General features: G+C 38.2%; 1 protein-coding gene across 1 annotated transcript; it reads left to right on the plus strand.

Annotated features, from left to right (window-relative positions):
• Positions 1–62,231: 62,231 nt before the first annotated feature.
• Positions 62,232–121,556, plus strand: LOC150085031 (thioredoxin-related transmembrane protein 1-like). Its single transcript, XM_090375726.1, has 8 exons — positions 62,232–62,428; positions 82,939–83,054; positions 89,280–89,325; positions 96,039–96,167; positions 98,849–98,894; positions 102,618–102,719; positions 114,915–115,022; positions 121,359–121,556. The coding sequence occupies exons 1-8, from the start codon at positions 62,295–62,297 to the stop codon at positions 121,422–121,424; spliced, it is 747 nt and encodes a 248-aa protein (XP_090231852.1). The 5' UTR covers positions 62,232–62,294; the 3' UTR covers positions 121,425–121,556.
• Positions 121,557–121,896: the final 340 nt, after the last annotated feature.

Below are 121,896 nucleotides of genomic sequence, written 5' to 3' on the forward strand. Positions count from 1 at the left end.
TCTAATCTGGCTGCAGTAGGACTGACCCTGCAGAATTTTGCCCCAACCAGAGGCACTAACCTGTTAGACGTAATCTACGCAAACAGACACCCTCACTTTTGACAGCCAGCCTGAAACAGCCTTCATGTCAGACCATTCACCGTAGCCCTCTTTCTCCCAGTTGCATCCAAGACATCATGGCAACATCAGATACCAGTTAAGAAAACTGTAATTAGTCCTTCACTCCTCGATCCACAGAAATGCTGTGGATTGAGCAGCATCCGTTTTTATTTGGGATGCCCTGAACCAGAGTCACCCACAGCTCGGGCTGCACTTTCTTACCTGCTAGCTGAATTTTATTGCTCGATCTGCAGCGTAAAAAAATTGGGGTGGGTTGTGTACAGGGACACAACCGCAATCGTTTAAGGCGTGAATCCGTCTTCTTATTATTAGAGGAAGGGTGAGATGTAAATGAATAAAGTCTTGGTGGTTATAAGTGAAGTATAATTTTATTTATCAAAGGCCGATGATAGGAGAAGATACATATGGCATAGTATTTACATCGATGTTTCTTACAAGGGTTAAAGCTATACAAGTGTTGCCCAGAGTAGTAGGCGATGTAGAAATGTACTTCAAGTTGAACTCACGTTGAACTTTTGAATTTTTCTTTCCGATGATATACGTTTCTTACATTTCAGTTCATATTTCCTTTGCAATTTTTTCGACATTATGAAAATTTTCTTCAACTCAGCACACTTATCGGCTTATAACTTGACAAATTTTATTTTATTGGTTATTACTGCTAAATAATATTGTAGATCCCGTTATTCTCTACGAATCGACACCAATTTCAACGTCCTATCTCTTCGCAATCCAAAGTTACACTGCCGAAACGCCGCGCGGCGTCGCCATTTTCAGTGTTCACGCGCAAGCGCTACCCCTCACCTCTGCACACCCCCACGACCCACCATTTTAGATACGGACATAAACCCTCTATCCAACAAAATTTAAATCATTAGATTATCATTTATAGTTTACGAGATATAAGCGCGACAAATCTTGCCATTTTTTTGGTCGCTAGAGTTTTCGTAGCGACCCCTATACCGGACCGAATTTAAAGACGTATTTACTTAAAAAACTGTTTCAATCTCTTGCTCCCTCATTAAGGGAACCTTTCACTATTCCTTCCGACTGTCAACATAATCTGAGAGTAATTTAATGGTAGTGTATCTACTTTAGAGTGAATGGCCGCATTACCTTCTCTTTTCCATTCGCATTCAATGTTTACAACAGTCGATTTTTGGTGTCCCACGTCTGCTAACCGACGAATGGATATGCTCGCTATGTGATCGTAGATCACACCTCTTGCGAGCCCTCGCCAGTAGCATAGTTAGTATAATAGTTGCTCTCCCACTCTGGATGAAAAGACCTGAGTTCAAATCCCGTCGCTGACGTAGGACTTTTTATGGGCCTTTTTCACAAAATGGCTGAGTCAGTTGGTCTTAGGAGAGGGTGGCATTACGTGACGATTTTCATGAAAATCGTCACGTAATGTCCTTTCCTAACTATATACTGTCAACATAACCTTGTTGGTAGACAATTAAACGTTGACTTTTTTGGGGGGGGGGATGGTGAAGATAAATGTTTCCATTGTTTGCTCATCTATTTTGTTTCTGGTCATCGTGATGTACCCACCATTCATCCATAGTCACAATTCGTCCAAAAACGATCAATATTCTCTCTGCAAAGTTCCAACATTCGTGCGGAACACGCTTTCCTGCTTTTGGGAGTTTTAACTCTCTCGGAACCCACCTTAGACACGTGCAGGAACTTGGGCATTAGGGTGCAAACAGGCCCATGTGTAATGTCACTTCATTTTCTATAAAATATAGTCCCAGGTTTGTCTTCAAGGACTAACTGTTCCACTTTAGTCGCAACGGCCGGGTCTGTGGCTGAGATTGGTCTTCCTTCTCTTGGCTCATCATGCACACTGCTTCGCCCGCACCTGAACTGTCTTTCCCAACTTTTTACAGTCTCATATGATGGGCAGTCCTGCTCATATGCAGCTTTCATGGATTTGTTTAGCTTCTTTGCCTTGCAGATGAAGATACTTTATAACGTATCAGACTTCAAGCTTCTCCAGCATACCACCCCTAGCTGTATTCATAGCTCTAGTTCAGTAACCTATCGATATTGGGAAGCAAATATACATTAACGATGGAACTTGATAATATATATAATATATGTATATGCATGATATCAAATCCCTAACTCAAATATTCCTATGTGAGGGTAAATACTTAATATGTGCCCCTCGTATGCCATGAATATCTTTAAAAATGAATAGCGATCCATTTGAACTCATTGTAGAATATGTGTTACCTTTCTTTCCTCCTCCCCTCTCCTCCCCTCCAAAAAAAAAAAACAGCTCAATTCATTTTACTGTGATTGAACGACAAAGGTGAGAATTGATGGCACGCGCCTTATTTTTTATTATTTTTTTGTAACTGAATTTATGAAACCCTACCCACCCACTCAAAGGGGACCACGGTGATCGATCTACATTAGGTTGGTCGAGGAATTTGGTATTGGCGATAACATCTTGTAAACTGATTTCTTGCAACTCGTTGATGAGGGATGTGTAAAAACAGTAATGGATGACCAGAAAAACTCGCAGATAAAAAGCGCAAGATAAAAGAAGTGTTTTGACCAGGCACGTGGATCCATTTGTGGTGAACGAGAAACAACGTCTCCATTTACAGGCAAAAATCCATTGTTTGCATATGACGCTGACGGATGGGCAGAGACCCCCTGGTAAAAAGCCGAAATCTGGCGAATGGTGGCGCTTTTGACAGGCCTTTTTTGTTTCCCGTTAGATTATGTCAACGAGTGGCCATCGTGGTGATAAATTGAGGAGGTACGAACAAGAGGCAAAAATGCCAGAATAGGGTCACTTTGAGGTCATTCATACGGGCTACCGTCAGCTGAGGGGTGCATAAAAAATATCTCCTTCCTTCCTCCCTCACAAACTGTTTTTTAATGGAAGGCACAGGGCTTATGAAGTGCGAGTGACCGTATATTGGATACGAAAGAGAACAGAGCCTGTCACTTTTGACGGATGATAGTTAGCCGATAAATGCGCCAAATTCATCTCCGGTAAAGAATGTGCAGCTGGATACATGAACAGAGGGTAGGCAATGTTTATTCATGAATACTCACTTCGTATGAAAAGCAATGAAGTAAGGGATTGAATTCAATGTTTGAAAAACCCACGCTATAAAATGCCCTGCTTTTCATTTTGTGTGTTTCAAACTATTACGACTGATATGCATATTTTATTGTGTTTCCTGTGTCTTTTCTTCGTGTGGCAGTCCACCTTAATGATGTATCTGAGTTAATGACACGACTCTGACTATCATTAGCCTACCTGTGCTACAGAATCGGGAAAAAAAAATCGATTGATCGGGTAGTTGTGACAGGAGTTCCAAAGGAATATTAACATGTCATCAGCGGTAATTTTTCTCTAACTATCCATTTCGCACGGATAACAGCAGTTTTGTTTCCACAAGGGTGTTGCAGACGTGTGTAAAGTGTAAAAAAATTATTTTCTCTTCTCCGTGACTCGGGTTCATTAGCAGAATCCCGCGAGACGCCGTCATTGAGTAATGGTGTCACTTTGAGCGAGAACATTCCAGGAAACATGATTGCAACATCTTACACTTAATACTTAAAATACTACAAGACTTTTCGTGTCGGCCATCTTTAGCGCGGGTAACAAATCTATTGAGTCATTTCAATGTCCGCACACCTGCTTAACTGGAGCGTGGTTTACAACAAAGATTTGAACAACGCCAAAGCTGAAGTGAGCGTGTTTATCTCGTGTTAGTCGCCTCGGCTATCTCCAAGTGATAGCCTTGTGTGTACAGTATCTGGCATTCCTTATCAGCTCTGACTGAACTTAGGCGAACGAGAAGGCAGCGTTTCTTTCAACTCGTTCTCTGGACATAATACGGTGCAAGGTTCGTGGCAATTATAGAGAGTCGCCTTTTTGTTTCTTCGCAACATCCGTTTTTGCTGGTCTTTCGTGTTAGGCCTCGAGTGCTCGGTCAATATTGATAAAGAGAAGCAGGAAATTGGCTGAATATGTACCACCGATAGAGGTCGTTATTGTGAATTCCCTCGTATCGTACAGTAGCAACATACCTGCGGCCCATATCTTCATCCAGATGTTGTATCAAGTAGTCATGTAGATTTTCATGACTTCGTGTCTATAATAACCCAAATGACAAAAAAAGCAACTATACGTGAGTAGACCAGGTCTTGTCTTTGTGGTCTGAACCCCACACTAACCTGCCAACATGGCCCGATAATCCACAACAAGATCATCTTATTCTGGGTTACTAGACCATGCATTGCAATTCAATAGATCGTGTCACCGTTATTCCTGTACTGTACACTACCTTACCAAAAATATTTGGACATCCCTCCCAATGTACTGACCAGCACAAACGAAGTACAGTATATGAAAAGCAGGAACTCGTTTAAAGGTGTGCAGGCAAGTAGCAGATATATTTGAATGTAATCTGGACATCTGAAGGTCTAATGTAATCTTTGGAGGAGTGTCAATAAGTCTTCAAAAATCTGGTCGAAATTGTTCCCGCGAATCGATACTTTCATTGAAAGAGAGAATACAATAATACGACAATATTCTTGTATTCTCTCTCTCTCTCTCTCTCTCTCTCGCTCTCGCTCTCTCTATCTTGTGAATCCTTCTGATCTTATGTGGAATATACGGTAAAAGAAAATTTATATATTTATTTTTAATCGCAAAGCATGTCATTCTGCACTGTATCATACCATGTTATTCAGAATACGAGATATCACTCAAAAGTTTCCGAAAAATACAAGTAAATAATTAAAAATAAAAGTTTCACATGCTGGCTCTTCCATTTGTTTGTTTAGGCTATGAGAAGTCAGTGTCTTATGTTTGTAAATTTCGTGGATTCTGTGGTCTGTTTGTATGTTTTCTGGATGAAATCTCCGATGTGGTAGGGCAGCCATCGTAACCACTGTGCCACCCATAAGGGTGACTTCCATGACACCCCCTTCTTATTAGTCCTCTTGCGAGGTATATCACCTTCTCCAACGATTCTGCTGTTGCCAGACTACTTCTAGAACCCCTGTTTCGTTATCTCTTGCAGTGCCTCTTTCTATGATTGTTCCAACTCTGAATGGCGAAAGAAGCAAAAATAAATCATAAGTCAGATCTGATGTATGTGTGTGTGTTGGGGAGGAGAATTGGGGCATCTTGTTCTTGGCTTTCTTTATTTCTTTTTACTATATATATATATATATATATATATTATTTTTATTTATTTTTTTTTTGGCCGGAACTCTTAGTCTGGGTGGCAATGGGTGCGGAATTTTTGCTGGCACCATGGTATAGCACTGCCTCCAGTGGGTGTGGAATTTCGCTCCATTAGGACAGACAGTGATTGTAGTGCCTAAAGTCCACCACGTTTCATGCTTAATTGTGATCTACCTCCTCGTGGTGTAGACGGATGCTGCAGACTTTCCAGGTGATGGCCTTCCTGGTGATCACCTGGAAAGTCTGCCAGGTAATGACATTACACACATTTTGGGCCTTTTACAGAGTTCTGTATTCATCACAGTGTGCCAAGCCGGAGTTGAACTGACGTTCTGGAACCGCTGAACATAAGATACAATACCATACATGTCTATTCTTGGCTAGAAAACTTGCACAGATCACGCATTCATTTCCTGTGATGACTTTGGAAAGTCGGGTTATCCTGAACATATTCTTGAAGTTCACGCCAGGCATTGATGAGCTGCCACTTTTGGTCATCATTCGGCACACCTGCCATAAATTCAGCCACGATTCGCCGCATGTTCAGCTTTTTCCTTAAAAATGCATCGGCAGAGTCAATACAATGGGGGGGGGGGGGGGTTTGAGTAAATTGGAACAAATATTGTGCGTTTTACGATATTAAATTATAGTACTGTAACTATTCGTGTTATATATATTAAATATCCCCCACCTCGAAACTATCTCTAGATTAATAGGGCTAATAGGTCAACAGGACTTCTTGGGATTCAATGCTGATCGCAACCAGTCCTGCATACAGATCTGGAAGCCTCATTTTAGGATGGATGTGGATCTGTTGGAACGAGTGCAGAGAACAGCAACCAGATTAGTCAGGGACACAAAAGGATACCCTTACAAATGAAAGAATTCAGTCCTGCAAGTTGCAGCGTTCAGAAACCAGGCGCCAACGAGGAAACCTTATTAAAGTGTTTTAAGTCTGTAAATGGATTGAGCAAACTAAATGCTGATGGACCTTTGCTCTTTCTAGGGCAACACGCATAAGGGGATATGTGAGTACACTTAAATTGAAAAAGGGTAGCTGGAGGATAGATGTGCGACATTTTTCTTTCACTTAGAGCGTAATTGAAGGTCGGAACAGACATCCATTTGAAGTTGGTAGTTTGAATGAATTTAAGGAAGGCTTAGTTAAATTGTCAAAGGGGCTGTACAGATTAGGTTTTTTTTTTTTTTTTTTTTTTTGGTTGATGCTGTATTAGCTTGCATTTTTCCGCTACTAATGGAAGGGTCTATTCTACCATGTCATGACGCCGACGTACCTGTTTTGTTGAATTAGCTCGCTAATTCGTTTATCATTTTTATCTGATTTGGCTATGCATGGAAGCCCTGATTGTTCTGTTGTTGTTGGGTTTTAGGAGAATCAGGGACTAAGGCCATACTGCTTCATGTATACTGTCTGTAAATTGCTTGTGTTCTGCGGTCGGTTTTCTGGATGAAAAACCCGAGTTTCCGGGAGAAAAAATCATGCTACTCTCACCTGAGATCAACTAACTCAGCCATCTTGTGAAAAAGATCCCTTAACAATTCTCACGTCATCGACGGCATTCGAACTCAGGTCTTTCCCACACGGCGTGGGGAGAACGGCGATTCTATCCTGATTGTTCTGCTTCTTCAACAAAGGTCAACTCATTTTGAAATTAATTGACCTTTGTTGAAGATACAAGGAAAACCATGAAATTGGCCATTTTTTGAAATCTATCATCTAGTAAAACAGAAATCTTACCGGGAAGCAGGTAAAATAACACTAAAACAAGCTTGAGGAGCAAGAATGACACCAGACTACCCATAAAGGTATACATTATCACCATATAGAGGCATAATTCCTTTCCATCATACTTGTTGCTACAGCAATGAGAATACGAAAATTGCGTAACACCTCGTATTGTATTGATGCTCGCTAGAATCAGGTTTACAGACATTTTTTTTTTTTTTTTTTTTATCGAGTTTGCCTCCTTCTTTCACATAGTTTCAACTCATATGCTTTCGTGGTTTTAATGCTATCTGTTAAATTGGATACATTACGCCATTTTTTTTCTTATCAGCGTATGCTTCTACCCTCGTGAGTAGCACAGTTGGTAGAATCGCCATCCTCCCCACACCGGGTGGAAAAGACCTGCGTTCTAGTCCCGTTGATGACGCCAAGAAATTTTTATGGGCCTTTTTCACAAAGTGGTTAGTTTGGCCAAGGCGAGGGTAGAATTGCTTTTTTTTCTCCCGGAAACTCGAGTTTTTCGTCCAGCAAATAGAAAATCTACCACAGAAAACACGCAATTTATAGACAGTATACACGGAGCAATATGGCCTTTTGCGGGCTGATGCTCCTAAAACCCTGTTACAACAGCTTATACTTCTCTTATATTTTAGATCACATCGCTGTTTATTATTTGAATCATGTCATTGTTATTTTCCAAATCATGCTATTACTGCTAAATGCTAGATCATGCACTCCGTAGTACACAAATATTTTAATGCTAAGACTTAGAATTAATTTGCATATTTGTTGCAACTTCGTTTTTACTTCCTGTTTTATTCGTGCCTGACGGCATGTGTGTGTGTGGTTATTTATATATTTGAAGGTGACTCTAGTAAAAGTTTAGGCATTTTAATTAATACGCTAGTTCCACTCTCTTCTGCTACTTCAGATTATTTGGCATCAATATATAACGTCATTGGATCACGCTATTCGATCACCTCGATTCATTTTTGAGGCAACCACAGATGGAGGGTGGTGTACATTTTTAACCTAAATAAGCAACGAAATCTATTTAAGGCAACGAAAGAAAGAAAAAGAAAAAAAAAACAACAACCTTATTTATTCGTTTAAAAAAATTTACAGCGATGCTGCTCACTTTTCCGAGTTCGCACTTGATGTCTGATGCTTCGCGCAAAAGTGGAGTGGTCTATGGGACGTTCAGCTATCGAACTTTATATTACGGTGATAATTTGAATATCTTTTCACAGGTCCTCACACGGACTATGCCACTGCGGAGATTGGATTCCGTACATGATTTAGGCGAGTAATATCAAGGAGGGGAATGTTTGGAATGTGGGGTCTCTTCTTTCCGAAAACTGCGCTACGGCAGGCGAATGGAACACCAGCTTTCAAGTGCTCTTTCAGAATGGAGTCGAGTATCCTACAGGTGGAGGTAGCGCTTGATACGCGTGTAGGAAGTGAACGGAATGAAGTTGCAAGAAGGCTTCTTGACGAAGGGTCGCCTGACGGACGACAGTTCGATAAACTTATTTTGTTCGCTCGGGGAAAATATCGAAGATGTGAAAGCGGAGTAGTTATGAGGAGTCTGGTGAGGCCATCCTTACAGGCGGTATTCAACATGGGAATCTCACAAGAATGTTGATGAGATTCCCATATAGTTGTTGTACTTATTGGTTTTAACAGAAAGGAAATATTTGCAGGTTAGGTTTTCGATTGGCGTGGAACTTCGGTAGGGACTACCCTGAATACTGAAGTGCAATGTGTTAATGTACTACAGGAGAAAGAAATATTTCCTCATTTAAGAGCTTAAATACGACCTTTATGACTGTTTAAAACAGCAATTCTGTGAAATTTGCTTACCACAAAATTATAAGAATGATTTATCAACAATACGACTAATTAGGTCAGTAATTAATGAATTAAATGAATTTTTAAAATACTCTCGTGACACGGGTGTGTTGCTGCCGCTCAGGGGAAAAAGAGACATAACGGATTTCCTAGAAACAGGGAGTTGCGTTAAAAACCTCTATATACGAGTCCAATCCAGCAAAACAAACAAAACCGTGAGGAAGCGAACTGTGAAGTGGTCGGCATTCGACATAATGAAACTAAATTAACTTCAGAACAGGGCAGATATAAGAGTAAACACGGTTATAGGATATTCATGCATCAGTTGATGGGTGATTGATCCCTTGGGTGTTTTCTGTCAACTGAGGGAAAAGAATGTTACGTATATAGCACTGATGGACAAAAGTTAAGGCACATAGACGAGTTTGCACACTTGTCCTCCCTCTCGTGGGTAACACGGTTGGTAATATCGCCGTCCTTCCACACCGGGTGGAAAAGACCTGAGTTCGAGTCCGACAATGCCGCGAGGAATTTTTATGGGCCTTTTTCACAACGTGGCTGAGTTAGTCGGTCTCAGACAAGGACAGCATGGTTTTTTCTCCCGGAAACTCGGGTTTTTCATCCAGCAAACAGAAAATTGACCACAGAACACACGCAATTTGCAGACAGTATACAGGGAGCAATATGGCCTTTTAAGGGCTGGTGCTCCTAAAACCCTACTACAACAACAATACTTGCCCTCTGTAATTCAAGCCGAAATTATGAAAACTAATATAGATACATTTGGGTACATATTAACCGCTTTAATATAAAAAAAATAAATTTGCTGTTTATACTCCGGGAAGACCAAATGGTCAGAGGACTTCACAAGGTAGACAGAATACCAGAAACAGCACAGTATTTAGCAGTCACGGGCTTGAACACCGGTCACTCAAGGCACCTGTACTTATGCACCCGCGCGATTGACAACTCGGCTACGGCGGCCATTATATGCAAATATGGGTGATTTATAAATGGACTCGTCTGACCGTGCTTCATTAAGTTCAACTGTAGGAATAAGGCGAAAGCTCCTGTTCCAGATTTAGGCCTCCACTTCCTTCTGATAGTTGATATTGCTCTCTCCGATAGAGGGACAATTCAACTGGTGGAGATTTTCTCTAGGGTGAAGCTGCTATATACATTTTATTTTCAGATTAATACTTGTTTTTATCCACCCCACCAGCATATATTGTCTCCCGAGTGAAGTTGTACAATTGAAAAAAATTTTTGCCGAACGGAGTCGGGTTTCATTTGAGCCGGGCAGATTGGAGATTTTTTTAAAATTTATTTCATTGGGAGAAACAATTTCACCTCCAGAAGAGCAGGATATGCCAGCGGTAGATAAAAGGAAAAGTTTACCCACTTCTTGAGACTTTTCCATACAAAACCCACTAATCTTTATTGTTAACAACAGAGGAATCTCCGGGCCTCAACTCAGACAACGCATGCCACGTGGAGCATATTCAGCGAAGCATATTTAAGATTACGTTTCTTAGTAAACGCACCCCTTGAGGTCCACGATGGGTTTCTGTGTCGTGCCCTCAATCCCGTAGACCCTAGCAGGTATCCCCCTTCCCTTTCCAAAGCCTATTTTGTTCATTTTTCTTTGATAACGTGGCAAACTCAGCTGTATGCAAATTCTCCCCAGACCGTTTCGGATGGGGAACAAACGCAAGGAAGGGGAAAAAAAAAGTCTCCGGGAAAGGAGATCGCTTGACACGTGCCCACAGCGGTAGAAGGCGAAGAGAGGCGCTTATCAGAGTTTTCTAAAGGAACGCCGATAACGGATCAAGCGTCCGGGATTTACTTTGGACTACCCTACCCTAAAGCAGCTGTAATTAGGGCAGCAGTCGCGTGGCGCGCACGTTACGAAGTGTTGCCAAAAAAAAAAAAGAGAGAGAGAGAGAGAGAGAAAAAGAAAATCCAAAACAAAGAGACAAAGCAGCAGAGAGCCAGATGTCAACGGACAATGGGTTGAATGGAGATAAAAAATGGAAAAACGTGTCCGATAGAGATTCTTTGGTTTGTGGTAGTCCCCACCTCTCCCTTCACCGGTTCTTTCTTCCTTTCTTTCTTTTTTTTTGAGCACATAATGTTTCAAGAACTGTTAGAGATGTCGTAAAGCACACACAGATGTTTACCTGAAATATTATTCAAGTACACGAAGTAATCTGACTTCAGATTTGTCATTTTGACACCTCAACAGATTGCACGCATGCGTATGTACGTGCTTATTCTATGAAGTACTGTACAGGAATTATCTCAAGTCTCGTAGCCATATGTTTGTTTGTTTTTTTTTTTTTTTTTTGATTTGGTAGTTGTTGGCGCATCGGCTTCTGTGGCCATATTGCACCTCCCAAGGTTTTTGCAGTACTTTGATCCAAGCCCGAGGCGGGAATCGAACCCGCGACCTTTGGGTTGCCGGGCAGGTAATATGTTTGTTAACTGTCCACTCCTAAAAGCAACCGGATAGCATTGATGTCTACCTAAAGAAAAATGTCCTCAGTACCAACATGTCTTCATTTGTCTTTATCAGAAAATTTAAAATATTCTTCACAACATATACTGCCAGGGGTTTTACAATTAGAGAAAGATTGATTTTGTGTATGAGTAAGCGAGCATTTGAAATGAATATATTTGCACTTTTCGTATAGGATGCACTACGGATTAAGGACAGTAACAAGGCTGTCTTGAGGCAGAGTCGCCTCCGAATTTTTCTAGATTAATGCCAACAGTTATTAAGGCTTGGATTTTTGGGGAGATTTTCGCAAGACTTTCGATTGTGGACCAATAAAAATCTGTGGACCAATTTCATCCGACTAGAGGACATTCTGGGTGACTGGTCCCTAAGACTATTGGCGGGATATGCCACTTCGGGATATCCCAGAAGTATTTTGAACATATCATAACTTTTAGTATCTTAACAGTTGTCACGAGGCACTTTCAGTTAATCAAATCACGTATTTTTTGTTTCTAGAGCTCGTCCGCTGTGTAGAGCGTAGCTGGACAGGGAGGTTGTGTTTATTGTTAGCCATTTCAATATCCAATACTTCAGGGCAAAAGTACCCCAATTTGCACTAGATATAGTATGACTGAGCGAGCTACAGTTTTTAGGTACTGAACATTGGTGTCCACTTCTTTTACATGTAGGAGACGCTGTTTACATGTCCAGCGAAGATAGTTTAGAGAAGTATATCAGTGTGTGTGTGTTGAGAAAGTGAGCTTTTCGAAGATGATTCCGAGATATCTGTGAGAAGTAATAATAGGAATTAATACATTTGTGACTTCTTTAGCTTGGTTAGTGATTTCTTTAATAAGTAAATTCATCACTGTTTTTTTACTAATTAAGGGTGAAATCAAACAATTTTAAGCAATTAGAGAACAACGCCTTGAGCTTATTATTTATGAGAGGTTCATCTGTATGGACGTAGACGTCCTTTCTGAGGTTAGCAAACGGGATTAACAGGGCCGTAAAGGGGAGCCTTGACAAGACTTCTCCCGCCGAGTTTAACAAGAATAGGCCTCTCGATAGATTAATTTACTTGAAGGTGTAAAAATGTGCATTTTAAGAGAGAGAGAGACTGTAGAAAAAGGAGTTGTGGGTGGTGGAATAAAAGGATGCTTTATATATTTTTTAGTTATTCTTATTTCGTTTTGTTCCCTATTATGTGTTTGTCCACTTTATTCTTATTTCCCCCACTTACGCATCTGACTTTACTTCCTAGGATAATTCCAGATTCGAGGGAACTTCTCAATTGTGTATAATTCCCTTCGGAAAGGCTGAGTGTTCAGGAATAACAACTCACAAATTAACAAACAACAACAAAGTTTATTTACATATATATATATACAACATAATATGCAATTGAATAAAAAACATGTAATATGCATACAAGATTAAGTCAAGGATACCTTGCATATATTATTCTTATATTAACAATCAATATGCTATTTTCATCATTATAATCTTTATAATCTGTGTTTCATCATTATAATCTGTGTTCTCGCCATTCTGTTACAATACACTGAAGACTAATCTTAACTTTCCTAAAGTCTCTATTTGTTATTAGTCTTTCAGTTAGATCAACAATTCTCCATTAATACAAACACTATATTCAATTATCTATCCTTAGAACATTCAAATATTCTCATATAAAATTTACTATATTCAATTATCTATCTTTAGAACATTCCGAGATTCTCACTATAAACTTTATTATCCTTCTAACATATTATAATCATTTGAACAACAATTTAATCTATTACTTATCTTTCGTTTCTCTTGCATTTTACAATAACCTTTTTGAATTAATTAAACTCTGTTAGTATATACTGTATATAATTTACTTAAGAGATAATTTATCTATCTATTTACTTCTAGTGCTATCTCTGTTTTTCATTAATTAATCACTATACTGTTTTCTAACAGTATTCTTCTTAACTTACAGTACTTAATAGTATCTCACCTACTTCTATCTTTTTTTTTTTTTCTTTCCAGGGAGGTTCCAAGCTTTCCTGGCTCTCAGGGTACCTTCTGGGGATCTCTTTCATCGGCTACACCTGAATTTGCTACAGATGATTTTTTTGGAACTTCTCCTCTCCACTTTATTAAAACTCATCACAAGGAAAAACTCATAGGGTGCTACCCTCGTTTTTCCGCTCCACCTATTAAGAACTCTTTCAAGAAGAAAACTTCCCCAGGGCGCTACCCTTCTCTTTTCCCACCACGTCCAAACACTCCACTGTTAACTGACACATATTTCCTACCACAACAGAACCCTCAACTGTCCATGTTACTAACTCATTTTACCTATCTCGACGAAAATCTCGACTGCTGTGTCCACTGACTATTTCATTTTCCTTAGCACCAACAAAAAACTCAACTTAGAATCCCACTAACCCATTTTCCTAAACACCCACAAGATCTCAACTCGGGTATCTGTTTCTAACTCATCTTCCCAAAACACTCCCAAATTCTCAACTCTGTGTCTCCTAACTCATTTCCCTAAACACCCACATGAATCTCCACTGTGTCTCTCGTCTCTCCCCGTTCACTCACTTTTTGTTCAACTCAATTTCTGTACCGCCTACATATGTCAAATCCGCCTAGTTTTCAGTTTATCCAATCTTAACTCATTTTATCAACTTCCACTCTCTTCTTATTCGCTAATTTTTATCTTTCTCACGCTGATTCCTTGTTGCTCGATCTAACTTCTTATTTTTTTTTTTTTTTATCTTTCTCACGCTGATTCCTTGTTGCTCGATCTAACTTCTTATTTTAAGAAATTTGTAAAATTTCTCAGGCTGTCAGTACCTTTGAAGGATATTGATATGGATAGTGACTCAGGAGATTCAGAGAGTGAAAATGCTGAAGTTCAGGAAGAAGTGGAAGAAATAGTTCCTGAAGGGACACCACAGGATATAGCTTCTAAAAAGGGAAGGCAGGGGACATGGACACCAGAAAAGAAAGTTGAAATGATATACAACATGAAGAAGTTGTTGAACTCTATGATAAAAAGTTCAGGACAAGGACCAGTGGAAACTAGTATAGAAAAAATAGTGGAGGCACGAGAGAGATTAAGGGCTCTCTTATTACAAAGAGAGCACCGAGTAACAGGCAATGTTGCAACAAAGATCATGGAAATTTGGGATGACTTAGAAATGGTAATAGTAAAGTTGGAGATAGATCTACAAGTGAGCAAAGTTGAAAAGCAAAGTACTCAAGAACAAAATAAAAAGGAATATGCTACCGTACTAAAAGAAAAGTGTGTTGCAAAGCCACGGGTAGCAATTATTACCACCAAGAACAAAAAACATAAATGTAGTGAAGACATCAAAAAAGACCTAATTAGAAATGTGAGACCGGAGCTACAACATGTTAAAGTCCAAAATCTAAGAACTGTTCTGGATAATAAGATCGTACTCGAGGTAGAATCAGAAAAAGATATAGATATGCTCGCTGAATGTCCAAAGTTCAAAGAACTAAAATTGTGTGTAGAAAAGGTACCGAAGAGAAATCCTAAAGTTTTAATTTACGATGTAGAACTAGATGTGAATGAAGATGAATTAAAAGAACAACTATGGATCAAAAATTTAAAAGACTATGGAGCAAACCAAGAAGTGTTCCAAAAAAGTTTCAATGTGATATCTGTCAACAAGGCAAAGAGCAAGAAGTTCAATAACTGGATAGTGCAGATAGCAGGTCCTGTCCACAAACAGTTGATCAGTAAAGGAAAAGTGTTCATCAATTGGTCCGCTTGTCGGGTCCGTGACATTATCACGGTAACCCAGTGTTACAGATGTATGAGTTATGGCCATATCGCGAAGTCCTGTAAAATGAAAGCATTTTGCGGACATTGTTCCACCGAAGGACATTCATATAAAGATTGTGAGAACAAGGAAAAGTCACCTTGCTGTATAAATTGCAAGCGTAAAAAACAGAGAGCAGAACATAGTGCCGTAGATCATGCCTGTCCTGAATATGAAAAGGCTTTAGCCTTAAATCGAAGAAGAACAGATTATGATTAGAGATTGTGCTGTCTTGGGGAGAGACCTAGTGTGAGACTACAATTTTATTATGATAAAAGTTTTTTAGCCGCCATATGAGTAGAGGTCTTCCTCCACGAGGAAGGGGCGGTAACTGTGGTCACACGGGATATTTGCTTATCTCTGTGTGACCACAGGCTAAAGACCGAAATAATAAACTGTTTAATCAACAGAAATGTTAGAATAATTTTGGCCTAATAACCATAGTAGTGATGATAATTCACACAAATAATAATTGTAATAAAACTAAAAAGATTAAGACTTTTGCGCAGATAGGCTATTGCCTGGGTGGCGCACTGAAGGTTCTGTTGCTTAAATGGAGTACCTTTGAAGTCAGCCGCTAATAGTTATACTGTAGCAGACTAATTTCCCACGATCTAAAAACTTGCCATCACCGACAGCCAGAGCCAGACTTCCATCTAATTCCTAGCATTGTTCCGTATTTTACTGTCCAGGTGTAACCGATTAAAGAAATGTCCCGACAGCACATGGTCCACCGCGCTATTGTTTACCAGAGTTGACACCTTTTACGCATAACAGTTGCAACCAGTTTCCATTGTTTTGGATGCTCCAGTGCGCTGGGAACCGAAGTACACCCCTACCTTGCCATTAGCCTTTGTCAAGCTTAACGCTGACCTTCATAAACGTTGCTAATTTAATCCTTGCCAGTGATCTTAGTAATATTCTTAACTTGTAATGTTCCGCTCCCCCATATTGTCATATTATACTTTAAATAAATCTCCCTCTTCCACAAAATATTATATTTGTAAGATTTTACATCTTACAGAGTACGTTTTCTTTAATACAGAAGGCATTTTCATTAAGCGGAGTAAGACGCAGCCTGCATCTACTCCGCTTACTCCGAAATCAAACGCAGCCTGCATATCTGCATAGATTAGCAAGTTCAGCTTTTGCCTTAAAGGCATTTGAACTGCCAGGAGGTTGGTCTGTTGAACTGTTGTTAATCGCGTAGTGGACTTCTTGAAAATAATATACAGGGTGTCTCAAAAATACACGGCATAACTTCAGGAATGGGTTCCTCATATGTAGACAATAAAAATATTTTATATCAACATAGTTCCGGAAATGCTTGGTTCCAGAGTTATTAACCGGAATGTCTTATCTCCTGCAGGTGATTTCCTTTATCACAAGGTACTGACAGAATTCGGTGGTTTTCCATTCCGACCCTGTACTCAAATCAGGAGCAAGCAGATTTACGCTTTATGTACGGTTTGGCGGACGGCAATGCTCTGGAGGCTCGTCGTTTGTACCACGAAAGGTTCCCAGAACGAAGATGTCCAGACAGGAAAACGTTTGAAGGTATACATCGCCACCTTTGTGAACATGGGACCTTTACACTTCGTGCTGCCGACAGAGGACGACCAAGATCTACGACTCCTGAAGTAGAGGAGATTTTGGATGTTGTGCATGCCACTCCTGGAATCAGCACACGAAGAATAGCAATGCAACTGGCTGTTCAACGTTCGACTATTTTGAGAGTGTTGCTAGAACACCAACTGTATCCTTACCATCTGCAATGGGTACAGGCCTTGTCACCAGCAGATTACCCTGCGTCAGTAATGTTCTGCCAGTGATTCTTGCAGCAGTGTGGTACAACTCCTCACTTTCCTGCCTTAGTGATATTCACAGATGAAGCACAGTTCACACGAGACGGAATCCAAAACTTTCACAATCAGCATGTACGGGCTGAGGAAAACCCACATGCAATTCTTCCATCACGTCACCAACAGCGGTTCAGCCTCAGCATCTGGGCGGGTGTTTTCGGTGATAAGTTATTTGGGCCCCATGTACTTCCAAACAAACTCACAGGGCAGGCGTACAGAAACTTTCTGGAAAACAATATGCTTGATTTCTTGGACGACACGCCACTGATCATTCGTCAACAAGCACACTTCATGCACGATGGCGCTCCCGCATATTTCAGCCACCTAGCCCGCAATTACCTGAATCGAAAGTTTCCTGGTCGGTGGATAGGTAGAGGTAGACCAACTGCCTGGCCTCTACGCTCATGATTTAAACCCACTAGATTTCTTCTTGCGGGGCCATTTAAAGTCATTGGTGTCTGCAATCGAATTGTTGCAAATTTGGCATCGTCTTCGCGAGCAGTTAAGTGTCATAGACAGACCTTCAAAACTCGGAAACCAAGCATTTCGGGAATTGTTGATATAAAATATTTTTATTGTCTAGATATGAGGAACTCATTCCTGAAATTATGCCGTGTATTTTTGAGACACCCTGTATATTAAAGACCTGCTGAAGATTATATATATCAGCTGTTTCATGCCGCGACATTCTTGATCAGATCATATTTCATCGAGGACGATGAATATGATCCAACAAGGTGATCATTATTAAGCATTGCCAAAGAGACTTTAAAACGTTCTGCGAGAGCAACGGCCTTGTCTTTAACAAACAAATTCTGCAGAAAGATAAAACTTTGCATAGCTTTGCATCTTGGAGAAATTGTTTCCTGGACATTAAGTTTCGAGGTGTGGCGTCTTCCCACGTTCTCTAAGGTCATTTCTGGTATATACCAAAAGTGGCCAAGCTTTGCGGTTAAATTTTTTTTATTATGAAAAGCAAATGGAAAGCAATTTTTTATTTAATCAACCTCTTGAATGATTTTATTAAATAAAAATTTATTCTTAGATAGAGTAAATCCCCTAAAACTTCGCATTGTTCTAATCATATTAGAATAATGTGATTTTTTTTACTGCTAGGTGATAATTAAAGACTAATGATTCGTGTTTATAATTTTGCTTCAAATGTAACCCAATATTAGTGATCGTTGTTACGCTGTGGACCCAGACAAGTTTCTTCAACAACGACCTGTAAAATATCCTTGAAAAGTTATCTGAGATTTCCGCTTCCTTTCCCTCCTTTATCCCCGATGACAGCCGTAAACTGCACGCGTCGAAGGGACACCTACTTGCGTCTCCTCGGGCTACGCGAAGCGAGTCTTTGTGCATCTTCGCTGTAGGGGGAGCCACATTCAAAAGATTACTTAAAGAACCCGCGCGTGCCGAGTGCCCCGGGGAAGCAAGGGGAAACCGCCATGCCTTTTACAGACGGGCTGTTGTGGTGTAATGAGGTCACGGTAGGCACGATTAACCACCAGCAAAGGAAGGACAGAGAGAGAGAGAGAGAGAGAGAGAGAGCTGCCGCCGCTGTGCATTCAGTACACTTACAAAACTTTTCATATATTGGAAAGGTAATTTCAAAATTTATATAAACAAAAACAAAAATCTGTTTACTTCGAGACGAGCACTTATGGTTAAAGGTTAAAGGAGTTCACGAAGATAAAGAAAATACATGGAGAGCATCAATTTAACATTCAAATAATATAAAACTGCGTTTGGGCTGCTGCGTTCCTTCTGACATATCGAACCTACATTCATCATCATCAGTAATTCGGTCTTGTGACTGGTCAGTCCCTATGATGAGCTGTCTGCACCTTTGTCTCTCCTGTGCCGTTTGTTTTAGTTCCTCAAAAATTCGAAGTCCTGCTTCATCCAGCAACGTCCCGATGAAGGTATTTATTGGTTTTCCCCTAGGGCGTTTTCCCTCCATGGCATCCAGAAGCAAACCACCATGTCGAATGACACCCACCCACCCATTTGAGTCTAGTTGATCTGATTCTCCCTAGAATTTTCCTTTGTTCTTGGACACGTGAATCTACATTAAACCTCTCGAAATCCCCATAAATTTTGTTCCACTAAGCAATGCAAGAAAAGGATCTAAGAAGATTGTCACTTCGCCGAATATAGAGGATTAATAATTTTCGATTTATCTAAAATTATACCCAAGAAAGATATTGTAATCTTTAGTGTGTGTGTGGATGGATGTTCAACATCAGTAATGATGCTTCATTAATGACCGCATTATAAACTGGGTGATCACTGAATTATGACCACCTCCCTAATGACGTGTTGGGCCACCGTTCGTACGGATAACAGCCGCTATTCGCCTAGCATTGACCCCACTAGATGTCTGAAGGGATCTGCTGCAAGGCTTTTCACAGTGTTGGGATAGGTGACGGTTGCGAGTCCATACGCCTCATTTCCCGTTCCAGAACATCCCACAGGTGTTCAATTGGATTGAGGTCAGACGAATTTGGAGGCCGATCAAGATATCAACCATCTTCACTGTGTTCCTCGAATCGCATGTGCACAATGCAGGGACATGGTATCCTAAGAGCTACCGGTAAGCCTCACCAGTGATACATTGGTCTATAGGTACCATGGTTCTAGTTGTTGCCAGAAAAACATGCCTCATATTAAGCAACCACCGCCACCTGCCTCAATAGTAAGCACCATGCACGATGGGTCCAAGAACACACGCACACGAAAGCAAAAAAAAAAAAAAAAGATAAACCAAACTATTATTTTTAGGCCAACCGAATAATTAAATTCATCTGCCGTGCTGTGTGTGTCTTGTCTGTTAATTACGTGTGTTCTATGGTCGATTTGTCTGTTTTGCTAGACGATAAACTTCAGTTTCTGGTGAAAAAAACCTTGCTATCTACGCCTGAGACCGACTAACTCAGCCACGGAGTGAAAAAAGCCCATTAAAGTTCCTCGCATCATCGACGGAATTCGAACCCGAACCATTTCCACCCGGTGTGCGGTGATGATACCACTGTGCTACTGCGCAGACTCACACACGAAAGCATCCGTCGGCCTATTACACTAGGTATTTGAACTCGTTTCCAGTCTCAGTGTCCAACCAGCGTGTTGTTGACATCACAGCATTCGCCGTCGACGATGATCAGCAGTGAGGAGAGGGTGTCTGTTGGTGCGTCTGCTGTGGAACCTCCATACGTCTGAGTGTGGGGCACATCGTCATTTCGGATATTGTTCTTGCATTCCCCATATTGTATTGCGATGTCAGCTGTCGCACAGTAACCTGTTATTCAGCCCATACAAGGTTGTTTGTTTGTTTGTTTGTTTGTTTTTTAGGAGCATTAGCAACTAAGGCCATATTGCTCCGGGATATGCGGTGGTCATTTCCTGACCTTTCCGCATCCTCCGTATTTAGTGGTGACGGGCTCGAATCCCTGTCTAATCAAGAAGCGTGTGCTACGCACTGCTGCTCCTTCCCACCTGGCTACGGAGGCGCCCCATACAAGGTGCTGCACCCTTCGCCCACCACGAATATCCACCTTACGTAATCCTTTATAGTTCTGTCGGCGGGAGGAGGTTTCACCCTTTCGACACCATTATACCTTTATTCGACATCGATATACCTTAACCGCAGAGGGTCTTGAGCAATCCGCAGAGGTCCTTGAGCAACCGAGACGCGCAGTTTCCGATATGGAAGCACCCGATGCACGAGCTCCGACAAACATGCCCATGAGAATGTAAGAGGGCGAGTGAATAAAATCGAGCAGTCTAACTGACGGGCCACAATCGGTCAAATGACAGCGTACACTACAACAGTGGTGTAAAAAGGAATATATCGGAATGTGCAATGCCTTGGAGGCTGTCATGGAATGGATTTATAGTAGCAGATGACCACACCATTCTTGTCAAGAAGTTATGGGTACATGGGCACAAGAACATTTCCTGGACAGTTGAGCGGTAGAAAAAGGTCACATGGTCCGACCAATCTTAGTTCCAGCTGCTACATGCCGATGGCAGGACGAGGGCATGGTGACAGGAACGTGAATCGGTAGACCCATTGTTCCGTTCCAAGTGTCAACAGCAGAGCCTTGTTGTGGAAGTGTGAAGGCGTCGGGATGTTTTCATCTCGAGTTTCCGGGAGAAAATACCATGCCACCCCCCCTCCTCAGACCGACTAACTCAGCCACATTCTGAAAAAGGCCCATAAAAATTCCAACCCAAAAATTTAAACCCAGTGTGGGGAGGACGGTGATTATACCAACTAGGAAATGAACTACTCACGAAGGCAATGAACTGGCCACTCATTATGTGTATTGCTCCAGGATACTCGTATAGGCATAGTATAAATCTCTCCGTTCAGTGGTGAAATTAAATATAATATCCCATATTGATCGGGTGGCCAGAATCGGAGCTTTTTCCCATGACGTTGGATTAGGGGGACGAAGTGGTGTATAAATTGTATGTTCATAGGTTGGTTTGCATGTTTGTTGGATGAAAAACCCAGAATAATATACAGAGAGAGAGAGAGAGAGAGAGAGAGAGAGAGAGAGAGAGAGAGAGACTTACACCTCCGTCAGAGCTTGTCCGACTGCATTCTCGGCTAAAAAGGCCTTTGGGAATTCCTGTGGTCGGCAATGGAATCGAACTCAAACGTTTCCAGACGAAGAAAACACTATCTATCAATCAATCAATCAATCAATCAATCATCTATTTATTTCAAATTGCTCCACCAGAATAGAGTGCCAATTACACTATACAAAATTATCAACAAAGATAAATATAAAACAGAAAAATACAATGATATAATGAAGTTGTCTGCCTGCCTGCGCATCGATGAGACTCAATTGGGGTCCAAAACTGTGTTTGGCTAGACTTGTAAACCCGGAGCTAAATTCAGGCTGTGTGCTCAACCGCACTAACATTTTAAGGACGTTATAACCGACGTAACATCAGACCAAGCTGTTAGGGGAACCGAAAATAGAAAGGATTACAAATTTGAATGATTTAGAATATTACAATTACCTATAAACAATTACAATTGTCAATATTACATTAGAACCATAATTGGCAAATTGTAATTGTAATGCTGATAATTGTAATTTTTTTATTGGTAATTGTAATATTCTAAATCATTCAAATTTGTAATCCTTTCTATTTTTCTGTTCCCCCAACACCTTGGTCTGATGATGGGTATCAGTAAGATACCCGAAACGTCACCCTAATGTATAGTAATGTAGGCGAACAGCCTAATAAATTATATTATTAATTTTCACGTGGTATAAGAGTGGTTTTAATTTAATAATAACCCTAATGGAAAACAACCACGTAGCGTCCTTCCCAAACTATAATGTCCTAAGTTGCTGATGCGCCTAAAAAATCCTGCAACAACAACCTCATCAATAATAAAGAGCACTATAAACGGGAAAGCGTTATAAGCGGAACTTCTTTTTTTGGGGGGGGGGCTGTTTTTCATATTTCATCAATATTCTAGTAGATTACATTGATTTTTCAGTTCTTTTTTCCTCCCCAGTATATGAAGCAGTTGTTTATAAGTTACTCGAAAACGTGCGCATTTTAATGCACTACTCTTGCTTTTTTCTGTCTCCATCAACCATTTTTGTATTTTACCAACAAGAATGCAAATGAGATCACCCCAGCAGGTCGGCAATGTCCGTGATACTTGCACCGTCACGGCTGGCACCGACTATCATACGTGGCACTGTCCGTACCAGGGATGCACCTAATAAATTCAGTGTACAATAACGCTGTCAATATAAATCTACGTGTATCAGGTATCTGTAAATATTATTATTCTGAAAAGCAGTTTTATTATTTTAAATATTCGATATTTAAAATAATAATAAATTATTTATTTTAGATATAATTATAATAGATGTTGCAACATTCAGCTGAAATTTTTTGATTCGATATTACTTTTATAAGTTAAATTAACAACACGTGAAAGTTGTACTGTACACGTGTACAGTATACACGCAGTTCACAAAATATTAGACTTCAATAGATTGCAGTTTGAAAACAGAAGTTGAATGGTTAAATGAAGAAGAGAAAAAATTGGTTCTGTGAGTTTGGAGTTGGACAGTGAATGCATGCTGACTGGTTGCCGCACGTGTTCCGACTTTTTTTTAGAAGGGAGCGGGGGACGGTGCCCATGGTAGTATCGATAGAAAAGGCATGCAGCAGAAATTGAATGTCTGTAAGACAGAGTGAAGAGACCTTGCGAGAGATGGGTCATTAATTAACTTTATTTACGTTGTAAGATGGAGAGAGGTTCAAGATTTTCTCAGAAGATTTTAGTGGTCAGTTTGGCACATTGCAACCGATGCCAGGAACCAGCTGTAAATGGAGTACACACCCAAACGTTTCCATTAAAATTCAAACAGATAGAAAAATGAATATTTGATCAGGCGGCTTCAGGGGATGTGGGAGGTGGGATAGATTTGCAGCAACGTGATTGCGGATCTACAAAGGGCATTGTATACGCCATTTACTTGGGAGCATCTGGCCCATTCAACTAGCAACCGTTGTCCCGTTGTATCGTAAACAAACAAACAGGGCAACAGATGGTGGGATTCAAAGGAGTACAGCGATATGAAAAGGGGAAAGATATTAGGGAGGCCCTAAAAAAAATTCCAGCGAGCAAAATCCGTTATTATAACCTTGAACGCCCAGCAGCGATTTCGTATATTGTCAACTAGCAGCAGACGACAGTTTCAAATGTCCGATCGACATAACGGAACAGGCCCGTGTTGGCCATTGTGAGAGCTTAACGGAACTTTCTCTTTTCCCGCAACTCGACAGATAACAATGGTGCGGACCGAGAAACGCCGAGGAGCAGACGCTTGTCTGTGCTCTATGCAATAGTTAGAACACTCATAAAAGCGGGGGAGGGAATTAAAGGGGGGGAGATGAAAATAATGGTGTCTGTTGCATGCGCCTGCTGAGCCAATACGAAGTTCTCCCCCCGAACACCTGGCTCTTGGAACATTATGAGATTATTCGTGCACACCCAAGCGTGGTTGCACGTGTCGTGTGGACTACGGGTCGCGTGCTTGGCGGGTAAATAGACCGAGTTGGAAGGTGTATTGAGCTTGGTTTTAGGGGGTTTTGGTACGGCCAGATGGCTGGATGCCGGCGGCAAAATAATACCACTTCAAGAACCCCCGGCGGTAAGAAGCTTTGAATCCGTTTTCAAAAATTTAACAAAAGTAAGAAAAAATGTAGAGGACACGCGTTATCAGATATTGGGATAAGTTTTGGACCGGATGAAGTATTCAACTCAACAATGAAGTATTCAACTCGATCATTAATCTTCTTCCCCTCCCCCCCATACCAACCGAATGAGAAGATTGTTTTTATACAATCCAAAGCAGAGAAGTCGAAACATACTCATCCAACTGCTCAGCTGCTTTCTGAAAACAGTGAGCAGCTGAGCATCATTTGCAATCTTTTCAATAACAAGGCATATTTCATAGAAGTATACGCCTTTCTACCAACTGGTCCAGCTAGCCGAATAGGACATTTCCCCGAAATTAGTATTTCATCTATATTTTGAAGAGAAATATTTCGCAGGTTTCGAAGATCCATCGAAACTTTTACTTCTCAGAGCAAAAGGATGACCACCTGCTCACTTCCAGCAACCCACCTGCTACTCCAGGCCAGCATATTTCACACCCCACCGGACATAGCAACCGTTAGAGACCGTTGGAGCCCATAATTCACCAGGTGCACTATGGGTGTTTGAAAACGCAAAGGGATACAGCCGATAACGATTTTCTGATGACCTCAGAAGACTGCAGGAACCCTCCACTTTGGGAAAGTTTCTCTCTCTAAATAAAATATTATTTCATCGTGTACATTCACGCAAACTTATCAAAAGCATCAGTTATCTGATGACTTTTAAAAATAATTTAAAACGCGTGTTTTCACTAATTGAAAATACACTGTTGTCCAAAAGTTAAGCACCAGTTAGAGAAAGATGACCACGTTAAGATATAAGAATTATTTTTTATTTAAATAAATAAAGAATATTATAGCAAAACTAATTTTGGTTATCTGATTCACATAGTTGTGGCCTGTGTCCGTTTTCGTAGATAAAGTTCTGCAAATACATACGCCTTTGTGTTGGGAAAGGGCAATGTTGGGTGCACATTATTATGTCAACACTTCGGTAACCTTTTTTTTCTTGGTAAACGCTTGCTAAGGACTCCAAGTAACCGGGAAAAGTTAACAGGAACGCATCGAAACAACTCTGTTATTTTCGTAGAAATGATTTATGCCTACTCACTGACAGTTTGCTGAATTCCTTTAGAAGTTTGTTTTGTGGTCAAGGTTACAACGAAATACGTGTTTAATCAGACGAGATCGACGCACGCTATCCGGAATTAGCCACCTTTCCTTAACACGAAAAGTAAACAAAAATGTTGCACCCAATGTCGATATTTAGAAATACTGTTTGATGAATTACGGAGGCCGCCATGAACAACAAGAAGAGTGCACTGCCAACGATTAAAATTCACTTTTATGAACGCAGTTTGTTCATAAGCAGAGTTGGCAACAACAAAAACCATTATCGGATGGAAATATTTGTACTTCGATCCCAGGTGACGATATTTATCAGCATCTTCCAATAGCGTTGGTGTCTAATGAAGTTGCGGGTTGCGATCCTAGCCAATCCATCACAAACACCATTAGCAGCGCCCTGGAACGCCACAAATGCGTTCTGTTAGCCGCAACTGCCAGCGACCTGGACGGCAAACGACATGACATGCGTTCCTGGCAGCGAGCGGGAACACCAATTGACATTGTTTCCCCTGATGTGTTTGTGTTGGGGGTGACAGACATGCGGTGGCGCAGAATGGTAGCGAAATGTTTATTGCGAAAAAGGATTCCTTCAGCTGTTGGGATTAACATAAACAACACATTCCTGAGATGAATGGCGACCACAGATTCCAGAATTACGTTCATTCGGAGGGTTGTGATCACTTCCCCCTTTGGGAATGAATACAATAGTTTTCCTCATTCTCATTGGTCATTTCAACGTGCCAATCCATGTACTATTTCATGTATTAATGCATACCATTTGAGCAACCCTGTTTGCTATCTCCAAATACAAGGCAAACACGTGACTGACGAATGATGAATTCATAACTCTTGTCATCTTACGTAGAAAAACGCACACTCTCCCTTTTAATCGCAAAAACTAAGGAACAATACGCTTTGCGGATGTTCACACCTCATTACAAAACGAATTGTAAAGTTACGTTTAAATTAAGAGGTACTGCTGCTGCTGTCGTTGGGTGTTATGAGTTTTCTGAATAAGTCTGATATAGCCTAGTAGTCAACGCAAGCGTACGGTAGTACATGCATTAGAATTAACAGTGGTTGAGCCCATTCTAAATATGACAATTCTGGAATATAACAAAAAAAATTTAGTATTTTTTCCCCCAGAAAGTTCTGAAACTTAACTAACGTTTGCAAAATGATGAAGCTTGCTAGCTATTTGGATGGATCTTCTTCAAAATTGTCTCCCTGGCATTGTATATACCAATTCTAACTCTTCTGCAACCTCTGGAAACATTTGCAATAGGCTTCCTTTGGAATTGCAAATTCATGAGTTTCCCGGGGGGTAGGAGGTTTAAGCTTGGAAAACAATACAAACTGAAAAAAAATCGCAGGGTGCTAAATCCGGTGTGTATGGCAGACATGGGGGACAACAATGATGGAGTGCTTCGCAAGAAACTCTTAAATGGAAAGCCACCAGGGTGCAGGGATGTTGTCAGAAGGGTAAATGCCAATTCCCTGGAGCCTACTTTTACGGCTGTTTTCTACGAACAGCATCGCCCAATCTCTGTGGAACTGCTTTGTTATACACCCACATATGGTATACATATGGTACACCCACATGGTATACACCTACAACTCATCACCAGTAATGATGGAAGAAACAAAGTGTGAGTCATCAGCAGCAAATGAACAATGATCCTCATATGGGATCAGTGTTCACTCGCCGCGCTTTGTGATAATTGGTGAGCATGCAAGTCAGAAACATGACACATTCCTATATCTTCTTTAAAATTGAATGATATCTTCCATAAGATATGCCAATTTAGTATTAGTAGCGGCAAAAGAATAATAAATGTCTTAGAAAATAATCAGCAAAGGATGCAAGAAAGCAAGATGCTAATACTTCCCACATTACCGGTCCATTCTCTCCAACAGTTTATCTAGTCCTTTCTTGAATTTATTCAAACTACCTTACGTCTACCACACAAGATGGAGGTTTGTTCCCACAATTAGCTATCCCCTGGCTGAAGGCAAACTTCTGCACATCTATCTTGCGATCATCCATCCTCAAACTGAATTTATACCCTTCATATGTGTAGTCAGAGGAAGAGGAAGAATCCCATCAGCATTGAGCTTGCTCAATCCATTCAAACCCTTAAACACTTCAATTAAATCTCCTTGCAGGTATCTCGTCTCCAGACATTGCAATTTACAGAACTGAAGCCTTTCCTGGTTAGAGCCCCCTTTGGTTCTCTCACTAATCTCATTGCCCCTCTGTGCCACCGTTCCGACAGATCCACGTCCTTCTTAAAATGAGGCTTCCAGACCTGTAAGCAGTACTCATGATGTGACTTAACCATTTCCTTATACAATGGGATAACCACTTTCTTATTTAAACAGCAACTTCGTGGACAGTTAAACTGATCACTCGTAATAAAATCACGAATACGATGAATCATTGATTTTTGAAGTTGAAAGACGGCCAGAGTGAGGGTCATCTTTGACGGAGAACCGGCCCTCTTTGAACTTTGGGAACCACTGAAAAATTTTCTAAACAGACACGCAGCACCTTCTCCGATAGCAGTTTCTAACATTTTGTTGGTTTCTGTTGCACTTTTATCTGATTTGAAACAAAATTTGATGCTAATTCGCTGTTTAGTAAAATCACTTATCTTGAAATACCACGAAACACATAAAACACCTCCTGGTCAATGTGCACTAATTTAGACTTGTAGATAAACGAGTGATTGATGCGTTACTGTGTCTAGATGACTCACATGTTGCTACAAGTAATGCGCAATATCAAGATCACTCAGTTCTCCCAAATTTTTTGGTGACACCTCGTACATCCTGGTTTATTTGAGCAGTGCTTTGATCGTAGGCACGCTATCTCTCCTGCCATCTACCAGCAGTTCGCCAAAACTTGAGTGGTTGTACGGTGGTGTTGGCACTTCGCGAATTAAATAATCAGCTTGTGTACATGAAATTGAAGTTGAGTGAAATCAAAACTTTCCGCAACAGACGTATTTCTGACCTTTTTATTTATCTTAACATATCTTAGAAAATAATCGTTTTAAATAAACAGAAAATGAGCAATGAAAATAGAATCTTAGATGTGCAATACCAAGAATGGAGCGTTAAAGAAGTAGAGGATACTCTTTATAAAGAGTTTTTCCACTACGGACAACAATTATCTCGTCTTAAAAAGAGATGTACAGTTTCTTCCTCCCTTAAAATCCGATTTTGTTCCTCGACTAGCCTAGAACATACTCAATTTACTTGCTCAATGTACTGATGACTCGTGGTCTTGATTTATCCTAAGCAATCCTACCATAACCCAAATTTTAATGGTAAATCGTCAAAATGGAAGATAACGCCTATAAGAAATAAATGTGATTTCGAAGATGGGCGTTTTTGTTTGTTGATATCTTTATTTGAAGAAGGTCGCTATGAAGCAGTTGAAACATCCCCAAATGGATTATCTAATACCTGCATTTCATGATTGCCTCTCGTTAAGTTTATGAAGTCGTCTTCGACCAGCCTTAGTTTCCAGATTACAATCGGCATTTCGAAGAACAGATGAGAAAACAAGTGCACTGATTGGCTGTTACGTAGAATGATGCCACTTAAGTAGAGTTACTGGAGTTCTACGTCCACCATCTTTATTCAGTTTCCTTCCTTCCTGTGCCCTACATGCTAGTGAATCAATAGATCACCTTTCCTAAGAAACCGTCAGTGAAAAGCCAACAGGTTACGAGTGAAAGCGAAGCGGGGAGGACGAGTTATTGATCCGATAGCCTCCTGTCCGCCGAAGTTCAATCCCAAGTACAGATTCGTGGAAAAACGCTTCGGGGCTGCTTTCCCCCCGCCGTGAACATTAACAGTACATCGTAGCTATCAACGGTCAGCTATGTGAGCCAGTAAATTTGCCCAGCCAGATGATTACGGCGAACAACAGCGCATGTACACGTGCCATTAGCGTTACCACAGGGAAGGAATGTCAGTTTTGCGTGTGACTACTTCCACGGAGGCCTTTCTGCTGACATAGCACAAAGGGTTTTAAGATGATGTAGTTTTAAGGGTCTTGTGTGTCCATTTCCTTTCCCAATAGTAATCCTCCCCCTCCCCCACAGCTCCCTTTTGGAGGCAGTATTGCGCTTTTGTTTATGAGATAATAATCTTTTCATATATGTTCCATAGTATCCAATGCTCTGTACTTTAAAGGGTTTATCATTGCAGAACAATAACTTCTAAAATCCAGCTGGACAAAAGTATCCTCTTCAGGCGTAGAGGGACCGCATGTCCCTCTACGACAATGGATCGTGTGTTTTTTAAGTGTAGAGCTATATTTCAACTTCGTCCAGTTCTTAATGAATGTAGCGCACGCGGGTTGAACTCATCTGTTTTCATGACCAGAGAAACAGATGTGGAGCATTGCAATGAAGAACTTATGTCTGGAGAGAGTATTTTACTTATTACTTGAACTACTTTCTTTTTTTTTTTTTTTCAATTTGGTTTTATGAAATTCCATCCCAAGAAAGAGTCGTTGGTGTAATCATAGTAGATTTGATGATTTTACGAAAGTCGTGTAAATATTGGACTTAATATAACTCAAACATGAATTTTAGAATCCGATACTAACCTTCCTCCCGATTTCGCCCTGAAGATTGTTTAGGTTTCCCTTACAACAGGATTTTCCTGCCAATCACCCGAATTCAACACAACTGACTCATTTTCTTCTTGTAGTTGGGCCTTGTTCGGACAAGCAATAAACATAAATTTAAAATTTGATTATTTTGTTTTAAAGCTACATAAAACCATAAAAATCTTTAGGCATAGAAAATACGCGAACAAATGTATAGTGAGATTTTATCACTTGAGCGTCAGTGGTACATTTTACTTTCAAAAACTGCTAATATATTCAAATGAATTAATTCAGTTCTAAAAGACTGCATTTTGAAAGTTAAATGATTCCAAAGGTTGTGCAGGATGGGATGTAATGTTGTGACGAAGGGTGTGTGTGTGTTTGTGACTAATAAGCGCTAAAGAAACTAAGGCTATGAGGCATTCATATAATGTGTCTGTAAATTGCGTGTATTCTGTGGTCGATTTGCTTGTTTGTCGGACGAAAAATCTGATTTTCCGGGAGAAAAAAACAATGCAGCCCTTGTCTGAGACCGATTAACTCAGCCATGTTGTGAAAAAAAGCCCATAAAAATTCCTCGCGTCATTGAAAGAATTCAAACCCAGGCACGTTCCACCAGTGTAGTGAAGCTGGTGATTATATCCACTGTGCTACCCGAGAGGGCCATGTGTGTTGTTTAGATTAAGTACCAAGGAAGCTACGGCCATGAGGTGTCAGTGTATTGTGTTTGTAAATTGCTTGTATTCTGTGGTCGATCTGTTTGCTTTGCTGGATAAAATAAATCCGAATGATCGGGGGGGGGGGGGGAAACTGCAACTCTCACGCGAAACCGACTAACTCGACAGCCTAAAAAAAAAAAAAACCTTAAAACTTCCTCCTTGATGTGATTCGAATATACGAGGTCCGACAATAAAGAAGCCAGAATCTAATAAAGTATTTAGATTTAGTCCAGATTTAGTCATTATGACCAGATTGACCAGATGACCAGATTTAGTCATTATTTTGTCATATTATGAAAAGTATACATCCGTCATAGTTTGAAAATAGTAAAGCACTCAAAACCTACGTTGGTATTATTTATTTCCGAACTGGATATATGTATATAATGGAGTCAAATGTTTCGTGGAATTTTCTTACCATTTCTTCAGTAACAGCTGTCTTTGCAGTATCATCGTCACAAAAGACCACTTTGGGCACAAGATCTTGTTGCTCTTGCAACACTTTACAACCATCTTGTTTATTTCAATGTAGAAAACTCCGGGACATGCCAGCAATCTTCACCAATTCGAGTTAGCCAATAAAAGTTAGCAGAAGTTTGCAAAGGATTATTGAAATAATCCTTGCTGAAATATCACTGCAAGGTTTAAGGAGTTCATTGGAAGCACAGGCTCCGAACAGGTCGTATACGCTATAACTTTGGCCACTGTCGTCATCGGGTATTTTTTTATGTATGAGCTATTCCCAAGGTATACACCCTACCCTATAGACCCAAGAATATATGTTTCTGCCTCTCACAGTGCGCCTGGGAATATTTCCCGCTCTCCTTGTATTTCTGCTACTGTCTTGGGTTATCGTGTGCGTGAGGTGTCCTTTACAAAATCATTTTCAGTAATTATTGAGAGTATTTAAAATTTTAATCACTTCAAATAATGAGGTGCAATATGGAGATGGTGCACAGACCATGGCGTGGATGGAGCTTGTCAGAAAGTCATCGTATGAAGTGATGAATGAGATTCACATTGTTTCGGTCAGAAATATGAGTCTGCATGTACTATATTTTCCATCCGACTGCTAACAACCACAGTGTGTCATTTCAACAGTTAAAGGAAGCAGCAGAGCTCGAATCTCGCTTTTTCGCTGTTCTCCTTCCCCATGTGAAAGGCCTGGATTTGAATTCAGTCTTAATCTGGTTTTATTCGCATCATGGCCGAGACCAGGAAAAGACCCGATTTCAAATCCCGTCAATGACGCAAGGAATTTTTATGGGTCTTTTTCACAACGTGGCTAAGTTCTCAGTTAGGTGATAGTAGCATGGTTTTTTCTTCAGGAGAGTTGGGATTTTCGTCCAGAATACAAATCAACCATAGAGCCTTTTCCACGCAATGTGGGAATAACGGTGATTATAACCACTATGCTACTGCGAGGACTACCATGCGATTAAAAGCCGGTTGGCAGATATGTAGGCAGGGTTGTCTTTTCCTTTTAGGCGTTGTACCTTGAGCCCACGAAGTTTTCAGGGCCTCCGAAAAACCAGGGAACCGAAAAATAATAACTCAAATAGAATGAACAATTTTATTCAAACAACGAAATTCCACTTGTATAAACTAATTTTTAAATACAGATTTCTAAGATAAATTCTTTCTTTGCCATTTTTGTTAGCAAAATCATTAACAACGTCTTCAAAGTTCGTACTGCGAGTAAGTTAGTATTGCAATAATTGTTGTGAGAATAACTCCAAAGCCAAATTTATAGAAACGCTATCGAATTTCTTTAAACACTAAAAAAATTTATTTAACGCAGGGCATTTTAATTTTAATTTTAATAGGTTTGATATAATGCAGTGAGACCTCGAAAGGAAGACTACCCGAGGACTACTGAACACCAGACGAGGAATATCTAGAATTCACGAACACCAAAGACGGCCTTTTATGTAAGAATACTGGTGTGCAATTCAGGGCTAGAACGGGCAAGGCAAAATATTTAAGTGACTTTGAGCACGGTCTGCATCAGACGCACCAGTATGAGTATCTTGGAAACAGCAATCCTGCTGGGATATTCATGTACGACCGTGTCTCTTGTGAATTGGTCCAATAAACAAATAACATCTAACTGCCAGTGATCCTGTTCTCGGAAACAGTCCATTGATGCCAGAGGTGAAGACAGTTGTGCAGGGTAAGAGAAAGGCTACAGTCAGTCAAATAACAATACAGTCCAATAATGGCAACCAAAGAGGCATTTTAGAACGCACAGCTCGTCGTACACTTCCACAGATGAGGTATCTCAGCCTACGATTGAACCGGGTTCCACTTCTGTCAGCAAAAAACAATGGTTACAGTGGTCTCAGGAACACCAACAGTGGACACTGGAGAGTCTGGTCCAATGAATCCAGATTTTTGCTGTTTCACGCTGATAGGATAACCAAAACATAGCGAAAAGAGATCTAGGTGGTTCTGAGAATGAATCGGTCCAATTCGCAGATAGGATGCATCCCTTCATGTCGTCATCCAAATAACTTTAGTGCATTGAAATGTTGCTCCACTGGTATAAATGAGCCTAGTGTGTACCAAAAAAAAAAAAAAAAAAAAGTCACTAGGGCCCCGGAATATACTTTCATCTGCCCAAGTGTATTATGTTCGTCAATTGCGTGTGTTCTTTGGTCGATTTGTCTGTTTGTTGGACGAAAAACCCGAGTTTCCCTGGGCTGCGACGAGTAGTCCATTAAGCAAACCATGGATGCCAGAACCTGTAACTAACAATCGTATACTAGTACACCAATGTCTAGTCCTGCTGCTATTATAGGACAGACCGAATCCCTACAAATCTAAACTTTCCCAATCACAGCAAGAAATCTCGCTTTCTCTCCTGCCTTTCTGTCTGAAAATAGTTTCTTTAACTGCCACTCAGCGCCATCTTTTAGCAGTGAAAGAAATTATAAAATATTTATTACATCGATCCGGGCAACACACGCTGCCGGCCATTATATGCCACGATCGTATTTTTAATAAGGTCTTGAGTGGGGGGATAGTTCAAACACCCAATAACTAAGGCCAATTTCTCCTTAGTGTTAAACAACACCTTGCTAAGAACAGTTTAATCTCGATTTGTTAATTATATTAATAAACACTCTCCTTTTTATTTCCCAACTCGATAATATCCGTAAAAGAATATTTCCGGGTATTACGCGATATTAACTGGACGGGAATAGCTCCGGAACTCTAAGGTACACCGAACTAGGCAGGTGTAGCTTGTTTTTGTTTCGTTACTCATGGTTTCGATTAGTGGGAATGGTGGGGGTGGGGAGGGTGAAGGAAGTCCGTCTGTTAAGGCACATACAGTAAAAGAGCGAGCGAGCGAATGAAGGAAAGCAGAAAGTGATTTATGTTGACATCTGTCGCCATTTATTGCGAATGAATGCGCTAATGCAATGTAGTTTTGTGAAGTGGCAAAGCTTTCAGCATTTCTGTTTGTCCTGAAAACTGAAAGATGTCACTAATGAATCAGTCCAGTTCGCGACAACAGAGCACGTCGATATTCTAATCTGGCCACCGACGTCATTGGACGTTGTCCGGATAAGCTGGACATCACTGTCACTAGCTTATCTTCCTCGTTCACCCACTTAATGTCAGCTAATCTCTAAAACAGGAACACAGCGGGTTAATTCGGTTCATTAGAGTAGAACTTGTTGTTTCAGCAGGATTTTAGGAGCATCAGCGACTAAGACCATATTGTCTGCAAATTGCGTGTTCTGAGGTGGATTTTTTTCTCTTGGTTGGACGATAATCCCCAGTTTCCGAGAGAAAAAAACCATGCTACCCTCTCCTGAGACCAACAAACTCAGCCATGTTGTGAAAAAGACTCATAAAAATTCCTCATGTAATCCACGGGCCTAGAACTCAGGTCTTTTCCACCCGGTGTGGGAGGGCGGCGATTCTACTAACTGTGCTACCTACGAAGGCTTATGGTATAAGAGTGAGGAGCAAATGAACGAAATGCAAACTGTTTTCACCGTTGTTGTTGTCGTTGTCGTCCTGACCATTAGTGTGGCATTGCTGGTCAGGGGCCTCTCCCATGACTTTAAAATTTTTACTTCCATCTGACCCCAGAATCTCTCCATAATTTGTCTCAACATCTTGTTTTCTGCGTGCCTCTGTTTCTACTTCCATTAAATGGTTCACATCGAGCTCTATAATTCGTATAATTGATCGTGAACTTTTTTTTAATGACAAGTTAATGTTTAGAGACCTGTTTTTCTGTTTTCCTTCCGCGTGTCACAAAAGCTCAAAGGCCAACTACACAGAAAATAATAAAAGATACGTTGAACTATTAGAGTTTGTATGACAGTATTATTGGCAATATTGCTGAAAACCACTGCAGCTGATCTCGAAATTTTCTGGAATATTCAGTCTTGCTGGTATAAACACCATCCTCTTTACACCGCGTGGAAAAGACCTAAGTTCCAATCCCGTCAATGATGCGAGGAATTTTTATGCGTCTTTTTTACAACATGGCTAAGTTAGTTGGTCTCAGGCGAGGGTAACATGGTTTTCCTCCTGGAGAGTCTGGTTTTGCGTCCAGAAAACAGCAAATCGACCACAAAACAAACGCAATTTATAGACATATTATGTAAGGCAATATGGCCTAAGTTGCTGATGCACCTAAAACCTTATAACCAATCTGACATATTTATAATTAGCTCTATAAGGGCCATTTCTTTATGATTGGACTACAGTTGCCATGAACATTTACTAAAGAATAACCTTAGAGACCTGAATACGGAACGTGTCCTGCAGCTGAAGTTGAAGAATAGTTGTTGAAGAAGTTTTATAAGCTATTTTTACTCTGTTCTCTTTGAGTTAGCAAGTCTCAGGTCAGAGTTCATGCATTCTCTCTCTCTCTCATTCTCTCTCTCTTAGCAAGTCTCAGGTCAGATTTACATGCTCTCTCTCTGTCTCTCTCTTAGCTTAGCAAGGCTCAGAGTCCAGGTCAGAGTTGCATGCACTCTCGCTCTCTCTCTAAAATAATAAATAACATAAACTGATAACAAATAATTAAAATAAAAAAAAGGACCCTACAATCTAGTCTTAACCTCTTTCCCCGTAATTTTAATATGTGGTTCCTCGTTCTGAAATCATTTATAACAGCTGAAATGTTGCCTTCATTCATTTTACTATTTCCTCTCAGACATTCTCAGGCCTCAGTGACATTCCTCTAGATGCTTGGTTGCCAAGTTCTATAGCCAACATATTCGAAGCATTTCTTTATATGGACGCCATTTTGCAGATATCACCAAGAGGGTTGCTCGTCTTTGGATCCATTCAAGAGGCTCCATGTCTTTTTTTTTTTTTTCTTTTTTTTTTAAGATACGGTCTCCATACTTGGATGCAGTATTCAAAGTGCGGTCTTACAATTGCCTAATACAGTGGGCTTATGACCTTCCTGTCCCTGCAAGCAAATATTCGATAAATCATCGATAGTACATAGTATCTAAGGTCTGTTGATATCAGTGGTTTCCTGCAACTCCGCGATTAGTTCTCTTGTGTTGAATACAGTATCCTGTAAGGGCCAGGTAGTGGAGTGACATGTGGTATATAGTGTAACTGTAGTGTTACGTTGCTCATTTGTCTTCTTAGCCTAGGGGCCCGTGGAGCACCACCGATCGCTAGTTACTGTACCGCTAATCCTAATACCTGGCCCGGCTTTGGGAGCCGGGCCAGGTATTAGGATTTAAAATTTTTGTTGGAACAGTGCGCGGGGGGGTGACACGTTGAGTTTGGAGGTTTAGGTGGTGGATGACACGAAGACTTCCACAAGGAATTTGAAGGATGGGAGAGAGAGTGTCATCTCTGCAGAGGCAACCACCTTCCGGGGTGGGCGTTATGAATAGCATAAAGTGTTTAGGGTGGTAGGGCCCACCAAGCGATAGTTTGGTGGGAAAAGGCAGATGGGCAATGCCCAGAGGGTGTTTGTGGGAGTTACATCGATATGACACCATGGGCCTTCTTTGCCGACTGTCTATATTGCTTGGGAAACTTACTGTGAGCCGTCAAAGAGAGAGAGAGAGAGAGAGAGAGAGAGAGAGAGAGAGAGAGAGAGAGAGAGAGAGAGAGAGAGATCTTTATTGTAACACAGAGATGATGATTACATAATACTGTAGTTGCAACTACTCGTCACCGCACAGTAACCTGGGGTTAACAAAGTAATACACTGGTGTGCAAAATTTAAGGACCAGTTAGGTTTTCACCTGTTGCTTCTCATAGGAGTGGCCTGGATATGGGAAAAGCATACCAAAGGAACCTCGTGAGGTACAGAAACGATGAAGGAAACAACACCGACACAACAACGGAAACAAAACGGTACAGAGGGATTTATTCAAAAAGGGCAACATAGCACTGGCTGCCATGATACAGATGCATCACTGCCAAAGATGGAACAAAGGGAAGAGGTGGTCCTCAGTAGGAGATATGGCCACCCCTAATGTCGATGCAGGCTTTGCACCGCCTGTCCATACGTAGAACAATGTCGTTGATAAGTTCTTGCGGTAACATCGTCCATTCCTCTGAGCGCGCCATCATCAGCTTGTGAACAGTTTCTGGTGGGTGTGGACGTGCCGCTAGGCGTCTCCCGAGAGCGTCCCATACGGTTCGATGGGATTTAGATTGGAAACAGGCAGGCCAATCTATACGAACAATGTCCTCACTTTCCAAAAGTATATCAACAGCTGCAGTGCGATGGGGCGTGGCGTTATCATCCATAAACACCAACTCGGGGCCAATGGCACCTCGGAACAGACGCACATGGGGAAGGATTACCTCAGTACAGTATGGTGCACCGGTTACAATACCGCCTTCCAGTATGTGGAGTTGTGTATGTCCATCTAAGATAACGCCTCCCCAGACGAGACCACCTCGACCGCCATATCGATCCCTTTCACTGATGTTTGGGGGATGATACCGTGTGCCAACCTTTCGCCAGATTAGCTGACGTCCAGAATCGCTGCTGAGACTGAATCTACTCTTATCAGTAAAGAGTACCTTAAGTAAAGATTTTGTGGTTGTAACCTTTAGAAATAGTGGTGGTCCTTAAGTTTTGCACACCAGTGTATAAAGGCAATGTTTCCTGAATAAACCAAACGGATAAAAGAAAAAATAATAATGAATAAGCTAATAAAGTATTAGAAAAAAGTAAAGAAATAATTAAGTATACTAGACATCTAATCAAAATCGTCTTGAAGGCGCGCTGCTTGTCGTTAATCATTAACTGCTCTTATTAGAAGTTAAATCAAGTTAAATACAACGCGATTACACCACGTGAAAATTTGTTTTAGGGTGTTTATTGAACTTTTGTCGTATTAATATGCTTAATACAGATTAGCTACATTTCAAGGCTCTGTTGAATCCTGTCTTCAGGCCTTTAAACAGATGTAGACGTTATCAACATCTTTCCACAGTTAAGAATAAGTGTTCTTGTTTGGTGAACTATCATAACATCTTGAAGTTAATTAAGCTTGATAGCAAGATGTTTCAAACATACGTAAGCATTAACTTCTCATTTGTTTGAAACATTGATATTTCCTTGGCCCATCTTGTCAATATCGTCTTTAGCGGCAACTTGAGATGTGCGCAAGCATTGCTTTCACCTTTATCATAAAATAAACGCGTGTGAATATTATACCTTCCTCCTACTATCAGTTTCCCTGAACCGTTAAGGCCTTTTCAGTGGTATTGGAAAATACCCTTGTACCATCTTCCTTCAAATGCATTCCTTCTCTACAAAACAGATTTCTTCTACCTACAAGTGAGAGTCGTTCTGAAAAAAATTTCCTCCTATGGTATATAGCCCCTCCTATTGTGACTGGACAGAATTGTAGACATATACGCATTCTGACCTAATTCGCGGCAATTTTTCAGATGGTCCTATATTTATCCACCAAACTGTCCGTTCATGTGTGTTGAATATCATTAGTTCTCACATGAATATTAATGTTCTCTTCATCCTCCCTTTAAAATCTGACAAACTATTGATGACATTATTGTTGTTCCCTGTCAATAAAACTAAATCCTCTTGAACCAGATCAGTATGCACTTGACTTTTCTTTTCTGGACTCAAATCAGGGATCAAGTGGAAGGTCACTAAATACCTCAGATGGAATTAACAAAGCGCTGTTTCTCAAAACTTGCATGAAAAAAAAAAAAAAAAAAAAAATATATATATATATATATATATACTACATTGGGCATAACTTCAAGTAGGAGACTCATTAATCAATATAGGAACACCAGTTAAATTAAGGTCAGAGGTGGGAGTGTAATAGCACAGGCTCTTTGAGTAGACCGAGGTTCAAGCCTCTGACTGCTAAATACTGTCGATCGGCCGACCAGCGTGGCAGATTATGGTCCATTCCCTCAACATGACTTGTTAAGATTTTTTTTTTCTTTTTTTTTTTGCATATATGAACACTAAAAGGAAAGGGTGACCATACTTGGCCCACTATAAGAAAAGCGTAATGGTGTTGGGTGCATATTTTCTCTTTCTAGGATAACACAGACAAAAGGACATAGATTCAAATTAAGGCAAGATAATTACAGACTGGAAGTAGGAAATTCTGCTTTTAATCAAAGAGTAATTGAACCACGAATTTTTGTAGCCTTATGTAGATTTAAAGAAAGATTAGATAATTGGAATGAGTCGATGAGATATAAAACTCGCAGACAAGCGTTTTTTGACGGCAGATGCAATATAAGTTTTGCTTCCTTGCATCATTCTGCCATTTTAATATTAATAATAATACTTGAGAGAAACAATATTTTAATTACACTGGACGTTTCAAAGTTAATTGCATACAGTAGCAATACTAGTGTCCAAATATTACAGCTATGTTTTTCCTCTTATTTTTTAAAATAAGAGAAATGTTATATGGCATCTGACGAGTTAATCCATTTTAAACTCTGTAAGTTGCTTGCCGACGCATTCTGCGTGTTTGTGACCTCCTATGCCAATGTCTTTTCAATTTTAAACTTGTTCCTGCTTTGTATATACTGTATCTGACTCGGTCCCTAATGAGAGGCTACTGTATAAGCTTGAACACGTTGGGATTACTGGTAAGATTCTAAGATGGATTGCTGGGTGACTGCAGGGCTGAAGGCAGAGGGTTGTGATTAATGGATATTCTTCAGATTGTTATAACATAAGGAGTGGGATCCCTCAAGGATCGGTTCTTGATACACTGTTGTTTCTCATTTTCATAAATAACATCGACACTGTTATTTCTCATTTTCATAAATAACATCGACACTGTTGTTTCTCATTTTCATAAATAACATCGACAAAAGGATAGAAGGCGTGCTGTCAAAATTTGTAGATGACGTAAAGATTGGCAGAGTCTTTAGTGCCAAGCACCACTCTTTCAGGAATACTTGAACAGACTTCAGAGATGGTCAGAGAAGTGGCAGCTGTGTTTTAACGCTGCTAAACGCAAGGTTACACTTGGGGAATAGCAACCCACAAATAAATTATACACATGGTGGGGTTGAATTAAAAACAGTGGAGGAGGAGGAGGAGGAAATGGATCTGGGAGTTACAATAGGAGCAGATATGAAGTTTTCTGAACAGTGTAACAGGCAGCCAGGAAAGTCCGTGGTGTCCTATCGATGATTTATCGAACACTATCCTTTAGAGATAGGGAGGTCATAATCCCACTGTATAAGGCAATTGTAAGACCACATTTGGAAAATTGTTTTCAAGTATGGAGACCTTATCTGAAAAAAAGACATTGAGCTTCTTGAAAGTGTCCAAAGACGGGCAACTCGAATGGTGAGATCGGCAAAAGGACAATCGTATGAGGAAAGACTCCGTTTATGTGGGCTACAGAGCTTGGCAACCAGGCACCTCAGAGGTGAATTGATTGAGGTTTATAAGCCTCTGAGAGGGATTATTAAAATGAATGAAGGTGGAATTCTCACTGTTCTAAAGAATTCCAGGATTAGGCGTCATAAAAGGGTTAAGGTTTAGATTAGATTGTAGGAAGTTTTCTTTTGGCGAGCGAGTCGTTGATTGCTGGAACAAGTTGCCCTCGCAGGTAGTTGAGGCTGACAGTTTGAATAAATTCAAAGGTCAATTGGACAGTTGACCTGTGAGGAGGGAAGCATATAATTTGCATTTTCTTATCTACTTTTTTTTTTCCAGTTCAGCAAATGGTTATCCTAATAATTTTTGTAGGGTCGTACATATACTAAGTGTGTATATGTACGACCAAAGATTAAACCAAAGATTGTTTCTGGAGTTATCGTTTCAATAATTATAATTAAAAAGTAGTTATAATTAAAACTATGTTTATTAATAAAAACTAAGTAACATAAAAGGCAGCAAAACCTTGTTCAACTTGAACAAGACTTTCTCCACGAACAAAACCATACAAAATATACCTGCACACGATAATGCAAACTAGACTCCATAAGTTTCCACTGCTTGCTACAGAAATGATCGATCGCAATAAATATAGATTCACTCTCCATACCGGAATTCGGATTTCGTCAGTTATCTCAACAGAGCAGATGTTTCAACTAGAAGAGGGTGCTCCATTTCCTGCTAACCCACAATGCTTCTTTCGGCGATGTAAAAAGTTTTAGTAACCAACCCCTTCCTATTAAGATGCATGAATTGGCATCAGCAGCTGAAAGGAAACAAAAGATCCCAGAGAAGTTGAAATTTTTGGGTCGAACAGTAAACGGGGAAATTATTTTTCTACGTTTTATTAAGAAGAGCTGAATTTTCCATCAAAATGTCAATTAAGCACGGAATAAGGCCAAGTTCTAAAGAATGGCTATTTAATAAATATGACATATAGGTGTATCTTAAAGATGTGTATTCAATATATGGTTAGCATTCTTAAACGATCAATCAGGAAATTAGCTTGTGTGTGCTACGCTTCAGTATGAAATTAGGTTTAAACTCGTTTCCAATACACTCGTATCTCTCTGTCGATTTAATTTGCTTTTTTTTTTTGTATAGATAGATAGATGGTTAACTTAATTAAATGCATTATTTAATTTCTTTGTTTTTCTTGGCATAAAAGAAATTAAATAATAAAAGGAAATCTTAATTTTATGTTTCTTCGTTATTCAACGTTTAATTTTAACATAACCCATGAACACACTTCTACAGACATAACACACAATGGCGCAATATGGTCTAAGTCTTTGATTTGCTAAACAACCACAACTGCCTCAGACCAGCCGGTCTGAGGCAGTTGTGGTTTTTTTAGCGCATTGGAGTAGCGAATGTCAGCTGAAGGCTAGGTACAGCCTTCAGTGACAAAAACTTAAATAATGAGTTCTTCCTCTTCCGGTCTGTCAAGGAAATCCAACCGTGGAACCTTTCCTAACGGAAGGAGAGGGGGCATATTTACTGTACTACCAAGGCTGCTTTTCTTGTGCATGTATTTAGGAAATTTGCGAGGTGTGATCAAAAAGTTTGGGCTGAACTAATATTTGGGAAATTGTGTTATGATGCAAGCGCCAATTCCCTAAAGCTTACTTTTCCGGCCGGCCATTTTCTCAGAACAGGATCATAAAAACTCCATAAAACATTTGTAGTATTCCTGGTTCACCGACCATCCAGGAGAAATTCATAATGAACAATATCCTATGAGTCAGAAAATACGAAAAGCATGATCTTCACATTTGGCAACAGTAGCTGAGGCGCGAGGGTGCATGCGTACACGTGATTTGAATGAGTGGAGTGGGTTCAAGCCCATGACTGCTAAATATGGTGCTGTTTCTTGTATTCTCTCAATCTTGTGAACTCCTCTTTTCCTCTGGTCGTCCGGATTATAAACAGAAAATTTATTTATTTGATCGCGATTATCTTGCTGTTTTGGGCCTTGGAGTAGACGGAGTCTTCCACTTGAGAGGAATAGACCTTTGTTTTTAGATTATAGCCATGCAGCCATGATTCGTCACCAGTATTGGCGGAAGAAACAAACTGTGGATCAGCACGTTAATGAAATTCCCGACATGCGAGAACTCGCTAATTGCCACTGTCTATAATTATCAGTGACAATACGAGGCACAAACTTGGCTGAAACCCGTCACACTCCAGGATCTTGTGGTAAAATTGATTGATACCTCCCATAAGAAATACCAATTTCACCAGCAACTTCGCGGTTAAACGTTCACTCCTGATCAAATCAAATACAAACGATTAAATAATTGGGTTTTTTTAAGTTAAAGGGCGGATAGAGCGAATATCGTCTTCGACGTACAAGATTAGGTGTGTGTGTTAAGTGCCAAAGCAACCAAAGAGCCTAATTCTATGGGGCGTCAGTATATTGTGTTTGTGTTACTATGGTCAGTTTGCTGTTTACTGTACGAAAAACCTAAGTTTCTGGGAGAGGAAAAAAAAAAGAAAAACATGCCATCCTCGCCTCAGACCGATAACTCAGCAACGTTGTAAAAAAGTCAATAAAATTCCTCGCGCCATTGAGAGGATTAGAATTCCGATCTTTTCCACTCGGAGTGGAAGGTCTGTGATCACCACTGCAGTATCGCGAGATCTCGACGGATAAGCAACCCTCTAACAACACACAGTCTCTTCTTCGAAAGTCATTTTTAACATTTTGTGTGTGTTAAGCACCAAAGCAACTATGGCTATGAGGCGTTGGTATTTGTTGTCTGTAAACTGTATGTATTCTGTGGTCGATTTGCCTGTTTGCTTGACGAAAATCCTACTCCTCCGCTTCAGATCGGATCCTCCGTATAGTAGTTTTACCACTTGTCACTCGTTTGGATAAGTATGGGTTCAGTTCCCGTCGTTGAGTGGAGGAATTTCTAAAGTTTTCTTGAATCGAAGCTATAGTTAGGAAACTCAGATGAGAGGGGAGTGATTATACAGGACAAGGAAAGGTGGAGAGACTATTTTAAGAAGTTACTAAATGAGTAAAACCGAAGAGCACTATGCGAGGATGGAGAGACGAATGAAAGAGTAGTGGAAGGCATAAGCAGGAAAGAAGTGGAAAGAGCACTCAGAAAAATGAAGAGGGGGAAAGCAGTAGGTGCTGATCAGATACCAGTAGAGGTATGGAGAAGTCTGGGAGAAGAAGGGATTGATATCCTATGGGACTTTATGGAAAAACTGTGGCAGCAGGAGAGGATACCCGATGAGTGGAGGGAAAGTATACTTGTGCCAATATATAAAAGGAAAGGGGGATGTGCAGGAATGTGGGAACCACAGGGGAATAAAGTTAATGTCTCACTCGATGAAGATCTGGGAAAGAATTGTGGAAGGAAGGATAAGGCAGGAGACGGAAATAGGAGAGGAACAGTTTGGTTTCATGCCGGGAAGAGGAACAACAGATGCAGTCTTTGCTTTAAGGCAGGTGATGGAAAGATACAGGGAGATGCAAGTAGAGTTGCACATGGTGTTCATAGACCTGGAAAAAGCATATGATAGAGTGCCCAGACAAGAGGTGTGGAGATGCACGAGGGAGAAGTGTGCATCAGAAAAGTACATAAGGCTTTTGAAGGAAATGTACGAGGGAGCGGTGACTCAGGTTAAGAGTAGTGTAGGTATGACTGAGGGGTTCTCTGTAGAAGTTGAATTGCACCAGGGATCAGCTCTTAGCACATATCTGTTTGATCTGGTAATGGATGTGTTGGTGAGAGAAGTGAAGAGTAGAGCACCATGGAGTATGCTGTTCGCGGATGATATCGTACTGTGTGAACCATCCCAAGGAAAGGTAGAGAAGAAATTGGAGGAATGGAGGAAAGCGTTGGAAGAGAGAGGCATGAGGATAAGTAGAACAAAGACAGAATATATGGTATTGAATGGAGAAGATGAGAGTTCTATAAAACTGCAGGAGGAAACGCTACCATCAGTTTCGAAATTTAAGTATCTGGGATCGAATGTTGAGAGGGATGGAGGATTGAGTGCAGAAATACAGCATAGAGTGCAATAGGTTGAACTGGAGAAAGATGAGTGGGATGCTGTGTGATAAGAAAGTAAATTGTAGAATGAAGGGAAGAGTATATAAAACTGTGGTTAGACCCGTATTGATGTATTGTGCTGAGACATGGGTGATTACAAGGGCCCAGGAGAAGAAGATGGAAGTGGCAGAGATGAGAATGCTAAGATGGATATGTGGTGTGATGAGGAAGGACAGGATAAGAAATGGCTACATCAGAGGTACAGTTAAGGTGGGGCTTTTGAGTAAAAAAATGCAGGAATCTAGGTTGAGGTGGCTTGGACATGTGGAACAAAGAAGTGAGAAGTATGTGGGGAAGAGGTGAGAAAAGTTGGAGGTGATAGGGAAGAGGGGGAGACCTAAGCTGAGGTGAAAGGACAAGGTGGCAGAGTATTTAAAAGAGAGAGGAAGCCCAGGATAGGGAGGAATGGAGGAAAAGAATTAAGGACGGAAATGCTGACCCCATATAAACGTGGGAGGAAGGCGAAGATAAAGAAGAAGTTAGGAGACTCAGTCGGAGGTAGTAGCTCCCCTCCCCCGTGATACCCATTAGCTGTTTTGGCTCTTAACACATGTCTAACCTAGTATATGTCCACTTTTTTTTATGATCCTGCAATTGGCTTAATATATAATTTTTAACTTCGAGAATACTTTGTGAATTACAGTTGTCCAAATAACAATCACAAATCAAATAAAAGATTTCATTATGAAGATAACTTATTTTCGATTTGAATTCCACATGAAAAGTGAGGACTAAAAAAATGGAAGAAAGTGAAAAAAAGACTGGGGGATGGATACGTGTCCATGAAGTGTACCTGTTGCCATTAAAAAAAAAAAAAAAGTGGGAAATAACGTAGTAGTAGTAGTGGCATGTGATGCAAGAAAGCAAGTGTATGAGCTTATACAGCATCAGCCAAATAAAAAAAAAAAAAAAAAATCACACCATTCCCTGCAAATGCCTGTCCAGTTCCTCCTTAAATTTATTCAACCTATCAACTTCCACAACGACAGATGGAAGTTTGTTCCAGCAATTAACCACCCGCTGGCTAAAGGCAAATTTCCGCACATCTATTCTACATCTGTCTTTTCTTAATTTGAATTTATGTCCCCTTAGGTTCGTAATCTGAACAAGTGGAAGTATCCCATCAGAATTCAGCGTGCTCAACCCATTCAAGGCCTTATATACCTCAATCAGATCACCGCGCAGGTGCCTAGTCTCCAGCCACTGCAATTCACAGAACTTAAGCCTCTCTTGGTAAGAGGATCCCTTCATTCCCCTCACCAATCTTGTTGCCCTTCTCTGTACACGCTCAAATAAATCTACACCCTTCCTAAAATGAGGCCTCCAGACCTGTACGCAGTACTCAAGGCGTGGCCTGACCATTGCCTTATACAGTGGGACAATCACCTCCTTCTCCCTGCTAGCAAAATTCCTATATATCATTGACAAAACCCCATGACCTGCCCTGGCAGCCTGTCTGCATTGCTCAGAAAACTTCATATCTGACTGCACAATTACTCCTAGGTCTTTTTCATTTTCTACCACCTTAAGTGTAGTACCACACAGTTGGTACGTTTCTCTGGGGTTACTTCTACCCATATGCAGTACTTTGCGTTTGTCAAGGTTAAACTTCAGTTGCCACTTCTTAGCCCATCTGCCCAAATTATGTCATGTCTCTTTCATTCATAGAATTTAAATAAACAGAATCGAGAGATGATTTGTCTTTATAAAGAAGTCTTTTATTTCATTTGTGACTTCAAGAATAGTAAATTAATATTTTGCATTTGTAGAGTACAGAACTCCTAGTTGCGTACTCTACTACTGTGGCGTGTGGTAGAGGGTATTATTCTTAAGTGCAATACTATAAATGGACACAAATAATCGAGATTTTTATTTTCTATTTAAATATGTATTTCTTTCTATTATAAAGTTAAATGCTAATACAACATGAAAATAAACCAAAGTATAAGTAATCAAAAAATTTATTTACCTATTAATGTGTGTAACTCTGACAATACAGCACCAACAGCAAAGCACCTAAAAAAAAAAATCTTAAAAACTATCCACCAAAATGTCGAAAAATCCAAACGATATTGGAATTAATATTTCAACGCAATTAGCTAAGATTGCGGCGCCCTCTTGTGTTTATTAATTTTACTGTCGTAGTTGAAAAATTAATACAACTGTATTTAATAATAAATTAATAAATAAATGTTAAATTAATAGAAATGCTTCTATTGTTAAATATAAATTCTTCTAATTTTAGGTGTAACAAATGCTTCCATTTTTAAATGGTGAAATAAACAGGTGAATGGATAATTTAATATTTATTTAAACGGATATATCTCTCTTATAGAATTAAATGCTAATATAATGTAAATAAACTAAAGTTAACAGATTCGCTCAATTAATTTCGTGCAGAATTTTTAATAGCATAAAATGTTCAATTTTCTGGAAGCATTCATTTCTGTGAATGAGTTTTTTTTTTCACGTTTTTAGCTAATTGAAATTTAGTTTGAAAGCTTTGAGATTCTGTTGTAACTTCATCAATTAAACTCTTCTATTGGGGCAGTCCACAGCCATTATAGTGCAAACTTATTTGAAATAAGAAATAAATTAAACGTTTTAAGCGTGCCTTTGGTTTGTTTAGTGAAATATATCAACCCCAAGGCTAGCAAATAGAAAGTATAGAAAAGAAATAAAAAGTAATGCGAAAGTGTAAGATTTATCTAATAAAGTATTCATAACCACTGCGCATATTTTGAAAGTCTGTTCTTTATATAGATTTTCTAGTGTTGGATGAGTTAAAAATGCCAAATCGCACGCTTCGGAACACTTTCAGGAGAGTTGTGGTTCTTGTCACTAAATTTTTTTTTTTACCTTCAAAAATATTATTTAAGATTTTTGATGTGAAAAACATCTTCGGCGGCACCTACTAAATTTTTCGGACTGAGGTAAAACGGTTGGTAACGAAAATGCGAGACGGAAATTACGCAAATGACGCACTTCCTAGATGATGCTAACTGAGTCACTAATGTTGATTCGGCAGAGTAAGTAGGGGGCATTCGTGAGCATAAAACGTTACATCGTTCATACTAAATATTTCTGACTGAAGTAAAACTGATTAATAACAAAAATGCGAAAGGCAAATAACGTCACTTCCTAAATAACGCTAACTTAGTCACTAACGTTGATTCGGTAGAGTAAGTAGCGGGCATGAGCATAAAACATTACATCGTTTATAACCAGTTATAGCTGTTCGATTTTAAAATTTTAAACGGTTTTGATTTTCTTTCGTCATCTACTATCGAATTGCGAAAATACAATCTCAAGTGTATGTTTCCTAGGAATGTTTTCACATAAAATAAAACACTTTCGTGCGTACAGGGTACACACGCTGTTTTTTTTTCCTTCAAATTGAATTCAAAGATCATTATGCGTCTTCAGCAACCCTTAATTAAGTAACAGTTATACACTGAGTTGACTTTGCATTAGCAGCATCCCCTTGTGTAGGAATAGATTGGTCTGTGACGCTGGCGAAGGCTCAAAGTCTGGAACGGCGTAGTTCGCATACGTAACGATCAGTTTTTGAGTGTCTGCAAGGAGGAATGGGTCGGCGTCGAGATCTTTCCGACTTACGCGGAATGATTGTGGAGTAAGACTTACAGGTGCCAGTATCTCAACAACACAGTCAACATGGATAATAATTTGGGATGGAAACTTGATCAACCTTCCCCCACAGACCTGACCACACCCCTATCAATTGACATTTGTTTGTTCAGTTTCAACAACAGTCAACATGGATAATAATTTGGGATGGAAACTTGATCAACCTTTCCCCACAGACCTGACCTCACCCCTATCAATTGACATTTGTTTGTTCAGTTTCAACAACAGTCAACATGGATAATAATTTGGGATGGAAACTTGATCAACCTTTCCCCACAGACCTGACCTCACCCCTATCAATTGACATTTGTTTGTCCAGTTTCAACAACAGTTTGGTGGAAAAACATTTTTCTGAAGATGCGAAGAATGAAAGTGTTCTAAGTCACTAGTTAAGATTTCAACCAGCGGCTTTTTATGCAGTGCATTTCCGGAATTTGGTGAAGCGATGGGACAAGCATCTAAATGTTCTTTTGATTATGTTGAAAAATAAATGATACGTTCAATCTAGTGTCCTGCTTATTTCTTTATCACTTACTTCGTGGTTTACTTATTGATTCTCCCTTATATAGCTCTATAAATAGGTTATGCTTTTTTTCTTTTTTTTTTTTTTTACCATTAATGTATATACACTAGTGTATCCGTGGCGAATATTTCGCCAAAACTGTTTCAGAGAAATAAAGATTAATATCGAGGTAATTACAAAAACCTCTCCCTCGGCTTCCTTCGCCGCTAGCTGAGGTGTCAGTGGGACGGACCCGGGTAATAAAATATTTTTTAAAAAAATACTAAAAGGTAATTTTTACATATATGACTGTATCATCCTTTAAAAAATTACAATTATTGCACAGACAAAATTACAATTATTTGATAGTACTGAGTACTATCTGTACCCAGGGCCGTACAAAGGTACTCGAGGACCCGGATGCAAAAGGGGTTAAGGGGCCTCGTTTGTTTATGTTCAGACTTTGATGACTCCCTGGATCGGGGGGCCCTGGTACAGCGCATCCAATTCATCTCCCATTTGCACGGCCCCGTGATTGTAAAGTTGTGGCCATTATAACATGGAGATTGTTAAATAACTAGAGGAGAAAAACTGTATTACGGCGACCAATATCAACAACATTGTTTTTCTCGGCTCAGCAACTACGTGCAATAGCAAAACAAAAACAACGTAATCTGAGCCTAATAGCTTGGTAACGGTTGCAACTTGTGCCATAACCAGGTAAAGAAGATTGATTACAATAGATGATAGCTAATGTAATGTATGGAACAAGACAACATCTCTACATAACATCGTTATTATTTCTGCTTTAAATTACTCAGCAAGTACACTTGGGACCACACCAGGAGCATACGAAAGTCGATTAAACTGTAGCATTAGTTTCGCCTTCAATTGCTTTGTGGCAATTTCATCCTGGCACGGAACGAACCGAACACCTGTACAGCGAGTACAGCTGACAGAAGTCAAGATTGCGACAGTTGTGACTGATGAAGGTGGTAATGAGAGATGAAATAGCTGAAGGCTTGGCACTAATATAATTATTGAGTAACAGAATGACGTGTGCTTACATGAGTTAAAATTAAAGTTTCTTTTTTTATTATTATTAGTGTTGGCTAACTAGGTTACGCGGCTTTCATTAATTATTGCTATAGATATTAATCAAGTTTCTGCCCCCGTCATCACGCGTGCGTGTGGGTGGGAGAGTGAGTGGTTTGTGCCTTCGATGAGGGAAAATTTTAGGAAATAATTTAAGAACAGTTGTTAATTGCTTTTGATTCTTTGGCCATGCGATTTGCATGTTGGACGTTAGCTCTGAATTCGTTTTTCTACTCATTTTTTAAAGCTTTTAATTCTCTTTCCCATTTTCTCTCAGTTCTATTTCTCATTTTTATCAGTTTTCTTTCCCATTTTTTTATTATGGTAGTGCAAAAAAGCATCAGTCAAAAAAAAAAAAAAAAAAATTCTACACCCATCCCTACCCTCCAAGAATTTGTCTAGTTCTTCCTTGAATTTATTCAAACCAGCTATTTCCACAACAAGAGATGGAAATTTGTTCCAACAATCAACCATCCTTCCTCAACTTAAATTTATGCCCCCTCGTGTGTAGTCTTATCAAGGGTAAGAATGCCATCAACATTTAGCTTACTCAATCCATTCAAGACCTTAAACACCACAATCAGATCTCCAGACGCTGCAATTTGCAGAACTGAATCCTTTCTTGGTAAACAGCACGCTTTTGTTCCCCTCACCAATCTGGCTGTCCTTCCAACAGCTTTACATCCTTCCTAAAAATTTTAAATTTTTTTAAAATATTGAACTGAAATTTAAAAAAAAAATTCAAATTGAAAATTTGAAAATTTTCAATTTTTTATTTTGTGTTTATTATATCAATTATTTTACGATTGATATAATAAACACAAAATAAAAATTGTTCATATTATCATATAGCTTTCTTTCAAAATCCTAAATTCTGAAATTCTGCATTTTTTATTAATTGAATACATTTAGTCCGGTACATTTTCTGCCAAGCACACTGCTTGTCTGTACCTTTCTCTACGTAAATCACTATTGGAGAACCAGAGTGGAATCTCAGTTATGAGGAATCCAATACTGGATGAAAGTTTTGCAAAGGCAAGATGCAGATGAACTTCATTTGCAGACAGTTGGGTGCTACTTCTTTTATTCGGATCCAGAGAATTTTTGCTTCCAACCATGGAAGCAGTCCCATCGTTCGCAAATCCAATGCGGTTTTCTAACTTCATATCATATTTACTCAATTCAGTCTTCACTGTCATAAATGGACTGCGCTGTTGCTGATGATACTGGAACTGTTAAGATTATTTCTATATATTTAATACCACTCTTATACCACGCGAAATTAATAATACAGTATAGTTTATTAAGCTATTCGCCTAAACTACTATACATTAAGGTGACGTGTCAGGTACCTTACCAATACCCATCATCAGACCATGGACAGCCTTTTCTTGCCGATGCTCCCAGAAATGGGTATGCACATCATGTTTCTGGGAGCATCTGGAAGAGGAATCTGTCAGCAGCATGGTCTGATGATGGATATTGGTAAGATACCTAAAACGTCACCATAATGCACAGTAGTTTAAGCGAATACTGGAACTGATCCTAAAAATGGTGTTCTAATACCCAAGTTCTCACAAAAATAATCTACTACTATGCACAAATGTTTCTGGTTAGTAAAGTCAGTTCTTAGCTTTAACATTCTTTTAAATCTTTCTGTAGTGCAACAGCAACCACACTTTTTATTAATTGAATAAATTTAGTCCCGTGCATTATAATGCTGCCGAGCACTATCCATGTTTTTTCATTATTTCGCTGAAGTGGCCAATTGTACAGCACTGAACCATGGAGGACTCCACTAAAAACATTAGTCCACGAAGTAGGGCCCATTGATAACCACTCTCCGTCTTCTCCAACTCAACTATCTCTTTATCCATAGCATCAAGGTGCCCTTAATGCCAAATTGCTCCAGTCTTTTGTACAGCAGTCTTTTATGTGAAACAGTATCAAAAGCCTTCCTGAAATCTAAGTATATAATTTTCTCTCAGCCTGTTTCTTATTTTCTCTTAGTTCTATTTTTAATTTTTTTATCACTTCAGTTTCCCAATTTTATGAATGGCATGTGGTTATGAATTTTATGAATGGCATGTGGCTCAATTTGCCACACTATCAATTTTTATTTTATTTTTATTTCTCATACATAAATATATCACTTTATTATTATAATATATTACAATGTATTACCTTTATTATAATATATTACCTGCACGCACCACTAGCTTTTTTATTATTTTTTATTTTTTATTTTATTATTTCTTTTTTTTTCTTTTTTTTTTCTTTTTTTATAACCTGCACCACGGGTAGTTTTTTTTTTTTTTTTTTTCTTTCTCCTCTCTTGCCTCTGGAATGGGCCCCCAGAGGTTCCTGGCCCACCCGCTGACAACACCAGGTGGGTCAGAGTCTCTTTAGAGACGGTATGTGTTTTATTGGGACTGGCACACCTTCCCGTGGTGTGGACGAGTACCCAGAATCATTTGTCCAGGTGACTGATGCTTCTGGGTAGCCAAGCGGCCAGAACAGAACAACAGAACACACACATAATACACACAAACCGACGTCACACACATCTGGCCCAATTGTAGTGATACTGTTCTTCACAGAGATACGAGGCGGAGTTGAACAAACGTTCTAGGTGCCGCCCTTACATATACACATGTCCACATGTCCACACTGTCATGTCCCTGGAACCATTCCATAGTGATTCGGGCTTTGTGCACCGGCGCATTATCCTGCTGGAAGTAAGACTGAGGATAAACTGTCAACATGAACGGATGCATTTGGTCAGCAACGATGTTTAGGTACGATGTGGCATTCAGACGTGAATCTATGGGAATCCATGGACCCAACGGGTAACAAGAAAACATTCCCCACACCATAACACTGCCCCCACCACCTTGCACAGTAGTCGTCAGACATGACGGGTCCATGGATTCATGTTGTTTTCGCCAAATTCTGAGCCTTCCATCAACATGATGCACCGGGAACTTCGACTCGTCAGACCAAGCAACTGTTTTCCAATCCTCGATAGTCCAGTGCTGGTGTTGCTGTGCCCACAGGAGGCGTGCTCTCTTGTTCTTCATTGATAACAAAGGTACGCGATGTGGCCGTCGGCTGTTGCAGCCCATTCGCGACAAAGTGCGACCAGTGGTCTGTTGCGATATTTTGTTCTGCGCACCAAGGTTGTATTCTGACGTGATGTGCGACATTGTGGCCCGTCTGTTTGCTTGCACAATTCTAGCTATCCTCCTCTGACCTCTCTCATCAACAACAATTTTCTTCCTCAGGAGTGCCGTTGAGAAGATGTTTTCTGTTCGTTGTACCATTCTCGATACACCCTTGAAACTGTGGTGCGTGAAAAGTTCAGGGGAACTGCCGTTTCAGAGATGCTTTGTCCAGCACGTCTTGCACCTACTATGTTGCCACGTTTGAAGTCCGTTAGATCACTCCTTTTCACTCCTTGCTACGGTTTGTGCGCTTAACTGATACTATAAAGGTTGTTTTGCTGCATTTGTATTCACAACTATGGTCATGTGACTTGCAACGTTGTGGGACAAACCATTTGTGTGACCAGCAGGGGTGTACCTAATAAAGTGGCAGCACAGTGTATATTTATTAAAATACAAAATTAATATTGTATTAGTTCATATTTGTCTGTAATGACTGCTTTAGTGCGCCATGGAAACTTTCTGGCAGAAGACTAGCAATACTATGTTCCACTCCTCCTTTAAAGCATTCGTGAGCTCCATTATTGAAGAAAAAATTGGGAGAAAAAAAAAAAAAAAAACCTGTTATATTAGGGCCACCCAAGAATTACCTCATCTACCGGTGTATATTATGTCTATAAATTGCATGCGTTCTTTGGTCTGTGAGGGTGAGGGGACCATGCTGCCCTCGCCTGAAACCGACTAATTAAGCAACGGAGTAGATAAAGAGCCCATAAAAGTTCCTTACGTCGTTGATAGGATTCGAACCCGGCCCTTTTCCACCCGGTGTGGGGAGGACGATTATAACTACTGTGCAGCCTGCCAAGACACCATTACCGAAGAAGCTGGCTAGGCATTGTGTTCCATTTCATCCCAAAGATGTTCATTTGAGTTGAGGGCGAATATCTGTTATCGCTATTGAAATAGTCCAATGTTATTGTTTATCAAGTTACCTGTGGAAGCTCCGGTACCGTTAAAATAATAATTTGAATTTTTATTTATTTATGTTTTTTTTCTGGCGCCTCTGGACTTTCATTCCTTCAGAACGTTATTTGGGAATTGCCGAGTTAGGAATATTTAATTCCCGTGCAAGTTCGCACAGACATTTACCCCGCATGATATCTATCATTTCCCTCAGAAACTGTTTTGCTCGTCGTTAGACTTTAAAATTACCTTTATAAGTCAAAATATTTGTATATTTTGCAGTATATATTTATAATATTTTTAGCGATTACAATTTTTTAACCGCTATATATATATTTAAATGTTAGCACCTTGCCGCTTTGTTAAATAAGACTGTTGCCATGCTTCTCAAGCTCAAAATTATGTCTAATGATTCTTATACTTTACGACATTTCTGAATAATGGACAACATGAAATTCATTCGCTTGGCTCATTTTATCGGCTGTAGTGCCCGGATAAACTGCTGTGTGGAGGATGATAAATAGCCGGAAGAAAGCTGATAACCACCTTAAAAGACTTCTGAAGTGACATTATGTAAGATCTTGTTCGAGTGGTGAGTCGGTTGGACAGTGAAAATTAGCATTAGCTAATTAACTGTTGTAGAGGCATATGATGCAAGAAAGCAAGCTTATATAGCATCAGCCAAAAAAAAAAAAAAAAAAAAGAAAGAAAACCTTCCTATTTCACCCATCCATTCACTCCAAAGGTTTGTCTAGTTGAGCCTTGAATTTATTTAAGCTGTCAACTTCCACAACGACAGATTGAAGTTTGTTCAAGCAATCAACCACCCGCTTTCTAAAGGCACATTTCCGCACACCTATTCTACAACTGTCTTTCCTCAGTTTGAATTTATATCCCCTCAGGTGCGGAACGTGAGCAAGAGGAAGAATCCCATGAGCTTTGAGCTTGTTCAAACCATTCAAGGCCTTATACTCCTCAATCAGATCGGGGGCTCACATCTGGTGAGTATGAGCTTGGTACACCCAGGGTCCTGAGCTGGATATCATCATTCTTCTCTTTCTTGGTGATTCCCTTCTACTTTTGACTCTCTCTCTCTCTCTCTCTCTCTCTCTCTCTCTCTTTCTCTCTCTCTCTCTCTCTCTCTCTCTCTTTCTCTCTCTCTCTCTCTCTCTCTCTCTCTCTCTCACACACACACACACGGTTACTCGGGAACTTTTTTTTTTTTTGCCCTGGTGCAGCATAAGCCTCAGGCTTCCTTGCATCATATGGATATTAATAATAATAATAATAATAATAATAATATCGCAGGTGCCTCTTCTCCAGACTCTGCAATTTGCAGAACTTGAACCTTGCTTGGTAACACGAACCCTTTGTTCCACTCACTAAGCTCGTTGCCGTTCTCTGTACTCGTTCAATCAGTTCTACATCTTTCCTAAAATGAGGCCTCCAAACTTGTATGCAGTACTCAAGGTGTGGCCTGACCATTGCCTTATAAAAGAGGACAATTACCTCCTTATCCCTGCTAGCAAAATTCATATATATTATTGACAAGATCTCGTGCGCTACTCTTGCAGCCTTTTTGCACTGCTCAGAAAACTTCATATCTGACTTCACAATTACTCCCAGGTCTTTCATTCGCCACTACCCTGAGTGTAATACCACACAGTTGGTACATTACTCTGGGGTTATTGCTACCCACATGCAGCATTTCGCATTTTGAATGTGAAACTTCAGTTGCCACCTAAAAAAATTACTTATGGAAACCTGGAGTGTATTGTGGGGTTAATATAACCAATTTCCAAAATACCCGTATTTTAGAAATTGGTGGTATTACCTTTGTCAACCTGTAAGTATTGTTTAGATTTTAAAATATTTCACATTAAGTTTGTATAAGTATTCATAATATAACTTAAAACTTCATTAATTATATCCTTATTTTTGATTCCATTTATATTTATTCAAAATACCGCGTTAATTAATGATTCTTCATTATGTAATTAACGAGGAACTGTTTACTACTGCATTGACTGTTCATATATGTAAATAATAATTATAATTAAGAATGAAGAAATTTAAATATGAGAATAAGTTGTTTTTTTTTATACCATTGCAGTTTTCATAATGCAGAGTAATGATTTTTAAAATGACTACTTTATTGAAGCAATCAGTTTTAAGTTTTAATACAGAAAAATAGAAATAACTTGATTATAAAAATAATCAGATCGCCAAGCTAATAATATTTGAATAAAATTTCCCAGTGGTCTCATTTAATTTAAAGGAAGCTTTTAGTTTAAGAAAGAAACGACATGTGGCGCCACAATGCAGGAAATAATATAGTTGTCATGTAATCAGCGTCGCCCAGCAATATTAAGAGCTGTTCATTATATATATATTAAAGGTGTGATTGAAATTTTAAGCAATATTAAGCCCAGCAGTATTAAGAGCTGTTCATTATATATATATTAAGGGTGTGATTGAAATTTTGGACGTCATTGTAACTTTGCACATTTCTTCATATAAGTGGATTTCCAAATATATATAAACAACAAATGTGATAAAGATCAGAATAGTGGAGTCTATTTTACTCCACGTACTCAATGAAAACTGTTGAAAATTTGCTGACGGACTGGAGTGCACCCCAGAGTGCTTTCTAATTTATAATTAATGCAAAATAAGCATTTTCATTATTGTACAAGTTAGAGAATAGTCGCAGTTTTGTGCATAGCGATTAGTACTACAAAGGTTTGCTACAAATGCATCAACCTCATATTATTATTATTAGCTATATGGTGCAAGGAAGCCTGAGGCTTATGCTGCACCAGCCAAAAAAAAAAAAAAAAAAAATTCTGAATTACCCCAGAGAGAGAGAGAGAGAGAGAGAGAGAGAGAAGTAGAAGGGAATCACCAAGAAAGAGAAGAATGATGATATCCAGCTCAGGACCCTGGGTGTGCCAAGCCCATACTCACCAGATATGAGCCCCTGGGGTTAATTATGAAGGCATTTCCCCAGGAGCTGCTTGAGTATTACACTACTTAATTTAAATAACACGCTTTAAAGAACGTTGCAAGAAGAAAAAAAAAAAAACAGTGGAGTAGAAGCAATACTATTTTCGTTGGTTTTGCGTTAGCAACCCCCATCCCCCTTGTGAAGGAATGGACTGGTCTGTGACGCAGGCGAAAGCTCAAAGTTGGGAACGGCTGATATAAAATTGCAGTTCGCACACATCACGTGTACCGGCTGTGCTATGGGCAAAAGGTGCTCCACGAGGAATTAGGTAGATATTGCTAATGCAACGCCAACTCAGTGTACACTGCCTGGAAACTATTAGCACTATTGTGGTTTGGGTTTTATTCAACTATCAATACAAAAATATGAAAATCGAAGAGGTTACATGGTGTGTGACGTATGCAGGAAAGCACTATAATGCCATGTGTCCCAACTTGCCGAAATCATTTAAGGGGAAATCGGGAGTGGACTAACTTCGAAATAGGTATGATTATTGGCGCGCGTTTAATGTATGCCACAATAGAGAGTGCTGTTGACTCTTCGTTTAATAGCGTGGAACACATCCGCCCAGCCTCCGTGGGTAACACAGTTAATGTAATCACCGTCCTCCCCACGCCAGTTAGAAAAGACCTGAGTTTGAATTCCTTCAATGGCGCGAGAAATGTATATGGGCCTTTTTCATAATGTGGCTGATTTAGTCGGTCTCAGACGAGGGCAGCATGGTTTTTTTTTTTCTTCTAGAATATCAGGTTTTTCGCCCAGCAAACAGAAATCGACTTCAGAAAACACGCAATTTACAGACATATTATACAAGGCGCAATTTCACCTGAATTACTGATGCACCTAAAACTCAACAACAACCAACAGACGCAGCTGCGAACGAAAATGTAAGGTGACGGAGTAAAGTTCTCGAAGTCTGGGGTTGATTAGTAGGTGTAATCTCTCCCAAACGACAAAATAATGAACCTCTGCATTTAATATTGGAACATTAAAGGGCATCAGTATACATACGATCCAAAGAAGAATGCCACTTCGGAGGCATTCCGAAGTGGCATTCTTTAGGCTTTCACAGAAGCCACTGATTTCGGATGCCAACTGGGAAATACGGCTCTTTGGTGTCAGGAACTAGGAAAGGCGTGGATAAACAAATATTTTCATATTAGGGAGTTCCCCCGAGCAACCACAGCTCATGCACTCGCACTGAATTGTGTGCGTTTGTTCTATGGTCGGTCTGTCTAAGTTGTTGAAATAAAGAACAGAGATTCCAGGACTGAAAATACCGTGCCATCTAGCCCCATCCAACACCAATTAATCCGGCCACAGTGTGAAAAAGAAGCTCATAAAAGTTTTTGAAGTCATTGACGGGATTCGATTGGAAACCTTTTTCACATGTTGTGGTAGGGGAAGGTAATTATAACCACTTAGGTACCTGAGAGGCTACAGTGAAGGGAGTAGGAGATCTTCATGGAAGCTATTAATCTCAAGTTATGTCTGTTGAGTTCTGATTTACGCTTTTCAGCACGGATGAGGCGCCTCCGTAGCCAGGTGGGAAGGAGCAGCAGTGCATAGCACACGCTTCTTGATTAGACCGGGGTTCGAGCCCGTCACCACCAAATACAGAGGATTCGGAAAGGTCAGGGAATGACCACCGCATATCCCGGAGCAATATGGCCTTAGTTGCTAATGCTCCTAAAAACCAAATAACAAACAGCACGGATGAAATGTGTACATATTGAAGGAACCACGATTCACCATGGTTCCTTCATTATATGTACACATTTCATTGGACTTTAGTGGTAAATCTAACTTTGCGGGCGGGGGTAGGGGAAACCGGGTTTTTCATCCTGCACAACGGAACCATCCTGTTTCTTACAACAGGAAGGTTCCGTGAATACAGGTCGCGGGAGGAGTTTTAATGATGGAGAGCGTGTTTTCGTGGAATATCTTTATTGTTATTGGTATTAACGATATATTGCAGGGAATCCACAGGCATTTGTTGCACCAAAAAATAATAAGTAAAATAAATAACTAAATAAAAAAAAGTAATAAAAATATATATAAATAAAAAATAAACACAACCTATATAGGTTTTGCTCCTTATTGTAGGTATCAATCCAACTGACCTTTGAATTTTCCAAAGCTATCAGCCTCAGCTGCCCACGAACATAACTATAAGGGTCTGTAGTCCAAGCTCTGTAGTCCACATATTCGAAGTCTTTCCTAATACGCGTGCCATTTTACAGATCTCACCAAACGGGTTACAGGTTTTTGGACTCCCTTAAGACGCTCGATGTGTTTTTTTTTTTTTTTTTTTTTAGGCGAGTCTCGTACTTGAACAAAGTATTCCAAGTGCTGTCCTACAATTGCCTTATAGAGTTTCATTATAACCTCCTTGTCTATACAAGCAAATGTTTGATAAATCATCGATAGGACACCATGATCTTTCGTTACCGCCCGAAAACGTAATGTCCACGTCGGCTTTACCAGCAGGAATTTTTACACCGATTCCATTCACAGATGAAACTGGATCCGTCGTTTGGCGTCTGGCGCTAACGGAAAGATTTACTCGTGGTTTTGAACTATTACAGTTTTATCCGAGGTTTTGAACTGTTACAGTTCAAAACCTCAGATAAATCTTATAAAAATCACTTGTTTGCGGCTTGCTATTATTTTAGATATATGAAATTGCAATATTAGTAAATTAATAAGAGGAGTTTACCTCAATATAGTACGTGGAACACTTCCGTATGATACCCTCCAGAAATTAAAACGGAAAAAACGAAAAAATCGACAACTTACCGGTACATTAAAGTAAAATATAAATAATTAAAGTAAAATATAAATAATTAAATAATCAATTTAACACAATTCAAAATCAATTCAAAACAATTAAAATTCAAATTAACGCAATTAAAAGAATCTAACGAAAATATTCAAAACGATTTTCCTTCCTGAAGCTGACAATGCTTTTCGACCGACTGTCGTGATCACAGGAATGAAAATTACCGAATCCGGCTAAACCTGCAACTTAAATAGTGATTATGATTAAGTTGCAGGTTTAGCCGGATTCGATAATTTTCATTCCTGTGATCACGACAGTCGGTCGAAAAGCATTGTCAGCTTCAGGAAGGAAAATCGTTTTGAATATTTTCGTTAGATCCTTTTAATTGCGTTAATTTGAATTTTAATTGTTTTGAATTGATTTTGAATTGTGTTAAATTGATTATTTAATTATTTATATTTTACTTTAATTATTTATATTTTACTTTAATGTACCGGTAAGTTGTCGATTTTTTCGTTTTTTCCGTTTTAATTTCTGGAGGGTATCATACGGAAGTGTTCCACGTACTATATTGAGGTAAACTCCTCTTATTAATTTACTAATATTATTATCAACGTAGAACATATTGAGTATTTCAGCTCTGATTCATACTATCTAATGAAATTGCAATGAAACGTCGATCATCCGGACGTGGATTGTCCAAAACATCGATTATTTCTTCCGATCAGGGAAGTGATAGAGGACACTAACCACGTGCATCATGAATGTATCAGTTTATTTCATGCCAATTAAAATATTTTAATGACAAATCAAATTTAACTTAATTTCATGAGAGAAAAACATATGTGGGAATAAGTAATTCTAATTACAGATAAAAAAAAAAAACGAATATGAATCATTTTAATTCTTTTTGTTTAAAAACCACTAATCTCTTAAATTACACAACTCTTACTATAATTCTATGCAGATGAAACTGGGTAGAATCAGAAAATTATCGTGGGAGCTTGACAACGGTCAATAGCAGACTAGAGTAAAAATTTTTACTGGGAATTTTTTTAATGCTTCAGTCATGTTTAGCTCATCAAAAAAAAAAAAAAAAGTAATAATAATAAATAAAATAAATTAAATTAATAAACAGCATGCACATACTGCAACTTTTTTTGTACCATATAATTCAGACACATTATAATTGCCAACTATCAAAGTTAGAAGTGAATTTGCTGTTTATCCCTCCCTCCACAAAGTATGTAGGGTTACATTCTCTTTAAAGTCTTATTTTAAGTGAGGCGGTATTAAGCAAGGTACTGTATTTTCATGGACTGTTTGTCTTTAAAAAAATAGCTAAAATTGAACATATGTGATGCTGTATAAGCTTTCTCCTTTGCATCATTATCCACTACTAATACTGATATCTGTAAAGTGCCCGTAAAAATACAATACTGTATTAAGCAATGTTCAGGAGTTCGGATTATATACAGTATACATGTATATATTCTCAGAGGGCGCAGCAAGCGGGGATTTTCCCCAGGCGTATAAACACCAGCGGCACAAAAATATAAGATTTAAAAAAAACAAACAAAAAACAAACAAAAAACAATAATAATCAATCAATAAATCAATTTATTTATTTAAACTTTGAAATACCGAAAAACGAGTGAGCACAACATGCGTTTTGCAGTATATCATTATTCATTGTTAATTTATGTTTATTTGTGGGAGCTGGGGGGGTGCAAATTTTTTAATATGCTCTGGGTACAGGAATATAGTTACGGCCCTATGTTCATCTTATATAGGACATTCTCACTGCATGAAATTCCTTCCGATGAGGTTTTTTGTTTTTGTTTTTTTATCTTTTCTATGAAATTTGGATATAATGAATAATGCAAATGCGTCCCATCTCCCTTAATGGGTCAGTGAAAAATTCCACCAAACTTGTGTTACAGGAAATTCTTATCTAGACTGCACCCCAAAATAGTTTCATAAATGTCATCACTTTTTGCAACTCTAAATTTTTCCTGGGAGATGGGCGCTCTTCTATTTTCTATTACGCGAATGCAGCCCTTACTGAAATATCTTTTGACTTTATGAACGCCTTTTATAGTAAACTATTGCAGGTCTTGTTTATTGTACTTTCTTTTTGGATTCAGTTTTTTTTTTTTTTCTTTTCTTTTCTTTTCTTTTTTTGGTTTGATCGACATCAGTTCACGTTGGAGGGCGTACTTTTGCAATGTTTGTTGCTTTTATTTTTTTATCATTGAGTAGTGATGTAGTAGTTGGTTACTCGATTCAGCGGACGTATTAGCAGGTGAAAAATGTTATTGCAACTTTTTACGATATTTATTGTGGTGACGGTGGTGTACTGTTCAGACGATGTCAGTAATCGTCTCGTCCATTTAAATGAGGACAATTGGAAAGAAATAACGCGAGGAGAATGGATGATTGCATTGTAAGTTAGGATTAATATTGCTTTGCTTGAAATCAGGTTTATTAACATTGCATTGTATTATCTATACGTATTTGAATTTAGTTTTCCAGATACATGTTTTGACAATCCCTTCGAAATATTACGATTGTAACTCATTTTCCGAAATGCGGAATGGACGTAGGAGAACCAGTGATACGAAGTCCAAGGGAATTAAATTTGTTTGTGTCTTCTCCCCATTAAAATTAACCGTTATTCATGTAAATTAGAGCCGAAAGGCCTTAAGCTATGTAATTACATATTTAATATGAATAGGGCAAAAGCAACATTTATGTGCGTATGGTAAATCTAACTTTGTGGGCAGGGGAACCGGGTTTTTCATCCTGCACAACATTCAAATTGGCCACTGATACGAACAGAGGGGTGAAGTGGTTTTTTTTTTTTTTTTGGCTGATGCTGCATAAGCTTGCTTTCTTGCATCAAATGCCTCTACTAATGCTAATGCTAATGATACGGACGCAATACACAGTGGCGCAATGTGGTCAAATTCGCTGATGTGCCTTAAACACAACAGCGTGATAATGCATGGGGTTTCCATTAATGAATTATGACAACTTTGCCTGTAGAGATGAAGATAATTCATACCAGGGACTCAGATTTGGTGAGTATGGGCTTGGCACACCCAGGGTCCTGAGCTGGATATCATCATTCTTCTCTTTCTTGGTGATTTCCTTCTACTTCTGACTCTCTCTCTCAGGGTAACTCAGAACTTTTTTTTTTTTTTTTTTTGGCTGGTGCAGCATAAGCTTCAGGCTTCCTTACACCATATGGCTAATAATAATATAACTGTGTTTTCTGGCCTCTCGTCATTTGAGGCACCCTTGGAGTTGAAAATACTTTATAGCTCTCCTAAAAGAGTGATTTCCATCAGTGTGAATAGAATATAATTTTGTGACAACTTGGTTGTGAATTGCTGGTATAAACTAATGGTTTTGCTATACCTTGAGTGCTATTCACAGGTCTGGATATTATTATTATTACAGGCAGCCCCGTATAACACGGCACTTCTACATTGATAAATTGCAGCAATCCTCGTACAACATGGTACTTTTATTATTATTAGCCATATGGTGCAAGTAAGCCTGAGGCTTATGCTGCACCAGCCAAAAAAAAATTCCCGAGTGTTACCCTGAGAGAGACAGAAGTAGAAAGGAATCACCAAGAAAGAGAAGAATGATGATATCCAGTCCTGGATGTGCCAAGCCCATACTCACCAGATGTGAGCCCCCTGGGGTGATATATGACACGGATTCGCTCTAACATGGTTAGAGAATTTCGGTAAACCTTGCATGATAGGGTATTTTTGGGCTTTTGTGCAGGGAAACCCTGCTTTATGTTGGATGTAATTTTTCAACATTTCCCCTCTTTCTGAATCCCATCCCTGCTGTTGGCTCGCTAGTCAAAAAAAAAATATTGAGAAATCCCTGTACTTTATTTTGTTGGGAAAACCTGTGTTACATTCAGTGCTTGTTGAATTTGTGGAAAAATCTAGATTTCCAACTCTTATTACTATTGGATAGCACACCAGGCCATCCAAAAGATTTAAGTCATCCAAACATTGAAGTTATGTTCCTACCACCACAGTTGTACTAGGTTAATACAACTTCTTTCATTCAGCATTAGATCAAGGCATTATATCTACCATTAAAACTCATTACTTCAGAAAATCGGTACGATGGATTTTGGGAAAATTGATTCCGAATCTATTGAAGTAATGGAGGCATGGAAACATTTCTCAATTGTGGATTGTATCAAAATCCTAGCCTTATTGCATTTGAAAGGGGTAAAACGGTCAACGTTAAATGCGTGTGGAAAAATGTATGGCCAGGCTGCAATAATTAAAGACAAACCAGCCAAGGAATTAACAATTTACTATAAAAATAAAATATACAGAAATAAAATATAATGGAAACACTATCGGAAGACTAAAATATTACAATAAATTACGATAAAATAAACTACGATAAAAACATTAAAAATATAGTTAAAAATACCGAAGCAATAAAATTATCTAAAATAAACTGAATTAAAAGCGATAAAACCTGAAGCTTTCGGAGACTGCTGTCTCCTTCAACAGTCAGGCCAGAGTCAGTTCATTCAATAAATATGGCCGAACCAGCAGAAGATTGGATCGGTGAAATAGTAGAACTTGCTATGTTGGTAGGAGGGGAAGGTTTTGATGATATGACTACTGAAGCCCTAGTGGGTAACACAGTTGACAGAATTGCTCCTCCCCCACATCAGGTGAAAAAGACCTGAGTTTGAATCCTGTCAATGATGTGAGGAATTTTTATTCGTCTTTTTCATAACGTGGCTTAGTGGGGCTCAGGAGAGGGCATGGTTTTTTCTCCCGGAAACTTGGGTTTTTCTTCCAGTAAAACAGAAAACCAACCTCAGGACACACTCAATTTATAGACAATATACACAGAGTAACATGGCCTTAGTCACTGATGCTCCTAAAAAAATTAAAAAAAAGATATTGAAGACGTTCAATATTTACTGGTAGAAGAAGAGGCCGGCGTAGCAGATTTGGTGCAAATTGCATCAGAAGTAAAATCAAATCAATTCAGATGATGATAGCGCAGATGAAAATTCTAAACTTCCAAATTTTACGCTAAAAAACATAGGGGAAGGCATAAAGTTAGCTGAGCAATTAGAATATTAATTTTTGAATGCCGATTCTTGATTGAAAGGAGCCCAAAGTTCAAAAGAGTTTCAAAAATGCTTAGTTTCATACGACGAAATTCACAAAGATTTATCAAGCAAAAGCAAACAAACCCAGATTACTGATTTTTTAAAGAGAGTAGAAGATACACGAAATCTAGACTGGTATATTTTTGTTAACATTTTGTTAACAAAATAGTGTATTTTTGTTAGCTTTTGGAACGTAACCCCCCCCTCCTTTTTGTACTTTTTCTTAGTCCTGTATAACACTGTTTCGCACAACACAACAGTTTATAACTGTGTCATACCAGAGTTACCTGTATTATTAGCCGTGTGGTGAGAGGAAGCCTGAGGTTTATGCTACACCAGCCAAAAAAAAATAAAAAAATCTTGCGTTACCCTGAGAGAGAGAGAGAGAGCAGTAGAAGGAAATTACCAAGAAAGAGAAGAATGATAATATCCAGCTCAGGACCCCGGGTGTGCCAAGCCCATACTCACCAAATGTGAGCCCCTGTGGATCTGCTGGAAAGTGTGTGCGTGTGTGCACACGCTTACACAAGCAGTAACAAAGTTGGTTCTTGGTTATAAAGAGATACTGTTAGAGGTACAGGGAGATATTCCAGTTTTGTAATTTTCAAAGTCTACATTTGGTGTCATTGTGGTGATATGATTATGAAGTACAAATTCTGAAATCAGTTGAAGAAAGGGCTGAATTTCATAAGTTTACAGGTATAGGTTTTGTATTACAACCTTGTTGCTATTTTAATATTCTGTTCGAGTATGTCTGGAACTGTGATCTGCATGGATATTCCTCAAACTATGCCGAAAATCTCTTCTAAATATATTAAAAATAGGGAATTTTACAATAGCAAAGTGGCTTTTGTAAGTTTAAAAAATTGTTGGATGATTTAGATGAAAAATGCATTTTATTGTATTTATGTATATTTCCAGTATTGCTGCTGTAATGTCTATAGAAATTACAGCAGCTATTCTGGCATGTCTGTTACAGCAGCAGTACCAGAATATCTATATGTAATGTCTATAGATATACAGAAGGCACATTGCTATGCACAACACCCTTCATGGCTACAAGCTAAGGGTTAATGTAATGTCTGTGGATGTTATATTTTTATTAAATAGTTCTCTTAATAATGAAACAAGATGACAATCAAATAATGTGAATTAATTACAGGAAAGTTCACCATACGAAGTTTTGAATCCCCCCCCCAAATATAAAAGGAACTCTTAACCTCACTTGTGTGGGTATAGTTTAACTCCACTCTGTGCTCTGAAACTACTGTTCATAACTTGCAGCTTTTCATAAAAAGTTTTTGTCACAGTTTCTTTATCTCAAATTTGAGAAATATCCGAGTATAGTACATATGTACAATTTCATACATTTGATAATAGGTTAAACTTGATGTTCACAAAGTACAAAGGTTGGCAGGGTGGTTAATGACAGTAATGAAGGTATGCCGTTGCAACAGTAATGATGCTGTTGCAACAGTTAATGACAGTAATGAAGGTATGCCGTTGCAACAAGATCTAGAAAAATTAGGTAGATGCGCTGAGAAGTGGCAATTGAAGTTTAAATTTGACAAATGCAAGATGGATAGAAATAATCCTAGACTAATTTATCAACTATGTGGTACTACACTCAGGGTAGTGGAAAATGAAAAGGACCTATGGATAATTGTGCAGTTTGATAGGAAGTTCTCTGAGTAGTGCTCATGGGGTTTTGTTGATGATATACAGGAGTTTTGCTTGCAGGGATAAGGAGATGATTGTCCCCTTGTATAAGGCAATGGTCAGGCCATGCCTTGAGTACTGCATACAGGTTTGGAGGCCTCATTTTAGGAAGGATGTAGAGCTGCCTGAACGAGTGCAGAGAATGGCAGTGAGATTGGTGAGGGGAACAAAAGGGTACTGTTACCAAGAAAGGCTTCAGTTCTGCAAATTTCAGTGTTTGAAGACTAGGCACCTGTGATGTGATCTGATTGAGGTGTTTAAGGCTTTGAACAGATGGATTCTTCCTCTTGCAGAGACTATGTACATGAGTGAGCATAAATTCAAATCAAAATCAAGAAGAGTTGGTTGCAAATTAGGTGTGCAGATGTTTGCCTTCAGCCAACAGATTTTGATTGCTGGAACAGGCACTTCCATCTTTTGTTGTTGTGGAAGTAAATAGTTTGAATAAATTCAAGGAAGAACTAGACAAACTATTGGAGGAGAGGGACAGATGACATGGGAGCGTTTTTTGGTTGCTGTTTTATAAGCTTGCTTTCTTGCATTTGCCATCACTAATGCTAAATTGCATGTACAACAATTGAACAGCCAGATTTATTGGAAATGAGAGGCGTTGAGTTTGCATTTTGTGAAATTTGAGCAAGATGAAAAGTAGTTGTTGAATGGATGAAAAACACCCATAAAAAAGAAAAAAAAAAAAGACAATTGTTGCATTTGGGCAATACACACCCTGCATGCCTAAATCAAATATGCTGTATAGGCACATCTAGTTTAAAACCGGCAAAGTTAGTTACAGGTTAGTACTATTATTATTATTATTAATAGTAGTAGTAATGGCAAAAAAACAAACCTGTAAAGCACCAGAAAAAAAAAAAAAATCCCACGCCACCTGTCCATCCACTCTAATAATTTATCTAATTCTTCCTTGAAATTATTCAAACTACCTGCTTCTGTAACACATGGAAGTTTGTCTTCAGCCAACAATCAACCATTTGTTGGCTGAAGGCAAACTTCTGCACATCTATCCTTCCTCAATTTGAATTTATGCCCGCTCACGTGTGTAGTCTGAGCAAGAGGAAGAATGCCATCAGCATTGAGCTTACTCAATCCATTTAAAGCCTTAAACACCTCAATCAGAACACCTTGCAGGTGTCTAGCCTCCATATGCTGCAGTTTGCAGAACTAAAGCCTTTCTTGGTAAGCCCACCCTTTCATTCTTTTCACCAATCTGTGCCCTTCTCTGCACCTATTTCAGAAGATTTACATCATTCTTAAAAAAAGTTGAACTTTTATACCAAACATCATACGTGACTTTCAGGAAAGCAATATGGTTAATGCTATTACATTCAGTGATCCTTCTCAAATTGGGGCTATTGTATTATTTTTGAATTCATCACCTTGCAAACAGTCAGTTCCATTGTGTAGGATGAAAAATCCAGAAAGTGGTGTGAGGAAAACTCTGACAGAAGAAAGTGATAAACAGATTCAGCTCAAGGAATTTCAGGCAATAATAATAAAAAAAAAATCATAATTGAAGATTCCACTTCAACAAAGAAATCTTAAAATTAAATTTTATATTAAAAATGAAAATGAAGTGTAATCAGTGCCATGTGAGCAACTGAGTTTCGTTTTGGGGTTTGAGTGACTGATGGTTAATATAACCAAAAGCTATGTGGCCTAGTTAGTGTATGAGACAGAACTTAGACTCTTCTGTCTGCCTCTGTTTTTTATACAGACAAAGAATTTTAAACTGCAGTGGTCTTAAGACACATTCAGTAATTAAGATCACCGGTTATTTTATTAGAGATCAGTAAATCCTGAAACAGGGTTATCATAGCAGTTTCTCATCTTTTAAATAATGGCAAACTAGCCCTTGATGCCATTTATTTGAATATATTGCTAGGTATACCATTCACCTGGCTGGACTAAAGCCATCCCATGTAACTGAATTTTTTTCAGCCTGGACTGTACTTGTTAACAGGAGAGACTGCTTCTACAGGGATGGGATACACTTAAATAGAAAGGGTGCAAGAATATTTGCTGATGCTATCGAGGCAGTGTTAGGTGGGTCGGAAAACTGCTAGCTTGGGGGGAGACAAAGACGAATAGATTAACAGTAGCCACTGGCAGAGGTGAAAGAGATTCTTACACTGCTTCTATTGGAATGAGCAGAAGCCTGAAAAACAAGATGCAGGATATTTCAGAGATTGCTGGGAGTCATTGCGGTACAAGTAAACACATGGGTTATGTTAGGGTAGCTAAGAATAGAAACAGGTGCATGTATACTTGCGTGTACACCAATGCTAGGAGTTTAGTAAATAAATTTGATGAATTTGAGGTATTGCTCAAAACATCAAAGGCAGATATTGTTGGGATATCAGAGACGTGGTGTCACACAGATATAAGGAATGCAGAACTGGAATTTGGGGAGTACAACGTCTACAGAAAGGATAGACAGGATAGGAAGGGAGGAGGTGTTATGCTATTAGTTAAGAAACACATAAAATCCAAGGAAGTGAAGCCAGTCGACATCAGTGGACAGTGCAGTGTCGAGTCAGTTTGGTGTGACATAAGCATTGGGAGATCAAAATTGAGAGTAGGAGTGTGCTATAGGCCTAATGACTCTGATAAGTATAATAAGAAACTGTACAGGGAAATAGTGGGCCAGTAAATCAGAGAGTCTTATAATGGGGGATTTTAATTTCCCTGATATTGACTGGAATTTGTGGGTTGGTCACTTCACACACTAGCAAGGCTTTTGTGGATTTATTGGATGATTGTTTTCTACATCAGCATGTTCGGGAGGCAATTAGAGGGAGTAATACTCTTGATTTGATTATCAGCAGTGATTCTTCATGCATTAAGAATTTGCAGATAAATGAACAACTAGGTGGCAGTGATCACAGTGTGCTGAAGCGGGATTTACTCAAAAGAGGTAACTACCATTAGGGGTAAAGGGAAGGATTATTGCTTTCGTAAAGGCAACTACGATGGACTGAGACAATATTTAAATTCTATACAGTGGGACCAACTGATGTTACCAACAGCAAATTCAAAATGGGAAGCATTCAAAGAACTTATCTTGGAAGCTATTAGGCTTTATATACCAACTAAGAAATATTGTTCAAGGTTTAGGCCTAAATGGATGTCAGATGAACTAATGAGACATATGGCAGAGAAGAAAAATGCATGGGATACATACAAATTAACACGTAACACAGAAGCCTATGATAGATATAAGTTGATCTGTAACCAAGTTACAAAGGAGGTTAGGCAGGCGAAGGCAGATTACAAGAAATCTTTGGCAAGGGATGCAAAGAAAAACAGCAAAGAGTTCTTTACTTATGTAAACTCTAGAAGGAAGGGGATGAATCAGATTGGTCCACTTGATATCAATGGGTCAACTGTTGATGATCATGCTGAGGTAGCTAACAAACTAAATGAATATTTTGCATTGACATTCACACATGAGGAGTTATTCAGTGAGGGGAATGCCAGAGGTGTATTCAACTCTGGCAGTAAGCTAGAGAGTCTTGTAATAACTGAGAGTAAAGTGGAGGGGAAATTGTTGAAGATAAATACAAGAAAGGCACATGGGGTGGATGGGATCTATCCAGTTATATTAAAGGAGGCAGCAAAGGAAGTGAGCAAACCCTTAACCATAATTATGAGAGCTTCCTTGGACTCAGGCGAAGTACCCATGGACTGGAGATGTGCAAATGTGACCCCAATACACAAGGGAGGATCAAAGGCTGACACAAGTAATTATAGACCTGTGAGTTTAACTTCTGTTCCAGGAAAATTAATGGAGGCACTGGTTAAAGAAGCACCAGGATCATCTAGACAAGACTTCAGTTATAGCTCGGACACAGCATGGTTTTGTTAAGGGGAAGTCTTGCCTGACCAATTTGATTGGATACTATGATGCAGTCACAAAAGAACTGGATGCAGGGAATAATTTTGATATTATATACTTGGATCTTAGAAAGGCTTTTGATACTGTTACACATGGAAGACTGCTGCACAAATTGGAGCAGTGTGGCATTGGAGGCAAATTGCTGCTATGGATAAAGGGGTGGTTGAGGGAGAGAAGACAGAGAGTGGTAATCAATGGACACTGCTCATCGTGGCCTAATGTTATCAGTGGAGTCCCTCAGGGTTCAGTGTTGGGTCCATTATTGTTTTTTGTATTTATAAATGATATTAATGATGGTATATCAAGCTTAATGTCCAAGTTTGCAGTCGATATGAAGGTTGGCAGGGTTGTCAAGGACACTACTGACACTATGCTGCTGCAACAGGATCTGGAAAGGTTGAGCAGATGGGCTGAGAGGTGGCAAATGAAGTTTATCATTGACAAATGTAAAGTACTACATATGGGAAACAGTAACCCCAGAGCAACTTATCAACTTTGTGGTATTACACTGACAATGGTAAAGAATGAAAGGGACCTGGGGGTGGTTGTGCAGGCAGATATGAAGTTCTCTGAGCAGTGCAGACGGGCTGCAAGAGTAGCTCATGGTGTATTGTCGATGATATATAGGAATTTTTCTAGCAGGGATAAGGAGGTGATTATTCCCTTGTATAAGGCAATGGTCAGACCACACCTAAAGTACTGTATACAGGTCTGGAGGCCTCATTTCAAGAAGGATGTAGAGATGCTGGAACGAGTACAGAGAAGGGCAACAAGATTAGTGAATGGAACAAAGGGGTGCTCTTACGAAGAAAGGCTTAAGTTTTGCAAATTACAGTGTCTGGAGACTAGGCACCAGCGAGGTGATCTGATAGAGGTGTATAAAGGCTTGAATGGTTTGAGCATGCTCAATGCTGATGGGATTGTTCCTCTTGCTCAGAATAATCACCTGAGAGGGCATAAATTCAAATTGAGGAAAGACAGATGTAGGATAGACGTGCGGAAATTTGCCTTTAGCCAGTGGGTGGTTGGTTGGTGGAACAGACTTCCATTCCTTGTCGTGGAAGTTGATAGCCTAAATAAGTTTAAGGCTCAGCTGGACAGGTATTTCGAACGAACAGTGGTGAAGTGGAAGTGGTTTTTTTTTTTTTTCGGCTGATGCTGCATAAGCTTGCTTTCTTGCATCAAATGCCTCTGCTAATGCTAACTGGTTTTCACTAACAGCCAGTTTTTAATATTGAAGTGCTGTATTGGAAAATGTTTAGCAATTAATTTCAATTGATTTCAAGAACTGTTGACTAAATGAATATTTGAATATAAAAGCCTTCCTTGGTTTCTAATTTAATTTTTCTTTTTTTTTTTATATTAAGACTGTTCTTGTTAGTATTATTGTTGTGTGTTGAGCTGTTTGAATTTAGTAATAGCAATGTAATGCAAGGAAACATGGCTTATACAGCACTGGCCTAAAAAAAAAAAAAAACAACCCACCCTTCATTTGCCCATTTACTATTTACCTCCAGAAAGTCAATTCCAGAAATTAATTACCTCTTTTGTCAATTGCAAATTTATGTCCCCTTGTGTATTTTATCTCAGAAAGAATAAAGATACCATCAGCATTTAGTTTACTTAGTTAATTCATTCTACAGATTCCTAAATTCTGGAGACTGCAATTTATAGAACCCCAGTCTTGTTAAGAATATCTTATTTGTAACCCTCCCACCCCTGAGATAATCTTGTTGCTCATTTCTGTGCTCTATCCAACAGATATCTGTCCTCCTTAAAATAAGTTTTCAAACCTGTATGCATCATTCCAGATGTAGTCTAATCACTGTCTTATACAATGGAATAACCACTCCATTGTTCTTGCTGGCAGAGTTCTTGTTTATCATTGACAGAACCCTATTGAGCTGTTCTAGCAGCATATTTGCACTGCAGAAAGAATTGCATATCAGATTATACAGTTAATCATAGATCTTTTCATACTCCACTATTTTGAGTGTAGTGCCATCAGAAATGGTATGTTATGTTGAAATTAATGCTACACATATGCAGTACCTTACCTTTATCACCATTGCTAACGCTAAACCTTAATTGCCATTGTATAGTCCATCTGCTTAATTTATCCATATCCTCTTGAAGAAGCATACCCTGATTACTATTGTTAACCACTGTGTCTACCTTTTTTTATCATTGGTAAAAGATACTGCTTGAAATACTTACATGAATATCATTAATAAACATTAAAAACTGTAAAGGGCCCCAGCATCGAACTGTATGGAACTTCACTTATTACATTAGTCTGCGAAAGGAGTGGCCAAGTATGACTACCCTTTGTATCCTACAACTTAACCATCCCTTTATTAATAATAGTAATTTCCCCGTAATGTGACATTGCTCCAATTTATACAACAATTATTTATGTGGTACATTATCAAAATCTTTACTGAAATCTAAGTAATGTCAAAATTTCTTTGCATCCATTTTCTTTGTGACAATCTCATAGTAGTTAATCCGATTTGTGAGGCATGATCTCCCTTTAACAAACCCATACTGTGATTGCCTAATGACTCCTCTCCTATTAAGATGATCTTGTATTCTTTAACTAAGTGTTCCATTAGTTTTTGTGGAACAGAGGAAACTTGCAGGTCTGTAGTTACTTGTTTCACCCTTTGAACAACCCTTGATTCAGCCTATGGATCAAGGTCATTATAGAATGTCTAAATAAAAAGAATATTAGGTGAATTGGAATTGAATTTTGGAAAAAAAACAGAAGACATAAATATGTCTTATTGAATCTTAGTCATTAGCATCAAAGATATGCTTACAATATAGTACTTGCATGGAACAAAATTCCACATTCAACACTTACTAAATCTTGGATTCAATTTTGGCCTGAGGATGACAATGCAGGCAAAAGTCCTTAGCTTCAATATAACAAAGAACATAGCTTATTAATTGATTGCTGGAAAATTGAAGATTTACAACAAGAATATATATAAGAATGGATCCAAAACAATTTCCAACAAATTGTTACTGATTTATTGGAAAATAAAATTATAGATGCAGAAATCATACACATCATGATAGAAAGAGAGATCTAAATATAAAGAAGAGTTTGAAACAAATCCAGAGCCAAAAAATTTCTCATATAGCTTCCAAAAATGCCCTAGATACAGCATTACATCATATTGAAACAGTAACCCTGAATCACAGTCAGATTTCACAGTCTGATATTTGTAAAATCTTTCTTTACATTTGTTAGCAAATAAATTTAAAGGATTAGGCAAATATTAGAGGTGGATGGACAAGTGAAGTGGTGTGTGTATGTGTGTGTGTGTGTGTGTGTGTGTGTGTGTGTTGAGCTTGCTTCCTTGAGTTCAACATTTATTTTGTTGCTACTAATACTTATTTTGCTTTTGCATTCTACATAGTTGTCTCTATCCATTTTATCTTCATATCTTGCTGTGTCATCTAATTTTGGTTCTTCATGCTACAACTGGTTTTACTTCTCCCTCCCCATTAATTTTTCTTGTTTACGGTTTTATTATTGCAGCTCTTATTTTTCTGTAACATGTTCTTAATCTTGTGAACAAGAATTTATACATTGTACAAACACCATTCAAGGAAGACAGAATTTTCAGTTTTGTAAACAGATCAATCATCTGAAGCAATGTCAGAGCTATATGGTAGGTATATTAGAAGCAGTTTTGCCACCCACATGGTCTACACTAGTTTGGTAGAGCTAGTTAGAAATTTAGAAAAATGCTATTATAAAAGAATAATAGACACAAAATAGTTATTAAAAACTGGGGTTAAACCATTGTTTAGAAGTTTCAAAAATTGTATGATAGTTTGCAACAAGGTGTGGCATTGCCTTGATGAGGCATCCTTTTATATAGTATCTTGGAAGCTACTAGGCTTTTCATACCATTTAATAAGAAATATTGTTCAAGGTTTAGCCCTAAATGGATGTCAGATGAACTAATGAGGCATGTGGCAGAGAAGAAAAATGCATGGGATACATATAAATTAACAGGTGACACAGAAGCCTATGGTAGTATAAGCTGGCCTGTAATCAAGTCACAAAGGATGTTAGGCAGGCAAAGGCAGATTACAAGAAATCTTTGGCAAAGGATGCAAAGAAAAACAGCAAAGAGTTCTTTGCTTATATAAACTATAGAAGGAAGGGGATGAATCAGATTGGTCCATTTGATATCGATGGTTCAACTGTTAATGATCCTGCTCAGGTAGCTAGCAAACTGAATCAGTATTTTGCATCTACATTCACACATGAGGAGTTATTCAGGGAGGGGAATGCAAGAGGTGGTATTAAACTCTGGCATTGAGCTAAATGATTTTGTAATAACTGAGAGCAAAGTGGAGCAGAAACTGTTGAAGATAAACATAAGAAAGGCACTTGGCGTGAATGGGATCTATCCAGTTATATTAAAAGAGGTAGAAAATGAAATAAGCAAACCCTTAGCCATAATTATGAGAGCTTCCTTGGACTCAGGGGAGGTACTCATGGACTGGAAATGTGCAAATGCGACCCAAATTCACAAAGGAGGATCAAAGGGTGACACAAGTAATTACAGACCTGTTAGTTTAACTTCTGTTCTGGGGAAATTAATGGAGGGACTGGTCAAAGAAACACTGCCAGATCATCTAGACAAAGCTTCATTTACAGTTCAGACACAGCATGGGTTTGTTAAGAGGAAGTCTTGTCTGATTGGATACTATGATGTGGTTACTATGATTGGATACTATGATACTATCACAAAGGAACTGGATGCAAAGAATAATTTTGATATCATATACTTGCATTTCAGGAAAGCTTTTGATACTATTGAACATGGAAGACTACTGTACAAATTGGAGCAGTATGGTATTAAAGGCAAGGTGCTACAATGGATAAAAGGATGGTTGAGTGGGAAAAGACTGTGTGGTAATCAATGGACCTCATCGTGGACTAATGCTATTAGTGGAGTGTCCCAGGGTTCAGTGTTGGTCCATTTTTGTTTTCTGTATTTATTAATTAGCATTAGCATTAGTAGAGGCATTTGATGCAAGAAAGCAAGCTTATGCAGCATCAGCCAAAAAAAAAAAAAAAAAAAAAACCCACTTCCACTTCACCTCTCTGTTCGTTCAAAATACCTGTCCAGCTGAGCCTTAAACTTATTTAGGCTATCAACCTCCACCACAAGGGATGGGAGTCTGTTCCACCAACCAACCACCCGCTGGCTAAAGGCAAATTTCCGCACGTCTATCCTACATCTGTCTTTCCGCACGTCTATCCTACATCTGTCAATTTGAATTTATGCCCTCTCAGGTGATTTTTCTGAGCTAGAGGAAGAATCCCATCAGCATTGAGCATGCTTAAACCATTCAAGGCTTTATACACCTCTATCAGATCACCTCGCTGGTGCCTAGTCTCCAGACACTGTAATTTGCAAAACTTAAGCCTTTCTTCGTAAGAGCACCCCCTTTGTTCCATTCACTAATCTTGTTGCCCTTCTCTGTACTCGTTCCAGCAGCTCTACATCCTTCTTGAAATGAGGCCTCCAGACCTGTATACAGTACTCTAGGTGTGGCCTAACCATTGCCTTATACAATGGAATAATCACCTCCTTATCCCTGCTGGAAAAATTCCTGTATATCATTGACAATACTCCATGAGCTACTCTTGCAGCCCGTCTGCACTGTTCTCAGAGAACTTCATATCTGCCTGCACAACCACCCCCAAGTCCCTTTCATTCTCTACCACTGTCAGTGTAGTACCACAGAGTTGATACGTTGCTCTGGGGTTGCTGTTTCCCATGTGTAGTACTTTACATTTGTCAATGTTAAACTTCATTTGCCACCTCTCAGCCCATCTGCTCAACCTTTCCAGATCCTGTTGCAGCAGCATAGTGTCAGTAGTGTCCTTGACAACCCTGTCTACCTTTGTATCATCTGCAAACTTGGACATTAAGCTTGATATACCATCATCAATATCATTTATAAATACAGAAAACAATAATGGACCCAACACTGAGCCCTGAGGGACTCCACTAATAACATTAGTCCACGATGAGCAGTGTCCATTAATTACCACTCTCTGTCTTCTCCCCCTCAACCACCCCTTTATCCATAGCAGCAATTTGCCTCCAATGTCACACTGCTCCAATTTGTGTAGCAGTCTTCCATATGCAACAGTATCAAAAGCCTTTCTAAGATCCAAGTATATAATATCAAAGTTATTCCCTGCATCCAGTTCTTTTGTGACTGCATCATAGTATCCAATCAAGTTGGTCAGGCAAGACTTCCCCTTAACAAAACCATGCTGTGTCTGAGCTATAACTGAAGTCTTGTCTAAATGATCCTGCAGTGCTTCTTTAACCAGTGACTCCATTAATTTTCCTGGAATAGAAGTTAAGCTCACAGGTCTATAATTACTTATTTCAGCCTTTGATCCTCCTTTGTGAATTGGGGTCACATTTGCACATTTCCAGTCTATGGGTACCTCCCCTGAGTCCAAGGAAGCTCTCATAATTATGGCTAAGGGTTTGCTTACTTCCTTTGCTGCCTCCTTTAATATAACTGGATAGATCCCATCCACCCCGGGTGCCTTTCTTGTGTTTATCTTCAACAGTTTCTCCTCCACTTTACTCCCAGTTATTTCAAGATTCTCTAGCTTACTGCTAGAGTTGAATACACCTCTGGCATTCCCCTTGCTGAATAACTCCTCATGTGTGAATGTCGATGCAAAATATTCATTTAGTTTGTTAGCTACCTGAGCAGGATCATCAACAGTTGACCCATCAATATCAAGTGGACCAATCTGATTCATCCCCTTCCTTCTAGAGTTTACATAAGCAAAGAACTCTTTGCTGTTTTTCTTTGCTTCCCTTGCCAAGGATTTCTCGTAATCTGCCTTCGCCTGCCTAACCTCCTTTGTAACTTGGTTGCATATCAACTTGTATCTATCATAGGCTTCTGTGTCATGTGTTAATTTGTAAGTATCCCATGCATTTTTCTTCTCTGCCATATGCCTCATTAGTTCATCTGACATCCATTTTGGCCTAAACCTTGAACAATATTTCTTAGTTGGTATGTAAAGCCTAGTAGCTTCCAAGATAACTTCTTTGAATGCTTCCCATTTTGAATTTGCTGTTGGTAACATCATCAGTTGGTCCCACTGTATAGAATTTAAATACTGTCTCAGTCCATCGTAGTTGCCTTACGGAAGCAATAACCCTTCCCTTTACCCCTAATGGTAGTTACCTCTTTGATTAAATCCCACTTCAGCACACTGTGATCACTGCCACCTAGTGGTTCATTTATCTGCAGATTCTTAATGCATGAAGAATCACTGCTGATAATCAAATCAAGAGTATTACTCCCTCTAGTTGCCTCCCGAACATGCTGATGTAGAAAACAATCATCCAATAAATCCACAAAAGCCCTGCTAGTGTGTGAGTAACCAGCCCCCAAATTCCAGTCAATATCTGGGAAATTAAAATCTAATGATATTGATGAAGGCATATGAGGCTTAATGTCGAAGTTTGCAGATGATACAAAGGTTGGCAGGGTTGTCAATGATAGTATGCTATTGCAACAGGATCTAGAAAAGTTGGGCAGATGGGCTGAGAGGTGACAACTAAAGTTTAACATTGACAAATGCAAAGTACTGCAAATGGGTAGCAGTAACCCCAGAGTAATGTATCAACTGTGTGGTACTACACTCAGGGTGGTAGAGAATGAAAAGAACCTGGGGGTAATTGTGCAGTCAGATATGAAGTTTTCTGAGCAGTGCAGATGTTCTGCAAGTGTAGCTCATGGTATCTTGTTAGTGATATACGGGAATTTTTCTAGCATGGATAAGGAGGTGATTATCCCCTTGTATAAGGCAATGGTCAGGCCACACCTTGAGTACTGTATACAGGTCTGGATGTCTCATTTTAGGAAGGATGTAGAGCTGCTAGAACAAATACATAGAAAGGCAACAATATTAGTGAATGGAACAAAGGGTTGCTCTTACAAAGAAAGGCTTAAGTTTTGCAAATTACAGTTTTTGGAGATTAGGCACCTGTGAGGTGATCTGATTGAGGTCTATAAGGCCTTGACTGGTTTGAGCAAGCTGGTGGGATTCTTCCTCTTGCCCAGATTAATCGATCTGGGCAAGAGGGGACATAAATTCAAATTGAGGAAAGATAGTTGTAGAACAGATGTGTGGAAATTTGCCTTTAGCCAGCGGGTGGTTGATTTCTGGAACAAACTTCCATCTGTCATTGTAGAGTGGACAGTTTAAATAAATTCAAGGCAGAACTATTCAAACCTTTGGAGTGAATGGATGGGCGAAATGGGAAGTGTTTTTTTTTTCCTTTGACTGATGCTGTATAAGCTTGCTTTCTTGCATCACATGCCTCTCTACTAATGCTATTCTTTAAGAATGGCATCCATAATCACCTATTGATATTTTCAACATGGCAGTTGTCTTAGTCTTTCATTGATCCTCATGTACAATAGCAAATGCTATATTTTACATATTCCTCTGTTATGAAGGATTTTTGTGCTCTGAGATGTATTACAAAAATCCTTCATAACAGAGGAATATGTTAAATATAGTTTAAATGTAATTTCACTTTTGTAAAATTATAGTGGTTTGACTTTGGCAGTAACTCATCATCATAACTAGGATTGGATTGCAAAATAATTTTAGCTCAGGCTGAAAGTAGACTTCTTTAAAAGGACTTAATTTTTCGAATGTAAAATATGAAAAAAAAAAAAAAGTACTAGTGTCTCTTAAATTTCAAGTTTCATATACAATGAACAAAAGTGGATTAAATTCTTTTAGAAATCAGAATTCATCTAAAAGATCACTACATATTAATTAATAGTTCTTTAAGGTTAGAGGCTTTGTCCTCCAAAATGTCAGTTATTTCTTTAAATTTATACTTAAAATGTCTTTATTGACTGACTTGAGCAAGAAGTATAATTCCAAAGGAATATACTTGATCAAAATGACTTATGAGTTGTAAATAATTTGCATAAATATTATAGACCTGTTTAAATAATATAACATATTTAAATTTAACATATTACAATTTTAGTAATATTCAAATTTCAATCTTATTTTTTTGCCAGTATATAATCAGGCCAAATCAGTATTATATTTCTGAGGTCAGCTGCATCTTAACTTATTTCATTTCCAGGCAAAATCTTGTAGCTTTTGCCTGGAAATGAAACACACACACACACACACACACACACACACACACACACACACACACACACACACACACACACTGAATTATGACTATGCCACATAGCTTGCAGTATAAAAGGCAAAAAAAAACTGTATGCTAGAACTGTGGTAATTTGCATCTGGTCATGCAAGTCAAAAAGATAAAGAAGCAGTTGTGGGACAGTGAAGATATCACAGTTTCTGAAGGGCTTGATTGTGGGAGCTTGTGTGTCAGGTGCTTCCATATTGCAAATGGCATATCTTGTTGGTTGCTCACAGCCACTGTGGTTACAGTGTACAAAGCATGGTGTTGAACAGGTCAAACCACCTTCTGCTGACAGAACTGTAATGGTTACACAAGGTGGATATTTGTGGTGGGTGAAGGGTATAGCATTGTATGGGCTCAACAGAGGTCACCATGTGATATTTGACATTGTAATACCATATGGGGAATGCAAGAACAGTATCCTAAATGATGATGTGCCACACACTCAGATGTATAGGGCTCCACAGCAGGTGACCCAAGAGACACGCTCTCCTCATCGCTGGTCATCATTGACAGTGAATGCTGTAGTGTCAACCTGCTGGTTGGACACTGGAGGACTGGAAATGAGTGTGCTGGTCGGAGGAATCCAAATACTTGGTGCAACATGCTGACAGATGCCTTCATGCGTGGTGCAAGCAACATGAGTCCATGGACCTGTCGTATGTTTCCTGCTATCTAAGCAGGTGTTGATAGTTGCTTAATATGTGGCATCTTTTGCTGGTAAGAACTAGGAACCCTAGTACGTATTGACTAACGTTTCACTGGTGTGGTCTACCGGCAGCTCATAGGAGACCATGTGCACTGCCAAGTTGCAATTTTTCACAGAAGGAAACTGGATCTTCCAAGACAATAATGCACAGTGTCATCAGGGCCTGTATTGTGCACAAATGGTTTGAAGTACACTTCGAAGATATTGTTTATCATGGGTGGCCTCCAAATTTGCCTGACATCAATCAAGTTGAATATCTGTGGGATGTTTTGGAATGAGAAGTGAGGCACATGGACACGCAACCATAGTCTATTCCACACTGTGGAAAGCCTTGCAGGCACTATGGCTGCAGATTTCTTTGAACATCTCCAGCCATCTTGTGGAGTCAATGCATAGGCAAATAGTGGCTTATCCCTGCAAATGGTGGCTCAACAGGCATTAGGTGACCATAATTCAGTGATATCTCTCTCTTTCTCTCTATTAAAATTGGACAAATAGAATCTCAAAATTTTCTTTTTTCCATACAATTTTGTATTTAAAAAAAGAAATTCATAGATTAAATGTAATTTTAATGCAGTATTTGTCATCGTTACTATTTAAAAAAAAAAAAAGCAACAAAAACTTTATTATTGGTTTCTCCTTTTTATTTTCATTCAATATTTTTAAATTGGATTTGGCAAATTATAATTTATAGATCATTTTCAATTTCAGTAAAAATGCTAAAAAAAACTAAATTTTTATAATTAAAAATAATAATTGAGGATGTGTGAGTGACAGAAGGTTAAATATATCTTTAAAAAATAATACACTGTTGCATAATTGAGTTGATTTGTAGTAATCCAGGGGGAAAAAACCTTATTGAAATTCTGTAATGACATCTTCTGCTACATGGAAAGATGAATTTTTGAATCGGTGTTAGAAGAAACTTTAACTGCAGTTCTTTTTACCTGGCACTAAGCTATTTGGTCTCATATGGAGAACAGAAGTCTAATAGAAATTGAAGGGTTCTCACATGAAAAGAGTCCCGCTTCTTTCCTTACAGAGCTGATAAACTAACCTGTTTCCTTTTAGAAAGTTCAGTTTACTGACATAATACTCTGCAAATTACACAGCTCAAATTACCTGTATGCAAAATCTGAACAACCCAACAGGGAGTTCTGACAGGGACTCCATTTCTTAAGTTCAAAGTCTAGACTCCATATCTACTTATTGACCTGATTTTAGGTATTTTTTGAGTAAATTAAGCACTTCAGGATATCTTTTGTCTTTATCAAGAAATATAGACAAGGAAAGGTTGACTGAGAAAGAAAAATTACATATTAGATATAATATTTGCTTTCAGTCAATGAATAGTTATTTACTGGAAAAATTCCTCTGATCTTTTGGCCTCTGTAATTTAAAAATGTTTTTTTTTTGATTAGATAAATTCTTATTTACTTGAAATAGTAAATAAGAATTTGAGAAGTTTACTTGAAATAGTCCTCAATGTTTTTTTTGCTTTAATTTTGATTAGATAAATTCTTATTCTTTAAATTCTTAAAGAAAGGAATGAAGGATACATGAATATTAATTATATATATTTTTAAGAATGATGCAACATAAACTTTGCTTCCTTGCATTATTTTGCTAGTGCTACTACTATTAACTGAAATCCTAAAAAAATTGACTTATTTGGAAGGAATAATGATTATAAATTGGCAAATTGTATTAATCACTTTCAGTGTCAGGATTTGAAAGAAGTTGCATAATCATTCTGATATTTTGAATAACAGCTGCTGTACCATTTTGATTAAATGAAATGTAATTGTCAGTATTTAAAACAATTTATTTTAAATTTGCTTCAGTTATAATATTTAGGACATATAGAGAAAATCTCATGTTTTTACACAGCATTTTTATTTTTTTTATTTTGAAAGGATTTTGGAAAGCTTACAAAAATCCTTTAAAAGTTAAGTGTGGTGTAGTACAGTGAAAAAAAATTGCATTTATTGCATTTGACCTTTGGCTTTCTATATTTTAATATATCATATATTGATATGTGTTTGAATACTTAAAATTTTTTTTCCTGAATAAAAAAAAATTTGGTTAAAATTTCAGTGATATGAATTTTTTGTAAGCCATTATTGTGAATATAGAAATTCCTCATACTTGTTTTTGTTGCATTTTATAGCTTTCTTCCACAGTGCACTGATTGTAAAAAAGCAGAAGCAGCATGGAGAAGATTCACAGCAAAAAGTAAAGAACTGGGAATAAAAGTTGGCTATATTAATGCAGCTAACAATCCTGGTAATATATATAGATAAGATATATAGTTATTTACATATCTGCCAATATTTATTAATTTTTTCATAACTTTTATGAAAAATCTGTTTGCAGTTTCCCTTTTCATTTGAATTTCTTTTATGCAGACTTACTAGTCATGATTGATATAATTATGTAGATAGTAATACTCACAGTAAAATAAAGCTTAGGTTAGTTGCATATATTGATATCTTACCCAATATATATTTTTTTAGCAGCAAAGAGTTTAAGGAAACAAACTGTCATGAAAATAGCAATTTAACCAGAACCATCTAAATAAAATATTGCTTCACAGCCATGAATTTCTGTTATAAGCAAACCTAAGTCACTTAAGCCACTCAGAACATATGATTGCATGTTCAACTGGTTTTAATTTGCTTTTCTGCTCCACAAAACACACAAAGGAATTAGAATATGTATTTTCTCTATGTATCCTATAGATATGTGGAGAAAATACATATATTCTAATTCTTTCATGTGTGGAAAAGCTCAGAAGGAATTTGCAGCTCTTATGATGGCTGATATTTCAGCCACACCACATTAGAGGATAGTGGTGATACAAAATGGGCTAGGTTAACCAAAAAATAAAATAAAAATATTGTATGTGAAATTAAAGTATATGGAAGTGGGAAGGTTGAGGTGTTCATTGTGCAAAATGCTAACTTACAGGAAGTGAACACAGAAAGAAAATAGAAAAATAAGAGAAGTTTAAAACCAGAAAGAATGTGAATAAGGTCACTAAGTACAGTGGATTCCGGTTATTTGGGCCACCGGTTAATCGGGGCAGCCGTTTATTTGGGGCAAATCTTAAAAAACAGAAACCAATCGAGAAAATAGCCAGGGTTTACTTCGCTTAATTGGGACAGTATGCCGTTTAATCAGGACAGAAGACTGCAGCACTGGAGATTACCCCACGATTGTCTCTGACGGTACCACGTGGTTTGGTCGAAATTCTGGAGGTCACAACCATAAAACAATTTATGTTTTATGGTTGTGAATTGCTTTTATAAAATAAAAACAATTAGCAGTCACCTGTTTATCGGGCTTTTCTGTTAGTGAAATCTATCATAAATGAATAGTAAACTCGATCTTACTGAATTTGCGATAATACCGACAGCTGGAATTCTGTGGATTATTATGGTAAAATGTGTTTACACTTCTATGGAATCTTCAATCATATAAAAAAATAAATATTCAGATCTCTTCATTTGTATTTTTAAAGCTTTGTAACTCGTTACTCAGTTCTTACTTGCGCGTATCGTGTTACTTGCAATTTGTTGTTGTTTATTTGGTTTTTAGGAGCATTAGCAACTAAGGCCATATTGCTCCGGGGATATGCGGTGGTCATTCCCTGACCTTTCCGCATCCTCTGTATTTGGTGATCACAGGCTCGAACCCCGGTCTAATCAAGAAGCGTGTGCTACGCACTGCTGCTCCTGCCCACCTGGCTATGGAAGTGCCACTTGCAATTTGTGTGTGCCGTGTTCTTTGTTATTGATTGCTTATCTTTTTACTGTTTTAAATTTTAACCCCTACCCACAAATGTCAGTGAACAGAAATGTCAACTAGTTCGTATGTACTTATTACAGTACCTATTAATTATTCCGAATATCACATATATTCTTCCGATTTTCACATATCATTTAATTTTTTAATTGGTAAGGTAATAAAGGGTAAATTTGTGCTTAATATGTCTTTGCTTGTGTAGCCTGTGGATAATATTCCTCCTATTTTCGCTAATTAGAATCGCTGTTTAATAGAATTAAAATTCAATTCACAAACGTGATCACAATGACTGGCGCTTACTGTACATCGTATAGTGAACGGTACTTTACTATGTTGAGTTCGTCGTAATGTGATTTGATTGTGTAAAGTGTAAAGTGTTCATTGTCTAACAGCCAATTAATACTACAATTGTCTAACAGTAATTAATACGTACTGTAATAAGTACATATGAACTAGGGGTTTCCCCCATCTCTGTGTTGTGTACTCTGTTTGTGAAACACAGAACACTGTGAAGGCCAGAGATTTTAAAAAGTGTAAGGTACATGTTTATGTTGTGTTGTTCCTCTGACCTTTTAGCCATTGGGCCCCTAGTGGGACCCTCCGTTGCCCACATTTAGCCCCGAGGAGGCAGGTCAGGCATAGAGGGATCGCATTAGAAGTAAGTACTCCGGTTATTTGGGACACATCTCCCGATGTGTCCCAAATAACCGGAATGGACTGTATATAATTAAAATGAAAGAAATAACCAGGGGCGGCTCGTTGGTAGGCACTACAGAACTGCAGCACCCCCAGCTTTTTAAATCTAAATATACAGTCAACGGCATTTTATTAAATTTGAATAATTAACGAATAAAAACATGAAATCGTTTTCAACTTTGAAGTATAACTGTAGGCGGGACGGACTGTGCGCTACACAATTCCACGTTTTGGTCCTAGTGGTTCAGTCAATGCCTAATTGGCAGGTTGCCAATATGCATTTTTCAGAGGTGAATAAACGAGGCAAAGGAACTGCGGAGTGAACAGTGCACCAAACTTGAATGAAAAAGTTATTGACATTTATTCAACAAATAAAAACAGAAGAATGGATTTTATTTTTAAATAAAATTTCAAGATTAGCCAAGTCTGTTAATGGTAAGTGTCCAGTTAATGTTTTGTAGTATTTTTAACTTGCTTATTGTTATTACCATCTATGTCAACATGTCTTATAACTAAGCAGCAACCCCATACATCTGAGTCACGAGCAGCCACTGAAATAGCATCTACAAAATTACATCATATTAATATTGACAATTAAAATTTTTTAGTAACTAAAGTGCTTAATGAAATAAGTAAACAAAGAAGGCTATAAAATACAAAATGATGTTCAAACATCAATATTGAAATAACAGGAAGATGGAATATCAAAGCAAGCTTCATCGCGGAACCACCACAATTGTGATAAATTTGTGTTCATGTTCCATCTAAGTGGCAATTCTTTTTATAAATATTAGTTCTATTCTCATTTATGCTATTTTTAATAGAATGGACAAGTGATACAAGGAAGTCATGCTTTTGCTGTATCTGCCAGCAAAAAAAAAATCCATATAGTGTAATACAAAAGAGCCTTTTTCAGTTTTTAAAATGCAGAAAATTGGGTCTTTGCTATGAATGGACTTCTAGTACAGTTTTCTTGAAGTACAGTAAAACCCCATTAATCCGGACTTGATGGGACCACACTCTGTCTGGATTAACCGGAAGCTATCTTTAACGTACCAGTTTTTATTTAAAGTTACTAAATGACAAAATTTTAACTAAATTGGTTTTTATATTAAATTAATAAAACAATATTTTAAAGTAAAAATTATAAAAAGTAAAAGACCATGATAAGTAAACAAAATACTGTACAAAGCAATAAAGTTTTAATGTAGAACATTATATTATACAAAATTAAACAAAAAAAAAATTATAACATAAAACAAAACTATTTTTGAGAAGTTTACTTGAAATAGTCCTCAATGTTTTTTTGCTTTAATTTTGAAACTCACTTTGAAAATTTACGCATGGACAATGTTAGCTGCAGCTGTCAACTGAATAGACCACCACTCGAGATTACCCTATGATTGTCTCCGACCTTACCACATGGCCCAGTCAGATTTCTGGAGGTCACAACCATAAAACAATAAAAACAGTTAGCAGTCCTCTGTGTATTAGGCTTTTCTGTTAGAGAAATCTATTATAAACAGATAGTAAACACAATCTTATTGAATTTGTGATAATATCGACAGCTGGAATTCTGTGGGTTTTTACCTTATTATGGTGAAATGTGTTTACCCTTCCATGAAATCATCAATCATATCAAAAACAAATTTTCAGAATATTCTTTTTATTCCTATTTTTTTAAGTTTCATAACTTGTTACTCCATTTTCACTTGCACATATCGTGTTAGTTGCAATTTGTGCGTGTGGTGTTCTTTGTTATTGATTGCTTATCTTTTTTATTGTTTAAATTTTAAACCCCCTCCCAAATGTCAGTGAACAAATATATATATTTTTTTTTCGACAGTTAGAATTTTTCCCCTGACTGAAAATCCGGCGCCTCCGTAGCACACGCTTCTTGATTAGACCGGGGTTCAAGCCTGTCACCATCAAATACGGAGGATGCGGAAAGATCAGGGAATGACCACCGCATATCCCGGAGCAGTATGGCCTTAGTTGCTAATGCTCCTAAAAACCAAATAACAAACAACAGACTGAAAATCCAGTCCGGATTAACAGAAAGTCCAGATCATCAGAGTCCGAATTAATGGGGTTCTACTGTACAAGTAAAAATGGCAATGGCTACTTATGTAGAGTGTTCTGTGGCAAGTTAGTAGGCAAGAAACATTTTGTGTTTTGCCTATTTTGAGTGGTATGTATATTTAAGTATTAGTAAGGCCAAAATATGGAAGGAGGCTAAGCTTTTAATGCACCAGCAAAATTAAAAAAAAAAAAAAAAAGAAAAAAAGAGGCTATTTAACAAAATCCTTCAGAAGGTATCAATCAAAATATCCCTTAAATTTCGCCTGCCTGCTAAGTTCAAGCACTCAGGAAAGCAGTTTATTCCAATAGTCAACAATATACTGTCCAGATGTAAATTTCCTTAGGTCAAGTCTGTTAATTTTTTCCTGTAAGTTATGTTTATTCTGCCTGGTTATATGTACTCAGTATATACAGGGTTGTTAAAATTAAAGTATCCGTATGTAGAGGGCTCTGGAGCGAGTTCTAAGGTTTGTACTGAAGAAAAATTTGGACAACAGGTACGATAAAGAATGCGCTCGTTATTTATTGGGAAAAAAAATTTGTCACTGTATGGCACTTAACTATCTTAGTTACGATTAAGCAAATAACGTAAGTTATTTGCATAATCATAAGTTATTGCCACAGCACCACTACTCAGCTCTACTGTACTGTATAAAAGCAAAGCAGTCTCTTCAAAATCATAAATGTTTGCCTGCACTACAGCAGCAATGCCAACAACGTTGCAGGAAAAGGCACTATTAGTGAAGCTGTACTATCAGAACAGCAACAATGCAGCTGTGGCTATCAGTGAATTCAGGCATCAGAAGGCTATGACTCTTTGTGCTATTTGCAAAATGATTGCGAAATTTGAAGCGACAGGACATCTTGGTGTTCAACCAGGTAGAGGTCGAAAACGGACTCCTCCAGCTGTTTCTCGTGAAGTAGACATGCCGTATTCCACTGTAAGGCTAGTAATGTATCAGGTGTTGTGGTACTATCCTTACAAGATGCACATGCTAAAGCATGGTGATGCAGATATTCGTTTCATATACGCACTTCAGTTTCTGGCATGGATGACAGTGGATATCACTTGGCCATGTTCCATGGCCAAGTGATAGCTTGAGAGCTTCATCACTCCTTTGGAGTGATGAAGCCTGCTTCTGCTTAAATTGACAAGCGAATATGCACAACTGTCGCATTTGGGCAACAGAAAACCCTCGAGTTATTCAAGAGGTCCCGTTGCATTCTCCAAAAGTGTGGATTTACGGCCACCTTAATGATTGGGCCATATTTTTTTGAACAAGTAACACCGACTAGATCCCTGCACCTGTTCCGTGACTGGGCAGCAATATTATGAAACGTTGGCAAATTTCACAATACCAGAGCTGCAACAATGTGGGTGCCTTCAGGATACCATATTCATGCAAGATGGTGCATCACCCCCATATCCACCGTTGTGTCCAAAGATTGCTAAGGCAACACTTTACAGACAAACGGGTCATCAGCCATTGTTTCCAGACATCTTGGCCATCCCGATCACCGGACCTCACCCCATGCGACTTCTGGTTGTGGGGTTTTTCGAAGAACCAGGTGTTATTGGGAAGGATGTGAAACTGTGGCAGATCTGAAGGACAGCATTAGACGTCATGTGCTGGATATTCCAGTTGACATGTTATGTTCTGAAATGCTGTTCTTCGAATGGAAACCGTTGTTGACCAAAATGGAAGACACATTGAATAACTGTAGCGCTGTTGAAGTGATTTGTATTGCCACAGTGCCATATAGTGACAAATTTTGTAACTAATTTTTTTTTCCAATAAATAGCGAGCACATTCTTTATTGTACCTGTTGTCCAAATTTCTCTTCAGTACGAGCATTAGAACTCGCTCCAGAGCCCTCTACATTTTTAAATAATATTACAGTCTTACTTTCATTATTTACTTGTAGGTTTACAAGCACGTTTCCTAACATCAGCATTTCCAGCAGTTTTTCAGTAAGTGTCAATTTTAATAATAAACCAAGTTTAGGAATCTTGGTACCAATTTTAATAAACTGGTACCAAGATTCCTAAACATTTAATTGAAATGATCATTTTTTTTTTTTTTTTTTTTTTATAACTCTGTTCATTGCCGTGCGAACTTGCTGATTGTTTTCACTACATTTTATGTAATGAAAAGAATCAGGATTAATGTTATTGAGGTTCAGTAATCTGAACCTCAGTAACGTTAATTTTCATTTACTAACTACTACGTTATTTTTATAACTGAATTCCAACTGTTAGGTTTACTCCATACCCTATCTCCACGCAGTAAATCTCATTTTTAACACCTTTATTCCAAATCCCTTTACCCCATTCTCTCATTGTTCGTTTGCTGTTTCTTGGTTTTTTAACCCATCCTATCAACTGCCCCTGCACTTTCTTTTTCCTTTCCTCTTAAATCTCAAACTTCTGTAACAATTTCTGTAATCAACTGCATTGATCTAGCCAAATCAATGCAATTGTAAAAAAAAAAAAAAATATATATATAGATTACTACTACCTAGTATTTAACTTTTCCTTATTAATATCCCTTCTATTCTTATTAATATTCCAAATATAGGTTACTCAGTTCAAAATATGTCAGTCTCTTCCTGTGCAGGTTTTTCTCAGTTAAGTTCAGTCCGATATTGTTTAGCATTATAATAATACCAGATGAAATAATCTACACAATTTCTTTTTCTTTTTGTAAATTTCTGTTTTTTCACTTTGTTTTTGTATCACCTTAGAAAGTACATTTTATTTATCATTCAACTTCACATGCTCATTCTCAATCTAAATCCTTTTTTCCCAAAAAGTTCAATGGTAGAAAATTCTCCATTTTGTGATAATCATGCTTATTGGTTCCTTGCTTAGTCATTGGAATTATCTATTGCAACATTACCCTTGAATGGGTTCAGCACGCTGAATTCTGATGGGATCCTTCCACTTGTTCAGATTACGAACCTAAGGGGGCATAAATTCAAATTAAGAAAGGACAGATGTAGAATAGATGTGCGGAAATTTGCCTTTAGCCAGCGGGTAGTTAATTGCTGGAACAAACTTCCATCTGTCGTTGTGGAAGTTGATAGGTTGAATAAATTTAAGGAGGAACTGGACAGGCATTTGGAGGGAATGGTGTGATTTTTTTTTTTTTTTTTTTTTTTTTTTGGCTGATGCTGCATAAGCTCATACACTTGTTTTCTTGCATCACATGCCACTACTACTACTACTACTACTACCCAATATAAAGCTTGACCTGCTAGCATCTTAATTCCAACATTTAGCCTTAATAGTGGCAAATGATGTAAGGAAGCAAGCTTATACAGCATCAAAAAAAAAAAGAAAACTACCTCATCTGTTCATCCTCTCTAATAATTTGTCTAATTCTTCCTTAAATTTATTCAAACTACTCACCTCACAACACTAAATGGTAGTTTATTCCAACAGTCAGTTGCCCGTGGTTGAAAGTAAATTTTGGCACATCTGTCCTGCAACCATCCTTTTACAATTTAAATTTATGTCCCCTTATGTGTGTTGTCTGAGTATGACTTGTAAAATTTTCTCCTACCATATTATGCACATGTACTCAATGCTTTTCTCTAGAAAGTGTAATGTGCTAGTTCTTCGGTTGTTCTTAAAACCATTATAATCATTTTTTTACACTTATTTTTATTGATGAAAATTTTGTGCATATTAAGCCTATTGTTAAAAAGGAAATATTCTTCACCATCTGGACTTCTGCCAGTTGCCACACCTTCAATAGTTTCTACAGTAATGGAAAAATCCATTAACAGTTAAAGTTGCAGAATCCTGTATGAGTTATAGCAGAAAGGAAAATGAGAGGTAGTTCAAAGTCACTCACTTGACTTCCCATTCTGTGCTAATGTCTGTGGAAGAGGTGTAGTGAGTGGCCTTGAACCACTTCCTCCCCCCCCTTCTTTGCTTTAATTCTTAGTGGATCCTGAAACCTCTACCTTGCCTCATCTAATTAATGATTTTCAATATACCGTTATAGCCCACCCTGTATTTGTTTATAATATTGTCAGTGATAGAAGACAAATTACCCATGCTGTTATGGTTGAACTATTGAACACGTTCCTCTACAAATGTGCACTACTGCAGTGGTGGATAGTCTATTTTCAAGCTTTTTAACTGATGCTGTTAGTACATGGTCCTTTATTTCATCTGCTGTTTCCCTTTTGTATGTATATACTGTATATCAGTAATTTGCTTCCACTCACTGAAGTTTATTTTTTTTATCTAGAATTTTGCTTGTACAATACAATTTTATTTACTAACCTTATACTGTGTGAACAACCAAACCCTCTTTAGTATTGTCTTTAACCATTTTCTCGATGTTTATAGCTTTATCAGGTTCACCCAGCAGCATAACTAGGGTGTGGCAGGTGGGGGCATATGCCCTGGGTGCCAACTATGTATAATTTTTTGAACAATAAAAGTGTATTTTGTTTTTATTACAGCAATACCTCTCACAGTGCGGCTTCAATCAGTACGGGATTCACTATAGTGCGGTTTATAATCCTAGACTGATTAGCATTAGCATTAGTAGAGGCATTTGATGCAAGAAAGCAAGCTTATGCAGCATCAGCCAAAAAAAAAAAAAAAAAAACCCACTTCCACTTCACCCCTCTGTTCGTTCAAAATACCTGTCCAGCTGAGCCTTAAACTTATTTAGGCTATCAACCTCCACCACAAGGGATGGCAGTCTGTTCCACCAACCAACCACCCGCTGGCTAAAGGCAAATTTCCGCACGTCTATCCTACATCTGTCTTTCCTCAATTTGAATTTATGCCCTCTCAGGTGATTTTTCTGAGCTAGAGGAAGAATCCCATCAGCATTGAGCATGCTTAAACCATTCAAGGCTTTATACACCTCTATCAGATCACCTCGCTGGTGCCTAGTCTCCAGACACTGTAATTTGCAAAACTTAAGCCTTTCCTCGTAAGAGCACCCCTTTGTTCCATTCACTAATCTTGTTGCCCTTCTCTGTACTCGTTCCAGCAGCTCTACATCCTTCTTGAAATGAGGCCTCCAGACCTGTATACAGTACTCTAGGTGTGGCCTGACCATTGCCTTGTACAATGGAATAATCACCTCCTTATCCCTGCTGGAAAAATTCCTATATATCATTGACAATACTCCATGAGCTACTCTTGCAGCCCGTCTGCACTGCTCAGAGAACTTCATATCTGCCTGCACAATCACCCCCAAGTCCCTTTCATTCTCTACCACTGTCAGTGTAGTACCACAGAGTTGATACGTTGCCCTGGGGTTGCTGTTTCCCATGTGTAGTACTTTACATTTGTCAATGTTAAACTTCATTTGCCACCTCTCAGCCCATCTGCTCAACCTTTCCAGATCCTGTTGCAGCAGTGTAGTGTCAGTAGTGTCCTTGACAACCCTGCCAACCTTTGTATCATCTGCAAACTTGGACATTAAGCTTGATATACCATCATCAATATCATTTATAAATACAGAAAACAATAATGGACCCAACACTGAGCCCTGAGGGACTCCACTAATAACATTAGTCCACGATGAGCAGTGTCCATTGATTACCACTCTCTGTCTTCTCCCACTCAACCACCCCTTTATCCATAGCAGCAATTTGCCTCCAATGTCACACTGCTCCAATTTGTGTAGCAGTCTTCCATGTGCAACAGTATCAAAAGCCTTTCTAAGATCCAAGTATATAATATCAAAGTTATTCCCTGCATCCAGTTCTTTTGTGACTGCATCATAGTATCCAATCAAGTTGGTCAGGCAAGACTTCCCCTTAACAAAACCATGCTGTGTCTGAGCTATAACTGAAGTCTTGTCTAAATGATCCTGCAGTGCTTCTTTAACCAGTGCCTCCATTAATTTTCCTGGAACAGAAGTTAAGCTCACAGGTCTATAGTTACTTGTGTCAGCCTTTGATCCTCCTTTGTGAATTGGGGTCACATTTGCACATTTCCAGTCTATGGGTACCTCCCCTGAGTCCAAGGAAGCTCTCATAATTATGGCTAAGGGTTTGCTTACTTCCTTTGCTGCCTCCTTTAATATAACTGGATAGATCCCATCCACCCCGGGTGCCTTTCTTGTGTTTATCTTCAACAGTTTCTCCTCCACTTTACTCCCAGTTATTTCAAGATTCTGTAGCTTACTGCTAGAGTTGAATACACCTCTGGCATTCCCCTTGCTGAATAACTCCTCATGTGTGAATGTCGATGCAAAATATTCATTTAGTTTGTTAGCTACCTGAGCAGGATCATCAACAGTTGACCCATCAATATCAAGTGGACCAATCTGATTCATCCCCTTCCTTCTAGAGTTTACATAAGTAAAGAACTCTTTGCTGTTTTTCTTTGCATCCCTTGCCAAGGATTTCTCGTAATCTGCCTTCGCCTGCCTAACCTCCTTTGTAACTTGGTTGCATATCAACTTGTATCTATCATAGGCTTCTGTGTCATGTGTTAATTTGTAAGTATTCCATGCATTTTTCTTCTCTGCCATATGCCTCATTAGTTCATCTGACATCCATTTTGGCCTAAACCTTGAACAATATTTCTTAGTTGGTATGTAAAGCCTAGTAGCTTCCAAGATATGTTCTTTGAATGCTTCCCATTTTGAATTTGCTGTTGGTAACATCATCAGTTGGTCCCACTGTATAGAATTTAAATACTGTCTCAGTCCATCGTAGTCGCCTTTACGGAAGCAATAACCCTTCCCTTTACCCCTAATGGTAGTTACCTCTTTGAGTAAATCCCCTTCAGCACACTGTGATCACTGCCACCTAGTGGTTCATTTATCTGCAGATTCTTAATGCATGAAGAATCACTGCTGATAATCAAATCAAGAGTATTACTCCCTCTAGTTGCCTCCTGAACATGCTGATGTAGAAAACAATCATCCAATAAATCCACAAAAGCCCTGCTAGTGTGTGAGTAACCAGCCCCCAAATTCCAGTCAATATCTGGGAAATTAAAATCTCCCATTATAAGACTGCGTATTTATTTACGTATTCCCCGTTTAGTACTGTCAGTGGTAGTTTTTCCCAATGCATTAACTGCACTGTGCGAGTTATTGCTGTATTTTGTAACTGGTATTATAATGAGTAACCAGTTTGAAAACATTTCTCAGCCAGAATTTTAAAGAACAGTTTTCAAGGGGTGCCATTTTTTTTTATTTGCCCTGGGTGCCATCAGCCCTTGTAATGCCTCTGGGTTCACCCCCTAACTGCACTGATCCAGCTATTTTCAGACAATTTTCCAGTTAGTGTATTACCTGACTAACTTCAGTGCATCTGAAACTCAGTCTTGCCATATATTTTATCATTTTTGCCTATATCTAATTTTTAACAGCACTCAGAAAATTATGATATATAGATTTTATTATAATATGGATATCATATTAGAAAATTATGTTTATAAATATATAAAGATTGTTTGGTATCAAAATTCTTTAAGAATAAGATTGTGTACAATGCTTATTTCTTAAGTCATTGTAGTATAAAGCAGAAATAAGAGCTGAGTGAAGTGCAATATTGCCTGTAGAAGTGGTTTCTCTTTCTGCCAATTCAAAGTTCATCAAAAATAGCAATGATAAGTTTGAAGAGGCAAGAGTAAATTCTGCTTAACATATACTGAAATTTTTTCACTCCTTTAATTTCTTCTAGCCATTCTTTTAAAAAAAAAAAAAAAAAAAACAGTAAACAGCAGCCACTATCAATCCACTGCAGAATGGAAGCTTCCTCAGTAATTCATGTTGAGGGAAATCGTAATCCGCCACACTGGTCCAGTGCGGATTGGCAGATCAACTGTATTTAGCAGTCAGGAGATTGAACCCTCAGTGTGTGCTACTGCACTCTTGCTCCTGACCACTCATTCTTGAGTGTCATCATTATTTCAGTGCATTCATAGGTAAGCTTTACTTTTACATCTTCAAAGTTGTCATTGCTATTTTTTGCTGAAATCTGAGCTGTTAGAAACAGTCTCTACAAACACTGAATTTCTCCCCCCCCCCCCCACACACACACTTGAAGTGTTTCTTCTGGTATTTTCACTATTAACAACCAACACTGACTAAAAGGTTTCTTTTAGCCAGCATGTTGTTAATTACTGGAATAACCTGTCTGCCTCTGAGGCTGACAGGTTGGGGGAAATACAAAGATCAGCTAGATAGTTAACTATATGAAGAGGGGAAACAGCTTATTTTTCTTTCTTTTTTTTATAGATTTATTTTTGTTTTATTTTATTATTTAGTGCAGTAAAAACCAATGGCTTCCTTGCGTCGTGTGGCTAATATTAATTTTGTAATAGCATAGTAGTGGCATATGATGCAAGGAAGCAAGCTTATACAACATTAGCAAAAAAAAATAAATAAATAAAATAACTATGCATGTAATTTTTCCATTCCCTATAATATTTTTATCAAATTCTTCCTTAAATTTATTCACACCAAGGTCTAGTATAATTCTTGAACAACATAACTTAGAATCCATCGCAAGCAAGGTTTACATGCACTTCTCAGAAAATACCCTGTACAAATGTTCCATTTATAATTTTTATATAATAGAAAATTTGATTATATTTTTTAATAATTTTTAATATTATCAATACATATTGAAAAAAAAAAGTTTTCTTTACTGCATTTATTATTATTATTATATAATTTTGATTTCTAGTGTTAAAGATGGTATATATCACTATTATAATAAAGCTATAACAGAAGATCTTCTCACCACCTTTGTGGAAAAAAAGTTATGGGAGAAAGATCATCCTATGCCATCTTGGAGAAATCCACAATCTGTAGTGTAAGTGACTTTTGATCTAGATTTCACTATCTTTAATGCATCGCAAATTTTTGGAATGTGCAACTAAAAAACAAGTCACTAGGTTAATATTATAAAGGAGTTGCGATTAAATTTGTTATTTTAATTTTTTCCAATACACTGCAACATACATTCACAAAGAAGTGTTCAGTGTTATGTTCTTCATATCATGTTTCTGGAAGCATGTTAGTTATTTCAGTTATGCTTGAAATATGCATTTTAAACTTATGTTTGAAATGTGTTTCTTGGAGTTTCTCTAATGTGTAAAGGTTGTTTTCTTATATGTTCTGTTTTAAATAGCCACCTGACAAAAATTCAGGTGGAGATAAATCTAGAGATCTTGGTGGCTACAAATTCTTAAATTAAGGTGGACACCAAAAAATTCTTCCAACGTTGTTGCAGTGTTTGAATTCTTCACTGTTACTGTCTCACTGTAGTCAGGAAAAGAAATGGGCTGCAAATACAAATTTTATAGACATAACATTCTTTGCATTGCCTTTCTAAGGCTAAACAGGTGATATCACAACAGAGGAGTGCAGGCAGCATGTAAATCTGTAGTTTATTAATTTTTAGTTTTCTTGTGCAATCAAAGATCTTGGGGGAAAAAAATTGTAACAGATGGATATGTTGTATCCAAATTTTTTTATTTTTACTGTTTAATATTAGAACTATAAATTGCATATTTGTTAATAAATGCAGTGGAGTGTCTCTTTCTCTATTCAGTTGACCTACATGATTATTAGTAAAGCTCTTCATTTCTCACTTCAGAAGTAAACAATTTATAAACATTGTATCTGCCTACTATTTACTCCCTTGTAATTACTGAAGCATATAATACAGTTTATAGTCTGTAATACAATAGTTTTGAAACATGCTTTCACATGATTTACCAGTGGTTAATCATCTCCGGACCTTTGAGGCCACAAGTTCATCCCTACAATTTGGAAACCTTTCACTCAACCCCGTAAAAAAAAAAAAAAAAGTACTTGTGACCTTGATCCATTAACCAACTGCATTAGTTTACTCTATCCCATTGCTACTAGCAGTTTACCTGAATTCCCAAAGCCCCTTAAATAATATTAGCAAGGTGCCTTTTGTACCTCTTCTGTTCAAGTGTATGTGCAGAATAAATTTCCTCTGCCATTTAGAACAGGCCACAATGATACATAATAACATTATGATAATAAATTTATTACCTTTGCAGATGTTATCCATTTCAATGGAAAAGTCTGGAGAAACTGAGGTACTTTCTCTCAACATTTTTTAAGACTCAGTCCTATTTGGCATGAAGGTCTAATTAGATTAAAGTTTTGAAAATAGTGTAAGGGTTGGAAGTTGATCAATTTCTCCATTGCTATGGAAAGAGTTGAGGTATGTGCAATTGGACTAGATGATAATTAGAAGGGAGATATTGGTTGTCCTTGTTAGGAATTGGTTGGATGTGAGCAAATTTCCATTCAGAAGGCAAAGCGACAGTGTAAAGGGGCAACATAAAACAAAAGTTAACTCTGGAGCACAGGTTTTAAGGACAAGTTGAGAATTGCAAAAATTTGGTTGGAGAAATTAAGAAATGCATTAAATGAAATATCTTCAGTATGATAGGATGAGATCATTAGTGCAAGGATTAGAAGAAAGTAAAATGCTAATAAGTCATCTTTAACCTTACATGAAGGTAAAATAGAACCATCAGGATGCAAAAGGTGGATGTATGCATGGACAAAAATTGTGGCCAATAGCTTTGGCAAGGGACTGGAACCCTCAGCTACCATTTGGACAGGAGCCAAGTTTCCATGATTATGTTTCCAAATAGATTGTGTGTGAAATTTTTTTTAAAACTATTATGAGCTTTACTGCAAACAGAAAATGTAGCTTGAAACTTCATTACAAGCCATTTGTGTATGCTATATTCTTATCCTGGACAAACTAACACATTTTTTGGAAAATCATAATTTAGATAAAGGATAATAATTCAAAGTGAAATGAGAAATGTACATATAAAAAAAACACTGTATTAATAATGAAGAATAATTTCCACGACACAATCTGAACAAACATTAGGATTAGAAGATTTAAAACAGTAGTCTAACCACAAATAAAGAATAGAAATTGTGCAGTATAGTGGATATATTGTGCAATTTCTATTCCTTGTTTACCACTTACCACTCTTTTGGAGTCATCTGGATTCAAAATCTGTCAGAGATTGGAGGAATTCTAAAAAGCCTCTTCAGTTTTCAGTTGTAATGAACTAATCTTAGGCAAAGGGAGTAGCCTCCTTCCCCAGGTTTTTCAGTCTGCACACCATGCAAATCAACCTATGAATATTTGAGTTCACCATAGTTTGAGCCCACATGACTGCTACACATAGTTAATAATTGTATTGTTGTTAAAATGGTCAGTTGTGAACCCTCTGACCTGTGAAGTTGTGCATGATTATGAACTAGAATATAATGCATAATAAGCCACATGAATTGGCATACTGACTTAAATAAGCTTATGTCCAAAAGCAAAAAACCAGAAGTCATTTTTGATATTTCTGTTTTTAATTAACTTCTATTTTATTGTGTCAGTTACATAAGTTTACATAAAGAAGAAAACAAAATAGTTTAGGAATACAATATAAATTTATTTTAGTAATTCTTAAACTGTAAATTATTTTTTTTTAGGATGGTTTTGCTGTCATCTACTTATCAGGTTGCTGTGTTTATTTGGGTAAGTTAATTATTTTAAACTTGTCAAAACACTTGTAACTATTTCCAAGATTAAAATACTATAATGTTGTATTTTAGCTTCAGAAAACTTTATTGTGTATGGAGAATTAACAATGACATTTAAATTTAGTATTTTTGAAAATATTTCTCATTCTTCTGAGACAAAATAATTATAATTACAACTACATATTTACAAAACTCCCTACATAGGAAATAGCTAGAGATCAATTTACTATCACATACAGCCATTTCCTAACGTCTAGATATGGAGGTATAATTATTTTAATCCCAGATTGTCAGCATTGTGGAGAAAAACTGATAAAGGAGAGGTAATGTGTAATTCATGTGCTCTGCGAACGGCAACTTTTGGTATTGACAGTAAAAATACCGGCAATGGTTGTCTGTTTACCCTGCAAAAAAGTACCTGGGCAAAAAGTTCCAAATTCAGACAACAGATTCAGTTAAAGATCCTTTTCAGCTAATGTATTTCAGCTGTTTGTTTTATAACCATGGTTAATTTTTCCATTTTACAGTTTTGACTTTCTGTACTTTAGAGAAGTAGAGTTAACTGGTGAAACATCATTTGTAAATATTTCAAAATATTTACAGTTTCACCATCTCATTACAGCAACAATACTCACTCCTATTATGGATGGATCTCACTTTCATGGATGGCATTGTTCCATCACACTTATCATCATAGCACCAAAGTTATTGGGGAAAAAAGTCCACATGAATGTGAAAAGTATTTTTAAGAGACATATGGCAACTTAATCAGTATCAGTAGTGGCGAATGATACAAATTATAGTTGCTAGAACGAGTACCTTTCTCTGTACTTGTTCTAGCAACTATACATCCTTAGAAAAATGAGGATTTCAGACCTGTATGCAATATTCAAGGTGTGGCCTGACCAGTGCCTTATATAAAGGGATTATAACCTTTTTATCCCTGCTAGCAAAATTCCTATATATCATTGATAAGACCCTGTGAGCTGCTCCGAGAGCTGTCTACCCTGCTCAGAAAACTTCATATCTGACTGCACAATTACCCCTAAGTCTTTTTCATTCTCCACTATCCTGAGTGTAGTACCACACAGTTGGTACATTTCTCTGGGATTCCTGCTACCCATTTGCAGTACTTTGCATTTGTCAATGTTAAACTTTAGTTGCCACTTCTCAGCCCATCTGCCCAACTTTTCTAGATCCTGTTGCAGTAGCCAACCTTTTTCATCTGCAAGCTTCGACATTAAGCCTGATATACCTTCATCAATATCATTTATAAATATACAAAACAACGATGGGCCCAACACCGAACCTTGGGGAACTCCACTAACAACATTTTGTGGACAACGTTTGTCTGCGAATAGCAGTGTCCATTGATTACCACTCTGTCATCTCCCACTCAACCATCCCTTTATCCATTGTAGCAACTTATCCTTAATGCCATACCTCTCCAATTTGTACAGCAGTCTTCCATGTGCAACAGTATCAAAAGCTTTCCTGAAATCCAGTATATGATATCAAAATTATTGTTGCCATTCAGTTCCTTTGTGACCACATCATAGTATCCAATCAAATTAGTCAGACAAGACCTCCCTTTAGCAAACCCATGCTGTGTCTTAACTATTACTGCAGTCTTGTCTAGATGATCCTGCAATGCTTTAACCATGATTCTATTATTTTCCCAGAACACAAGTTAAACTAACAGGTCTGTAGTTACTTATGTCACCTTTTGAAACCCTTTGTGAATTGGTGATACATTTGCACACCTCCAGTCCATAGGGACCTCCCCTGAGTCCAAGGAAGCTCTCATCATTATGGTTAAGGGTTTGCTTACTTCCTTTGCTGTCTCCTTTAATATAACTGGATAGATCCCATCCACCCGAGGGGCCTTCCTTATGTTTAACTTCAACAATTTCTCCTTCACTTTGCTCCCAGTTATTACAAAAATCACTTATCTCCCTGTTAGCATTTGATAAACTTCTGGCACTCCCCTCATTGAATGCCTCCTCATGTGTGAATGTAGATGCAAAATACTCATTGTTTGTCAGCTACTTGAGCATGATCATCAATAGTCAACCCATGTATGTTAAGTTGTCCAATCTGATTCATCCCTTTCTTTCTAGAGTTTACATAAGTAAAGAACTCTTTGCTGTTTTTCTCAGCATCCTTTGCTAAAGATTTCTAATCTGCCTTCACCTGCCTAACCTCCTTTGTGACTTGATTACAGACTAGTTTATACCTGCCATAGGCTTCTGTGTCAACTGATACTTTATATGCATCCCATACATTCTTCTCTGCCACAAGCCTCATTAATTCTTTAAGCCTTAATTATTAAGGCTTAAAGCTCATTAAGCCTTTTGTTTGTTTGTTTGTTTTAGATTTCTTTTAATAAAGATTGTTTGATTTTGTATGTAGCATTAATTAATCATTTTGGTCTTTTTATACATGTTACATTTATATTATATTTCACTTTGCAGTATTTCACTTGGTTTCATTCTGCAGTAATCATTCTCTACGTGTTTCACACAATGTCTGTTTCAAACATATTTGTGCATCATAGATGTTGTCAGCCAATAGTTCTACTACTGTTTATTGTAACATTGTTTCTAACCTATACAGATAAATCATGCACATGTATGTAAGAGTGCTGCCTTCATTTTCACATTTGTGCTATGTAACGTCTTACTGCTGTTGTATGCATACCAAAGCAATAAGAACTTTGCCCTAAAATTCTTCCTTTTGAATTTTTGTGATGGGTTGTTGTGGGATTTTAGGCACATCAGTGACTTAGACTATGTTGTTTGTGTGTATTATGTCTGTAGAAATGTGTTGTCACAGGCTTATTTGCATGTTGTGCATGCGCCTCCGTAGCCAGGTGGGAAGGAGCAGCAGTGCGTGTAGCACACGCTTCTTGATTAGACCGGGGTTCGAGCCCGTCACCAAATACGGAGAATGCGGAAAGGTCAGGGAATGACCACCGCATATCTCGGAGCAATATGGCCTTAGTTGCTAATGCTCCTAAAAACCAAATAACAGCAGCAGCATGTTGTGCAAACTGAAAAACCCAGAATAATTTGTGGGGAACATAGGTGGTGTTGTAATATTCAAATAATTCAGCGGAGGACAATTTGAAACAAGTTTCTTGCTACATTAAGCCATGTTGGTCAGGAGTAACATTAAGCCTGGATCAAGTTCACTTAATGCATTTCCAGGATGTTCAAAAGTTAAAAAAAAAAAGGGGGGGGGTTTCATTTAATCTCCCTCTGTGTCTGTGTGTGTGTGTGTGTGTGTGGTGGTGCGCGCGCACACACACACACCTATTTTTCATTAAAACCAGGAGATAAAAGTTTAGAGTATAAATCTTGGAATCTGTCCTGCAACACCCTCCACATTTCAACTTTTAATGTAGAGTTGTTTATGACTTTTAAATGTTCTGGTGTCAGGTGGTACAGAAAACGATCCTACATTGTAATTGGTGGTAGGCATGATAAGAAGGTTGTGAATCACTTGTCTAGCACGACAGCATCTCTGACAAATTTGCACATATCTGATTAACAACTATTCTTTGAATTAAGAAACATACTGCATTTCATCTTTTCTAGATGATTCATATATTTTATTTATCTCCTAGAACACATCAGAATTTCTTGCTTCTATTTAATTTTTTTGTATGTTGTGTTTTTTTAAAAATAACCATTTGATATTTTTTATACTTATTTAGGAGACACAAGATAAGTTACAGAATCAGTATGGTGTGCCATATTGGTTAAGTTATATTATCTTTATTATTATTTTCATCACTTGTGGAACTGTAATTGGCTTGGTATGTATGTTTTTACCCTCATATTAGTTATGTATAGACTTTTGGGCGATTATTGACAAAATTTGAACAAATAAGTTAAGATGTTCTGATTTCTGTATTTTTTTTTTTCTCTCTCTCTCTCTTTTTTCTTTTTTTTTTTTTTAATTGTGATGACTTATTTAGGCATTTTATCTAATTAAACTTCCTTTATTTATTTAAATATTTTATTTAATGTCAATAAATAGTTCAGTTTTGAATAAAAACAGTTATAATCATAGTAAAAAAAAAGCAAAAATTATATGATTTGAATTATGAATGTGCTGTTCATAATAGCCAAAATGATTTATAATTTTAAATATTTGCCTTATATCAGCTTTTCTTTTATTTATTTATTTTTTTTCATTATCTCCCCTAGATTGTGTTTGTTTCTATATTATGAAATAATTGTAGAAAAATTCTGTGTGGCTCTTGAGGAATGAAGTGAAATAGTAAGAATTTGCACTTGCTCTACATTGAAATTAACACTTCATTCAGTTATGGCAAATAACACGCAACAGATGTTTCTTAATACGTGTGTATGTTAGCACTTTGCTCAGTGAAGTACATAATGATCCCCAGCCAAGGGTGTATTGTGAGCTCTCCTAGTTTGGCATCGGATCAGGAGATTTCCAAAGTGATAAAGAACAATCTATTTAGTTGGCTCATATTTATCTTCTAGTGCATGGTTTCTCAACTGGTATTCTGCTAGATGTCACTAGGGTTTCTGTGAAAGATTGTGATTAAAAAAAAAAAAAAACATTTTTTTGAACTTCACATCCCGCTCAGCCACTGTCCATCACGGACAGTGGCTGAGCAGCCACGTTAGCAATTTCATTAGAGGTCTTTCAGCACCATATGGCAGTGTGCAGTAGGACTGTTCATTTAGTTGAGTCCATTCTCAGTTTTTGATGCGAGATAGGGGAGGCCGTTGCAACTGGTGAGCACTGTATTGCATGGCGGGGAGGACGGTAGGCTGATGATGTCAGCCTCTCCCTCCCGAATTATTTCCCCTAACTGCTATTGTTTTAAATGTTGCAAAACGTGGATTGTGTAGGTTAGAAGTGAATTATATTGTGAAGTTTTCATATTTTTTGCTATTTTCTCGTTTAATTATTTATTATGCCTCTTCTGTTTTATATTTTATTAGTGTTTGTGTTTTACAAACATGACTGACAGTCCAATGTGGCAATTTTTGAAGGTGAAATGGAAGAGGAGGATTCTAGGCCTGAGCCCACGCACAATTCTGATAAGGTTAGTGATGAAGAATTACAATCTTCTGAGTCATTTGACTGCATTAGTGCAACAGGGGATACAAAAAAGTCAGTCTTTACAATGAAAGCTACTTATCAATGGGTTTTACATTGGCTGGTAATCAAAGTTGTCCTATTCCATTGTGCGTTGTCTGTGGCAAACAACTTACAAATGCAGCAATGGTTCCAGCAAAATTGAAAAGACGCTTAACTACAAATCACAGCCATTTGACAAGTAAAGGTGCTGATTATTTTAAACAGCTATTGGAATCTCAAAACAGAGTAAAGCTTTTGTTAAAAAAAGTCACATTCGGTGAAAAGGCTTAGGAAGCAAGTTATTTAGTAGCAGAACTTTTTGCCAGAAAAAGAAAAGTAACACAGTTGGTGAGAACCTAATAATGCCAGCATGTAAAATTATAGTGGGTAAAATGCTAGGACACAATGCAGTATGAGAAATTGAAAAGGTTCCACTCTCAAACAGTACAATAAGTCAACGTATGGATAATAGGAAACATCATCCTTCCCCAATGTTGTAACGATATCCTTGTAAATTGCCTTTGGCATTTGTCCCTTTTTTCCTAAATATGATGACTGATTTTTGTCCATCTTTCGTCATTCACACCACTTCAGGACCTGTAATTTAAAAAAAAAAAGTTATTGAAACTGCATGAAACTTGGTGGGTTACTATTTGAAGTGTTATATATTAAGTACAGAAAAATTAACATTGTACTTACCCTTTCATACTCAAGCCATGAACTTTTCAAATGTCCCTCATATGTATAATATTGTCATTTTGTTGGAAGGATCTTTATCCCACTGTAAAAAGCAATTGTAAAACCACAGTTGGAATACTGTGTTCGATTATGGAGACCTCATCTGAAAAAAGACATTGAGCTTCTTGAAAGGGTCCAAAGGTGGGCAACTCGAATGGTGAGATTGGCAGAAGGTGGAATTCTCACTGTTCTAAAGAATTCCAGAACCAGGGGTCATAAAGTCAAATTACAGGGTTTGAGGTTTAGATTAGATTGTAGGAAGTTTTATTTTAGCCAGCAAGTCATTAATATCTAGAACAAGTTGCCCTTGCAGGTAGTTGAGGCAACAGTTTGAATAAATTCAAAGGTCAACTTGATACTTACCTGTGGGAGGAGGGAAACATATAATTTGTGTTTTCTTATCTACTTGGTGTTTTTTTTTTTTTTTTTTTTTTTTTTTGCAAGTGCAGCAAAGCCTCTGGATTCCTTTGCACTATATGGCAAGTACTATTACTATATAAGTAAATAGGTTATCTTGCCAGGCGGTTGTCGGCTTTTATGCTGTGGAAACGTTATACTAGTCCTTAGCCAGCAGATAATATTGTATTAGCATTGTATTTTTAATTAATGGTAATTCTAATTATTTGCATTTTTAATTAATTGAATTTTATTCATATTAACTGCATTTGGTCAATTTAGAATCTGCAATTTATTTTTATGCAACCTATAGTAGGTGCTGCCTAGTAGACCAGGCAACACCTCTGTGTGTCTCGTTTGGTGGCATTTGCCAAGTCTCTTTTCTTGCTAACTGCTGCATGTGTTGGATTCTATAGTCTTACGTGGTAAGATTAAAAAATGTTTTATTGCATACACATAAGGTTTTGTATTCAAATCCCAGTTTGCTGTAATTATTGATATTTTTATCCTTTAATGATAAAGGTAAAAATTAATTTTTGGTTGCTAATTTTAGCCTTCAAAAGGTGGTTGGTTTTTTTTTTTGACTCTTCTAACCAAAGTACTAAGTTATAAGTAAAGCTGTTATTAGAATAACCTTAGGCCTCCGTAGCCGAGTGGGCAGGAGCGGGAGTGCAGTAGCACACGCTCTCTGAGTAGACCGGGGTTCAAGCCCCTGACTGCTGAATACGGTCGATCTGCCAACCCGCACTGGACCAGCGTGGCAGATTATGGTCCATTTCCCTCAGCATGAATTGTTGAGGAGGCTTCCACCCTGCAGTGGGTTGATAATGGCTGCACTTTACTTTTAGAATAACAAACAGGTGTGCGTGAGCTATTCATTTTTGGTAATTTTTTGGCCCAAAGCCACTTGATGAGTAGTGGAAGTATGTCCACATGGATGAATGGATTTATTAATATTCTTATATTTTTTATTGTTATCATTAGATTTAAGCATAGACAAATACAGCAGACTCTCGATTTACTGGGATTAGATTAACCGGGACACTTCAAGACTCCTAAAAAATAAAAAATCAACCAGAAATCATAAAATTCAAGTAATAACTAGAATAGGTATAAACAGATATTTTTAGTGCGTCGTGTCGATTGTTGTGTTCCGTTGTACCACAAAAGGACAAATTTTGTTTTGTTATTTATGTCAGAGATGTCGGGTTTTTTTTTTTTTTTTTTTTTTTTTGTTTAGAAATCATGAAAATGATGGGCAAATGCAAGGGTGGTGCTTTCAATTAAACAAAAACTTGAAATTATTCAAAATTTTGAAAACTGTGCATCTGTTAAATCTCTAAAGAACCATTTGTTGGTGATCAAACCATATGCGACATTTCAAAAAATAAAGGGAAGCTATTAGATTTAAAATCGACATCGTAAAACATAAATGTGTGTCCAATATGCACTACTCACGTATTGGACACGCCAGTAGTGCATGGTGAGTTTTTTCGGTTTTTATCTATCGCTATACATTTTACGTAGGTTGCTGAACATTTTTCGATACAGTAAGTCCCCAACTTATGTAGATTCGGACTTTTATGACTGAAGATCTCAGTGAAGGGGACACACGTTTCACCATAATACCGTAAAACCCCACAGAATTCTGGCTATCAGTATTATAGCAAATGCAATAAGATCATGTTTACTACCCGTTTATAATTTTTTATACTACAGACAAAAGCCCAATAACCCGGAAAGTGCAAATTGTTTTTTGGCAATGACCTTCAGAATTGTGCTTTAGTAAAATGTGAGCTTGCATGGGGTGATAACCTTGTGAAGTTCTTTTCAGAAAATTTAATTTTGATCATTACGTGGTGCCAACTAAGAGAATAAGTGACAGCAGAACTAGTAAATCTATCAAGTAAAGGAAAGCGATCAAGTCGGATCAGAAAATTAAAATAATAACGATATATGAAAATGGCCAAACATTAACAAGTATCGCGAGGAATTCCGATTTGTCAGTGGCAACGGTGAACACAATAAAGGAGAAAAAGAGAATACGAGAAGCGGTGAAGCGATCGGCACCAATGAAGGTCAACTATAATAACCAAGGCTACGAAATGCATATCAGTTTTTACAGTACAATAACATGCGTTTTTTCTTCCTTTTATGTTTTCTTTTCTTATGTGCCACTCCGGCTACTTGACTGTTGTCCCCAGATAAAGTTTTTAATTGAACTAATTAAAAATATATAACTATTTTTCTTCATTCTTCTGAGGACATCATGTGGTTTTTGTAATTTTGACATATTAGGGATATAGCAGCAATATTTTATTAGCCATTCCAGAGTACGTAAAACTCTTCTTACGTAAGAAGTCCTGAAACTCTTACGTATGTCGGGGACTTCTGTATTTTTGGATTATCCGGGAAATCGATTATCTGGGAATTTCTTTTTTCCATCCATCCCGGAAAATCGAGAGTCTACTGTATATTCAGCCTAACCATACAGCCAACATTAGCATTAGTAGAGGCATGTGATGCAAGAAAGCAAGCTTATGCAGCATCAGCCAAAAAAAAAAAAAATAAATAAATAAAAAATAACCACTTCCACTTCACCCCTCTGTTCGTTCAAAATACCTGTCCAGCCGAGCCTTAAACTTATTTAGGCTGTCAACTTCCATGACAAGGGATGGAAGTCTATTCCACCAACCAACCACCCGCTGGCTAAAGGCAAATTTCCTCACATCTATCCTACATCTGTCTTTTCTCAATTTGAATTTATGCCCTCTCAGGTGATTATTCTGAGCAAGAGGAAGAATCCCATCAGCATTGAGCATGCTCAAACCATTCAAGGCTTTATACACCTCTATCAGATCACCTCGCCGGTGCCTAGTCTCCAGACACTGTAATTTGCAAAACTTAAGCCTTTCTTCGTAAGAGCACCCCTTTGTTCCATTCTTGTTCCATCTTGTTGCCCTTCTCTGTACTCGTTCCAGCAACTCTACATCCTTCTTGAAATGAGGCCTCCAGACCTGTATACAGTACTCTAGGTGTGGTCTGACCATTGCCTTATACAAGGGAATAATCACCTCCTTATCCCTGCTAGAAAAATTCCTATATATCATCGACAATACACCATGAGCTACTCTTGCAGCCCGTCTGCACTGCTCAGAAAACTTCATATCTGCCTGCACAACCACCCTCAGGTCCCTTTCATTCTCTACCACTGTCAGTGTAGTACCACAGAGTTGATACGTTGCTCTGGGGTTGCTGTTTCCCATATGTAGTACTTTACATTTGTCAATGTTAAACTTCATTTGCCACCTCTCAGCCCATCTGCTCAACCTTTCCAGATCCTGTTGCAGTAGCATAGTGTCAGTAGTGTTCTTGACAACCCTGCCAACCTTCGTATTGTCTGCAAACTTGGACACTAAGCTTGATATACCATCATCAATATCATTTATAAATACAGAAAACAATAATGGACCCAATAATGAACCCTGAGGGACTCCACTAATAACATTACTCCACGATGAGCAGTGTCCATTGATTACCACTCTGTCTTCTCCCCCTCAACCAACCCTTTATCCATAGCAGCAATTTGCCTCCAATGCCACACTGTTCCAATTTGTGCAGCAGCCTTCCAGGTGCAACAGTATCAAAAGCCTTTCTAAGATCCAAGTATATAATATCAAAGTTATTCCCTGCATCCAGTTCTTTTGTGACTGCATCATAGTATCCAATCAAATTGGTCAGGCAAGACTTCCCCTTAACAGAACCATGCTGTGTCTGAGCTATAACTGAAGTCTTGTCTAGATGATCCTGCAGTGCTTCTTTAACCAGTGCCTCCATTAATTTTCCAGGAACAGAAGTTAAACTAACAGGTCTATAATTACTTGTGTCGCCCTTTGATCCTCCTTTATGAATTGGGGTCACATTTGCACATCTCCAGTCCATGGGTACTTCCCCTGAGTCCAAGGAAGCTCTCATAATTATGGCTAATGGTTTGCTTACTTCCTTTGCTGCCTCCTTTAATATAACTGGATAGATCCCATCCACCCCAGGTGCCTTTCTTGTATTTATCTTCAACAATTTCTCCTCCACTTTACTCTCAGTTATTACAAGATTCTCTAGCTTACTGCCAGAGTTGAATACACCTCTGGCATTCCCCTCGCTGAATAACTCCTCATGTGTGAATGTCGATGCAAAATATTCATTCAGTTTGTTAGCTACCTGAGCAGGATCATCAACAGTTGACCCATCAATATCAAGTGGACCAATCTGATTCATCCCCCTTCTTGCTCTTTTTCTCACAAAGAACATGCTTGCTCTTTTTCTCACAAACACTCTTCTAAGTACATGGTCGAAGTGAGTGGTCTTTTAGGCACCTCAGATCACAACTTGGTGATTGTCTCTTCTCCAATGGAGCCTTTATCTCATGGCTATTCCCAACCTCGTATTGTTTGGCATTACAAGAATGCAAAATGTGACCTGCGAGATTTCTTTTCTTCTTTTCCTTGGTCGGATTACTGTTTCAAAACTTCTGATGTCGGGTTGTGTCAGTGAAATTATTCTTGTAGGAATGGAATCCTTTATCTCACACTCCACTTTAAAATCTCGTCGTTTATCTAAACCTTAGTTTTCCAATAAATGTGCTAAGGCTGTTCAAGAGAAGAATGTTGCATATCGTAATTGGCTTGTTTCTAATTCTTCAGTTTCATTTTCTGCCTATACCAAAGCTCACAACAATTGTAAAGCAGTTGTTAATCAGTCCAAACTAGAGTTTTATTTCATTTACGTGTACAAGCCAGTTCCTAAAAAGGGTGACAAATCCCTCCCATCCAATTATCGTCCCATTGCAATTACTTCTACTCTTTGTAAAGTAATGTAGAAATCAATTAACCGCCAACTCTTAAACTACCTAGAAACCTTCTGTCTGATCAACGATCGCCAGTATGGATTCCGTCAGTGTCGATCCACTGGTGATATTCTGGCTTATGTTACCCATTTATGGACTAATTCAATGGAAAGGTTCGGTGAAACACAAGTAGTTGCTCTTGACATCTCAAAGGCTTTCGATCGTGTTTGGCATAAAGGTCTTCTAAACAAGCTTCCATCTTATGGTTTGCCAACTGTTTTTTGTAATTGGTTATCCAGTTTTCTCTCTGATCACTCACTGAGGGTGATGGTAGATGTCTCTCTGTCTTCTAACTTCTCCACTAATGTTGGTGTCCCCCAAGGTTCAAAAATCCTATCCATAGTTTTGCAGATGATAGCATATTGCATTCCACTTTCCATTTTGAAAACCCTGCCATGCTCGATCAGCTTCAACTTCTCGATTATCCGCTACCAATTTCTTAAATGCCGATCTCCAGGTAATTCACCAGTGGGGCAGAGACAACTTAGTTGAATTCAATCCTTCTAAAACTCAGTCTTGTCTTATATCTCGCAAAAAGGATTCTTCTGCTCCTATGCTTATCTTTAGTGACACTCCGATTTCTAGGAATCTCTTCTAATCTCTCTTGGCACAAGCACATTACAAATATTGCTTCCTCCTAAAAAACTTGGTTTTCTTTCGCTCTCAGCATTACTTTTCTTCCAAACAGCTGTTTACTCTGTACAAATCGCAAATCCGCCCTACCATGGAATATTGTTCCCGAATCTGGGCTGGTGCCTCCAAAACCTCTCTCAGGCTTCTTAATTCCATTCAGAAGAGAAGGCAGTTAGGTTAATTAATGATTCATCTCTAACAGAGTCCCTCCATTCGCTGTCTCATAGACTTACTGTTCTTCTGAATTGGCTTTTACAAGGTGTCTCAAAAATATTGGTACAAATGTTTAGGGGAGGTAGGTAACATCTAAAGGAATGTGAATCACATAGGAACCCATAACCGGAAACATCACCGCAAGTCGGCACACGGTGCTGTTCATCAGTTCGCGAGAGGGAAAATTTCTGGTTTGCTCATTCAAGCAGTAGTCGCCGCATGAAGAGCATGCATCGACATACGAACTGTGAGCTGGCAGACATGCACCTAGTGTATGGATTAGCAGAGGGTAATGGACGAGCCGCTCAACGAATTTATGGACAACGCTTCCCAGACAGACAGACATGTACCGGACCACCGTTTGTTTGCATGTGTGCATCAAAATTTGTGCGATTATGGGTCATTTAGAGGTAACAGGAGTAGTGCGGACAGACCATGTTCAACGCGAACTCCCCCCATAGAAAAAAGTGTTGAATGCCGTCCAGAATAATCCTACTACCAGCACATGTGCCGTTGCCTCTGCCTTAGGAGTGTCTCGTTGCAGTGTACAGCGTGTCTGGCATGACGATTCCTTACACCCCTTTCATCTCCAAAGGATTCAGTTACTGCTCCCCCAAGATCATCCTGCACGTGTGGCTTTTGTGCAGTGGTTTCTCCAAGAAAGTGTTCAAGACTTGAATTTTCCAGCCTATGTTTTGTTCACGGATGAGGCTTATTTCACTCGGGAAGGCTTATTCAATCAGCACAATGCTCATGTGTGGGCTCACGACAACCCACACAGTGTGCGCCCCCATGCGGCACAACATCGCTTCGCAATAAATGTGTGGGCAGGTATTGTCGGTGACTGCTTAGTCGGCCCATACCTGTTACCATCCCACATGAACTCCGCTAAATATCTGATCTTTCTTGAACAAGTTCTACCAGGGTTATTTGACGATGTTCCAGCAAATGTGAAATGCAACATTTGGTTTCAACATGGCGGGGCGCCTGCCCATTATGGAAGGTGTGGTCGTGACCATTTGAACAGGTGTTTTTGGCGTCGATGGATTGGCCGTGGTGGACCCGTTGCCTGGCACCCACGCTCACCTGATTTATCGAGCCTTGATTTCTTTCTGTGGGGGCCCTTAAATCTATCGTGTATGAATCACCTGTGGAGACGGAAATGGATCTCGTGGCGAGACTTGTCTGCGCTGCTGCTACTGTCAAAGAAACTCCAGGTGTGTTCGACCGTGTTTGCCAATCCGTGCTGCGTCGGTGTCAAGCATGCATCGCGTCTCGTGGTGGAACCTTCGAGCATCTGTTGTAACATCATGAAATGCATCCATCTCTTACTCCATGGTTAATATTATGTCAAGTAAATGTTTGCCACTAATTACTGTCTTGTGTCATTTCTGCTTCTTGTGCCTCTGCTACTACTTTCCCGTGAAGTTTCCGGTTATGGGTTCTTATGCGATTCACATTCCTTTAGATGTTACCTATCTCCCCTAAACGTTTGTACCAATATTTTTGAGACACCCTGTATAATTTCTGCTCTCTCCTTCAAAACACTCCGAACACGTGCCACCACCAGCCAACATCCATTTACTGTCCAACTTCAAACTCACAGAAACAACTTTTCATCTTGCTTGTTTAATCATTCAACTGCCATTTCCTGGAACAACTTTCCTGAAAATGATAGTCTACAGAAGTTCAAATCTAATGTCAACAAATATCTTCTTTATTTTTCTCAACCTCCAACCCAAGCACAGTACTAAATACTATAGGTTCTAATACCTCTCGTGTTTGGGGTTTTCATGAAAAAAAAAATATATTGACACTAAATTGTGCTGAACCAATGATATGCACTTATATCATTGGTTCAGCACCATGTAGGCTTGGTCTACATGGTGCTTGACATTATGCAGCTGCCTGTTATGCAACTGCATAATATCTTCGTTGTCACATAATTTACTGATCCCATATTAAAATATGGACTAATCTTAAATATTGCATGATATCAAATTTCATGTGCATGTAATTACTGCTTGTGTGCAACGGCAGTAACATTAATAATCTAGGTTAAATAATTTTATGAAATACTATAATTAAAATTAATTTAGGTGTGTACAGTCAGTCCTCGTATAACACGTGTTTACCTTACACGAATTTGATCATACTCGATTTATAAATAGGGGAACGATATCTTATATAACACGAACCGAATTCGCTTATGCATGATTCGCCTTTGTGTTTACAAGAAATGGCAGTCGAACGTGGAATCACCCCAACTGAACGCAACACGATAGGAATGAAGAGAAGATTCTGAAAATGTATTTATGTGTTTTATATCAGTGAAGGGGAAACACATTTCACCATAATAACGTAAAAACCAACACAATTCCAGCTATCGGTATAATCGCAAATGCAATTAGATCGAGTTTACTACCAGTTTATAACAGATTCCACTAGCAGAAACGCAACTGGAAATTGTTTTTATTGTTTTATGGTAGTAACCCCTAGAAATGTGCTTTAGTAAAATGTGAGGTGTTAATAGTGTATCTCTGCCTTTACGGTATTGTTTATTCAGTTGCTACACGTGCGCAGCTTTGTTTATGTGTAGCAAGTGTGCCTCCTCGTTTTGTAATTGTGCTTTATTCCCTAAAAGTGAGTAAAATACTTAAAAGGTGTGAAAAGAAAGCATCCTGGTGAAGACACTGCAGATTCAGAGAGAAAAAAAAAAAAAGCAATATCGATAAACAGAGGCGGACTGGGTCAAAAATTCTTACCCGGGAAAATTTATAGTGGCCTCATACTACAGTTTATGGCCAAAATCACACTGGCCTCCGGCCCACCGTGTTTTCTCCGGTAAGGCTTATGGCCAGTCCGCCACTCTCAATAGCGAAAAACTATGAAACTGTGAAACGCTTTGAGCGAAATGAAAGACCATGTGATATTGCATGTGATACAGACCTAAATGAGGCAACGCTGAGAATTACAAAGAATGCAGAGAAAATAAAAACAACTTTCATAGCAGGAACAACTCAAAGTGTAATTAAAATCTATTAGATTAAGACACAAAGAACTGGAAGAGATGCAACGGCTGTCAACTGTTTGGATAGAAAATCAAACAAAAAACAAGTTTGCTTACGATAGAAGCAAAAGCATTAGCAATATTTTATTACGTAATAGTCGTAATAAAATACTTACGTATTTTATTACGATTATTCATTGTGTTTGGTAATGTTTTGGTTACAAATGTGTGTTCAATCTTGGGTGGTCGGCACCTAACCCTATTTTTCCCATAGGGCCTGTTGTTTATATTGCACGAGGGTTTCTTGGAACACAACTATTGTGCTATACAAGGACTGACTGTATAAGTGTAAATTATGTTAATGTTAAATGTGTTCTATACACATTCAGGGTCAGCATCTACCATGTTGTCTTGTGCAGGGCAGCCAAAATAGAGCATGATATTGCTATATATTTATATTCCACTTCAATTCAACTCTAACTTTTCCCTGGGATCAGAGGTATTCAGAAATTTTGCTAAATGAGGACAAAATTAAGTAGAGATTTAGAATGGAAATAAAAAAAAATTCTGCCCTTTGGTACCGAACAGCCCAGTTGTTTAAATGAATAGTCAGCAGAAAGTGAAATGTATATGAATGAAGAATACAAAGCTTATACTTGAGTTCTTCTGGGAATGTAACTTCTCATCTATTAGGTAACTTCCCTCATTGTATGTGAATAAAAAAACTATAATCTCAGTGTGGTAGGTAATGAGTTGAAGTTTGTTGGCTAGTAAAATAATCAATCCATTAGCAAAGAGCATTCAAGTGACAAGTGCTTGGAAGTGTCACCAGTAACTTTTTGAATTAGGCTGCAAGTCTTTTCCTTTTAATTTATATTTTATGTACTAATTTTAATATTTTTATTTATGATGTTAATATCTGGGAATGTTTTTTTGACTTATGTTTTCATATATCCTTGTGTACATCTGTTAATACCAATTAAAAATTATTTTTTCAGCTAGGTGTTTGCTTAGCTGATCTCATTATGATAACTAAGCCTTCTCTAAGTCCATCCAAGAATCCCTCCAAAAAACCTGTGATTAAAGAACCACTACCAGCAACAAAGGTATATACTTTCTTATCCACCCAGTGTATATTTGTTACCAATTTTCATATGAAACCTGTAGATGTATAAAAGACATAAAAAGAATAATGAATTTTGGTTATCTGTTATATAAGAATAATTTAGATGAAACTGCGAATACCAGGTACAGAGTGACACAATTGTTTAGATGCTAATTTTTTAAAATCATAACTGAGAAATTTATTAAAACAATTCAACTGAAAGGAGACTGCTTCTGTCTCTGTGGTATACATTGAGCTGCTTAACTATTGTGTGGCTCTCAGTATTGGTAATTTAAACAGTTTTAGCAACAAGTAACTTTGCATCCTCCACGATAGCTTAGTCGGCATGATACATTGAAGTCGGCCATTTATTAAGAGCAATGTGGGTTTGATTTTCATCAGCATCTGGAATTCTAAAGTCCTCTTTAATCCAGAATGTAATTAGTTGATCTTGTTAACTAATTACATTGGAGAGTGGGTAGATTTTTCTTTGTGAGTTATTCTGGGTTTTTCAGTGTGCATACAAATGAGCCATGAACACACACTTCTACAGGCAAATATATACAGATATGGGTAACAAGTTCTTGAGCTAAATAATTAGAATTTTCTTATCAGTATATGTGATAATTTTTGTAAAGGTATTGACCCTATAGCACTGTGTGGGATTTTGAAGTTTGAGAAGATAGACAATACTTGTTGACTGCATCATCCAGCTTAGAACTTAGCGATTGCTCCTACCATGGATTCCTGTTCTAGCAGTCCTGTGATGCATATACGCTCATCGTACTCTTCAGTCTTCTGGTCAGTAACATATCCTCATTCTCATTTTCCCTTTGAGGTGAGGGTATGTTATATGAGTTGTGACTACCTTGCACCACACATTCTAGGCTATCTTGCACAAGTTCCAAAGCTGGGAAGGTTTTTGTTGTGCTCGTACTCCTTTTGATAAGAAATATAAACCTTCACCCTGCCAATTATTATCATGCCTATCCCTCCTAATTACAGTACATATACATGCCATAGTGAAACCCATCATTCCCTATTTCTGAGTGTCATGAAGTTTCTATTAGCCTTGTTATATCAGCAGAGGTTGTCTAACAGCAGTTCAAACTCATTCATTTTATTAACAACACTCATGACATTGCTGTTCAGAGTAAATTATTTAAGCTTTAAATTATTTAAGTTGGCCTTGTTGTTCTAGCATTAGCTTCCAATTCATTTAAAATGACACTATCTTTAGGGTGTCTTTCCAACACCAGAAGGAACTCTGGCTTTTTTTTTTTTGGCCACCCTAATACAGAAACCTGTGATATGTGCCAGCGTTACTTTGATTCATGTTATTAAAAACGGAGATGGATATCATAAAGATTGAACTGAGACCCCATATTTTTGAGAGATTTAGGTTTTTTTTTTTTTTTTGTATATAAGTTTGTTCCACTAGGTTGACTATTAATGATGCACTGATGTATATTCTGTGTGCACCACGGAATACACATGGGAACATATGCTGAGATCCTTAACATAATGTTCAATATTTTTGAGTAATAGAACACTTTGGAATTGGTAAGAAGTTGGCAGGACACCATATTTGGTGTTCTGTATGTTTTGGGAACACTTAATCTATAAACTCTTTGTTCGTTTACTTTTGGTACAAAAAAAAAAATTTTCTTTGCTTCATGGCCAGAAACAAAATAATGAAAATTAGTTACATAATAAGAATTTCTTTTTAGTATAGATATAACTTAGCTATATTTTTATTTTAAAATACATACTGCTCATATTCACTCCAGTTATAGCTGGCTGAATAGCAACAGCAAGGTTTACTAGCTGATCCAAATTCTCTCAGTATCCTTGGCAGCTTAGTCACCATGGCATCCCCAGCTGCCACTTGTTTGGAAAGGTCCAGGTTAGATTCCCTTTGATGACTGGAAGAATTTTTAAAAAGGCCTCTTCAATCAAGCCTGTATGTAATTCGCCAATACCTCCCAATACAGGAGGAAGTAGGACTTTTTACCCATAATTTATTTTAGGTTTTTCAGCCCACACAGCATGCAAATCAGCCTGTGACAGCATGTTTCTACAGACAGCTACAAGAGAGAGACAGAGGGGGGGGGGGGGGTAGCAAAAAACATCCCCGCCTTACTTCTTAGAAAATTATGATATTAAGAGTACAATACTAATGATATTAAGAGTAGATGATATTAAGAGTACAATACTAAAAATATTAAGAGTAGGAGACCAGTGGAATTACTTAACAAGTACAGGTCACTGTTAAAAAAAAAGCTGTGAATTAGGGTTGAATTTGAAAGTGTCTGCAATTCTGCCCAGACACGATAGGAGGGAATATGACGAGAGCCTTGTCGATCAATTCGCCCTTGGAAAGATTGTGCAAGGCTCAAGGGGTAGAATTTTTTTCAGCTTGGTCTGTACTTGTTAGCAGGAGAGACTGCTTCTACAGGGATGGGATACCCTTAAATATAAAGGGTGCAAGAATATTTGCTGATGCTATCGAGGCAGCGTTAGGTGGGTCAGAAAACTGCTAGCTTGGGGGGGGGATACAAGGACTAATAGATTAACAGTAGCCACTGGCAGAGGTGAAAGTGATTCTTGCACTGCTTCTATTGGAATGAGCAGCAGCCTGGAAAACAAGATGCAGGGTATTTCAGAGACTGCTGGGAGTCATTGCGGTACAAGTAAACACATGGGTTGTGTTAGGGTAGCTAAGAATAGGAACAGGTGCATGTATACACCAATGCTAGGAGTTTGGTAAATAAACTTGATAAATTCGAGGTGTTGCTCAAAACATCAAAGGCAGATATTGTTGGGATATCAGAGACGTGGTGTCACACAGATATAAGGAATGCAGAACTGGAACTTGAGGAGTACAATGTGTACAGGAAAGATAGACAGGATAGGAAGGGAGGAGGAGTTATGTTATTAGTTAAGAAACACATAAAATCCAAGGAGGTGCAGCCAGTCAACATTGCTGGACAGTGCAGTGTCGAGTCAGTTTGGTGTGACATAAGCATTGGGAGATCAAAATTGAGAGTAGGAGTGTGCTATAGGCCTAATGACTCTGATGAGTATAGTAAGGAATTGTACAGGGAAATAGAGTGGGCCAGTAAATCAGTCTTATAATGGGGGATTTTAATTTCCTGGATATTTGACTGGAATTTTTGGATTGGTCACTCACACACTAGCAAGGCTTTTGTGGATTTATTGGATGATTGTTTTCTTCATCAGCATGTTCGGGAGACAACTAGAGGGAGTAATACTCTTGATCTGATTATCAGTAGTGGTTCTTCATGCATTAAGAATCTGCAGATAAAGGAACCACTAGGTGGCAGTGATCACAGTGTGCTGAAGTGGGATTTACTCAAAGAGGTAACTACCATCAGGAGTAAAGGGAAGGGTTTTTTTTTTTCGTAAAGATGACTACATTGGTCTGAGACAGTATTTAAATTCTATACAGTGGGACCAACTGATGATGTTACCAACAGCAAATTCAAAATGGGAAGCATTCAAAGAATTAATCTTGGAAGTTATTAGGCTTTTCATACCAACTAAGAAATATTGTTCAAGATTTAGGCCTAAATGGATGTCAGATGAACTAATTATTCATGTGGCAGAGAAGAAATGTGCATGGGATACATAATAAAATAACAGGTGACACAGAAGCCTATGATAGATACAAGTTGATCTGTAACCAAGTTACAAAGGAGGTTAGGCAGTGAAGGCAGATTATGAGAAATCTTTGGCAAGGGATGAGAAGAAAAACAGCAAAGAGTTCTTTACTTATGTAAACTCTAGAAGGAAGGGAATGAATCACATTGGTCCACTGGATATTGATGGTTCAACTGTTGATGATCCTGCTCAGGTTGCTAACAAACTAAATGAGTATTTTGCATCTACATTCACACATGAGGAGTTATTCAGGGAGGGGAATGCCAGAGGTGAATTAAGCTCTGGCAGTGAGCTAGACGATTTTGTAATAACTGAGAGGAAAGTGGAAAAGAAATTGTTGAAGATAAACATAAAAAAGGCACCCGGGGTAGATGGGGTCTATCCAGTTATATTAAAGGAAGCAGCAAAGGAAGTAAGCAAACCCTTAGCCATAATTATGAGATCTTCCTTGGACTCAGGGGAAGTACCCATGGACTGGAGATGTACAAATGTGACCCCAATTCACAAAGGAGGATTAAAGAGCGACACAAGTATTTATAGACCTGTTAGTTTAACTTCTGTTCCAGGGAAATTAATGGAGGCACTGGTTAAAGAAGCACTGCACGATCATCTAGACAAGAGTTCAGTTATAACTCGGACACAGCATGGTTTTGTTAAGGGAAAGTCTTGCCTGACCAATTTGATTGGACACTATGATGTGGTCACAAAGGAACTGGATGCAGGGAATAACTTTGATATCATATATTTGGATCTTAGAAAGGCTTTTGATACTGTTGCACATGGAAGACTGCTGCACAAATTGGAGCAGTGTGGCATTCGAGGCAAATTGCTGCTATGGATAAAGGGATGGTTGAGTGGGAAAAGCCAGAGTGGTAATCAATGGACACTGCTCATCGTGGACTAATGTTATTAGTGGAGTCCCTCAGGGTTCAGTATTGTGTCCATTGTTCTTTTCTGTATTTATAAATGATATTGATGATGGTATATCAAGCTTAATGTCCAAGTTTGCAGACGATATGAAGGTTGGCAGGGTTGTTAAGGACACTAATGATAGTACACTGCTGCAACTGGATCTAGAAAAGTTGAGCAGATGGGCTGAGAGGTGGCAAATGAAGTTTAACATTGACAAATATAAAATACCACATATGGGAAGCAGTAACTCCAGAGTAACGTATCAACTCTGTGGTACTACACTGACAGTGATAGAGAATGAAAAGGACCTGGGGGTAATTGTGCAGGCAGATATGAAGTTTTCTGAGCAGTGCAGATGGTCTGCAAGAGTAGCCCATGGTTTCTTGTCAATGATATACAGGTATTTTTCTAGCAGGGATAAGGAGTTGATATACAGGTCTGGAGGCCTCTTGTATAAGGCAATGGTCAGACCACACCTTGAATACTGTATACAGGTCTGGAGGCCTCATTTTAAGAAGGATGTAGAGCTGTTGGAACGAGTACAGAGAAGGGCAACAAGATTAGTGAATGGAACGAAGGGTTGCTCTTACGAAGAAAGTCTTAAGTTTTGCAGATTACAGTGTCTGGAGACTAGACACCTGCGAGGTGATCTGATTGAGGTGTATAACGGCTTGAGTGGTTTGAGTATGCTCAATGCTGATGGGATTCTTTCTCTTGTTCAGAATAATCAGCTGAGAGGGCATAAATTCAAATTGAGGAAAGACAGTTGTAGGATAGATGTGTGGAAGTTTGCGTTTAGCCAGCAGGTAGTTGGTTGGTGGAACAGACTTTCATATTTTGTTGTGGAAGTTGATAGCCTAAATAAATTTAAGGCTGAGCTGGACAGGTATTTGGAACGAATGGAGGGGTGAAATGGGAGCATTTTTTTTTTTTTTTTTTTGGCTGATGCTGCATAAGCTTGCTTTCTTGCATCATATTCCTATACTAATGCTAATTACCAACAGGTTCAATCCAGTGGCTGGCCTGCAAAAACAGATTTAAAGCTGTATACTGAGTGTGAAGCTTATTGGATGTTGCTATAATGCTCATCATAACCTCAAAACATGACTCAAACTGAAGATATAGAGAGATGAGAGAACTTTGCTGTGGAGATAAAACATGGTTTTTACACTGAAGTGCTGTGGCATCTACCACCTAATATTTCACAGGCTCAGCCTTTGCGTGCTGTTTGCAACACACCTCAACTACTGCTTACATTTATTCACACTGGCCAGTCATTTAGAGCTTTTAGATCTTGCACATGGTGGATATACCCAGAGTAACTGATAGTCCAACTAGCATCAGGGTGTAAGCAGAGGATTTTGTCTCAGAAATTTGACACACTTGACTCAGAGTGACTCTTGACTCCATCAGAATTTTGGACTTCCAAGTGGCAACTCATAGACATCTTCACCGAAAGACTGTATATGGCATATAGAGATATATATTTGTGTCTTGCCCCCCTCCGAACCATGTTTGAATCTTTTGAATTAAATAAAATTGAAGGAAGTGATTTAAATGATGGCTATAAGAAAGTTCATTGCCAAGAATGGAGATTATGGGGCAGATTAACCACTGAACAGTATATATGGCTCATAGTCTAATAAACCACTTCCTTTAGCAGAATACTGAAATTATGTGCTCTACTTGTTTCTTGATATTATACTTATGTGAATGTAATTTATTGTTTTCATTTTTGTAGGAAAATGAAAAAGAAAGCGAAGCTACAGAAACTGACACAGATCCAAGCCTTAGGAAGAGAAAATAACTAAATTTATTTCAGAATTCAGTCTGTGATAATAAAGGTTAAGTGGAACCATTTTGGCTTAAAGCTTAAGTGACCAAATGCAGTTTGTGGGGAAAAGGTAGCAAAATTGTACATTGTGAATGGAATTTTGCAGCATATAAAGTTGTAAAATTCTGTGTGACATTTTGTTTTTTCATTCCTCAATTTTGTGATTTAATTTTTTTTTTTTTTTTTTGTTTTTCAGAAATTTAATATATAAACATTTATCAGTCCATTCTTTGAATATCACTTTAATTTAAATATACATTAATTTTTTTAGAAAATGTTTTTTAAGAAATTGTGTTGTATGTTTAAATTGCATTTCTAATATTATTATGGCCTTTATTAGAAGGAGTAAAACTGAGAAAAATTTGCGCCGTTAAATTTTTGCATTTATTTAATGCCTTGAGCTAAAATACTGCACACTATTTTGGTTAAAACTCTATAGCAAGTA

This window comes from Mastigoproctus giganteus, chromosome 6, assembly GCF_048544385.1.
Source record: "Mastigoproctus giganteus isolate SK-2022 chromosome 6, ASM4854438v1, whole genome shotgun sequence".
Lineage (NCBI taxonomy): Eukaryota > Metazoa > Arthropoda > Arachnida > Uropygi > Thelyphonidae > Mastigoproctus > Mastigoproctus giganteus.

Bases quoted from the DNA above. Each gene is read 5' to 3' on its own strand.
- LOC150085031 (XM_090375726.1), top strand. From the start codon at position 62,295: ATGTTATTGCAACTTTTTACGATATTTATTGTGGTGACGGTGGTGTAC. The intron at 96,168-98,848 runs GTAAGTGACTTT...ATTTTTTTTTAG, and splicing joins AGAAATCCACAATCTGTAGT to GATGGTTTTGCTGTCATCTA. The intron at 98,895-102,617 runs GTAAGTTAATTA...ATACTTATTTAG, and splicing joins AGGTTGCTGTGTTTATTTGG to GAGACACAAGATAAGTTACA.